This window comes from Gasterosteus aculeatus, chromosome 4, assembly GCF_964276395.1.
Source record: "Gasterosteus aculeatus chromosome 4, fGasAcu3.hap1.1, whole genome shotgun sequence".
Lineage (NCBI taxonomy): Eukaryota > Metazoa > Chordata > Actinopteri > Perciformes > Gasterosteidae > Gasterosteus > Gasterosteus aculeatus.
The window spans coordinates 27762527-27865623 of NC_135691.1; the positions used below are offsets into that span (position 1 = coordinate 27762527).

A 103097-nucleotide genomic window follows, 5' to 3' on the forward strand; every position below is an offset into this window, starting at 1 on the left:
CGCATCATTCCAATGACCTTTGCACAGGAACTTCCTGCTTTCTTTTAGACTTCACAGCCCCTCTAAGGAGGAAACTTTCAGTCCACCACCAGCTTATGATGCGCTATGATGTCACCAGAACCCCTAAAGTCTGAAAACTGAACATTCTTTGCAGAAGGAATGTGTCAGTGGTTTTTTGTTTGGCCCCATGGGGTTATCAGGCAGCAGTAGGAACATACCAAAGTCTGTACAACAAACCAAAAAAACATCCATCTGTCACCAGCGTGTCTCTTTGAAGAGACCGGCAAGGTCAAAGGGCGTTGGGGTCAGGTGTGATGTACATGACAGCAACCGTCACAAACAATAGGTGGATTTGCAGAAATGAAAGCTTTATCTGGGGACGGGTGAAGGCAGATGAAAGTGACAGTTCTTGGCCAAATATCAGGGCGGCTCAGTCATCTCCTCTTGTATTGCATGTGTGTATTTGGTTTTCTTTGATTGTTTAAAAGGTCAATGCAGAAAATACTCACGCGGTGCCTAATGGAAATACTGTTTCACGGCAACGCTTCTGCTATCCACCACAAGAAAAGGCACAGGGACTCACATGCCGTTTCCACAACTCCTTACATGACTCACGAGAAAATATGTGCCTAGCTCTTCCTCCTTCTTGTTCCCTTTGTTCTAATTTTAAAAGCCCCGACAAATAAATAACCTCTCCATGGGATTTCGAATGAGTCAGCGGGGCCTTTCATCACACGCCGATGTGTCAGTGAGTTCAGACGCTTGTAACTCGATCGCAGCTGAGAGGGAGCGAAAGACGCCGGCCTTTGACCTCTGTCCGGGCTCTGCATCCTCTCATCTCTCGTGAGACGAGATGCAAAGCTACAGAGTTTAAGCGCTGCCAAGGCCCCCTGCACATCTGAGCATGGCCGCCGCTGTCCTCGATGTGCACCCTGGGGACACGACACAAGTAGTGTCACTCTAAATAACGGTAATGACTGTTGTGGCTGTTTCTTTGATTTCATTTATTTTCTTTCCTTCTGCCTGTTTTTCTTTTACGTTAAAAGATTTTTTTTCAGACTAAAGTAAACTCCTCCCAGGCCATGGAAGACATCTCACAGTAACACTGCTTTTAAGTAGTACTACTTGTGGTCAGCAAACTCATCAGTGAACTGATCCTCCTGATATTCTCTTCAAGTACATTCAAAGCTAAGCTGTGTAGTTTTTACGTTCAACCATAAGGATGCAAAGATAATTCAATTTGGTCTGAAATACTGAACATGAGCATAACTTCCATTTAAATATGCCACTGTTGTGCATATTTAAATGTGCTGTTGATGAAGATGGGGCCAATGAATTCAAATCATGGACAGCGATGAGACAGTTGTTGCTTTTTGGTTTTGGTTGGGATAAGTGTCCAAATTTGAAATGGACATTTCTCTCTGTAATTGCAGTTAAAAACTAGCAAACTGCATTCAATCATCCAGAATTCTAACAGCAGAATCAGTATACGATGACGATTAGCACATAGGAAGTCAAACTATATATAAAGAGTGACATTGGCACACTCTGTTTGTCCACCTAAGTTGCCCTTGCTTCAACTAAAACTTAACCACACCATCACCCAATGTTTCACATAAAACATCTACACCAACATTTGCTGGCATGTTAACGCTTTGCATCTCGAGTGGGCTGTGTTTGCAGGGGTGGTGGGGGGGGGGTGACGTGTGACACAGAAAGAGATAGACTGTTGATAACTGTTGTTTAGTGTAGCAAACCGCACAGAGCTGTGAAACCACTGCCGTGGTCTGAATAATGAGGAACTATAACTGTCATGTTCAGACCCCGAGCGCAAACACACACACACACACAACGTCCAAATCCAAAAACCCTACCCAGCGCGGGACGCTTAAACATTTCACCAGTTAGTTTTAGGTAGAATCCCTCGCAGCAAGATGCAGATTTATTCGTTGAGAAGCAGGTTTGCAAAGTGTGTGACAGAAAACGGTCTTAAAAGTGAAAGAATAACGCGGGACAGATTACATCATTTGACCTCGGATGCCTGATCAAAGCTGCACACACACACGTCCTGCAAGCGTGCCCCTCAACACACGACTCGCATGCTTAGGCCTATTATTACAAAGTGGGTACATGACTGCCGTGTGGTGAGAGAAATGGCAGGAGAGCGAATAGGAGAAGAGACACGTCGAGGTCACTGGGTTCCTGCACGCTGGGCCGACTGGTCACACCACAGGATCACTCGTCTCTCTGGCTCTTCCCATTAGCCTTACCACACACTAACGGTCTGAGTCAGAGAGAGGGGGCCTCTTATGAAATCCAGGTTTGCCACATCGCCCCTCTCTTGGCTAGATAAAAAAAAAAAAAAAGAGACCCATGTCTGCACATGACTGTAGCGCCGGACGCATTCGCCGCCATTATGTCAGTTCCTGCCTGACGTAAAACAGACACAGGTGATGTGTGCACTTGCGTGTGCTCTCGCATGCTTGCGGCATACTTGTTGACTCACGGACGATTTCATTTTCATGGTTGAGCTTGGTCTCAACACGATGGTTGAACAGCTTGAAGCGCTTGGCAGATGTTCACAAGCAATATGGGCTGACCCATATTATAAACATAGATGTGGCGGCACTCATTACCACTCCGATGGCAATGGTGAAGCAGGACTTCATGGCACGAGAAGGCATGTTGGGTTTGCTTAGAAGGGACAATATCTACATTGTCATCCAAATTGTTTTGCACAGACACATGCAAGTATTGCATGCACACTGGGAGATATCACGGAACATAAGCCAAAGTTTGGAGGAACACAGCGCTGCTTTATACAAACAAAATAAACCAACCACACAATTAGAGCCAAGCTTTTTGGGTTTGCTTTCAGTTAAATAAACACACAGGAGTAACAGAGCAATGTAGCAGGCATAATGACCCACAATTAGTTTCTTCAAAGTTTACATGTTGGTGGAGCTAAAGTTTCCCAGCATTCTGAACGTTCACATTTTCCACTAGAGGACAAAATAGACGGCGGACATTGGCAGCTGGGTTGTAAAGGTAACGTTTGCAAATGAGCCGAACGTAACGACGATCACAACATAAATATACTTCGGTCGCCATTAGGATATCTGCAAAAATGAATGGCGATGAATTCCCAAAATTCAAAGCATTGGATACCTGCAATTTGCAATGTAAAGGCATTGTGGACTGACTCATCACAACACCTACCCTTTGTCAGACCCCTTGGCACCACTTTCTAACACAGTGGGTGAGCCTCGGTGAACGAGTGGTTAGCGTGGTGTCTTTAAATAACCATGTAGGTCACTCTCCCACATTGCGTGTGGCAATCAGGGGCTCTCTGTGCTTAGTCTAGAGTAGCCCACCCCCCCCCCCGTCAGTGCATGTTTCGGGGGTGTTTACGTCAGAGTGTGTTCCCCACTGGCTACATGGCCGCCTCTCTGCACTGCACTCATGCAACAGTTAACAGTGAAAAAGCTGTTCCGAGAGCGCCGGTAATGCTGTTAGCTGCAATAGTCAACGGCTATCGCCGCTTCCATGTTGACAAGACACCTTAGAGTTTATTAAAATATATAAATATTCTTGTGAAATTGCAATTATTGAGTTGTGGAAAATGCATTCACACTGGTGACAGAACCTTGTCACTGGCTGTGACTACACAGTCCCATGACTCACGCTGCTCAAGCATCCTCTACAATGATATGTGCAGGCTACACCCACCACAGGCAGCGGCTGCTTTGACCTTTGAACTCCGATAACAAATGACAGCGGTAATCAATTACAAATGAGTTTGAGTAGCTCACTCAAATGTAAATGGATGTTTGAATTATGCATGTGATTATGTCATAAATGATACGTTTTAACACGGTTGACACAATACAAAGACAAAATGTTGTCTGTTAAGTTTTACTTTTATGAATTAAAGGCAAGATTACATCTTAAAATGAGAAAACTTTAAAACGCAGACACATGCTGGCAACACGGTGATACTTTTACTTTATGTGGTGAGGAAATTAAAGAAGTTTGGCACAGTACAGGTTAACTGTGTAGGGTTAAAACAATATTACAAAGTTTGAAGTTTTATTATTATATCTTTATAAAAGCTCAATGTCTTAAGGGGAAAAGACTATTTAATCATCTTCATCCTACTGGTTGAATAATACTTAGATGTGGCCTCCTGTTGAATGACAGACAGATTCTATATCCAGTGCTTCAACCAAACAACAATTCATAGGCCCAATCCCACCGTCGCCCTAAACCCTGAACCCTGAAGGGACTCAGCTGTCACCTCGTGAGTGGTACAGTGTGAGAGTCTGTGAGGGATTTAAATTGTGTAAATATAAATGGGACAGGACTTTGTCACATAGGTGTCACGTCACCTAGACAACATAATAATAATGATTTACAATTCAGGGTATTTATTTAATACGTTTTACTCTCTTCTTTGAACGTTTTTCATAAAGTGTGAGGTCATTTGAAGTGTTTTTTTGTCAAAATTGCTTCGACGACAAAATGTTAATTTCATGAATAAAGTAATAAATATCATCTGATTTCTGTGGGGGGTTTTTCTCCATCTTCATTGCTTAAAGTTTTAAATGTAAACATTTCATTATGACGTTCCTCTTTGTTTACGTCTCTGTGTGTTCTCGATTATCCCATTTTTAACTTCCAAACTATTTAAGAAAGGAAAAATACCCAAAAGATTGCAGAATATTGTGACTTTTACTTTGAAGGAACTTAATTGAGGCTACAAAGGTGGCTCATATCAGGCCAATTATCACCGTGATGTATGAAGGAGGCCTGACAATTGGAGTTTTTTTTTTTTTTTGGAATAGCATGGGAAGGTTGTGGGAAAATTGTGGGAAATTGTGGGACTATTTTGGGACCCGAAGACACCACGGTCACAGATTGAAAATAAACAAAGCGGGCTCAGACATGCATATACATGTTGTATATGTATGTTTTGACCTCAAGAGGCTGCTGATTGACATGCAGCTGCTGCAACACTGTTTACAAGAAGTAATTCAAACTCAAACTTCTTTTCCAGGCGTTTTTTGCAATATTTCCTCCATCCCACATCCAACTAAGCCAAAATAATGCCCGGATGGATGTGTGTGTGTGTTTCCAATGAGGTTTTGTGCCTTACCGTTTCAGATCCTGAGGAAATATTGAAACCACATGCCAGTTTGAATAAAAAACATTTTCAACATCATTTCGTTGTAAAGATGTAGCCATGACGGGCAGCAACAGCCTGACTTGCTTCCCCCGTGCGGATGGGCGTAGTGGATAACCGGGACCTGGCTAGCACCACCCAGCCGCAGCAGAACTACACGTAGTCCCTCTCACGGCACATCCTCCAGAGGAAAGCAAGAAAACAAGGATCCTCTATCGCTGTCTCGCCAGTAAATTTCCTTCAGGGCACCCGTGGGAGCTGTACATTTTCACATATGGCAAACTGAGGCTGGATTTTATGAGGTGATTTGTTTTGGGATTCTGTGAGAAGAGAAGGAGTAAAACTTTAACTGTCTGTGCCAAGACGGAGTGAGAAAGAGAGAGAGAACTAGATGTTTTGGATCGTGTAGTTGTTCTGACATGTAGAACAGTTCCAAGCTCGAAGTCATGGGTTGTCTTTAAATTACACATTGAGTTGTAGATGCAGTGTTGCACTAAAGCAAGAGTCCAGTTCGGAGGAGTGACTTATTTAAAATCAGCGTTGCACTTTGACAAAGGTTCGGTTTAGTCGAGTACTTCTGTTTGCAGAGAACAACAAAGTAAACTCAATGTCCTTTAATCAATGTCACCCTGATTCCAGTCGGATAAAGGAGACTGTTTCACTGCAGCATTCACAACTCCTAAATGCACATGACGCCTTCAAATGGAGAAAAAAAGAGAGAAAGAGAAAGAAACTCATCATGTGTTTGTGGGTCCATGTTATGTCACTTTTCTTGAAATGATAAGCGAGGGCCTTTCTCACTTGACCTCAGTGACCGTGCACTATGAAGACAGACTTGAATGCAGCGCCCCCTAGTGCACCACTAGCTTGAGCTGTGCACACTGACGGGATATTTGGAGACAGCCTGGAAAGCCAAATGTCCATTTGCATGGGCACAGCTTTGGTAATCAGTAACTGCAAAATAAACACCAAAGATCTGACAGCAGCTGCATTTGCTCGCAAAATAGTCTCTCACAAAAACGAGACGTAGTCTAGATGTGTTTGTCTTTACCAGGAATTACCTTGTGATAACAAAATCCTGCATGTAAGGATGACCTCACTTACTTGCATGAAGATGTGAAAAGAGGGACATTTACACCTGTAATGTGAGAAAAATAGAAAGTATACTAATTACAGCAGCTAAAACTCTTTGATTGACAGCTCCGTAGTCTCTGGTGTTAGCTTTGTTGCACCTATTAAAGTGGGAAGAAATGTACATTTTTACGCCAATTAAACAAGAACAAGAACAATACAATCTTTTCAAAGTCATACATGTAAATGCTCATCATGATGGTTGAGTTCCTGATCTCAATCATCACCTCTTTTCAACACCTTGCAGGTTATGGCCTTTTCCTCCTATGGGGCAGTAAAAACCTCTTAATAGAAGCTTATTCTGTTGGAACCTCCTTAAGTCGTGTCAGTCTCCTCTAATAAAACCGCACCCTCGTCTGGGAGGATAACATCCCTCCGCTTCCCGCTAATGCTCCTCCTCCTCTCCACACTCTGGTTGTCCTCCCTCTAACTTTACTTTTGCTTATGTATATTTTAACATTTAAAAAGAAATGGGATCGTCGGAGTGAACTCTATGGTTTGCCCGTGTTCATTGCAGTTTACTTCAACACTATTTGGGTCTCTCTCGAGAGAGAGAAGGAGAGCGAAATGAAGGGTGAATGAAATAAAATGCATACTCCCCCATTCCTTCCACTCCTTCCTCCTTCCCCGCCTCCCTAAACAACCCGTAAACCTCTGATTTATTGTTATTACAGCTGAGCTGAATGAAAGAGTGGCAGGGGCATATTGTAGACAGGAAAGGCAGCGAGGAGGGAGGGAGGGAGTGACGTGGCCCAAGGCCACCGCCCGCAGACGGTACACGGACTTACCAACGGAGTGGGCCAATATGCCCTTTATACCGTGTTTGTCTGTCACGGCAACCTCCATTTCCTCATGTGGGCAAGTTGTCGTCTGGTAGGAAATCAGACTGATTTCAAAGGCTTCAAGGAGAGAGTTTGTCTGTGCTGATTGGGATGTCAACGTGGGATTATGCCTAAATATCAGGGACAATGTAGAAGATAGTCCGTGAAAACAAACAAAAGCTCAGGTGTTTGATTATTAGTTGTTTTTTTCCCTTTCTGTCCAAATCTCTAGCTTCTCCACTCAGCTTGGCAAGCGTTTTTTGGGCCTATCCCATTTCTGACTAAATACGCCAGAACTATTTGTAAAGGATTTAGTCAGACATCTCATTTAACATCAGGGCGACCTGCACTGATTACATTTTTTTGAAGCGCTGTATCTTTTTTTGTTTTGTCCAGATGAAACCCCCAGACAAGTATGACAAAGGCAATGGCACCGACCTCGCTCTGCCAAGGTCACGTGGTTGTTTTTCAAAAAGCGTGGGGAGCAGTAATTGTCCAGATGTTTCAATGTTTTGACCCGGTTTCAACATGATACGACTGTATACAGCCTTGCTGATTGACTGACTAATACACTCACCGTAATCCTGCCGAGAATATGTTTGCAATCAAAATGTATAATCTTTTCAACATGTGAATTACAGTTCCCAGATCACTGTTGTTTCTGGCTATTCTTTATGTTCACTGATGTAGAAGGTCATGAGTCAAGATCAGGTCAGAATTGTCTTTTTTGATGTAATATACTTCTTGCTCTTGAGTGTGATGAAATCTTTGCTCAAACTCATTTATCCACTTGCAAAAATGATTACACTAAAATGGCCACATACTCTTTGAACTGAGGTCATGAACTTCTCTCATCGACATCTTTTAGAAACCTTAGTTCTATCATAATGTACTTTCTATTTAATGTTTTATTTTTCCTTTATTCATGGAGGACGGCTCTTGTCAGGGGTTTGATCCACTAAACGCTTGTTCCTAAATCAAGTTGATGAACAGGGGTAAACATTTAACCTGCTGAGCATCAGCGTAGTAACATGGTCATAGTTATGTTAGCACAATAAAACTAAAGTGGGACCGCAACATGGCCTGGATTTGGCTGTGATGACTCGAAGGGTGTTTTTTCATCTATAGATTTATATAACCAACGGACTCAAAGTACGGCTCTAAGTGCTAGTAATGTTGTCTATGTTCATTTTCTACCTTCATGTTAGAAGTTATGGCCTGAGATAAAAATCTCGCTCACCACAGAAAACGATTTCATCCATTCAGTCAGTGAGAAAACGGCTATTACTATGACACGCGTAAGCCAGAACACCGAGCGTAACACTTGCACTGTGCCCCCCCCACCCCCCCTTACCGCCCCCCGACCTGCTGTTTCCTGCTTCCTAATGCCCACGTTCACACGCTAAGTTCCCACCCTCCACAGCCTCCACCTCTCCTCCAGTTCTCCTTCCGTGCATGCTACTGCCACTGCTGCCCTACATCCACTTACTCTCTCCTTACACACCTCAAGCCCTCTTCTCCCCCCACCCCACTTTAACCCCTCCTCCATCACTTCTTAGCTAATGCCCCCTTTCATTGTCTCAGAGCTCCCTGCTCTTTCTCACCACTCCGCTGTCCTCCTTCTCCTCTTTCTTTTTCCTCCTGTTCGTCTGGCGTTTCCCACACTGCGCACCCCTCAACTCCTCCCGAGACCGTATCTACCGTCCTGCCTCCTCTCCAGCCGTGAAATCCAAGTCCAGCTGAGTACTGCGGGGAGCCAGAGCTACCAGATGGCACTGGGCAGAACCCAAACATCTGCATTACCCGAATGGTTCCCAAACGGGGATCCGAAAGGATATGCAGCTGTATAAACAGCTCGACTGCGAAAAATGCGAGCAATGCAGCCAAGCACAGGGGTCCTCACCAGGTTGCTATGAGAAGAAATATTATTAATAATAATAATAATGAGAGAGGAAATACCTTATCGTGAGACGTGACTGTGCGCCTGTGTGACAGTGGGGCATGGGAAGCACGACAAAGGCCTCAGGTTACACAACACAAACACACACCATGTTATTATGACGGTCCGGTCAGTTACTTTACTGTTTCAAGAGAAACATTTCAACACAAAGATGGACTTTTGATACCGTTGTCATCTCTTTTTAGATTCAGCAGCTGAGGGCTTAGTTTAATTTAGTCTGCCGGCCACTGCTAACAGGGAGAAAACTATTTGCTCTTCATGAAGTTTTAATATAATAGACAAAGTGTCACATTTTTTGTGTCACATAAAGGACCCTAGAGCGTTTTTGTGATTTGTCATAAACAATTAACGTAATCAGAATACAATAATGTTGGCTAGCATTAAGAAAAAAACACTTCAAAGTATATGCAAAAAAGTATTGTAAAAGCATGGTACTTCCCGAAGCTAAATGCAGCTATGCAAGGCATCGAAGCCGCCAGACACACACACACACACACACACACACACACACACACACATAGGCACCCAAAAAGTCCCTTCTGGTGAAAGTTGAAGCAAACACAAAGGCCAGGATATAGTGCAACAATGGGGCTGCACACAGTACATGAATGACTAAGCCAAGCTAGATGAGTCTGGGCTGAAGTAGGATTACCTGCATGTGGAGCGTAACACAAGTAACTACTTCTATACGATTCAACAAAAGCTCGGCCGGTCTTGTGCCTGTTCAGTCTTTTTTTTTGAAGAAACACTGATTTGGACTGCTCTGTGTTTTTGTGTTGAATGGGTTTTAATAGTTTATCTCACAGGGAGCCAATGACCTATTCTCTTTTGCCCCAAACTCTAAAACAACACTCAGGCCCACTTGAGAGTACTCTGGGCTTGGGTGAGTTTTGCCTCTGGCACCGAATCATCGGCACAAGAATCTGGCTGCTCTCTAAAGACAATATTTGTCAGAGTGGCCTGGTTTCAGACCTTTACTGTTTATTACATTCTGCAGCCTCCGGATTCAAACTCAAAATTCCAGTTTCTTATTTTTCTGGTAAAACATGCCAGCCTGATCGAAAGAGCTGGCGTCATTGTCATTCCAAATTAAGTTCAAGTTACCATAGATAAATGTCATCTTCATATATATGTATATATAAATTGTGTATAATAAATGCTGTATGTAGCAGATCACGTCAGATCAGACCAATCATTCAACAGACCAAACCAAACCCCCTGACCCTTGCTGCTGTTTGCTCACGCAGACGTTTGGCTGGTGGGAAAAAGAATTGGCTCTTGATCATTAAATGCTTCACAGAACTCTCAAAAGACTTCACAGACAATGCAACACGCCTTTAAAGTCAACACACTTTGGGTCAAGTATCAAAGGACGTGTGATGGACCCAAATGGGCCCAGTGTTTGGAGCTGTCAGCTTCCTGCACCTGCAGGCTCACATGGCAGAAGTCTGGACCTCCCGTGATAACTCAGTCACAATATTGCAAAAAAACAAGTTCCTCAAGTGTGTGTGTGTGTGTGTGTGTGTGTGTGTATTTGTGAGAAAGAGACAAAAAAGAAAAAGAGGGTGTTCCACTGTTTGAGCAGCATTTGAAACCACTTGTCTGGGTTTTAACATTTCATTTCACCGCCATTTTCATTTTACCTTTCAACTCCTTTTTAAAAAAAACATTAACTAATTAATGATTAAGCGCCAACAGCAACCAGGTTTTGTCGCTTTTCTTTTCTTGCCATTGCCGAGAACATCAAACTGCTTTTGAAGATCAAAGTGACGTGCGCGCCTTTCGCGTCTGACTGTGTGCCCTCGCCGTTCTGCGTTTGCTGCCCGGCTCCTTCCTCTTAACTGCCGCCCGTGCGCTGCGAGATGGCAGGCAGCCACGGCTCAGGTTCTCCATCATAAAGCAACGGAAACCCCTTCTTCCCATTGTTTGAAAGCTCTCCCGATGGCACACCAACCGCAGCCCTCAACAGCGGTGATTTGAAAATGTTCTGTGCAACGTTAATCGAAAATGAGTGCAGAGGTCGCCCATGGATGACTTTCCAGCCCATTAGTGCCAGGAAGGCGTTCATTTTAAAATCGGTGGTGTATTAGTGCCGCTATATAGTGTTTTGACTGTAACTATCCCAGCATTTACTCTAAATATACACATGGCATTCTTCTTCTGTCGAGCATGCCTTTAAGGCATAGCTAAGTAATTACTGGAGATTTTAAAATAAACACATCCGGTGCACAGACTTGGTTTTGTTAACAGGACGACGGGTACCACCCCCCTTCACGGGGCACAACCAGCACTGTATAACACTTGAGTCAAAGCCCGGAGGACGTGACACGAGCTCCCTGCAGACAGAGGTGGAGTGCTGCTCAGGGCTTCTCCTCCATTTTTCTCTCTGTCTCAGTTAAAGGTTTTCATTTTTAAGGCCCTGATGTCTCGGTTACCGACGCGGGCAGGCATATATGGTATGCAGCCGCAGTGCTGTGTGTGATTTAAATCTTGCTCGTGTCTTGCTCCTCCATCTTCTACTCTTCCTGTCTCACTCTGGAACACAGCAGAGATGACAATCAATTGCACAGAAAAACAGAAGGGAAGAAATAGCGCGTTGGGTTGCAGGCTGCTGTCAAGTTCATGTACATATTCAACTTGTTAAAAGCAATCCTATCTCCAATGAATTTGTATAATTATGCAACAGTAATAAATCCAGACTAAATGTTAAGTTTAACAATTCGGATTTTGACCATGTAGCATGTTTAACCCAACTCATAGCACAATGTAAAGCAACTGCAAAGCTTATAACCTGTGAAATCATTTCTTAGCAAAATAAAAAGTGAAAAATTAATGATTGATGAGAAAACGACTGGCAGGGTTACATTAAATTATATTTCTGATGTGGAATATCCATTGAAAAGAGGGCTTTGCAAGCTGCTGCCTGTTAAAGTTATTGTTTCCTACTCTGTAAATCCACTGTCTTGGTATTCAGCCTGGCATCTACTGCACAGTCTGGCACCCGTCAAAGTACAGTACAGTAACATCCTGTCCTCTCTGCACAAAGAATGCTTGTTTTGGCATGCGGTGGGATGTGCTCTCCATTAGAGGCTTTAACCCTCTCCGTCATTGCATTATCTGCACTCATTAATGACTGTCAGAACACGGGAGGGGGGGGGGGGGGGGGGGGTTACATTGCCAGACTTGATACTTGGCACCACTTTGAATCTTTGCCTCAAGGAAATACCAAACAGAAGTAGGCGGATAGTTACAGGAGAGAGGGAAAGAGAAGGATTGCGGTGTGATTGATGCTGATTAATAGCAGTCAAGCAGTTTCAGCTCAACTCGTAGTGTAGTGACACTAAGCCTTGGTAAACGTGTGCTTGAGTGACGTCTCACTTCACTCAACACTGCAGGTGTAATTGCTTTGTTGGTGAGAAGGTGCCCCTTGTGATACACATATCTTTGAATAGTCACTTCCCTTTTAAACCAGCACCGCTGCGACCACGACCCGCTCTCATCTTAAGCCGAACATTAACCAGTACGAATCAATAGCCGTTCAGCATTTGCCAAGAAGGGATGAAGAGCCTTCATTAAAAGACTCGAGGGAGGACTGGACCTCCATGGCCCTTTCTCTCAAAACACCTGTGTTTAAAGTCTGTTCCTGGTAGTGTCAGGTTGATTTGACCAGTCTACCAGATCCCTGCAACTTCCTGCAACAGTTGAGAGGCAAAGCAGGCCGTTATCCCGGAACCAGAGTGGTTGGTGAGGCGTGTGGGGTCAGCCAAGCACTAATTCTGACCATATAACAGCCTGTAGCACCTAATGGCATGTGCTTGCGCTGGGTTCTTTCTCTTTAGTAGAGCTTATCCTGTTAAAGTTTATCTGCATACTACATAAGCTCACGCACTAGATTACACTTGAAGCTTTTTGTTTTTACACAAAGCAGCATAGCAGATGATCGTGGTTAGAGGCATTGTTACAATTTATTCTGCAAGCTCTTTTTCAGTTGCCTTTTATAATGAGCTGGCCCAGGCCCCAAACCCCTGGGAGCAGTATAATCACAGTTTAATGAGCTGTATCAGGACCAGGGACTGGGGATTTAGGGAGTTCCTGACAAGGCCACAGGTCCTACCTGTTACCCTGAATGCTCCCATAACCTAACATCTGGATTTAATGGCAATAAAGCACAATTTGTGTTAACACATGTATTTGGACGCCAATGCACCTAATTTTATCAGCAAATTGATTTAAAAAATGAAGGTCTGCAGTGTTTGATTGCATAATTTATCTTGGTTCTCCGAATGTTGTTGCACAGCAGTTAATGTAAATTATATTACTATGGCATTTTGATAATAACTTTTTTCATCATTAAATAAAATGTCTTTCCTCCCCAGAAACGTTTTACTGCACACTTCACTTTGAAAAAAGAAAAATGCCAGACTGAACTGATAAAGTGCAAAAAGAAAGCTTTGAAATGAGCGGACGCATTCCACCACAGAGATTACCAGTGTTGCCTACTTGGCCATTTGGCTTGTCTTCAAAATGTATTAGTTTAAGCATAAGAACGAGTTCTGGCAGGAGAAAGAATAATGATGCCATAATTTTTCCAGATTTTACCAAAGTAATAACAAGCTGACAAAGTGTCATTATTTATTTATATATATATATATATATATGTGATGGGGCAATGATCTTTATCTGTGAAGAAAAGGCCAAGACTGTGACAAGCTGTGTTGAGCTTTGTTTTGAGGAGTACATTGACATCTCTTCGGTGTGTTTTGCAATCATTCGGGTGAAGACATGTCAAACACAACGGTGTCAGATGGTTATCGGGGGCTTAACTTTGGTGATCCGGGCGTGATACTAACTATGTAGTGCAACTGTAATATAGAATTACAGAGTTTGCCTGACACCACTTTTGACATGTTTGACTTGGTGATCAGATCGTACAAGAGTAAAGCCACATCTGCCCACCGACCTTAAGATGAAACATCTGGCCACACAACACATAATGCCCCAGTTTTTACCGCTGTGCACTTTCTGCTCCTGGATGAACAGTAACTGAAAGAAATACACTGTCTTTACCTGGACTGCTACAGGTAAACACAGACAGGAACTGCTTCGATATAATGGCCAACTTATACCTCATGCTACAGCGGGAGGAATTGGTCTTTTGTAAAATGGCGGCGTGCCTTTTCCACAAATTACTTTTGAAAAAGAAGGCTTACACATTGGTTTGGTGCTTGTGCATCTGCCTGTGTTACGCATGCGCTCAGTCTCTAAAGCCCAGTCAGGGTGTATTTTGGTTCCCTCTGAATGGAAACTGACTGGAAGGAGACCCTTCCCCGGAGGCAGCTCTGCGAGCCACTGACAGCCGAGACATATTAAAGGACACAGTGTGTTTGTACAAGTGTTTCACAAAGAACCAGTCCCAGACATATTTCTGAATGAGACCAAGTAACGGATGAGTACAGCAAACACCATTTTTTTTTCTCCCACTCTGATGGGTTCGGTCAGATTCCAGGGCCCTCCGACGCCTGTCTCACTTCTCAGGAATTCGTCTGCAGGCACTACTGTTCCACACCTGTGGCCTTGTATTATTTCAAACTGCTTCTGTTGCCTCTATGTTTTGTGTACAAACATTCATGCAAACCTCAATTCATCGGCAATTCAAACCTCTAGTTTGGTTGCTACGACATTTTTAATGAAACCAAATGAAGCTCCAACAACCGGACCACCCACTCCAAGGTTTATTTAAAATTCCAGCACCTGAATGATTATAAAAGAGGTTGAAATGTAAACTGTATTTTTGCAGGTTTCTCTCTTCATATCTTGGGGGTTTGGAAGAGAGGAGACAGAAAGTTATGAGCAATAGGCTCGACCACACTGAGGATCTATACTAATTGATAACATGTGTGCAAGGAGGTAACTTGACACTGAGCTGGTGTAGGGAAGCAAACACGAGCCACCTGCTGCGGTTTTGGGGAGAGTTGACTTTATCTCCCACCGCAGCGGAGGCCTTTCGGATTCAGACGACATGCCAGAGTCCAGAGTCCATGAATCAATCAACGTGTTCAAAATGAAGCTCAATATCGAAAAAGGTTTGGGCAGAGTGGCACGGTTACTTTTGCTACTCCAGAAATGGTCCACGTCTTGGGGGAAAGAAACCTTCGGAAAAGGTCATGAATCACTGATTCTGGAATAAAGAGAAAACACCATGTAGTGTTCTGTCAATGGACGTTTTTTTTTAAAATTATATCATTGTGGGCTGTTTGGCTAGATAAGATGAATACCCCATTTTGGAAGATAATATTCAAGGATGAAGGCAGCCAATTTGGCACGATCTCTCTCATCCTGCAGTAAGGATGTTCCAGCTATAGACGCACAACTGTGCTTGTCACTCGCAGGTCACAGCACAGGCAGTGGCTTGGACACTCCACAGATAAGATAAAACATAGCTCGGCCACTTCCTCTTTTCCCACATTTATCAAAGCGAGCTCCAGCATGTGAACTGTGCGTGCAGACCATTATGTCTGCCCTGTTATCTGTAATAAATTGTGATATCAATAAGACTGTAAAATGGGACATATTGAAACTAACATGGGGTCCATTAGCCAAAAATAACTGCAGGTTTTTTCCATGTTGCTAATAGTTTGCAAAAAAAAATTTAAAAACGTGCACACCGACAGAGAAGGGAAGGGATTTACCATCTGTTTTAATATTTTTTTGGAGTAAAACGACCTAGTGAGTGGAAAAGATTCTATACTTTTTCATATAGAGCATAAAATTTATTCAGACAAAAAAATAGCCACCCAGTGTAATGTTCAATGCGTGAATGTCTAAATCATAATAAGATCAGGAATAATTTGTTCTGACATCTGAATTCTATTGAAACTGCAATCAAAGTCGGACTAAGGACCATCCACGCACCAGAGGGAAAAGTACCATATAACCTTTCAAGAACTTCATCACCGTGAAGACTGCTTGAAGTGGAAAATGAAGAAAAAATAAAGCAGACTGTCTTGATGATCAGAGCATGTCATCGCGAGTGCTGAGCAGCATGAGCCAGAGTACTGCAGCAAAGATAGAGCACAGGCCAAAAACGATGCTATTGTCTTGGCAAGGTGTACGAGAAACCTGTGGAAAGTTTCATGGTTGTCTGAACAAAATGTACAGTATTGCTGGTCTGGATTACAAGTCAGATACTGCGGAATCGTGGACGTGGTTTCCAAACCATTATCATCAGCGTACAGACAAACAATGTGAGTAAATAATAAGTGGAGGCGTAAATCATCCTAGATGCACACAATGACAGCGGCTAAAAGCACTCCTGTGATAGCTCCAGAGGAAAATAAACATGGCCAAAAGGAGATAAGCATTTGTAACCCTCAGAAATAATTACGCAGCAATGATAATTGTCTGAGTGACAGCTTAAAGACAGAGCCTATTTTTCTGTGCGTACTTCCTCATGGCAACATTATTCACATGCCGTGCTCGTACACATTGTCTTTCTTTCTGCAAACAGCACCACTCTCTTAACTCGCCCAGCAAGCCTCTGCAAGCCAATCGGCCCAATCTATGAAATTGTAGTCAACCTGTTAATTCAAGTTGCAAAATAATACCTGATTTAATGTGCATACACAGAAAATGCCCATAAAACCCACACACACTCCAACGCCGGATCTCAATGTGAAAATCACACTTTACTGCGTAGTCTCCCCATTTATAGCGAACAGTAATTATCAAGCTGTCAAGCTGTTTTATGTCATACTGGCCACTGTAAAACTACAAGTGTGCCGAGCGAGCGCCATGGCAGGCATGAGTGGACCACGTTTTACCTAGAATATCTTTTTAATGAATGGTGTAGTGTGAATGGGTAGTTGGACGCTCAGAGGGAAGGTGAAAGGTGAAGGAGAGGGCACAAAAAGAAGCCTGCGTGCGTTTGTGCACACATGTTTGTGGACCAACCAGTCTGCACACGCATTATTTAAGACACACAACAGTTCATGCACTCGCAAACAGACATTTCAGCCATGTGAGCGGCATTGCTCGAAGGAGGGAATTGACAATGTACCAATCAAATACCTGCAGCACTAATGACACTTTTATCAGTCTTTAATACACTAGGGCCAATTTGAATTCTGGTGCACATGGTAAACAGTATACATGCTGCATGCTGACATTGCCATTATGGGCATGCTCACCTGGACTACAGTATTTTTAATATTAGGGTGCATACATTTCGCACCCACAGCATAAAATGAGTGCACTACATAGTTACTTGGGTGTGATTTGGGATCCAACCTCTGTCTTGTTTTACGATGTGACCACTTTTTAGAGCCACGAATGTTCAGTTGGAATTCTTCAAAAACATTTGAATCACTCCCCCACGGCCATTGTGCACCATTCTGAAGCTCTTGGGCACACAGAAGGTTACTCATGTCCACACACACAAACCACATGAAGAGAGATGAGTCTTCAGACACTTTTCGACCAGACCAGACCAGACCACCCAACTACTCAAACAAAGAATCCCATGCAACTGGTCTATGTGTGTGTGTGTGTGTGTGTGTGTGTGTGTGTGTGTGTGTGTGTGTGTGTGTGTGTGTGTGTGTGTGTGTGTGTGTGTTTGCGTGTCCACCCCTCAGGCTCCAGACAGGCTCCTCTCCGTGCTCAAGGCAGACGACGTCAGATGATCTGAGGTTGAGATAAGAAAACGTAAAGGAATTGGGGTTATGACCCTTTTTAAAAGGTATTTTTGAGCTGAATGAGCAAGAATGAGAGACAAAGCCAGGGAGGAGGACATTAGCTGGTGTCATCAGATACCATGGCTAATGGTGATGTAATAGTGGTGTGGATAAACTTGAACATACAGCAGACCGCAGGCCTGACTGACACACCCGCCGGCCTGGAAATCTATGTGTGTGGCCCGAGTGCCCCCCCCTCCCCCCCCCCCCCCCCCACCACCCAATCTCTCCACTCTCTCTCTCTCTCTCTTTCTCTCTTCAAACCATTTTCTTCTGAGCCTCTCTAGCTTGTAGTTTTTCTTTAAAGAGCGAGAAACAGCCACCGCGAGAAAAAATCTCACACAACCCACAATGACTTTGCCCCACACACGCTATTCTGCCCGTTTCCCTCCCTCCTTCTTTTCCTTCCCACTTCCTCCAGCTTCTGGTCTGCACCCAAAGTTTAAAAGGCTTTGCTGTAACGTGGCCTATCAGAAATGGAAAAATGGAAAATGGAAATCCAGCATAACTATTTTTTTTTTTTGCTGCAGCATACTCTCCTTTCCTCTCCTAGTCCTCCCTTCCTACCTCTTCTCGCATTGCTGTTTGTCCTCCATATGCTTTGATGGCTCCTCCTCTGAGCGGGGGAAATGATTCAGGCTGATGGCATGCATGACAGGCCTGCAGCCGGACACGGCACCTGCAACTCCAAAAAAAAAAGCGGGCGGGTGCATGTTTGGGAACCTTTTCTGTGCACATGTCTGTGTGTGAACTGGGCATTCATCTCAGCCTGTGCCAAGTGTTTTTGTAATACATCAAACTCCTACTCTTTTTTAAATATTTTTTCTGTTTCCAGACTTTCTGGCTTATTTGTCTTTATGTCATTCCCACCCTTTTTTTGGAATGCAGGTTGTGTAAGGCAAATCAAACCAATGTGACATGGTGTAAAGAAGAATATCAATGACCCTAAAGATTCCAAATGTATTCTATGGGAACCTGTTAGTACCATATTTGTGTTGTAGAGGCAAAAATACCCTAGGCTCATAAGCATGATTAATGAATGCTTTAATATTCCACCCTGGAAGTTACCGCCCCGACCCAAAGCTTTTTAACAAAGTCAACCTGCCAAAATAGCCTTTCTGATGGAGGTTTGTGGGAGAGAAGGTATGAAAGAAACTTTTTATTTTGATTGATGGCAAGTCCTACTTAGTTGCAGCACCTCCCTGCCTCCATAAATTACAATATAAATGACGTAATTAGCAGAGTCAATCCCCAGAGAGTTTCTAAACGCAAGTGTTCCAACCGTGAAATGAGGTTAATAAATCTCCAGAGAGACTGTATAATTGAACTGTTTGTTGGTTTTAATGGGTCGTGATGTTTGTATGATTTTATTTCTCCTGAGATTAATAGGCATTATTGCATTTGCACGTTGCAGAGCTGAGTCCCGCTGCAGGTTTTCTCTTGCAGGTACCAGCGTGGTATCACTGTTCAGCGGCTTTTAAAGTGGATTCCATTCAGGTAATAAGGTCCTATGAAAGGCACTTTGCAGGAAAGATTAGAGTTTCAACAAGCTATTGTTGTTTCTAAGGGTTAGTGAAGGGGGCTCTCTCTCACTGACTGAAACAAATGACATTTTCAGTGGTGAAAGATATTCCTCAGGGAGGTTTGCTTTGAAAAAAACACTAGTGCAGGATGTAAGGCTTTGGAGGTCAACCCCTGCTGGCTAGAATGAATGAAAACCATAATTACCTCCGCACTAACGAGCCGGTTGTCTTGAGCCGTGGCCGAGTGTTTAGCAGGAAACGGTGTGTGACAATTCGGGTTTGCCGTTCACGCATCTGCACACCAACACTCAGCCTGAGTGCGAGAGCAAACGTTTTGGCAGCCGTCGGTGCTCTTCGCTCAACACATCCATCCATCTTCCCGAGACGCCTCCTGTCCCACCACACCGCAGCGCTCCCACCTTGGGAGCCCGATAGGAAGCTGCGGTACGGCTCTCACATTTGTTACTCGCTGACGGCTTGTGTTTCAGGACAGTGGTTCCCCAACTTTCTTTGTCTGATGTGCCCCATCGGCCCTGAGAGATGAGCTCAGCATGTTGTGTTGTGGTCATTTGAATTGATTTCACGCTGAGCGTGAAATCTATTAACCGTTATCCAAATAACTTACTATTTAAATTATTCAACTATTACTTTTGCTTGTTATTAATAACCGATAACGGTTATTATTGCATTTAGTCATTACTCTTTTGTTTAAAACAGTTTCTTCACATTTCATTGAGGGACAGTTTGACCACATCTCGTTCCTTATACCTGTAGTGCTGTTTGTCTTCACTACTGTACTTGAGATAATGCAGACTTTGCTCTGATGCTCCACAGTGTTTCAGCAACAATTGCAGAAGGGCCTGTGGGTGGTCATCATCGCATGTACAATTATAAGTGTGTATCTTTTTGACATGTTTTGGACTCGCTGTGCATCTGTGTATATGCATCAACATCTGTGTCGGCAGGTGTGTGAACTTGCCACTAGCAAGGTGACAGGTTTGGTTGCAGTGCGATGCGTCGGGGCCCCTCGGCCTCGCTCGGCAGTCACAAACTGAGCCCACTGGCCCTCAGACAATGTGCTATATGCAGTGCTCTGCACCTGTGTTGTGTTTTCATGCTGACAAAGTTGTACTTTCCTCTTTGTGGGCTAAAGATCTGCTTTGTTTCCATGACTCAGACTGAAATAGTAAAGCTGCCCCCTATTATGAAGCGAGGCCCTTTGTAGTGAAAGTGCGGTGTGGAGATTCACTGTGTAAAACCAGCACGCTAATACCGAGTCAACACTATTTCCTTGTCTTTTATTTTGAGCTCAGAATTTTCCAGTGTGTAAAAATAAATATGTTGTGCACAGTCATTAGTGACAGTATGGTCATATCATCAATTAATCTGACCATTTACAATCCACAAACTGGAGGAGAGGTGGGGGAATAGATTTACACACTTTACAATGAAGACATTAAAACTCTATGTATGTAAAGCAATGATTACATTTGTTTCAATGGGGGATGACAACGTTAAGACGGTACTTTACTGCTTCACAGTTCAAAACAACAAACTATTTATTAATTTACTTCCAATGTTGTCACTGTTTTGATTTTTTTTTTTAAAAGCATTAAAGACCTTTCAGTGACTGTTCTGGTCAGTCGCTGAAAGCGGCAACATCATCGAACCACAGGAAATAAACTACTGCCCCCTTGTGGACTTATAGAGTACCGTGGTGTGACCTTTCAGGTGAAGTCACAGTTAAAGCTTGACTGACGACTATACTTTCTCTTCTTACTCTGTCTTTATTTATGTTAAATACAGCAGGATCTTCACCAAGAGGAGAGGCGTGAATGAGCAAATTATCATTTCTTTCGTTTGATTTCTGCAGTCCGGGAAATCTTTCCTTGTTTCGGTGCTTCTTCTTTTTAGTGTGTGTGTGTGTGTGTGTGTGTGTGTGTGTGTGTGTGTGTGTGTGTGTGTGTGTGTGTGTGTGTGTGTGTGTGTGTGTGTGTGTGTGTGTTTCACGATGGCATTATTTCTTGGAAAGAAATTTCATTTTGTTTCCTAGAGCAAAAGGAAAAAAAACAGAGAGCAATTTGAGGGTGAGACTGAGCCTACAGCAGATGCTTTCGACAGTTTGTTCCACTATGACAGCTCAGAAACCAACTCACCCAAGCCTTTGAGAAACCGGTTAACCCTCCGGTGTTCATTCTCGTGGATGGAGTCCAAATATTCCTGAACCCTCACCTCAAACAGTCCTGATGACAGAGAAAGACTCGTGAATGACTGGATCAGCTCCCAGCCGGCGGGCCCTGATGTTTTCGCCGCCGCGTGTTACCTCTCAGCGCCTGCCGGTGAAGCTCTCTCTCCTGGATGAACCAGCCGAACATCTGGGTCTCCATGAAGACCTCCAGGAAGCGGCGCACGGTCTTCGACAGGATTGCTTTACGAAAACCCTCGCGCAGGAAGGAGCAGGAGACTGGGGAGGAGGAAGAGGACGAGTAGCCGTCTTCCCGTTCCCCTGTGATGAAGAGTGGATAGTGGCCTACCAGCTCCACGAAGAAACGCACAAAGGCCTCGGACACAACGGTGCTGAGGTGGCCCGGATCTGAGGAGAAGAAGATAAACAGTGTAACGCCAGTGGCTCGCTCGCTGAATTGAATTGCTCTCGTGGCAAGTTCCTGGTTTCAGTCCTCGTCGTGTCTCACCACCGGGTGTGTCTCCTCCTCTCTCGTAAGCCAGCTCTCTCCTCCTCTCCAGAACCGTCTCCAGGGCGGATTGGAGCTTGGAGGGCAGGATGGAGTCCTCATCATCCAACTAAACGAAAATTTGCGAGTGTTAAACATCAAATAATTTGCTCTACATCCATGACCATGCGAAGCATACTGATATATATATATACGATGCAACGCGTGACCTACTTGTCTGAGAAATCGACTGTTCCCAAGATCCACGACCAGAACCTGTGCACAGAAATCCCTTATTACCGTTGCTGCGTTAACGTATTGACGTGAAACACCCGTTTCTCTGCGTGACTCGGGTTAAGAAAGAGAAAGCCTCTCTCACCTCCTCCAGGGGAAGCTCAGTGAGCTGCGGCAGGGAGCTGGACAGCAGGCCAACGAGGAACGGCGTGGGAGTGCAGACAATGTCGAGCATGGCCGAGGGCAGCACGGGGATGTAGGTGTGCTGCCACACGAAGGGGTAGAGCAGCGCCACGACAGCGTGGCAGCACTGGGAGAGAGTACTGCGAGGACATACTCAAGGGTTAGGATATTATACATCAAGTAACTAATGCTCATTGTCATCACGCAAGAGGGATCTGGTTTAAGATACAGTTGGGATCCCTGTTAATATTCCCTGAGGTGATTTCCCAGAGAAGAAAGCAAAGTTGCATACGTCTTTTCATTTACGTCACTCAACTTCACATTCCTTAACCGTGACCGCTCTCTCTCTCTCTTTCTCTCTCTCTGTGACTCCCACTGGCTTTGGCCTGCAGGACAAACAATCTGGCCCCAGCACAAGAACAACTCAACAGACTGACCCTCAAAATATCTCTCTGGCATGTGCCCTGAATAAAGCTGGGGCTGCCTTAAAAACTCTAGAATGAGGGTCCGGCCCACCCATGTTTCTCCTCACTTCACAATGAAATCTAACATTTAGCAACTCCATAATTACACAACGGATGTTCAGCGCCGCCTGACATTATAAGAGCAGTAACATGGGCTCAACAGCTCCAGCGGAGGGACCAACCTGAGCTTGTCAGCGGTGAAGATGACCCTCCGCTCCAGCAGCAGCGACCCCAACACGCGGAGGAGCAGGCGCAGACTCAGACAGGAGAACAGACACTCAAAGTCCACGTGCTCCAGGCGTGAGTCAGAGGGCCGACAGAGCTCCATCACCTAGGAATAACGCGGATAAATACAATACAGCAAAGTCACACCATTTAAAGACACACTTTACCATCAAGTGAAACGTGTTTTTGTACTGTTATTGTTAGAACAGGACAGATTTTTCCCCGAGAGAAAGGGGATGAGGGTAGGCAAACTTGAAATCCTGCCTATCGTTTTCCAGAAACATTTTAACAGGCTTCTTTTCAATGTTTCAGTGTCAGTCACCTCCGTGCCTGAGCCAGGGAGGAACGTTTTGATGGTGATGGTTCTGCCCGGAGCTGGAAACTGAGCCTCCATGATGGCTCTCATGAAAGGCTGCACGAGGGCCGGAGACAAAGCCCTCCGCCTCTCCACCTCGTCCAGCACCTATAACGCACGTGCACGCAAACACATTTTGTTTCTATATGTCAACAATATTATGATAGGGAACCAGTGGGGGGGGGGTTTACCTTGGAGAACAGGTTGAAACAGCCCAGGTGACTGACGATACAGTAGACTTCTGGTAGACGTTTTCCTTTCCCGCTGGGCTGAAATGAGAGGGAGGCCGTATAATAGTTGTTGTTTTTCAAGAGGATTAACAACTAAAAATGTTGCTGAAATCCAAAAGATAATGTAATCTTCACTAAATCGTTTTTTTCCTTCCATTCTTTAACATGACGGAGGCCACATAAAAGTTTTTAAAATGTCAACGTACTTACTTTACTATGGTATGAACATCACTGAAACACACACATACTGTAAAAATAAACAGACAAAAACGTACGCAATCGCACACACATGCACACTCACACACTTCCTCCTGGAATCCCAGATGGACTATTTTCCCACAGCCACACTGACTATTTTGGCATGGTTATTTACTCAGCCGTCATTGTGGTATTTAGCCACTTCCTGTTCAGTAGCGGCGCAGATATTTATTCAATTTGTTTCTATTTACCAGCAATCGCCGGCAGTATCCGAACCTCCTGCTGCCATCTTCTCCAGTCAAAACAAAGGAGAACATCTCACTACGAGGGGTGACCCACAACAGACACACATAAACATGTCATTAGCTTTTTTTTGTTTTTATTTATTTGAGAAACATGACAAAGTGGACTCCAGTCCAGTCCGGCAGCCATGTAATAACATAATACACAGTAAAAGTGCTACAATATTGAACTGCTGATGGATTTTCATAAACAGCATTATTGTGGCAACGTTCACACTCCCACCTTGGGTAGTTCTCCTCCGGCTTCCAGTCTTTTGCATCGGGGAAACAGAACTGAGGAATGATCCTCAGCTGATCCTCCGTCTCTCTCATGAACTTGAAGCTCCTCTCCAGCTGTAACGGAACAAAAGGTGTGCGTTTGTTTTTGCTGCATTTGTGCATTTTCTTTACCTTCATTTCCATAATTACTCTGAGCATATTTGTCCATCATCAACGGCAAAAAAGCTTGCATGTTATTATCAATAGATCCGAGTTTACATTTTTCAATGAGGGAAGATTAAAAGCATCTGCTTGTGGAAAAAAAACCTCCTTTCAGTTTTTTTGTATTTAAAGAACATTGTCTGGTTGAATTTAGATCAGTTAGCGTATTTTGACGTATTCTAAATGACATTTGTATTTTGAGGCAGTAGGTCACAAAAGTCTATTTGGATCACACTGCCAAGTAAAAGATGTTTGAACAATTGTCCAAACCAATGCATCAATGCATTTTTTTGTTCACAATACAAGTCATGCTGATTACACAATGAGTTACTTAGTAAAATCTGTGGTTTGCCCCCTGGAAAAAACAATATAGCGAGTAAACATTCTGACCTTCGGGGGAAACTGCTGCGTGACCTCCGGCAAATAGTGCGCGCCAGCCTTGGACTTCTGCAGTGACACGACTAGGAAATACTCAAAGAGCCGACGCTGGTGCAGCTCCAGCTCCAGGGAGCTGTTTCTGGTGTTGGTTCCGTTGTAGTGGGCCTGGTTAGGTTGGCTCAGTATGGACTTGACCGACGCGAGACGCTGACGATGAGCTGGAGGAAGAAGAAGAAGAAGAAGGTGAGATGCATGAACTAAGAGGTTAAATGGTTCGGGGAAGAAAGAAATGATCTGCGTAAACTACCTTTTGCTCTTTCTTCAACTTCACTCTCAGAGTCACTGTTCTCATCCGTAACTGCGAACACAAATCATCCCTCTTAAGACTCCACGTTTACATTAAAGGCCTTAGAAAGAGTTTCATTTCAGCATCGCTACCTCTCCCTGAGCTTGTCTCGGCGTAATGATAGATCCTACGGAGACGTTTCTTCCCGATCCGAGCCTCGAAGATGCTGTTGATTCTCAGTACAACCTGTTGGGAAAAAAGCTCTGGATCACTGTGATTAACAGCTTCAGTACATCTTCAACAATGATGAGAACAAGAATCATAATAAAATGGGACCTGCTAGCCACCCGATTCAGATCAAAGACGAATCTCTACAAATAATCAGGCAAGGATTAGAGCTGCAGAAGAAAAAGTCTACTCTAGTCCAGGGAACCCGGATAAAAAGCTCTCGATCACACACCGTTGGTATCCTGCGGCAGGTGCGGCTGTAAGGATCTCCGTGCCCCAAGGAAGCGTGTTCAGGCAGAGTGGGAGTGGACGGAGGGCTGAGCTGGGGTGGAGATGAAACGCCCCCGCTGCTGGTGCTGTGAGGAGACTGGTTTGTCCTCCGCAGGTCCAGCAGCTTGAAGCTTCTGCCTGAATTCTGCCTGAAGAAGCCGGGCCTCAAGCTCTACAGGCAGAAAGAAATGCAGTTTATTGGTCATTTGGAAAAGAAGCGTCGAAGACACTGCAAAGTATTATGCTTGGCTTGTATTGCAAGAACCTTGGTGGTGTCGGCGCCGGGAGAGGAGGGCAAGGACTGCTGGGAGCATTGACTCTCCAACTCTATGTCCTCATATGGGTTCTCTTTGGACAAGTCTGGAGGGAAACCAAAGACGTGTTTAAAGGCCTTTCTCAAGGTTCAAACGAAATGATTGTTCTGATATTTCAGACAGAAGCAGCCTGAGGAGACATCCAATATCTATGTCATTTTATACAATTTTCTGCAGAATGTTGTTCATAATGGAAAAACATGAAAAAACAATCAAGGGTTTCTAGAAGATGCGTGGGACATATTCACAAGACATAGCCCCTGTTTTACAGTCTGAATAATAGCTAAAATATTGTATAGGTGGAGAATTTAGCTCGAGAGACAGTTAGCTTAGCTTAGCACGTCTAAACATCTGGCTCTGACACCCAGGAATTCTCCAGGGAAGCACTGCGCCCAGCAAAACAAAGAAACCGAAGCACAGCTGCCTGTTTCACGTCTTCATGCAAAGCTACTCTCCTCGTCAAACTCTTTGGCTGACCTGGGATGTCTTCATAGTGATGTTCCTGGGACAGGGAGCGAGAGGGGAGCGGGCTAGTTGACCCTGTGAGCTCTTCGAACTCAAAGGATTCCCTGCCACGGAGAGCACAAAAGTGTAAATGAGAGATGAAGATATGTTGACAAAGTTTTCATTTATCCCTTCAGTTAATATCGGCTCTGGCTAGTATATGACCCTCAAATTCCATTTCTGTTCCTGTGTACCTGCTGTCTCTGACCCTCTCTCCCCTGGGTCTCCCGTAGACGCCGGATGGAGGTTTGGAGGAAGTCTTCGTGGAGATGGAGGGCAGAGGGGGCAGGTTCCTCTGCTCTCTCCCCTTCCTCTGACTCTTCCCGATGCCGGCGGTGGCTGGATGCTCAAAGGTACGTCGGGGTTTGGGCACCGGGTTGATGGGGGGCGCCCCTGGCTCTGTGTACACATTCTCCTGCTGCTGCTTCCCCCTCGCTGCACCCGTCTGACTCGCCTGTTTGTCCTTGCTCGGTGGACTGAAGTAGTTTCCGAGCTCAGGAGGGGTTTTCCCGTGGTTCTCCCCCATGGCCTCCAGGTTTTTGAAAAGGGTGAACACGGATCTCTTCTCCTTGCTGGTTTGTTCTGCCGTTCTCCTTTCGTTGCTTTTCCACAACGTCCCCACTGGCTGCTGTGCCGCTGCCGGAGGCGAACAAGGCCTTGAACCAACGAGCTTTCCTCCGTTCTCTTTCTCGCGATCTTGCCTTTCTTTGTGCACAACGACATCACCCTCCTCCCCATTGTGATTTTCACTGGGCTTGCTGCTCTTGAGCGTCCCTCTTTGCTGTTTCCCAGTATCGACGGGTGAACAGGGTCTTGAATCCCCAAGATTACCCACGTTCTCTTTACCGGGGTTTCCCTTTTCCGTATGAGCTACTCTCCGGCAACTCTCTGCACTCGGTTCATCGCAGGTTTTGCTGTTTTTTGTGATGGATTCTGTCTTTTTTATGCTGGCACACTGGCCCAAAGAACCTGAGGTAATGGGTGAGTGTGTGGGTTCCTTCCCCTCCCACAGAGAGATCTTATCCTTGATGTTGCCTCCATTGGATTTGGGCAGTTTGTTGCTCACCAGGAGGGTGTTTTCAGTGCTGTGAGGGTCAAAGCTCGGCCTCCTGTGAGCCATCATGGAGGATTCTCCCCACTGGTTGCACAGGTTCTCTAATTGGGTGAAGGGGATTTTGGGTGAGCGCTCCCTTCTTTTCTCGGCGTTCTTGTTTTCCCCCAAAGAGATGATAGGTAAATCACTTCTCTGCCGAGCAAAACACTTATTTACCCTAAATAAACAACAACAAAAAAAGATACATTAGCATGAATCCAAATCACACAAACTAACAGTTTCATTATTGGCTCTCTGTTAAATCCATTCATAATAATGAGTATCACCACATGCCATTTACTGCACAGTGGCCAGCTCCTACCAACCTACAGCTTTTCCTGTAAGGTCAACTTTGTCATCCGTGAAGCGTCTTTATATGTGTTATTTTTAAGATCCTTGAAGGGAGGGGCGTTGGAAATTAGCCGTCAATGCTGTGATGCACTGCAGTGGATAATTATCTGAGCATATTGGGGTTAGGGTTAAGACTTTTTTCTAAAATATGTAATAATCTGCTAATAAAGGCCTAAGTTCTTGACTGCTGTCAGAGTTTCCCAGACTTCGCATACAGTGACCGAGACCGCCAGTTGGAGGATGCTTTGTCTTTTTCTGGCGACAGTGGGAAAATTCTGCCTGAGAGTGCATGCCCGAGGACAAGGCTATGACCGAGCATCTTCTTCTCATCAGCCTCGCTAAATAAACACATACTTGGACCAGGGCCCATTTCATCAAACTGTTACGTTTTAATAAATAAACAAGAGGAAATGGGAAAGACCTTTTCTGACATTCCTTAATGGATGTAATGAATAAAAGGCAACTTGAACTAGCTTTACTTTTTCCTCACGAGTGCAGAAAACGCCGATCTCCCACGGGGACAATGTTCTCTGATGAGACCTATTCTCATACAAACCTGTTGACGGTGGAGTAGATGCAGTCCGGCGTGATTGTCATTCTCTTAATGTCCGCCATGACCACTGTAGACCTGAGACAGAGATAGAGAGGAGAGCAGCTTAAGCTAAGCGCCCCATTTTAAAAAATAACATTTTTAATCGGCATCCTGTCAAGTTTGGCCCAAACTGACAGCTGCCCTCTCGCTTTTTTTTAATCGAAGACTAAATAAATCTGCACACAACTTTCTTTTTCACTCTACGTCAACATGAGTTTAAGCTCCTTTGTAAGATTTTAGACAGTGTGGCGGTCGTTCCCAGCTGGTAATGTATAGTATTCCAAGGCCAGCTGGGCGGACTCAAGGAAAAACATGACAGGCCTGTGCAACTCTCTCAAGCAGTTCATCACAAGCACCAACATCTCAATAGTCATTAGGGAACTCATGCATGATCGAATTACCCTTCTCGGCCTCTTCCTTCCTTTAGTGCTCATTATTCTCCTCAAAGGAGAACAACCTTTGCACTGCTCTGCCGTCCACTTCTTGACTCTCACATCTCTCAGGCCAATGCCTCAAAGTTCAGTGGCTTCCCAGATGGTACTTGGTAATTTCCCAGCAATGATCTATTGGTTGAGTTGATATCTGGCCCAAAAGACAAATGCCAGTTTGTGCATGCGGCCCCGAAATACGTTGGCTTTAGCAGATTAGCTGGGAAACAGATTCAGCTGCATAGTTACTGTGTGATAAAGACAGCGAGCTATCCACAGCTGCATTATTAATCAAGCGACTCCACCACAGATGACCTCTCAGAAGAGGGTTTTTTGTCTCCTACTCTCACATTTTTCTCGGTTATTTAAGAGATTAAGTATAAAACATTTCATTCAATTCAATTTAGACCAAAACCCCATTAATCTCATAACAATGAGGGGAAACATGAGCCAGCCAAGCCTGTGGAAAGCCCACTAATTTTGTATACTAAACACAAAAGCAATGCGGCGTCTTACCTCCTTCTGTCGTAAGGTTTCCATATATTGACTAATGGAAGGGGAGCATAATGCAGCCGATGCTGCTGTAACAGTATCCATTGGTATAACCCCCAAAACACCAACAGCCTGCTTGGAGTTTTCTAATTGAGTGAGAATGGAGACTGTACGCTTCTCTCTGTGTCCCTCTGTCTCTCTGTCTCTCTCCCTCCCCCGCTCTCTCCCTCTCTCTCTCTCTCTCTCTCTCTCTCTCTGCGCTGATATTACAAACAAGGAATGTAGAATGACTGATGAAACTACTTTAACTTCCTAATATTTCTGCAGGGAAATGACTGACACACAGGACTTGTATTGTAGCCTATTAAATTTCTTCCCTCCAAAGTTGGTTGGAATTCACATCACAACTGCTTCTGAGCCACATTTGCTCATGCAGCTGCAGCCCACCCTTATTGCCCCCGGGTGTCTATTCCTTTAAGAATATATTTATGAGTTATTGGATTTGCAGTGCAAGTGGAAAAAGAAGATACACGGGACGTCCAATTTTACATTGCAAGAGAAGTATAGTACCAGGGAAGTGTTTTAACTTAAACTAACTAACTTAAACTAAATAAAGTTAAGTACAAAGAGGTATACAAAGTATGCACTTAATATTTCACATACAGTTTATTGAAAGCCTCGTCTTTCATAACTGTAGGTGTGAGCCTCACATAACTTCCCTACACAGAGTATCACTTCAATAGATAGACATTTGGATACTTGAATGATTGACTAGTGCTGTAGATATTATTTGATACCCTGTAATCCTTGTAAATGGACCTTAAAATGTCCACACACAGTTTCTACATACATTTAGTGGTTCAAACTAACACAAAACCAATGTTAAAGGCTTACCAGAGTGACTTCAGTGCTGGATCCCTGTGGATGTGTCAGGCAGTGAACCGCGGAGATTTCGGTGGAGCAGTTTTAAACTATTTATACATCCGCCTGCGGGCGGTGATAGGCCGACTCTGTCCAACAAGTGGCACAGAGACAGGTGACAGCTCAACAGCTGTCCCGCCGGCTCCTCGTACCTGTCGTTCCACTCCCGTCCTGCTGGCGGCAGCAAAGCGGCGCTGCGCTCCATGACGCGCATCCACAATGTGGCGGTAACGCTGCGATTACTACAACATAACGCCGCGGGAAGAAGAAGAAGAAGAAGAAGAAGAGGAGGAGGAGGAGGAGGAGGAGGAGGAGGAAGAAGAAGTCGCGACTAAACGCGAAGTAAACACAGGGAGGACCCGCCAGCTGACGTTTCACAAGGTGAGAAAACGTTTTGTTTTACATTTGTGGTTGAAGGGTTTGAAGGTGTAAGCTGCCCCTGAAGAGCGGATACACGGACACTGATCCGTGGGAGTGGGAGAGGATGTTTGCGACCCACGAGAACAACAAAGGATGACTAAGCCTCCACGAAAAATCCAAAAAACACGTTTTCCTTCGGGGCTTTCTGCCAGAAAGGCTTCGTTTAAAGACAAATCGATCATGTTTTCCCCCACATAAACCCAACTAAGTAGGTTTGTTGTCTAACAAACACATTTTCTGACAAGGAAAAGTACAGCGATCCCTGCCGTAAATGTTCGTGAAGCTGCGTTCCAGCTGCTTCTGGACTCTTTATTCCTGCCAGCTGTCATCTCAGGTGCTTTTCTTATTTCACCATTTCAGATTCTCGCCGGACCTGCTGAGATAAAGCAGCGGTGTTTTAACCGATAAGACCTGCTCGATCATGCCTTCAAAAGTGAGAGGATCTGATGAATCTATTTTTAGATAGTTCGACAAACCAGAGCTGCACAATTAATTGATTTTTTTTTAAACCCCCCCTCCCCTGCTATTAAATTAATAAATCTTTTATGTTGGAGATGAGAACATTTGAGCGCGTCATCTTGGAAAACACAGTTTGAACTACTAATCAAGTTCATTGAGAAAATTCAATCAGTTCAGTTCAAGTTGGGCACTGAGGACAGCATTTTCAGATCTTTTCTTAGGGTGCATGTTTCTGATGTGATTACCTTTACATTATAACGTTCGTACCTTTCCCTGAATAAACTTCCCCACCTTTACTCAAGAAACATGAACAATGCTGGATCTGTCCCGCTGAAGTGGATTCACTTGCTCAAAGGACACATTTACTACACATGAGTGCTCTACTCTCTCTCTCTCTCTCTCTCTCTCTCTCTCTCTCTCTCTCTCTCTCTCTCTCCAGTGCTTAAATAGCAGCCCGGATTTCATGGGTGGGGTAACGATCATGTGAAGAACACATTTGTCTCTTTAGGAAAATGTTTCATCAACAAAATGAAAGTGAGGCACTGGTAATTAATTGTCGAGGGGGGGCAGCACTGGTATTGGATCAGCTAAGTTGAATCCTGCGTAAACAACATGAGGTGGTTCTGGCTGAGCGGGTGTAATGGTTTCAGGGGCAGTCAGCACACACTCGGCTCATTGATACCTGGGGGGGGTGGGGCACTGCACAACCCAGGAGTCACACCAGATGCGTCTTTTTACGGCCTTCTACCCTGAAGGGGACAGGGCCTCTCCAAAAGCGGGTGTTGCTCCTGGTAGTACGGGATTCATGAAACACTGAGCTTTAAACCCGGGATGTGTGGTGGTTGTAACCAGGGGCAACGGCGCCCTAACAGTGGTTTCTATTCATGTTGTCACTTCATGTAGGTCCTTTTTTAAAATTAGATTTGGTACATAAACAATGTGTGGTTTTGTGCCGTCACTTATTCATAAAAAGGATTAATACGTTGAGGCTTTAGTATTATATCAATAATACCCATTAGTGCTGTTTAACCTTTTTAAAACCCTTCTTTTCTTTGTTGTTCCCCTAGCGATGTGCTTGTCCCATCTGACATAGTGGGACACTTTAGCTGGACCCCTTCCTTGTCCTCTTGGTGTGCCCCCACCCGAAGACTTCCCTTCCCATCCTCCACCTCCACCTCCCCCCTCTCCGGCCGCCCCTGTGATGCCTCCCTCGTGCTGTGGCTACCTGTCACAGTACACTCATCATCATCTGGTTGTCTTCCTGCTCACCTTCTTTAGGTAATCTAGGTCATCCTGGAGGTCTTCCTCAAACCTGTAGATGTTACTTCCTAGACGACCCTTTGATACCAGACGTAACTGGAGAGCCGTTCCTGTGACTTTCTGTAAAGCTCACGTTGCGTTCTTTGCTTTTGTTGTCATCAGCTTGTTGCTTTTGTTTCATATTTGTCAGAAGGAGTAGTAACAAATATAGAATTAGAATTCCAACCAATGTTTGGGGCAGTTTTGTTGATGTGCAGAAACACACTGAGTGAACGTGAGCTGAACATTTAGGTGCGAGGTATTTGAGGCAAAGTTACACGACCGCAGGTCAGACCAGGTTTGGATAACGTGGCCAATGAGGATTCGATGAGATGCGAAGAATACACTTCTTTATCAGCTAGTAAGTAGTTTATCTGTACGTACAGCCGATGTGGTATCGCACCATGTCCGGAAACGTGAAAGCTCAGGAGCAGCGCAAAGTGGCGTCTGCAGCAGGAAGTACTCCACGGTGCATACGGCTGCTCAGATTAAATCGAGGCCTCAAACCACTTCCTGTTTTATAGACGTAGCATTGCATTTTATTTTTTTTCTAAATTCTTTCTGCAGAATTGAACTGCTCTTCTGGAATGTGGAATAAGTAGATCATTTCTTTAAAAAGCCTTTTTTTTTCTGGTGCTCCCCTCCAGCGTTTGTATGACCGTTGGCGTGCACTTTGTATGTGGATGGTTTAAATACATCTCTGTGGCCTCTGCTCGGTGAATACAACTGTATGCGCCCCCTCCCCCTCCCCAGCTACGTGTTGCTGCACGCCTCCAGGAAGACGTTCAGCAATGTTAAAGTGAGCATCTCGGCCCAGTGGACGCCATCTGTCCAGAATGGCAGCGCGTTCTCCCCCGGCGAGGTACAGAGCGCCGCAACCTGTAGCATTTGAACCCCCCCCACTGCGGATCAAGCCCCTCATCCCCCCATCTCTGACTTTTGTTTTTGTTTTTTGTCTCTTGAACGTGAGCAGACTTGGGAGGACCATCGCATGTTTTCGGATGAAAGGAACGCCACTCTGTTCTTGGGAGCCCTGGACTCCATCTTCCTCTTCTCGTATGCAGTGGTGAGCAGGTTCGGGGGGGCCCACTGTGTCAGTCGTTTGTCACGTGCGTCACCTCACGCCTGGTCCTTTCCACACAGGGTCTGTATTTGAGCGGTGTGGTCGGGGACCGATTTAACCTGCGCTACGTGCTCTGCTTCGGCCTGTGTGGCTCTGCCGCGGTGGTGAGTACACGTAGACCTGGTGTGAGACTGTTTATAGAAAGGGTCAAGTGGTGCATTCCTATTGATGGACACTTTCTCAACGGAAAATATTAAATCCGTTATCCTTAAATGCCATTACACTGTATTTGTATAATATTCTGTATGATATACTGTATTCGTATAATAATAATAATAGGGAATACAAATGTCGCTGTGTGCGTTTGCAGGAGTTCATGTTCGGCACCCTCACCGAATGGCTCCACATCTACAACGTCTATGTGTACTGCATCCTGTGGGTGGTGAACGGCCTGCTGCAGTCGGCGGTCTGGCCCTCCGTCGTGGCCGTCATGGGCAACTGGTTCGGCAAGCAGGGGTGCGCAAGACTTCTGTTTTTTTTTTTTTTTTTTTAACAAAACCTGCATTTATCTAACGGCAACGTCCACCCGGGCCTAGAAATAGTTAGTCGAGTTTGGTGTGTGTGTGTGTGTTAGGCGGAGCTTTGTGATACTGACGCCCTCCACACTAACAGTGACGTCCATTCACTGGTGCTGCTGCCCGAACACAGGCGCTATTTAGACTACATTTTTCCTGCAGCGGCACATGAAGGGAAAAAAAACTCCCGTCACCAAGCCGGCTGGAGTTGTGTTGCTTAGAATGTTTATAGATTATTGAAGTAAATGTGTTTGTTTTTTTCGCGGCGCCGTCTTCCAGCCGTGGCTTTGTGTTCGGCTTGTGGAGTGCTTGTGCCTCCGTGGGAAACATCCTGGGAGCCTTCCTGGCTTCTAGCGTGCTCAAGTACGGCTATGAGGTAAGAAACGCACACACACACACACAGACGCGTGTGTTCATACATTTGCTATTACATTCTCAGCAACTAAACGCTTGTTGCTGTGTGCAGTACGCCTTCCTTGTGACATCAGTCATCCAGTTTGCCGGTGGCGTGGTGGTGTTCTTTGGCCTGCTTACCTCTCCAAAAGAAATCGGTAGGGACTATGTTTGGGGAAAAGAAAGTGTGGTTTCATTACGTATCTGGTTCTTAAACTGGAACTGGAACTTCCTGAACTGATTGAATCTCTGTGTCAGGTCTGAGCTCCGACTCAGAGACCGGACTGAGTGCCTTGGAGACGGACTCCGACAGCCACAGGCCTTTGATGAGTGACGAGGAGGCAGAGGAGGACGACGACAAGGAGGAAGAGGTGGAGGCGCAGGACGAACCTCTACCAGCGACTCCCCGAGCCATCACCTTCTGCCAGGCCTTCTGTCTGCCCGGGGTGCTGCCTGTGAGTGCGCCGCTCCCGACAAGTCGAGGCACATTCATTCAAACAAATGAAACGACACATGCTGACTCTGTGTCCATTGCTGCTGCAGTACTCCCTGGCTTATGCATGTCTGAAGCTGGTCAACTACTCCTTCTTCTTCTGGCTTCCTTTCTACCTGAGCAACAACTTTGGCTGGAAGGAAGCTGAGGCCGACCGGCTGTCGGTGTGGTACGACGTTGGAGGAATCCTCGGTGAGTGTCGGACTCGTCTATGCATTCTCTTCCGTCATCTCCTCATAACCGCAATTCAATTTGAGTTTTTTGAAAATGATCAGCGTTTTCTAGCCATGTTTTCATGACCAATTGTACAGGTCAAGATCCTCTTTTCTCAATGCGCCGCTCTCCTTTATGTGTCAGGAGGGACCGTTCAGGGGTTGATCTCTGACCTCATGGGAAAGCGAGCGCCGGTGTTGGCCATCAGCCTGGCGCTGGCGATGGGAGCCCTAGTGGGATACAGCAGTGAGTGCAGACTTTAAAATGAGTCTATTCATCAATCATCTGAAAAGCTTACAATATAAGGAGGGTGAAAGTCATCTGTCCTCTCTCTCTCTCATATCTCTTCTCAGACTCGCCTAATGACCAGGTGATAAACGCAGCGCTGTTAGCTGCCACGGGCTTCTTCATCGGCGGTCCATCTAATATGATCAGCTCGGCCATATCTGCTGACCTCGGGAGACAGGAGGCCCTGAGGGGCAGTCAGCAGGCGCTGGCTACCGTCACCGGCATAGTGGATGGAACCGGGAGCATAGGAGCTGCTTTTGGACAGGTGAAAAAAAATACACACACTTCACATGGGGAAATAAAGCACCTGAAAGAAGGTTTGCGATGGATCTCCCCAGTTCAAATTGATCCGTGTAGTGCACGTGCTGTTACCACGGCCACCCTCTCTTTGTTCATCTTGGTTTGTTAAGATCCATTTAAAACCGAGACAATATAACTAAATTTTACACACACGTTTGTATTTTTTAGACCAACTTATTTTTACTACTCATTCGGTTGCAGAAGAAGTCCTCAACTTACTTTGAGCGGTGGCATCACTGCGTTATGACATTTAAAGTGCGCCGCCGTAGGTTTCTCTGACCAATTGAACCTGCAGTCCCACCCACGGATCACCACTTGACTTCTGCATTGATATCGCTGTCGTCCTCTAGTACCTGGTGTCCCTAATTGAAGGCAAACTGGGCTGGATATGTGTCTTCTACTTCTTCATCGTCATGGTAAGAAATGTAACCCCTTTGCCTCCCTCCTCTGATGTCTGGACTCAGGCGACTAAACGCTGACCAGAAACTAGATATTGCAATTATTTCCCACTTTCGAGTTGAATCTTTTATCCTGATTATCACTACCAAATATTCACTTATATTCAATAACCCTTTAAATGCCAGTTTGCTTTGCTATCTTCTTTGTGCACGTTATTGTTTCACATCAGCGTGACTTGGCTCTGTGTGTGTTTCTGCACCGCAGACAGGGGGCAGCATTCTGTTCATCTCTCCGTTGCTGTTCAAAGAGGTGCGAGCCATGTGGAGAGACAGACAAGCGCTGCGACGCCAGCTGTGAGGGCGTCCAACATCTGCAAACGGCTGCTTTTTAGGTGTGTTTCCGGGAGTTGAAGTGATTTTAGTGGCACGCTGCTTCTCACTGCCACAGGAGACCCGGAGTTATGGAGACACCACTTTGATTCCCACAACCGCCGATGTAAGCAGAGCGTCTCTGAGCACTGAAGTCTTATCCACTTACAAAAAGCCTCAACATGTAAGCGCACACTTCTTCTAGCGGGACGTAGAGGTTGTGTTGAAGTGCCTGTTTTGAAAATGGGCTTTTAAAGGGAGCTGTCCAGTCTGTGAATTCAAGCCTCGTGGGGCCATCGCGGAATGTACTACTGTATATATTTTATGATTTTAAATGGATGTAAAAACCTTTTTTGAAAATGTAAACTGGGCCAAGTTGAAATGAAGTTTTGCCTTTTTTTTAAATCACGGGTTCTTAACTTAAAGGTCAGACACTCTGGATCGCCTAAAGAATGTGAATAATAATTGTGTTGTAGATATGTATAATAATTGGGCTGCTTGTGGTGGAGGTAATGAAAATTGCACTGTGGTGTGGTAATAAGGAAGAGTCTTGATGATTTTAGTGAGCCACTCACATCCTAGCTGGGTTTTTGGGCAACTTTCTTTTCACAGCCATTTCATTTGTTTACAGTTTTGCACAATCAGGGTTGGAAAATATACAGGGATTGGTTCTCTTGATTGTGTCAAAGATGGATATATATATACATATACTTATACTTGTTCCTTTTTCAAGTTTTAGTGTCTTAAGTCACAAGCTATAGCTGTGAAAACCGTCACACAAACACACGAGGAAACCCGACAAGAAAAGTCCACCATTGTCTTATTTCACACATTGGGTTCAGCATCACTTCCCTATTGCACATTAAAGTGTACAATTTATACTGACATTTCTGAACACACGTTTTGCCGGTTTGTAGCAGAAGCTGCTTGTTGTTGGGGGGGATTTTCACTGTAAATCTGTTTCTGAACAGATTTGTTACATTTGTGAGGCAAATGAAGGTACAAAAAAATACTTTAATATCAATACTTGTCATTGGTGTATACAAAATAATACGGTAACAGAGTTATGAGCAGGTTTTTGTTATGGCTGCTTGTCTACTCAACGAGAACACTTTGTCTTGGTTAAACTCAGTGAACGGCACTACGAGTAGTGATTATACACACACTAGATTAGCTCAACTGTTTAAAGTGCTTTTGACATCTGTAACATCTGGGCATTTTGGTATCCTCTTCCTCTCTGTTTAGGAGCACCTCTGATGTCTCTACACTTGCCAAATGTAAAACAATACCAATTGAAAAAATATATATTGAATTTGTAACACTATTTGTGGTGCATCTTTTATTTTTATTGATGCTTACTTTACGTTTAAACTGATGTAAATGCATATTTATTTTAAATAAATGCAAATTACATTTTGACCACTGCGTTATTTACAGAATATTTGAAATAAGATAGCAATGGTGTGGGTTATATTTAACTGTTTATCATGTGACTAGTGTTTCATTTCAATTATATTCTTAGTTGAAATCAGTTACATTTACACCAACAAGGGGCGGTTGATCAATAAGCCTCATTTCAACCTTTCTCTAACACTTAAAATCAGAGGAGACAATGTTTTGTAGTTTGTATCAGTCTTACTCATTTTTATTATTTTGAGCACGCTATAAGAAATCAACAATACGAAAGGCAACAGCGTACCGACAACCCAGAAATATATTTTCTTTACAAATATGATTCTCATCACAAACATATCCACTTTTTACATGTTACAGGGATATACAAACCAGCATTAAATTACAATAAAATTATTACAAATGTTGAACAGAGATTATCATCCATTCATGCATATACAAAATTACAAGAAAGATACGCTACACTTCAATATAGCTGCGACAGGTGATTTCGGAAAGCAAAGTTTGCTCAATGGATCAATCTTCATATTTATTGTTTTAGCTTTCCTTGATTTATTTGTATTCCACCTGTCTGACTTTGGAAGGACAAACGAGCTACAAAAACAACCTAATAAAGCGTGATTTGAGGGGAAACATTTTTTTGTACTAATTTAAAATCACAAATATGTGATGTGTGTCTCAGTAACTCTGCAAATATTTGTTTTTTCAAGATTACCATATATAAAAAAAAAAAGTTTGAAGTAGTGCAAAGATATATTTTCAGAAATAACACAATTAGTAGTTTAAAAGAGACTTTAAAAGGATTTCCTCTCAGGACAAAGGATACAAATTCAAAATAAGTTAATAATAGACTTTGAAAGTTTGAGAAGATGCACACAAACATTTACTCTCTCACACGTTGACCAAAAAAGAAAGTAATCCTCCTGAAAATTTCAAAACAGCCGTGTTTGTTACTATCGCCTCGTTGAGCTCTGAAAGAACAACGTGATTATGAAAAACTCTTTTTCTTGGTGATTATTTTCAGGGATCGAGGCGCTCCGTGTTGTGAAAGAGAGACCGGGAGACATTTTCTGTTAATAATTGTTCACTTATTAAAGTTTCCCTCTCGACGCGGTTTGTCTGCTCTGACACACGGACTCTTTTACGCGCTGTGAAACTCGACACCCAGCGCTGAACCTCATCAGTATTTTTACTACAACAAACCCCTCCCCCTTGTTTCTCTCTTTTGCCCTTTAAACGCACACAACCCGCCCTCCACTGGTGTTGCTATTTTTCATGTAACTTGGATCACTTGATGAGGTAGTAATTGTGGATCAATCCGGGTTATGGCTCTTCATCCATATCCAAATTAGAGCGACTGTAGGTAGGAAATAGAAGTAGCTGCGTCCTATTTGACAGCCCCAAACTTTAAGTCAAACGGTTGTGGCGTGACGGCACTTGACGTGTGTGATTTATTGGCACGGCGATCTGTTTTTGGTTCAGCCGAGGTTTGCTGCCACAACTGTTGCAATCTGTAGTAAACCTCAAGATGAAAACCAAACAAATGCATGCATACACAAACAACTATGCATGGATGTATAACACACACACACACACACACACACACACACACACACACACACACACACACACACACACACACACACACACACACACACACACACACACACACACACACACACACACACACACACACACACACACACACACACACACACACACACACACACACGTATGGAGACAGAAACGGGGAAGAGTCTTCATACAAGAAGAAAAAAAAAACAATTTTAAAAGCCCAAAAGTGAAACCAAGAGGTTTGGATTTCTTTGAGCTGCAACACAGTGATTTAACACTTCAGTCCCTTCATGGAAGAAAAAAGAAAAAGAGGCGTATTTAGCACCTAAGAGGCGGACGTCACATGAAGACTGGAGAAATGCTACATTATTACAAGTGTAAAGCCGACAAAACTAAATAAGGGATGTTCCGGTCTGTTGCCCCAAAACATATATACATCTATTTTTACATTTTTAATGCCAATAATGCATTGCACAAAGAATATGATTTACAGTTTGTAACTCTTTTTTTGTTAATGTGTTCACCAATGTGTTGCCAATATGTTTAAGTGGAGTGTAAATGACCTATTTTGACTCCTAGTCAGGTTTCACCGCATTGAAACGACAAGGATCTAGTTTCAGGAGTAATAAATTAAATGTCTCAAGAGGACCTGAAGTCGCTGTTGGAAAAATACGATTGCATGACCTCATCGGTGAAACTCCACCTTTTGACTTTTGCCCCGGGGCTAATCACATGCGCGCTGCTTGATTCTGGGTCCTGGGTGAGGTTTTGACCCCTGCTTGTGCTACCCGAGCCCCGGGGCCGAGGCTGCAGGCGAAGTGCGAGTCCCGAAATAGTAACTCATCTAATTAAAGCCTCTAGTGACTTTTAGCGGGCAGCAGAGGAGACACACACACACACAAAAAAAAAAAAAAGAAGAAGTGGAGGACTGATGTCAAATACTACGTTGGGAAGAAAATTAACTTCTTAAAACTAGAGCCTGTTTTCTGTTATTAAGAGTGCATACAAAACAATTTCACAGTATAGTCAAAGCTGAGGAAAACTGGATATTTAACATATCATTTCTTACAATTCAACAAAAACCGTTGCTTAAGACTGAGCTGGATTTACTAGGAAAAATGGTAGCTTCCTTGTGCTGAAAATGAAATATGATGTCAGAGGAGTTCTGTAGCTCGTGCTGAATGAGCTTGTGGACAGTCACTTACAAGTTGCTACATATATATATGTATACACATACATGTATGTATACAGTATGATACATGTCTGTGTGAGGCGACATCCCGCTGAGTCTAGTGGTGCTTTTCTACTGCCAAGAAGACGGCTTGTAGTGCAGCAGCTTCCTCTTCTTCACCTTGAAGAAATCTGCGGGGGGGGAAAGCAGGCCGGGTCGCGATTAAACAGAAGGAAAACCAAGAAAGTCGCCTTGTAGAATAAGTCCGACCCAAACGGCGCTCTGTGCTACGTACCTGTGATGGCCGACTGCTTGCGCTGTCCGTGCAGTCCGATCCGGTAGCGCCCCCTCGTGGTCACCTCCAGGTACTCGTCCCCGGACCCGGACGAGCTGCTGTGCCCGGGGGAGGAACCCTCGCCCCCGGACGAAGACGGTGCCCGGCTCTCGGGCGTTGGACGTGGCGCCGGTCGCATCGTGCAGCTGTGGTAAAACGCCGGCACGTCCTGGCTGCGTAGCTCCTCCCACTCGACGTCGGAGCCCTCTCCCGGCACCTCCCTCTGGAAGTCAAAGTTCCAGCGCTTTTTGGCCGCCTCCACGTTCATGCTGAGCAGCCGCCGGAAGTCCTGCTGCAGCTGCTGGTGGTCCACGGACCCGAAGAGGTTCCTCCTCGCCGGCCCCGCCTTCAAATTCAAGGCTTCGATGCCTCCCGGGTGAGAGGTCGTGGCCGCCGCTGGTGATGATGATGGAGCGGCCTTCGCCATGTCCCTGTCAGAGAGCAGGCAGAGTGTTAGAGGGAAGTCGGGGGGGTGGGGGGTTGAGTGTTACTCTCAACCTCCTTACTCATCAACGCGGATTATCTCCCCTCCTGGGCGCCCTTTTGTGTTTTATGTGATGAAATGCACGTGCGCCCCAACTGGAGGGGGAGGGAGGAATTGCCGCGGCAGAAGGTAACCGAACCGACACCAAATAAACCGAACCGACACCTGCTGCGGTGTCTGCGAGTCAAAGATCGCCGGCTCAGGTCGGCGGGTCACAGAGGTAAAAGAGGCCCTGGGGGGGGGGGGCTTGTGTGAGGAATGTTTCCTCATGTAGCCACGTGTAATTAGAGCAGCACTATTGAATCCTGGAATTGATTTAACTGGTAATTGATCATCCGGCTTTACTGATTCCCATTGTGCAGGAGCTCTGTGTCGAGATGCAGTTTTAATCTTAACCCCGTCCCGTGCTGACTGTACTCTCGTTATCAGCTGTGTGTGTGTGTGCAGTAAAATAAGGTGGGATGGGCAGTAACTACTACAGATCTGTCGTGTTTAGTTCCGGTGCTGATATTCGTCCAGCTCTGTTTTCTTGACACTTAGTTAAAACTAACAGGTGCATATTTCTGATCTAAATCAACGGTTTTATCTTGTTGATCTAATAAGAGCTGCTGGTGTCGGTTTAACCACCCAATCTACATTGTTTATTTTTGGAGTCCTCGCGTCCCCCTCAAGGCAATTTTGAGGCGACAGGATTAACTGCACATTTGTGCGTTGGTATCATTTAGTGGTTCTGTTTGTAAAGGGGTAAAAAAAATGTTTTTAATATTGTTCATTATATATCTATAAATGTGCACACAGTGTGGGGAGCTGAGAAGAGGCCTCAAAGTGGGTCATTCCAGCATTGCCCCCCCCCCCCCAAAAAAAAACTCCAGTTCAGAAAGACTTTAGAAAACTTCCAATAACCAAACACCAAATATTAACGGAGTATGTTAAGTATGTTAAGTCAAAAGCAACAGAAACAACGAAGGTTTGCAAGGGACTTTTGGAGAGGACAACATGTGACATCAGCTTGTAGACACAAAAACACCAACACCCGGAGGAAAAGGGGGTGGTGGGGGGGGGGGGGGGGGGGGGTGGTGGAGGAGGAGGAGGTGGGGGGGGAAGCGTTGCGCAAGTGTTTGACATCTACCGTGTGGTTGAAAAGACTTTACCGGTCAAATAACCTGTAGTTTTACCATATAACCGGTCAAATAACCTGTAGTTTTACCATATAACCGGTCAAATAACCTGTAGTTTTACCATATAACCGGTCAAATAACCTGTAGTTTTACCATATAACCGGTCAAATAACCTGTCATTTTGTAATGTATGTCTACTTATACACCCGTTTTAATAAAAGGTCTGTATAAGTAGACGTGAACGTCAAATGCAAACACTTTTTCCTAAGTACTAAAATGTTTTATAAACACGCAATTTACTTCCATTTCGTTTACTGTTGGGTGGGTTTAGAAAACGAGTGGATTCCCGCAGCGAGTGAAAGTTGTTTGCGTGTAAAACGAAGTGGGCGCGGCGTGCGGCGCACATCGGGTCGGTGGACTCACTTCGCAGCGAAAGAAAAGCCGAGAAAACCTCCAATATTTTAATCCGAACCCCGTGAGAAATCACCCCGCTTCTAAGCGAAACCAGCGTGTCTGCAACCGCAGCGAGTTATCGAGCAAATTAACTAAACGACGCCCCAAAAAAGTCCATTTAAAAGCTGCGCCAAGTGTGCAGAAACACTCCGTGACGCAGTTAAGATTCGCTGCGTGTGCGAGTCAATGAGACGCGACGCAAACAGTCCGCACCTTGCGAACGCACATTACACGCGCACACACACAGTCACATGGTAAAACATTTGAATATTACGACCAACAACAAGATATAGTTGTGAAAAGTTACGTTGGCCCATTTGAATGCCCGACTAACCAAAAGTCAATGCCGAGAAATGCCGACTAAAACCGAATCAACATTCACTACATCGACCCCCCCCCACACACACACAAGTATAAAATCAATCAACATAAGAATGCGCAAAAAAGAAAACAATAGAACATTCCCTTCTTACCATCAGTCAACGTGTCAAAAGTTTTCAAAGTTTTCGGGGCTTCACGTGTGGAGCGTTTCGTCCGTGAACTCCGCGCAGCTCATCCAGTCCGGCGATAATAACTAATAGTAGCAGGCAGGCGGCGTCACGTCGAAGTGTTTTCGGTAGGAACTATCCTCGGGCGACTCCTTCTCGTCCCCTTATCTGCAACTTGTTTGTAATGTGCTCAAAAAGACAGCGGGGACGTCCTACTCTTGGAGTCGGTCACGTGGTCGCCATCAAAACAAGTCATGGGGCGCAGCGAGGAGGTAAACACCGCTGCCACACATTCCTATGACACGTGAACGCAACGCAACGACGGTTCTTAAGTCTTATGTACTGCGCGTTTTGTGCAGAAAAAAACGCTAAATGCATGAAAGGAAAAGTTGTGAATTAATGCTGGTTCATCGTCGGAGGGATTGGAAGTAGGCCAAATATCTTAGCAATGGCGGCCATTTCCCCTACACCCTCAAATATGACACGCATTCTGGTGCAGCGCTTACATCACGTTTTGTTTTGGCAGCCTGTCCTCGTCCTCCTCGAGTCACGTTGTTCTGCTACGTGAGCGCCAAGCGGGAAAGTGCTCCATTTAGACCTCTCCTGTCCTTTTATCACGTCCCCATTTGGAAATACGGCCTGATATTTTTTTCTATAAAAAACACCTAAACGCCCTCAAAGTCTCGAGGTGAAGAGGAAGCTGCTCCTATGACAAAAACAATAAATGCATTTATGAATGATCGACCTCTCAATGATGAATCAGAATCAAATGATTTAAATGTAATTAAAAAATATATATTTTTTGTAGCTCAAAGAAAACTATTATCTGCAACAATTTAAATAAAGCATCTGAAATGTGTTTTTCTTTAATAGTGGTAGTAAACTGAATGTTTTATTCACTTTACTACTACTGTTTTAAACATTAGTCCAACACAATAAGGCACATGATTGTAAAATGGACATTCATCACATGAGAATATTTACAAATGAAATAAACAGAAATCAGTCGATTAATTAATTATTTCAATCTGAGGGAATGTATCTATTTTATTCCCTTACTTCTGATTAATCGCATGAAAAAAAGAAACCTTTCCCTTTTTGACAACACTTTGTTCCCCTCAAACTATTTTTTTTGAAAATCAGTTGAATGACAACTGAGAGGCCTTTGCTTATTAGTTGGCCCTTCAAACACTTATTATTACTCATATCTTCCTTTCCATAAGTATTACAAAATACAGTAGGTTCTTCTTTCTGTAACTCTCCAGTGATCCAGTAGAAGTCATTTGTGGGCTATGCAAGCCGGGCCCCGGCCCTCACCCAGAAAGGTTATCCAGGGTTTTACACACCTCCAATACTATTTTTACACAACGTTTACTCAACGTCTGGATCGCCTCACAATGTTTTTTCCCAGTCAGACGCTGCAAATATAGGTCAACGTTTCTGCAAACGTTTTTATGAGATGCAGTGCTTTAATAACGCTGGAGCAGGGAGCAGCGAGCGTGGAGCCGTCGCTGTTTGTGCGCTGCGTGTGTGACAATGCTTGACGGAGTGAGGGAGTGATTACGTCACCAACGTGGAATGTTTCTCGTTTGGGTGGGGGGGGGAAGCTATTTTCACATTCTTATCAAAATGTCAACAATGTCCTTAAAATACACAATGCTAATCTCAAACTTGTACTTATTTGAAACCCACGAAACTCGCTCTTGGAAGTGACGCAGATAAATAATCTAACGCCCCCATCTTCAGGATGATGTCATTTGTCTGTGCCTTCTAAAACCGTTAAAAACCACAGGTGAGGAAATAAATTCAAAATTTTACATTTTAGGTTTGGTTAAGATTAGTCACTGAAATACTTTGTTGCCTGAGGGTAACGTTGTTGTTTGGGGTCAAATGGCTTCCTTGCTTTAATTCAGGGAGCTTTGTCGTCATGGTAACAAACACCTAAGCTGAAGGCACAGTTGAGATGATGCGTTTTTACCTGTCGGGACCGGAAACAACAAACAAACAGGTGCAGCTTTTGTTAAATTGGATCAGTCATTTACTGGATCCCCATTAGCTGACGCCTTAGCGGCCGCTAATCTTCCCGGGGTCACAGACACCATCGCCTTACTTATATGGTAAAAAAATAAGTAACCTTTCCCTCCTGGGTTCCCCATAATGATTTCCGCACAGACCCTAGAAGAAAAGAAATCATGTGATGATGGTGGTCCGATGAGCTGCTCATCTGCTGGCAAATCTTCAGCACAAACTCGTATTGTTGTCTTGCACGCTGAGTTATTTTAGGTCCCATCGTAAAACATAATAGTGAATTAGGGTTGTGTCCCAGTTACCTAATTCCCAACTACTCTCTGTGTCAAGAGGCCTTTATACTCTGTCATATGTGAGTATCCATCAGCGGAACAATGAAGCCTCTGGGCATGATACCACTGTTTAGTCAGCTCTCTGAATTTACTGTCAGCTCTTTGTGTGTGTGTGTGTGTGTGTGTGTGTTTTTGTGCGCCCCCCCCCCCCACCCCCCACCCCCCCCCTTAACCCTGTGCTGTATGTTACAGTTTGTTACCGTCATTAGGCCCATTGTCTTCCCTCCACGGTCAGTGCCCTTGAATACATCAGCTTGTTTGTTAAACAAGTCACACAGTTCGATGTGACTCGGGTCAGAAGACAACGTGCTGGGGGACTGTCGGGGTCTTGTGTTGGCAACAAAAAAACAAAAACAATTCACCTCTTTTCATTCAAATTTTGCAGATTCACTCGGTCGTAAAACCAACAAAGGGCATAACGGAGAGGCCATTAAGGAGCTACGTCCTACAACTGTGAAGCATTGTGTTCCGAAAGCATAATTTAATGGGAATCATTGGGAAGGGAGTCGTAATGTGATGGTTTTGAGGACATATACGAGATGAGAGAGAATAATATGGAAGGATGCCGTTCATGAAATCAGGGAAAGGTTATGACAAATTAACTAAAGATCAATTCAAGGTAGATGTAATTAGGATGACGGCACTTTAATAACTGCTTTACAACCATAGTTGGAGAATATCGATACCTCTCTTATCTTGTCCTCAACTACGACGAGAACTACTCTACAACCCTGATAACCCATATCATTAGTCAGACTCACTGTTATTTTGAGAAAACTTTCAGTTTTTCTTAAGCTGCAGGTCAAAGGTCATTGGCTGAACAAAAACCATGAAACCGAGAGGCTGGTGCCAAAGGTGCTGAGTTTAGTGAAACACCGAGGGGGCGTCTGGCAGGGTCGTGTCAGCAAGAAGTCTCTGTGGTGAATGGGGAACCCGTGATGGAAGGAGCGCAGACCAACAGAACCGAGGAAGTTGTTGGTTAGCAGGTGCAGCACGGGGGGGTTTCCGCATCCTCCGGCCCTTTCACTTGCGGCAGCAAATACAGAGAAAAGGCTCGCCGCAGCCGGTGGATTGTTACGTCAACCGTAGAGATTACGAGCGAAGAGAACGAGGGAGAATTTGCATGGAAACGTGGTGACGACAGCAAGTCAAGTAAAAAGGCAAAGACGGGAAACGGTGCACGCATCGTTCAGGCTTTAGCATCCAGCGCCGTCTAATGACTGCCGATGGAAACGTCCCTTATCTAAGCAGGTCACTCGCTAAAAAATGTGAGATGAATTAAGACAAGTTGTGACAGTTAGAAAGGTAGTCTGCAGGCTGCAGAGGCCAAGTTGTGCGCTGTAGGAGTAAAAACAACAATAAGCACGGCTCCACCGCATTCAAATGACTGTATTTAAACGGGTAACACGCCCTAACTGTTCTCTGAAATATAGTCATTGTAACGCTATTTAATCAGCAGTTGTCTGCCCCAGTTATTGTTGCACCCTCACGGAGACTTGAAGACGACGCTGGGAGGCACAAACCAAGTACAAACAATCCGTGGCTTGTAAAACTAAATTTGGAACTTTGTGAGAGGGACGGCGGAGATGCACAGAGGAAACAACAGGCAGTGAACCAAAAATGAAGTCACGCACACATGTACACGCACAAAAGGTACAAATACTCCATCCGTAACCGGGAGGAGTCTCCACAGGATCGCTCGACCAGCTGTTGAGGCCACAGGTGGGGCTGTGGGGAGGCGGGGGAGGGAGTGAATGAAGGAGTTTGTGCTTTCGGCAGCAGGGTCTGCAGAGGTTTGGGGTGCGGGGAGAGCGAGGCGGCTCGCTGGCAGCTGGATATTGTCAGGGGTTCAAGGGAGCTTGCATGTCAGGGTGAACGGGTTTAAGGTGAAATGTGCCCAAGGACACCCTGACTATGTATGTTTTGTGGAAGGGTTGGGGGGGTGGGGGTGTTATCAGCCCCTCAGGAGCAGGCCTGAGGGGGTGGGGGGGTCTTGGATTCATTTTCTTTGAGTTGTGATGACCACTGAGTGTATAACCCTCGTGCCGCTACCTGTAAATGTAACGCACTCTTTGTTCTTTTGAGAGAAGTATTGTTTTCTGCATGGTGTGTTTGTGCGCTGGAGGGGAAGGCGGGGGGGGAGTTAAGGGCGGAGCAAGTTAGGTGTAAGCGGATCCTTTGTTTTTGTCGATGCATATGTGTTTAAAGGGGAACCTGTTTTAAAATGACTTTGAGAGACGCTCAATGTCAAAACTAGACGGAGCCTAGACGACAAAAGAAAAATATGTAAAGATTAATCAAAATGGTTTTATTTTTGACAAAACCTGAGTGAATCACCCCCCCCCCCCCCCACCACACCAAATGTGTCAGATAATACTTTCAAATGAAACCAGCTCTCCCCTGCTATTGTAGGCTACATTTCAATGCTACACAATTACGGTAATGATCGCAGTAACCTTGACTCTCTGAAAAACATACTGTATCTGCCATCCACAACTCTAGGATGTTTGAGTCCCGCATCTGTTTCTGCTCCAAGCAGCTGAGGTGAAAAGGTGGTGCGCTTCAGCTGATGTGTTTTTTTGCCCTTATCTACATCTGGGGAACATCTGGTTTGCATCTGGCTCTGGTCTTGCAGTATCGGGCTGTGCACGAGCCTGACAATATGTGTGTTTGTGAGACAACGGCGAGAAGACGCCTCTGACGATACTTGTGCGTTTGGATATGTGCGTGTTTGCGTGTGTGTGCATGACTAGCGCGATTAGAGGATAAATAAATGATTGAGCGAGCAAATGATTAGGAGAAAAGAGAGAGAAGTATGTGCGTGATTGTTTTACCTGGCCAGCAACCAATACTCTCAACGTTGCTTTTGGGTGTTTGTAACTTGTAAATTCATCCGCATGGTGTTATTCTATTAATATAAATATATACGTTGTACATATAGGTTGGGTCTATGTTCCACAGGGATGACGCTGAGTAAAGTACTACTTTACTACTTTTCTCAGCAGTCTGGATTTCTTTCTTGGCTTTTGCTGCTTCTATTTTGATGAATATTTATATAACCTGTCTCCTGCGAGTCCCTGAACTTAATGGAAGGTTAATATGAAATCAGTAAAGGGCCTCTTTAAGTTTGAAAAAATATTGTTCTTTCACACTTCTGTACTGCTCTTTCCAACTTGGCGCTGCTGCTACTGTCTATGGTGCTGCTATGGTGGTGCCCTGCTCTAAATATACATATTGCTGAGGTGTCATAGATGATGAATATCATCCATCCATCCATCCATCGTCAAACTGCTTATCCTGCACACAGGGTCGCGGGGGGGCTGGAGTCCATCCCAGCCAACTTCAGGCGATAGACAGGATTGGTTGCCAGCCAATCGCAGGGCCAACACAGAGACACACAACCATTCACACTCACATTCATACATCTACGGACAATTTAAAGTCCCCAATTAACCTGATCCCCAAAGCATGTCTTTGGACTGTGGGAGGAAGCCGGAGTAACCGGAGAGAACCCACGCAGACACAGGGAGAACATGCAGACTCCACACAGAAAGGCCACTGGGCGAATCAAGCTCAGGACCTTCTTGCTCTGAGGCGACAGTGCTAACCACCACGCCAGCGTGCCTCCCGATGAATATCATATTTAGACATTTTCATAAGTTTAAACTAGCATGTCTTTTATGTCCGGAAACTACAACTATCTGCAACACAATTTAAAACAAACCACGGTGTTGGTGTTTTTGTGTCTGGTGTCCACCAGGACGAACAAAGGACAAAAAAAAAAAGTAGTTTCCCTTCAGGGGTGTCCTTTCAGGGTGTTGGTACTTTTCCAGTCTAAATTTCAGAACAAAAATGCAATAAGAAGTGGTGTTGGTCATTGGTTGTCTTTCTCAGGACGAGCGTGTCAGTGTCGGCCTGTAAGTGCATGTGTGTGTGGGGGGGGGGTAGATATTGGTATTAGATTCCTCCGAGCTATGACATGGAACAATTTGAGTGGCCAGCGCTGGCATGTGCTGGAGGGGAGACAGGGACTCGGCTCCGAATGATGTCCCTTCTGCCTGCTTCTTCAGTTCAGTCTCACGGCACCGAATGGGGAGCTGCACCTGTTACCTACAGATGTATGTGTGTACAACTCCAGCTTCACGTGTGTGAGCGTCCTTTTCAATTTTGTGGTTTCGAAAGTTTGAAAGTAGCAGTTAGAGCGAGAGAGCACATATGTGTATGTGTGTGTGAGTGTGTGTGTGCGCGTTGTGCGTGTGAGGGAAAGTGTGCATGCATGTGTGGGAGCCAGACAGGAAGCAACTGGGGCCCACTCTCGGCCGCAAAGTAGTAGTAGAGACTAAAAGAGTCTGTATCGGGGCGCCATGGGTTAAACAGAGGAGGCCTTGAGGCTTGTCACACGACCTGAAAATATTACAGAAATACAGCTTTTTTTTAGATGCGGAATACAAAACCTAATCTAGAGTCGTGTAACGTAAAAGTGACCTTTTTCAGTTGATCAGTCGTTTCAGTCCTATTGGATTTTAGCCTTTAAAAATGTCCTCATGTAAAATCGTTGACTTTCTTTTGGGGGAAGTCTCGTGGCTCTGCATCATTGTTTTTCTGCGCCATCTGGTGTTGTGCAAGAGCTACATCTTCACGCTCGGACGAGCGCACCGTGAAGAACCACAAAATGTCACCTCTGGATATGATCCTCCACTCTGGCAGGCGGCGTGCACTGGCGGCTCTCTCTGCTGGCCATCGAGCATCACTGCAGCTTCAATGTGGCAAAGACAGTTTGCGACATTCAATAGCTTTCAGGGGCTTTTTCCTTAAATCAGCTGATAGATAAATCAGTTCATCCCAATGTGACTTAATATCGTTAGAACCTTAATTAGTTAATTGACACAAGTTTGTAATGCAAAATTCATTTGAATAATTTGTAATGTTAAACCCAAAGCGTCCCGGACCGGGACATCGTGATGGGTTACTCAACCCGAATAAGGGGTTTTACCCCTTGTGTCAGAAACATGTAAATCTGTATATTGTGAGGTAAACATATCACCCACATTAGGTTGTTAAATCAACTTAAAAAAACTTAAAATAATTAGCTAACTCTTCCTGAAACAATCAGTTCTCTGTCCGACAATACTATTTATAAAATAACAGCACTCAGATCCCAAATTATTAATTGCAAAGTACAGAAGAACAAAACAAAACAATTTCTGTGTCCTTTCCCTTTGATGTTCTATTTTTGCTACTAATACTACTAATGTAATCTTAATATAAAAGTATTAATATGATATAATGTTTTCTCCAAATGTTTATTTTTACATTGTTGTATTGGTACTTTCATTGAAGTATAATATATACTATAATATAAAATATCTATTTATTTATCTAGTATTTATTTGAAAAATTGTGTTTAACTGTAATAATATTTGCTACCGTTATTTACCAAAAGAAAAATAGGTTAGTATTAGTAAAGTAATAGTATTTTTGGGGCTGAATCTTCATATTCTTCTTGATAAACTTCTGTCTGCTAGAAGTCTGTCCAATAGTGCTACTAAGGGAATCATCTGATTGGTTTAACAGCCCGTTTTGCCTGAGGCGGATGTTCTGTGCTAAAATGATGTTAGCGTCAATGCAACGTGGCTGAAATCAATGAGCCCTCCGCCCTCCCTCCGCCCTCCGCCCCTGCTCTCAGACCTGTACTCGACTGCTCTATTTGTTTGTCTTGACTGCTGAACTTCCCGGGTTATGTCACATTCCAGGGAACGTGTCGGGACAGACTCACCTGCCACTGAGAACAAAAAGAACCACGCGCGCTCTCTTTTTTTTCTCTAACACATCTAGAGGAATTTAATGTTTCCACTGCAGTCACAGGATGACACCGTCCCCTGTGAGTTGAACACTGCTTGTGAAACCGAGGCCGAAACACGGCCTGACCTCCCACCTATATCCTCCTCTCAAACCTCCCGCCCGCCGCTCGGCTGTCATATTTCCTGGCCCTTCACTGTTGTCGTTTCTGCTTTTATTTGATCCGCTGACTTTTCCGCCCCAACCACTCACTCAGTGACACTGTACGTCGATTAACCGGTCATGGCAGTGACATGTGGAATTTTTCATTACCTCGCCCCAGGGGGAACCGAGCTGCCTGTGCCTGTGTATTTTTCTTTCCCACCCCTGCCTATCTCTCTCTGTCTGTCTCTCACACGCTCTCATTCCCTCCGCGTTGTGAGTCGGCCGGGGGGGCGAGCTGTGTTTTTGTTGTTTGTTATTTGGCCAGATGCGTGGGGCAGCAGCAGTAGCTGTCAGCGACTGATCTCCTCTCCATGGCCTGTCGTCCCCCCGGCTCTGGCTCCTACACTGTGGTTATCATCCCACTCAGGACCGGCCTCCACAGCCTGGATGCGCTTCGCTTCTACCTATGGGTGAGGAGGGAACTTTGTGGTTTTGTGTGTGTTTAGGGGGGTTGAGTGTGCATGTGATGGATTTCTAATCAGCTGCATCTGCCTTTTTTCATCTGTGAATATAAACAGGATTTTCCTGAATGAGTGATCCTTATCAGCTGCTGTGTGTGCTCACGCTACTCGCTTTTTCCCCAGTTTTAATGTTTTCTTTGTAATTGATGAGTGTAGTAATACCGTATAGGCCGTGTAGGTTAAAACACAAACTATACAGTTTCTGTTCAAAAAAGCATATGGTATTCTTTACCTAAAGTTAAGCATTTACTGCCTCTCCAGTCTGCTTAAGTGTCACCAGTTTGGTCAATTTGGCCACGGTGCATTCACACGACCTTGTCTACTCCTCTGTAATGTGAGGCAAAATATGTAAATGAGTCTAATGAGTCATTTAGAAAAATATAATGTATACATTTTCCATTCAATTCAAACAACAAAACAAAACAAAAACAAAGGGTTCTTTACGTTTTGGCTCAATAAAATACATACTTTTCACATTGAAATTGAAACATATATGTTACACTTGTACTGTATGCAAACATAAATTGTGCCTTAAATGTGTCATTTCAATTAGGTGCTCTTCAGTGGCGTCGTAGTTTACGGTGTTGTTGTAGCCAACTGCATTTTGTGTCTTTCCCATTTGCAATCATGACGATGTTAGAAATACATCTAAATACAATGCAGGCCACGACTAAAGACCTAACCTCAATAATACATATATAATGTAATGTTACACCTCAATACAAAATACACTGAACGTTATAGGCCCTCATTTAGATTTTGACCAAATGAGTATTATTAGATTTTGACCAAATGAAGTGGCCACTGGTTTATTTAGACAAATACTGGATATAGGATGGAAGGATGTTAATTGACAGTATATATAATCTATATAAAATATTTGGTGTAAAGAAATTCTGTATTTTTCCTTTTTGTAAAATTGCTGTTAACATAAACTGTATTATTCGTATAAACGTATTAGAAATGAGCTTCTTTATCCTGAATATTAAAGTTATAGGATCTTTGTTTGCTTTGCTCCATGTACTGAAAGGTTTTGAAGGTTGCATGGCTGCAGTCATCCCACTGACACATTCCCACATGTCGGTTCTGCCCCTCACAGCTTCCTGTTAAAGGCTCAATATAACCACGTTTTCCATTAACTGTAAATCTATTATGATACGAGGAGTTGTCATGTGGCAAACAGTCATAGATAGATAGAGATATGAGATAATTATGGGAGACACACAGCTGTAAGAAAGCCTCTTGTATTAAATAACAGAACCATTTGGCACATCTTAAAACCCAGCTAAAACTCATCATTAACTAGTGTTACAGTAGGGTCATGAGTTTCTGATGTCCTTGTAATCCATCAATGTGACCGCCACGTCCTGTCTTCATCAAGCAGCTGATCGGCCACTAATACACGTTTTACGTTCCCAGCTTGTTGTAGCACCTGTAGGCTCAGTGTGAGCCCGTTTAAAGTGCATGTAATGCAACTGAGGGCGGACAATAGGACTAAAGGCCTCCCGCTGCTCTGTAGATTGGCTCTGCTGATGTAAACAAAGCCTTGGGGCCTCTGGAAGACAACAGGCGGCGCTATGCTGATGATGCTGCTTCAGGTCAGCTGGCCGGGGAGTCAGATGTTCATGCTTGTTAGTCTGACCCCAGGTGCCATTAAAATACACATGCAAACACTTGCATCCGGACTGGCTGTATCATCAACAAAAAAAGGTTTGTTGGACAAGCCGATAGTGAGGAAAGTGACAGGACATGAAGCGAGTGGACAGGTCCACGAGTGGACAGGTTTGACACGAACCTGAGCTTGTTTCTTCCCACCTCAGGTTAAGCGTCAGAAGGATCTAGAGAAGGAGAAGGACGCTCTGTGCTCTGGCCTGGAGATCCTGGAGAAGGCCCGTCTCTGGTACCTCCAGCGGCTGCAGGAGAACAGAGCCATGCAGGACAGGGTTGAGGCCAGAACTGGGTTCAGCTCGTACCAGGGTGGCGCAGCAGAGGTACGAGGCGGGGGGGGTTGGGTTTCGGGGGCCTCGTAGACTCCTCTGAACTGCCACTTATGCTGTCCCCCAACGCCGGCCCGTCTGCATCTCTTCAGGACCGGTCTTGCCTCCTCAGGTCTCGGATCCAGCGGGCGAATGGCACTCTGGGTTCCATGATGTGTGAGCCAAACCTCACAATGGGCAGCGACCTTTCTCTGCAGGACGCGGTGGCGGTCAGTGAACTTCGCTGGCGCAACACACTGCTGACTCGGGTAGTATTTTAGGCTCTCATTTATTTTGACATGTATTTGGGGTGATTTTCCCCTTTTATCTGAGCTTTACAAACCAGGGATGCTTTTTTCATAACTCTTGGTTAATTAGCCATATGTTCTTCCCTTGACAGGAGGTGAGCGACAGGAATCGTCAGATATCCATATTAGAATCTGAAAACGACGCACTCGTGGAAAAGCTTGATGAGCTGTAGGTCCACTGGTTGCCAAGACACACGTTTGTGCACACGAACCAGAGGACACATGAGTTATAATGCAAACTTTCATTTCATGTAATGTCGAACAGTTGGTAGTACTTGTAAATATGTATTTAATTAATGAATGACGCTGAAGGATCCATCATTTCCTCCTGTGTTCTTTTTGTTTTCAAATGATTAGAAAACATAGCATTTTTCACTTAAATACTGCTTGCATCAATGGGGAATCAAGTTACAATTTCATTTATATTGTAACATGTATGATGTTGTCCACTGTACGACGGGGTACCACTGCTTTTCCCATTTTTCCTACTCCACTATTTGAAAATTAGATAATTGTTAATCAACATTCCACACACTAAATTACATTATATTCTGTGTGTTGAATATACTGAGTTGCAAAATTGAACCTATTTCTTTAAAAGAAAAAAATCCACTTACAGTACAGTGAAATATAATTCCCAGATTTGAAGCTGTAGTGTGCAGGGCACGGGCCTGCATCATTGTGTGTCCTGCTGTTCCGTTTCCGTCTCTGAATGTGGGCTCCTTGTCTCGACACGTCACAGCAAACTTTCCTGGTGGTCCACTGATCTCACGCCAACTGATAAACTTTATCTGTCTTAGTCCTTCGTGCATGTTTGCAGCTTTTTTTCTCTCCTGCACTGCACAAATCTGCAGCCTGAAGCATGCAAGACACAAATGTTAGGCTCAATATAGAAATCGAATCCGTCTGACTGCTAGTTATTCTCTGCATGGTTATTCCAAGGTCCATGGTGAGCTTTTTTCCTGTCTGTTTGGAGGAGATGTTGCTGATGATCTGAGCTCTTGTGCATTGCAAAAAACGTTTTGAAACTGAAGTATAAACGCATTTTGGGGCAAATGTTTTGACCAATTTACAAAATTGATCACGGGGGAAATTCATCCAAACACGGACTGTTTTAAAACATGCAATAGTTACAACCTTTCTCGCGATGAATCGCAGTGCCTGCAAGAAAAGCACAACTGGAAGCTGATTAGAATCAGCCTTTGTGCTTCAGGGGTGAAAGCATCCATTAAGGCAAAGGCTTTCATTTAAGTAGCGTCATGGTCTCTATCCTCAGAGTGCCACTGAACCATCACGCCCAGGGTACCAGCACTTGGATAATTATTGGGTCCTATTCACATATTGCTCAGACAAAGATTTTTGTTGTGGGTATGTCCCTCCTCTCCGGCTTTCAATGCCTTTCTTCCACAACGGCAAAGTACACTTAAGCTGCACCCCTCTCAAGACCCCTTCCACCTAGAATAGTGTGTTTACCCCCCCTTCGCCATACCCCCGAAAAAAAATAAATTGTGGTTTTGGTATTTCTAAAAATCTGAAATTGTGAGATGTTTCCGTGCAGGTCAGCGGAGGTAGGAAGTATAAACACACAAATCTCCCTGATAAGTGCATTCCTTAAGCTATTAGGGGAGATAACTTCCTGAGAACCCGGAGATAACAGCAGGTGGTCTTTGAAGTCAGCTAACTCTTCTATGTTTTGAAGTGTAATTTGTGTCCTTTATGGACTATTTAAGTCTGCCTTTTCAATTCAATGTCCTCTTGGGAAAAGTGTTTTTACTGTAATCAAAAATAATATCTTATATAATTTAAGCCACAGCTGCTGCATGGCCCAATGCTGGATCCTTAAAGTATTCGTATGGCCCTACATAATATTATTATTGTTATACTATGGAGTACTGCACTTGTCCACTGTCCTAAATGGCGAACATAACTGTATATTACTTTCATTTTAATTTTGTTAGATTTGGATTGCAGATTTGGACTTGACTGTAGTAATTCACTTTTTTAACTCCATCTTAACGCCTTCTTGGTGGTAAAACCTACATATAAACACACTCAGTACAGAATGATGTACATAATTAAGAATACAATCAGACAGAAGCAATTGTGTCAATTAACCACGCTTTACTTTCTTTAAAATGGAATTTATGCACAACATATCACGGACAGCAAGAGAGTTAGAGCGAGTAAACTATTTCCCCACTGTTGTTGAGGCCAGTTTGGGATTGTCCATCCCCGCTCTCTGTCCTCTGTGGAAGCGGCGCACTGATACGCGCGTCTCCAAGTGGCGTCTCCATCACGGACGCGTTTAAGTCCAGCAGTTTCTGCAGGTGTTTGATATAGTCGATAGCCGCCCGCAGGGTCTCCGCTTTGCTGAGCCGTTTGTCTTCAAACTCCCGCGGGAGACGCTCTCTGAGCCGCGCGTAACCTTCGTTCACGCAGCGCACTCGGTGTCGCTCCCTTTCGTTCCTTTTCCGGATGAATGCAGGCTCAAAGGAATAATCACACACATCAAACGGGATGTGAAAGGGGAAACACGACAGTCGTCTGTAGGGTGACCTGTGGCCGTGCACGGGGTCGAGGTACGCAGCGTCTATGTGGATGGGCAGCCCAAGTCGAAGCGGATCCTTGTAGCGTGCACCGCCGTTGTCCATGGAGAAGCCATGGAGAGCAGGTGCAGGGACATACGGCACGTGCTCCCTTAACTCCTCGTTGTGGTAAGACATTTCACTGAGAATAAAAATGGAAACATATATTAAACAACTGTGGAATATATATGTAATTCATTGTACATCCATATGCAACTCACCCCGCCAGTCTCCTCACTGTCATCTCGACTAGTCAGCAAGTTTCCTTTTCAATGCCGCCACATATGAACACGGGTCGTTATTGGGATCGTTTGAGAAGTGGGAACTTCTTAATTCAGACGTCGTTGGTCGGTGTGAACACTTGTTCTGAGGGTGCAGGTATGATGATCTGGGGCGGAGATGCAGCCCTGACTTTCCCATCAAGATAAAACTGTTTACATAACGCGTCCTTCCGTCTGTTGACACCGTGGAGGCAACTATTATCATGAAGGTAGAAGACAAACTATGCGGGCTTGAAATAACTGACTCCTTGGTTTTAAATGTGTATAAAACAGCCGATATCACAAAAAAATGTTGTAGAAATAATGCAATAGATGTTATTCCCAGCTCACTTTCAATGCTGCAGCATGCAATTATAAGATTTGAAAGACGGATGAGATGCAGAGGAGAATGAACTGAAATCACATATCACATATTATTAATGTCTGAGTTAGAGCTCACACATAGTTGCATCAGATTGTTTTGCAGTTCACATTGTGGGATTTGGCTATTTAAAAACAGTGATGAATATTTTATTTACAGATTTCAGCAGAATTCTATCGCAATCATGTGTCCATTTACTGAAGAAATGACTCCATTATTTAAAATATCTTTATGATATCATAAATATAATATGACATTTATGATATCTGATGCCTATGTTGTAATTCCATTCAATGGCCACAGTCAGTTAGACAATCAATCGTAAAATATGTAGGTAATCCCTTAAAACAGTCCAAACCCTGCTCAAGCCAACATCATTTAAAACATTAAAAGTTGTATTTTTATTTTGGCCCTGTATTACTTATTACTACTTGTTTGTGAATCTGCAGTGTAGGACAGAAGAGCTGACCTGTGATCAGCCAAATACTGCCGTTGTAGGGCGCATGCGCAGACGGAGCAGCAAACCATCATGGCCCCGTTCAGGGAGGTATTGTGCTGGTATGTTGTTGTTTTCAAGGCATCTTCCTTCTTATACAGCCCCAATCTTTTTCTTTAGTAATGGAGCGTCACGCTCGGTCGTTAAGGGTATTTCCTTACTCTTATCAGACTGAAATACACATTAATGCTCCGTCTCGACGGTGTATTTAGTTGCAAGGTAGCCGTTAACGTTAACATTAGCAGTTGGGCAACACTGGCTGACATTTCGCTCACTGTCAAGAGTTGCAAACAGATCGTTTTGGATCGAAAGATTTTTCTAATAATTGCAATTGGGGTGTCGTTTTAAGCTTAGTGGTTTTCACAGCGGCTGTTGTATTTTACAGGGAGGGGTCCATTAAAGCGCCATTGTGTGCAACGTTACGCACGAGCAGCGGCTGTTGAATTCAGGTGACGCAAAGCTGCGCACACACACACCTGTTTGTCTTCGTGCGAGTGTGCGCGCATACCGATCACAACACGACGGACTCAAGAAGCTTATTCTCCGGGTGTTCAACTCCAGGATGAACGACATGAACCTGAGTCCTGTAGGCATGGACCAGCTCAGCGTGCCCTCGGTGAGCTCCGGCCACCTGGGTCTGCCCACCTCCCCGACGCACAACCCCATTCCCACCCCAGGTATGGAAGACACCAACCAGCACGCCCACGTAGTCCAGCTCCATGGGATCTTTGTTTATTTTTCTCCCGCTCTTTTATTATGGTTCAGGCATGTCAGTGGCCATCCCCAGCCTGGGCCCCTCCCTGGGCTCCCTTCCCTCGGCCCTCTCGCTGATGCTCCCCATGGGTCCGCTGAGTGACAGAGGGGTGATGTGCGGCCTGCCAGAGAGGAACTACTCTTTGCCGCCGCCCCCGTACCCCCACCTGGAGAGCAGCTACTTCCGACACATATTGCCAGGTGGGTTCTTGCTTTGTGTGAGCTACGCCACTCATCTGCCTATGTTCTCAAAACATTCAGTCAGATTCTTTGGGTGAGGATGATTGTTTCAATGGGCCTGTGCCCGGATGGTCTAATTTTAAGGTTAGCTATCCTTCGGTTGCTATGTAACTGAACATATTTAAGTTGAATGAATCATGCATGCTGCTCAGTACATTCAGTTTGGGATTTTAGCTTCAGCGCTGATCTTGTTCCCTGCTTCTTCACTGCTGTAGGTATCCTGTCCTATCTGGCAGACCGTCCACCACCTCAATACATCCATCCCAGTAGCCTTAACATGGATGGCACTCTGTCGGTGGCCAGCAACAATCACTCCGGTCTTGATCCCTACAGTGGCCCTGGAGGCTCACTGGAGCAGGTCCTGGTGCCCATGGACTCCAGACAGGTGAGCGGCCAAGGAGACCTCCGCCAGGCTGGTGCTCATGAGCTGGACTCCACGGGATTGGCCATGGAGTCGCGTGTGAGCAGCCCCATGTCCCCCGACCGGATGGGAGAGGAACTGGCCACGATGGACGGAGTCGGCGTGGTGGTGGTTTCTGACACCCAACAGCAGCTCGGAGGGGGAAGGCAGCCTCAGCCCCATGAGGGATTGACAGGGGTGGACTCATCTGGTGGGGTGATGCCCCTTCACGGACCCACTGTTCTGGAACTACCGGCGGTGATGGAGCAGGATCATATGGGCGGTCGAGTGGGTAACACCGGGGGAGGAGGAGCAGGAGGACTCGGGGAGCAGCTCCACTCAAACGGGGAGCTGAACGTCGTCAGTGTGGTGCTCGCCGGCTCCATGGCCAGCCAACTGGAGCCGGTGTCTCTCCATGGGCACTCTGGGATGGGACTGGAGGCCGTGAATGTGTCCCCCATCACTGCAGAGGTGTCGCTGGGGCCAGAAAACAACCTGGTGCTGGTCAACTCCACCCTGCAGCTGGAGGATTCTACCTCCAACAAGGAGAACATGGTCATTGCCTACACCATCTGTGAGTGTGTGGTTTTAGTTTCTTCAAGGCTAAAAAAAAAATGCAATAAATGATCTGAAGAAAAAAAATAATTCTACATCTTAAATATTGGGGATTTTTTGCAGCTAGGAAGCTGCAAATGATCCATAACATTATTATGCCATCAAAATATACCACTTAAATAACGAGTATTGTAAATTGTAAAAATCCTAGTCATAGAATTGAAGGGAAATGAGCACTGTGTACATTAAGGCAGCTTTGTAGTATGGAAAGTATGGGTGACTTACACCTGAAGCAACCTTTTAAGCTTTCATTGTCTTCCAGGGTGCACGTTGTGTGAGCGCTCGTATACCTCGGACTGCCCGGAGCACGGCCCAGTCACCTTCATCCCGGACACACCTATCCAAAGCCGGGCTCGCCTCTCACTGCCGCGCCAACTGTGCCTGCGCATCTCAGTAGCTGACGAACCACTTGGTAAGCGGATAAACCCCCCGTCCGGATTCCTGGATGGACTTTTAAAACATTGCATTTCATTGTGCTTTCAAGTTTTGTATCCACACGTTGAAGCTCAAAGTAGAAGCACTATTAACATGAATTATGCATTTTTTAAATTACTGTTTTTGAAGAAAAAACTTGTAGTAAAACCTATTTCAGACCGTCAATTAGGTCAGTGATTAAATGTGCCATTGCCTCGCACTCCGCCAGGAGTTTTTGCGCGCGATGTCATTCCTTCAAGGACCTGCTTTGGACCTATGGTGGGCCAGCACTGTAGCAATGTGGACCTCTCTAATTGGCCAGAAAAGGACACGCCACAAATATGGAAGGTGAGTGCTGTGATTCTGGTTGGACCGTTTGTTGTCTGGGTCAGTAAAATACCATTATAATCGATATATCTATTTCAGATGTACCACAACAATGTACTGGAATTCTACATTGTGACAACGGATGAGAATGAGTGCAACTGGATGATGTTTGTCCGCAAAGCGAGGTATGACTGAGCTGGAGTAGGATGAAGACTTAAGTTGTCTCCTCCCAAATTGAGTTCAGCATTATCACTTTTACCATATTATTTCAGTCCAGTCAACAGGTAATAAAGACCCCTGTTTGTTGTGTATGTTTGTGCGTGTGTGTGTGTGTGTGTGTGTGTGTGTGTTTAGAACCCGCGAGGAACCGAACCTGGTGGCGTACCCCGCCAACGGTAAACTGTTCTTTTGTACAACCACAGAGATCCACCCGGACCAGCAGCTGCTCTTTTACTACAGCAGAGACTACTGCAGGCTGATGGGTGAGATGACAGATGGTTAGACGTGGATCTAGATTTGAAAGAAGCCACTGATCCACTCGTTCTACATTGATTGACGTTGAACATTCCGCCCTCTTTTATGTCTTCACAGGTGTTCCGCAGGTCCCCGAGGGACAGATCTGCCATTGCGGCAAAGAGTGCTCCTCTTTCTCTGAGCTCAAGTCTCACCTTGATAGTCATAACAGTAACCACAGCCATAACCAGCCTCCACACAGCCACAGTCCATCGCAGCAGGAGCACTCTCAGCAACAGCAGCACGCTCACCAGGAAGAGAAGCTGACTACTGGGACCTCGAGCTCCTCCTCCTCGCCATGGCCCTGCCACACCCCTGGTGCAGGGCAAACAAACAGTGACAACAACAGTGGCAGGGCCAACAGTAATAGAAACGCCAACAACGGTACCTCCAGACCGAAAGGTCAGGGTCATGTACGGGAGAAGAAATTCAAATGTAGCATGTGTTCCCGCGCTTTCCTCACATCCACAAAGCTCAACGTGCACTTCATGGGGCACGTGGGGATGAAACCTCACAAGTGTGAATACTGCAGTAAGGCCTTCAGTGATCCCAGCAACCTCAGGATGCACCTCAAGATCCACACAGGTGTGTACAGGGATAAGTGGAATGATCTTTGGCCATATTTGTCTTTAAATAATGACTACTTTTGAGTAGATCATTTTCGGATGGAGTGAAAACGAGTAGTCCCCTAAATGTCAAACTTTTGCAACTTCTGAAACCCGTTTTCCCTCCAACAGGTCAGAAGAACTACAGATGCACGGTTTGCGAGAAGTTGTTTACCCAGAAGTCCCATGTGGCATCGCATATGCTCATCCACACCGGTGCAGAGAAGCTCAAGTGTGACCTCTGTGACCGAGCATTCATCAGGAAACATGACCTGACACAACATATGTTCTCTCACACACAGTATGTAACTAATTTATTGCATTCTAAATAAAGCTGTAGAACTGCTATTTTATGAGTTGCCAGGCCCAAAGGTTGTGGTCTGTTTTGCAGTGTGAGTGTAGTACTTGTTGTTGTCGTTCTGTAAGTAAAATAGATCTTGATAGCATTGAGACCTCCAAAGAAGTGACTGTTATGTAAAGCGTGCATTGTCTTGATGCGTTGTCCTTTTCCCACCACAGTGAGCGCCGCATACAGTGCCCAAAGTGCAACAAACACTTCCTCAAGACCAACCAACTGAAGAAGCACATGAACTCTCACGAGGGCCGGAGAGACTTTGTCTGTGAGAAATGCCACAAAGCTTTCCTCACCAAATATCACCTCACCCGTCACCTCAAGATATGCAAAGGGCCCAAGGCGGAAAGAGCGTCTCGCAAGGAGCAGGAAATAGATGATGATGATGAAGAGGAGGAGGAGGAGGAAGATGATGATGATGGTAGGGGAAGAGGTGGGCAGACATTTGTAGGCAATGAAGACTGTGGTTTAGATGTTGGAGAGTATAACTCTGAAAAGTCCCTCTCACCCCCTCATTGACAACACTGACTTTTTGAGATGTGTCTAGAATATTTATAATTTCTTGTTTATTTATACGCTAAACTACAGTAATAATTTGCATCTGTAGTTTTTGCCAATGGTCAGTCACTACTACATCTTACATTTCATCCATTCCATTGGGTTGTCACGTCAGTGTCATTCTTTTGGTCACTTGGGTGGCCAGTGCAACGCGCTTATCGCTACCGATTCCGCATTAAACTGCCTCTCTATCTCACGGTCTGTTTTAACCTCCCTGATATACACTATAGTCCTGCCCCGCACCAGGAGTTCAATTCCAGAGCCAGTGCTAGGCGAGGAGCTCAGCCCAACTGTATGCCGTTGCACCTCCACAGAGGTCATGTTCCAGTTCTTTAGAGCCAGTCTGCGATGCCGGGGGTCGGCTTGCCTTGATCTCGGCCCTTTGCCTGACGACCGGATTGCAATGCACCCAATCCCAATGTCTATCCCGGGAAGTTCTTGGGCCCGGATAACCTCTTCTGGACGATTCACATAGGTTAAGAAATCTCTCATACTACGGCCCTTCCTGTGGAACCACTTTGCCTTTGGTATCCCCATTGGGAGCTATTTCCCCCGACAACACAGCCCACGGGGCCCTGGAAAACACAAACCACTCCACCACGTTAAGTTTGTGTCTCATTGGATTACGTAGTCAATACTTTTTTAATAGACACATTTTACGCCATATGAATTTTTCAGTCAATCAATTATTTCAATTATTCTTTTTTTGTCATACTCAATTATATGGGATGAATGGTTGGTATGAATTTATATGTAGATATATATGTATCATAGTATTTTTGGATAGTAGTCTGGATATGTAATTGCTGTATGGCCATTATTTATTAAACCCAGGATTTCTAATTATTTTTAAAAAATAATTCGGCGTGAATGGAAGTGAGCCTTTTTAAAGCAGCAAACCTCGGCATTTGCATGTAATTCCTCATTGTGTGAATGTTGACTTAATGTTATACTTATTTATTTTGTAGCCCCATCATAAATGAATGCATTTTGGGTAATTAAAATGTACAGTTGTTTCATGTTGACTGATTTATACGGTAGTGTTGTGAACATGACTTACTACATAAATGACTACATCGTTTGCCTCCATAGTGGTTCTTAATCATAATCATCGTGGACTGCTCAGAATACACTTGCACACTCTAGCGTAGGTATATTGATATTCAACGAAGATATTCCTTTTTTAAATTGGCGGCTGTGCGCAGTTGATGAGACCGGAAGTACCTGATACAACTTCCGGTTGAATTACAAAAAAATGCAGCGGCGCAGTTGTCATTCACTTTAGCGTGGTATGAAATATTTATATTTTCCACACATTGTATTTCGGTCGTATCACTTTTGCTAAAGCACTTGTTTAATATTCACTGAAACCACACTTCCCTTGCTATTTTTGTATTGTTTAAGTTGCATGTTGGCTAACGTTAGCTAACTTTAGCTTCCCGTGTTAGCCTAGCAGGTCGGCTAACAGCTCTAACGTTATTTCTGGTCGGTTTAAGTCACGCAGGGTTGTCATGCGGCTTAACGTAACGCGATATGATGTATACATTACAACAATTTACTCACACGCAACGTATAATTATTAACTTTTAGGATTTTTAAAAAAATAGCTTACTGCATGCGTGCTTTGTCTCAGAATGTTTTTATCCGCTTCTCATCGCAGCCTGGACAGAGCAGACGAAATGATGTTAACCCCGCCGAAGGACGGGATTCCCAGCATGATAGACCGGGCGCTGCGGATGAGGAGGGATGAACAAGCTCGTCAGGTGGTCCTGGCCTGGGCTGTTCTCAACGTGTCTCTCGCTGGCATGCTTTACACCGAGATGTAAGTTGTTAGACGTTCAACAATATACACTCTTGCTAACAGCTCTGCCGCACAGCTTTAGTGTCCCCCCATCTCCCGACTCTTCCCCTGCACGGCGTTTATATGCGTGTCTTTTTCACACTTTTTCAGGTCAGGGGAATTACTGAGTCGATACTACAACATCACGTACTGGCCAATCTGGTACATTGGTGAGGTCCCACTCCTTGTAACTCCCTGTTGGAGTAAAAGACAACTATCCTGTTATATATTGCTCGGTCATTTTGTAAGTATGTTTAGTCTGTCATTATCTGCTATCCTCCTCTACAGAACTGGTGCTAGCCTCTCTATTTAGCCTCAATGCCCTTTTTGACTTCTGGAAATATTTCAAATACACAATGGCCCCCTCCACCATTGCTGTATCCCCTCAGCAACATCACCTACTGGGTCTGAGAAACACAAGTAAGGCATGCTTGCATCCATTAGATTCCTGTTAACACACTTTTAGTTATTCATTTTTAAGTATGGGCTATTGAGAATGGGGAGTATGACTGTTGTTGTCTGTCCCCTTGCAGGTATTCAGGCCACTCCTCCACAAAAGCCGGAAAAAAAAGAGACCCCAGCCCCGGCCCAGTCCTCTCCGATGCAGGGTCAAAGCGTGCTGAGTTTCAGCCCCTCCCGGCCGGCCACCACCAGCCCGAAGTTCTCCCCCAGCTGTGTACCCGGGTACAGCCCCCCTCTCGGTAGCCCATCCTCCCCGAACAGTGCAGGGGGGCCCTTTTCTCCCTCAGTGGCCTTTGGAAAGGTATGTCCATTGCATCTTATCTCATCTGGCCTCGCCTTGAGCTACGTGATGGGTCAGTGTAATTTGAGACATAATTCTCCCTCCTCGCATTGAGAGCACTGCTGTCTTCCTTTTCTCAGGTGTTGAACTACAGTCCGTCCCCTGGCTCCTCTCCCTATCCGAGCAGCATTGGACCAGCGGAAGGGTCCAGCTTGAGAGCTCGATATCGCACATCTCCCTCTGTGTTCAACTCTCCAGGGAGCAAGGAGGACTACATGCAGGATCTGAAAAGCCTGGAGAGGTTCCTCCGCACAGAGGAGGAGAGGGGTCACCGCAGCCAGTTAGGTACGGTATGCAAGTAATGAAGGAACTCTATTCTTAATATAAACACAGCAGGACAGGTACAGGCATAGAATTTGATTTTTAAAACATCCAAGTATCTGGATGATGATGATGGAGGAGATGTATGTGATCATAGAATGATGTAATGCTCACTATAGGGAGTCCAGAGTCTGTGTCTCCAAGCCACAGCCCAACGTTTTGGAACTACAACCGCTCGGTGGGAGATTATGCCCAGAGCCTGAGGAAGTTCCTGTACCAGCCGGCCTGCCGCTCTCTGGCCCCGTCTGCCCACAAGGATGAGACAGACCTGGGTTCCAAACAGGCTGCCGAGGAGGTTTGTAAATTACTAGGGGTGTAACGATTCATTTTAACAACGATTCGATTTGAATCGCGATTCATGGTTGCTGATTCAATTCATGGACGATCTGGGTTAATTTAGAACGATTCGATTCAGTGACTCGAAATCGATTCAGTAACTTTACTGGACAGTGCAGGCAAAGTTTCTGAGATCCCTGTTGTTTCTTGTAAGGATATCAGGTTTAAATTAATTATGGATATTATAAACAAGCAAACAACAATTAATGGCAAATGTATTAACCTTTTATTTGAATCGAGTGCCATTTTCAATGTAAACATTACACAATAATTACACAATGTTCACAATTCACAGAACCCCGGATTTTCAACCACATTGTAGGGTCGCATGTCTTTACAGATAAACTTGGCAATTGTTACTGTGATGCTGAGTTTGGTGCTGGCGAGGCCTGATGTGTCTGCAGAGCTGGAGTTACCTGCTGCTGCTGCTGCAGCGGTAACGCTGCTAGAGGTGCCTGACTGTCAGCGTTGTTTAATCCCACGGCGCCTTAGTAGATGGCCGGAAAGACTCGTTGTGTTTCCGTGGTTTTTTTATTTGGCTTCTACATATTCTACAAACAGCGACCGACTTATTTAGAACACCTCCGTGTTTGGAAAAGCCAAAATGTTTCCACACGCTGGATTGATAAGTTGGTTTGTAAATGTCTCGCTCGCAGTCGTCTCCTCCACGCTGTATTTTGTTGTTGTTCCGAGTTTCCCGTGGCTGCCGCTGCGTACTGATGACGTCACAGACAGGCAGACTGAATCGAGTAACGTTTAACGCGTCTAAAGTGCTACAAAACAAACAAACAAACACACATCCATGCCGTTTTGTACTTAAATCCAATGTGCAATGTGAAGTATCGATACAATCGATTATGTACCATTTCAATCGATTTGTAATCGATATATGTCGTCCGGAATGCCGATTTGCGGAGCACAGATTGATTCAGTTGGATCGCAGGAATATAAATCGATTAATCGATTCAGTGAATGAATTGTTACACCCCTATAAATTACCATTGTTTTTCTGCCCGAATTATGATTTCCAAATGGAAATATGCCAGTCCAATCTGTGTGAGATGACTGCCATGAAATTGTATATTTTTGCCTTCCTTATGCAGGTGTGGGCCAGAATCACTACAAGTCGTTCTGTGGTGGACCGCATAGATAGCTGGACAGCCAAACTTAGAAATGTGAGTGTTTAAACATATTTTCACTACAACATGAATTAATTTCATGAGGGATTTTTGTTACGAATCTTCCATCTAAACCTGATTTTAGTAAGAAAACGAAAATAACTCTTATTTGTGTCTTTTTAAGTGGATCAGTGACACCATCTTGGTGCCCCTGGTCAAGGAAACGGACTCCGTCAACAGCCAGCTCAGGAGGATGGGCTGCCCTGAGCTCCAGATAGGAGGTAACCCGTTTTTGGACATTTGCTTTGTCCTCGCGCTGCTATTGCTTTGAATGCAAAGTGCCAGCCATGCAGGATTAAGGAATCTAAATGTGTCTTTTTGTGTACGATATTATATAAATGGCACTCGATGACGATATATATATCATAATTTACATATTTATTAAAGCTGGTTATTCCTCCGCCATTGTGAGAACCAAACCTTTTGGGGACATAATAATGAGCATTAGCTCATGGTTTACCTAAAATGTATCACTGGATCACACACATTTTCAATCTAATGAGAAAGAAAATCTGTAATATGGAAGTCGTTACGGTGATTTCGATGGATTCTTCTGGAGATCTTTTAATTCAGGCTTGTTTTCACCCTTTCCTCCACCAGAGGCCAGCATCAGCAGCCTGAAACAGGCAGCACTGATGAGAGCCTCATCCATTCCCACAATAAACTCTATTGTTCAGTATCTGGACATCACTCCCAACCAGGAGTATCTAGTGGATCGCGTTAAGGGTACGTTCAACAATAATATGATTGCGGAAGACATTTTTGATTGCTCATATGTATAAGTACGTGTTTTTCATGCGCTTCTTGTACTGTGTCCTGTCAGAGCTGGCCCACAGCGGCTGCATGAGCTCCTTTCGCTGGAATGGCGGCGGCGATCTGAAGAACAGGAAGTGGGACACAGACCTCCCCACTGACAGTGCTGTGAGTCGACTCACGTAAACACATCAATCTTGTGGTACTTACAGCGAGATATTTACCCAACTCATCGTTTAATTATTTGGTCCATAGCCTGTCAGCAAATAAAAAAAACGTACACGTCAAAACTTTGTTGACACATCATCACAGGTTGGGACGAGTTAGTGTGACAACTCGTGTAAACTTTTCAAATGGGGTTGCAGGGGTGTCTGTTTACAGACTGCTCAACAGTAAGTGCGGGACTTCTGTTCTGAATGGACTGTTTGTGCTGCAAACATGACAGTAGCAGCCTGGGAATCTTTCCTCATCACTGCAGGATCACTAGCCAAGTACCTCTGCTTAATATTTTGTTGGTCCCTTTAGATCCTGATGCACATGTTTTGTACATACTTGGACTCCAGACTGCCTCCACACCCAAAGTACCCTGACGGGAAGACTTTCACTTCTCAGCACTTCAGCCACACCCCCGACAAACCTGGTAAAACCGGAAAAAAAAAAAGAAATTTCTGCGATTCTTACTTTTTTTCCTCTCACTGTTGAGAGAAATCATCTACAGTTATTGTGTCCCGCTTTGTGTTAACTCTCATAGATACTACCAAGGAGAGCAGCTTCTGCATTCACCAAAGCAGCACCTCCCCCCCTCACTACCAGCTCATCTACCAGGGACATATCTACAATTTACCCAAGGTGAATGCAAAAACAACCTGTGTCCTCTTTTTAAAACAACAAAATTATGGTGTCTATTTTTAGGATCTTCTAAAACAGCCTGTGCTCTTATTGAGGCCTTACCTGCGTTAAATCCAATCCCAAGAGAAGTCCGTTTTCTAAGCTGTGCTATTCATAGGTCTCCCTCAGGTGGCCCTGTAAATCAAACACATGATCAGATCAACGTGACTAATTCCCATAAAGGTTGAACTTGCAAACCGTCAACTTTATCTTAGGACTGTTCTTTCAAAATTAGTTTGCATTTTATTGGATAGTTTTCAATAGAAATTTCAAAATTAACACCAATACCTTTGTGTGTCATCAAGGGGCAGTTGTATCATTTAGTTCACAGCCTTAAATGTTTAAGCATTCAGTTTCTCTGTAATCATTTTAATGTAATGATGATAAAACTCATTTCTATCTTTTTTTAATCTTTTTTCTTAAATAATTCAGCCTGGGTTCAATCGCATCAACTGATTCGAAGGTGTGCTGGTCTTTTTATAGACTATAGCATAGAGAATTTTGTATCTAGGGCCTGTCATCCTACCTGTAATCCCAGCATGTGTGATATATCTCCCTCAGAAAAGCAGAGAAATGCAGGTTGTCAGAACCAATATGTCCTCTGTTAACAAATTAGGATGTCTTCCTCCTCTGAAATTCTATGGTTGCAGTAACATTAACTATCTGGATTTCCATTATAGGGCAGGAACAACCTGTTTCACACAATCCTGATGTTTCTCTATGTCATTAAGACTAAAGAGTCAGGCATGCTTGGGTGAGTACTTCTGCTACTAATTTCCTGTAAAAGACTGGCTATTTTGTACAGTCCATGCCATTTCAGAGTGTAATAAAATATATAGATTTTCAAACAAACCGGTCATACACCAAAGCACAGATGGCCTTTTGGTTAAAAAAATGGATCGGTTTGGCTTTGCTTGTCTTCTACAGGGTTATTTTTTATTTATTTTTACAGGAGAGTAAATCTTGGCCTCTCTGGTGTGAACATCTTGTGGATCTTCGAGAAGTGATGATGATCATTATCAGCGTTTACCAAGCAACAAAAGGCTCCAAGTGGATTTTTTTCTTACACCAGTTGGACGACCATCTCATTTTAAGGACTGCCCTTTCTGGGCTGCATCAGAATTGTCGCTTTACTTAGAAAACAAATGCAGGTCTACAAATCTCAATTTTTGTATACAAATTGGTAACATTCTGTAATGTCATTTTAAGTTGCACCCCGGAGGGCCAACGGCACACTGCAGAGCTGTATTTTTTAACCTTGTATGATTGTTTGGGATTTTGTATTTTAGAATTTACCAGCATGGCAGCCTAGTAAATAATATACCTCAGATTTATCTTGTGAATCGTAAATGGCTTGTTGCCACGAGGCATGTCTTCAAATACAGTTTGTGCAGACTTTAGTTTTTTTTTTTTTTTCAGCTTCAATAACCTGGTATGCAGTTTCCCCTGTAGTGAAAAGATGCTCCTGACATGCTTGAAGTCTGCAGAAATTGGACTTGTGAGAGGGAGTAATACACAAAATATTCACAAGTATTCTGTTATAGCAGAGCTTTCCACAGTAGTAGGCAGCAATGCAACACAAAACCGTGTACAGTGTTGATTATTTTGATATGTGATGGCGAACAAATGAAAAGCCTTTGACTTACCAAAGCCTTTTTTTCAGAATGTCTTTTACAAAAGCAATGTATCTTGATATCTTGTTACAGTCATTTGTTAAATTTCAAACCTTCCAGATGTTTTCGATAATACCCGTTCTTCACAAGACGTTAAAATAAATTTGACCTATTGAAAAGAAACGAAGCATGGTAATTTCCCTCTGCTGATTATTTTCTTACTATTGTACACATCCACTTGGTGGCAATGTAGCTCATTTTTTAAGGTATTTTTTCTTAATGAAATACTGCATAAGATCCACCAGACAACATTGTGCTGTGATGCAGTCATTTGAGCAGCAACGTTTAGTTAAAAACCTGAATACTGGCTGGTAAATTCCATCATTTGCTGTGGACAAAGTGTTAACCTGGAACAATTCTGTCATAATGTAATATAATTATGTACACGCTGGTGTCGTTAGCTCTCTAAGTGAAGCTTAGAGCCTGCAATTTAGACATTTTATTTTCTCATTGCCCTGTGAGCAAACCGCACTCACACATAAAGTCAGGTTTGTTTTGTAGTTTAGTGTCCTTTTTAAAAATAAATGACCTCATTTCCCACAATGCAGTTCGAAGTGTTGCGTTCTCTGCTGGGAATAGTAGTCACTTTATGGATTAAAACTACGTGTTATTTGCTAAATAAAATGCATGTGTCGATGGTATGATTGGTTGTCCCCACGTTGGCTACTGTTTAATAAATTGTCACGTGTGTCTATCGTTGAAATTTGATTTGGCAGGGAGTGATTGAATGACTTAGGCGAACTACCAAGACCACAATGCATTTCGACACAGTCGCTCCTCCGCTCACATCCGCTCGACTCGATATTTGTGTTGGGGGGGAAGAAAAAAAAAAGAAAGGACTTGGTCAAACTGCAACGATGTCAGTCCAGGTTGTGGCAGCGAAAATGGCAGAGGTCGAACTCAAAGACGTCCCCACCGTCAAAGACTTACCGGCTGTCTCCCCTGTGGAGACACCGGCCTCGGAGGGCAAGTCCCTCGCCAGAGGCGACCCACAAAAGGCCGGTTCTTCAGACGCCGCGTCTCCAACAGCGGAGCCCTCCGCGAAAGCCGGAGAAGGCAGCCTGGCTTCGCTCGCCCCGAACCACGCGAAGATGCCCCAGGCGTCGGCTATGAAGCGGACTGACCCCCAGCAGAACGGCGGAGAGGCTTTCGTCAACCGGGACGGCACCGTGGCCGAGGCCCCGCGGATGAAAAAGGCGAGTGAGAAACCCCTTTGGCCGTTACATTAGCCGCTGTGTCGTCGGTGTTATTGGACCTGCTGCTGCAACGAGAGCTCCGTGGGAAAGCTTTGCCTTGTGCGCCGATGCTAACGGGCTAGCCGGGTCCCGAAGCCATGATGCAGCGGTGTCGGTCAACGCTCGTAATTGTGGTTTTCGATGTTAATAACACCGCAGCAGTTGTAATAAGGGATAACTACTATTTTTTTTAAAGTACCTGCATATGTTTCATGTCGGCTGACATGGCTAAATCTTAAGGACACGAACTTAACGCCAGCTGGATAAAAGTGTTTCACTGCTCACTCAAGTTTACTGGATATATTGAGTGTTGCTATTCCCTGGTTTTAAATAAACTCACGTTTAGTGTTACTGTGTTTGTTGCAGTGACAACCTGAACGTTACACCTTGTATAGATGACAGATGTTAGCTTAAAAAATACCACCCAGTACATTCACGTGTAATGGAAGCTTGCGTTGCTGTCTTAGCTAAGTTGGTTGATCATGTATGGTTGTTTTTCTGTACCGTACTCATCTTATCTAGCATATAATTTGAAGAGGCTTGATGATTGCTATACAGTACAAGGACATATATTAGTGGCGATGTGTGCTCCCAGATGATGACCCTTACTTGATCTCAGGAACATGTATTACCAAAATATGTCAGACATACAAGGATTTTGACTTGCCGGTTGGTGCATAACATCACAGAGAGAGACAATGGACAACAAGACCGATAAGACAACCTAGTGCAAGTAAAGGTTTGTGCAATGAAGACCAGCTGCTTAAAATAATGCCATGGTAATCTCCATTTCATCGGTGCAGTGACACCAAGGGTTCGTGTTCCTCCTCAGACCTAAAGGTCAGTGATCCCTGACCCCACGGCTCTCCTGTCACCTCGTTCTCTGGAGCCTGCTTTGGGGCCACCGGTAACGTTTCTTCAGCGAGTGCGCTCGTGCCTTTGTGCCTAGATTGAGACGTCGGACTGAGAATAGACCGTATTGCATCTTATCTTTTTAGTGTGTCACAAAGTGTTGATTGGCTCAGAGGTGGGCATGCGGGGCAAGGTTCAAGGAATGAACACTTTTGATAAGGACCTCTATCTTTTTAATCAGAGTTTTAATTAACGATTGACTGTGATTTCCAGCCTGTGGTGATTGCAGTGCACATCAGTGATTATGTGGTCCAAACGAGTCCGATGCTGACAAGAATGTGGTTACAAAATGCGCTTTACTCGAGTGTGTTTGTGGCATACAACATCAATGCAAAATACTATAGGTGTCGGTGGTTGTCACCATGACAAATCAGACACACTCCTCATCCCATCCCGTTGGGCCACCGCTAAGGAGGCCCCAATAGAAGCCCCGTGGGGGGAGAGCTGGATAGTACAGGGTGAGAATGGAGTGCACGTCGACTGCTCAGAGCAGACTGCTTCTCGTATACCTCAGATGGTCGCAGCCAGCGGGCAAATGGAAGGAGAGCATCAGCAACAGGCAGGAGCCCTGGGCCCACTTTCAGGGGACAACCGGAAAACCGATGTACCGGACAGCAATGGCTACATCTGGATTGTTGAGGAGACCCATTTTGCCTACAGGAACAGGGTATACAAAGTTAATTACCAAAATACTACTGGCTCATTTTTTAAGCGAAAAGTATCTCTTTAAAATGTACAAACTAATCTCTGGGTCTGGGTTGCTTTTATTTGGTAGAACACAGTAGTCATTCTTACAATGTTAAATTAATAAGAGTCAAGTGTAGGATATTTTGTTTAATCTATTTTTATTTAAAGAAATCACGGTAATGTAAAGAGAGTAATTCAAGGCATCTCTGACTTCTTTGGGACAAAAAAAAGGGTTGTTTATTAATGTAATGTAAACGCCAGTAAGCCCGAGCAATGCATAACATACACTCTAAATACATCGTGGCAGATATCTGCCTATTCTCTTAATTCAAAGACCCATCAACCACTTTTATCTTCCATAATCCACTTTGACACAAGGTAGGCTCCAACCTATTTATAGCAACAAACCATAGTGGATCTCATGGCACAATCCCTGCATTATTGATGCGAGACCTCCTGGCCCGGCTCATCTGCTGAACTCTGCTGGTCCGATGCGGTAGAGGGTGAGCCAACCCGCGGGACTAATGCAGGCTGCGGTCTTGACCGACCCACTGGCTGTCTTTTTAATCCACGCTTTGTAATGCCGTCACACGAGGGGGATTAAAAGGCTGGTGATCTGTTGGAGGTGGGCCCAGATGTTATCTTCACAAGGCCCGCAACGCGTTTCCGGGTAACCCGCGGGGGCTTCGCATGAATACGTCCGGCTTCTGGGAAGTGTAGGGCGACGCCTCCCGATGGGGAGGATGAGTAAACTGGCAAGCGGTCGCGCACAGTCGGTCGGTCCTCGTTGGCAGCACGCCTATAGGTGGTTATGTATTGACCCCGTAGGGTCACCTGCCTCAGTGGCTGTGTGGAGGCCTTATCTGGTCGGCCCTCTCTGATGCAATGTTATGTCACCGGATAAGCTGGTGTTCGTGGTATCGCTTGATGATAAACAGGCTTACTGTGAACGATGGCTGCTCTATTAGGATGGATAGGTTATGTCTTTCAGAAAAGCAACTCGGGGGATAATGCAATGCTCTACTTTCTCCACTGTGGGTAAAAGCTTATTGCTTTAGTGGCGCATTGGAAGCCTTTTTGGGAACCTATTGTGTATTTCATTCGGTATTGCTCAAATGTAATCCCGAAAAGCATTTGTGTTGATATTTTCAGTACGATGTTGAAGTGATTTTAGCCTAGTGGGACTGATTAGTTCCATTCATGGTCTTGTGACCTGTCGATAGTAAGTCACTGCTCTGTGGACTCTAAGCATCTTAATGCAAGGTCGTTGAACATCTTCATCTTAAGCATGCGACTGTGTCTGTGTGTATGCGTGTGAGTGCATGCACAGTGGTAATCATGTGCACTTTGCCAGATCATCCAGTCTTATTAAAATCACCGTCAACCTTTTGTCTTCATTTAGACGTTTTGAGAATGTCTGATGCTAAGTCACCTGACTCCATTTGGTTTCTTCTTAAAAACTAGACTACACAAGTACGAGTTGTCCATTTTAGTAGCCAACATTATGTTTCATGAGATAAACAAAGATGCATATTTTTCAAAACCTTGTACAGGAATATGTAATTACATCATTTTTGTGAGTGACCTTTTGAAAATAATTCCCCTGTCCACACTTCTGTGGAACATATACTTTTTGTCTCAGAGATTCAGAATGCCATCTGAGTCATAAGATTAACCCGCCATTAAAAATCCAGAGTCTCGGCAAGTGGAGCAGCGTTTGCCAGCTGTGCGGTTTTCTAAACGTGATTCCATTTGGACTGTGCTGCCTTTACAACGCAGAATCCTTTAGCCGTGCGGTGACACAGGGAATGTGGAAACCCGGCGTGAAATCTGAGAAATGCCCCCAGAATGAGCTAACGGAGAAAGAGAGGGAGAGACTGTTCCTCAGTCTTCCACCCAGTCTTCCATGGATGTTGAGCCTAAAGGACGACATACTGCCCCGTCTCGATGCAGCTGTTGGACTGGCCTGATTCCATCCCAAACACTAAGCTAACCCGTGGAGATCACAATGTTTTGTTGAAAGCGCTACTTTTGTTGTCTCACACATTTGGATGGCGGAATCAAAAGCTTGCCACTGTTACAACATTACGAAGACAATATAGAACTTTTGACATATTTTAGGGGTGATGGGTTTGACCTCATCTTCAAATATAGTAAATTATAACTCAATGAACCTTAAACTTTCATGTAAAACACTGGTTTTAATTTCTTTGTAAATTATATTTGTAAACTCCATGTATCTTGATCTAAACTCTGCAGCCTTTTGGAAGAGAGTCTTCTTTTTGTTGACATTAATATCGTTTTAGATACTGAGTGACAGGAGTTAGACTTGAAGCTATGAAGACTATTTCCTTCCCGATTAAAGGCTAAACACCGCTGTGCTGCTTGTTGTGCTGACGGGACGAGTGAGTTTCGTTGTTAGAGGTCACTGGCATGGAAAACGGTGAGGACCAGGGGCTGATCGGGTGGGGGGGGGGTGTGAGTTATTGATGAGCCATTAGTCCCCGGGTAGTATTTGATTCATTAAGAACATAAGGTGGCTTCAGGATTTCTTGGGCTACTTTAGCAGATACAATGAACAATGTGACTGATGTCTGGTGATGGAGTTAAGAGCTTGTCGAGAGTGAGGATTATAGATGGGTGGGTGGCATGATGGGGAGCGAAAATTCTTGTCACTGACAAGCCAGGGTGTGTATTTATTCATACGTATGTGCCAATTAGTGCCCTTTCAGTTGCTGTTGTGCAATGCTTTTCAAGGTGTTGTGTATTTGTTAAGGTGTTTCATTCATGCGGTGGATCTAATGTGTTCATGTTCTTTCCGCTGGCATCATTCAAATGGTGTCCTTGTATTAGTCTTTTTGTTGAGGCTAAAAGGGAAGTTCTTTTTGGTGCAGCACATCACAGTGTACTTGATCAAATAGCCTCTGGCCTCAACACCAGTCAATGGCTGCATCCAGCAGAGGATCAGCGGGTGGGCCCTGCCACTCATTGAAGAGGGTGTATATCGGGCCAGCTTTCGCCCTGAGTGCACTTAGCCGTGGTTTATTGCAGTTTTTAATGACCAAAGAGTGAAATCCTGATTTATCATGGTCTCCCGCTGGCGTTCTCTCTCCCCCCCTTGTCCTCGAATCAGCGCGTTGCAACCCTTTTTCCATTTGGGCCAGAGACTACTTCAAATGAGCCGCGGCTCGTGACGGAGCGCGAGTGGAGCCTCTCGTAGCCACTTCTTCCCTCTAACATTCGCACCTCGTGGCCTTCTGAGTGTCGTAAGTGTCAGCGGCAGAGAACAAAGGAGGCCCGCGTGAGGTCCCGCCTTCCTAACCGTCTTCATAGAGGCCGACTCAGGGAATGGAGTGTTGGAACAGGGTGCCAGATAAGGATCTCTTTATCACCATCCAGACGGGACGTTCTGATGGCCGAAGCGCTGCATGCTGGGATTTCAGATCACAACCGTTTCTTTCTCTTTTATGTAAAGGAATATTGTGAAAAGGCCCGTGCACAGGGGGCGGCACGGTGGCGTGGTGGTTAGCACCATTGCCTCACAGCAAGAAGGTCCTGGGTTCGATTCCGCCCAGTGGCCTTTCTGTGTGGAGTCTGCATGTTCTCCCCGTGTCTGCGTGGGTTCTCTCCGGGTTCTCCGGCTTCCTCCCACAGTCCAAAGACATGCTCTGGGGATCAGGTTAATTGGTGACTCTAAATTGCCCGTAGATGTGTGAATGTGAGTGTGAATGGTTGTATGTCTCTGTGTAGTCCTGCGATTGGCTGGCGACCAATCCAGGATGTACCCTGTCTATCGCCCGAAGTTGGCTGGGATGGACTCCAGCCCCCCCGCGACCCTGTGTGCAGGATAAGCGGTTTGACAATGGATGGATGGATGGCCCGTGCACAGTATTTATTTTAATCGAATCACTCTGCCTCAAAGCAGGACTGTAGCGTCAAAATATAAGCTTAACGAATCGTGCCAAGTGAAAAAAGAAACAAGTGGGTGAAAGTTGTGAGCAGTTATATAAGGCGGCTTTGTTTATTGTGTTTATATTGTTTATTCTATTTATGGATGTTGTCATTGCCCTTGTGTATTACATTGATGAACACACATGTGCGTTTGTTCGTGTGTGTGGGTGTATCTGTGTAATGTGTGTTGGGAGTGCAACTTGTGTTCATCTTTGCCTTTGCTGAGATGCAAAGTGATTTATGATCAGCTTTAAATTCTATTAAAATAACCAACGCCATCTTGCCTAATGTGGGAGGAGTTTGTCTGTTTGTCAGTTTGTCTCCTGCAATGATCACATCAGAGCCTTTTGTTGATATAACAGTTAATTAGCTACCGTGACCTTTAAGGTGGTGGAGCTAGCTTTCGTCCACCTGGTGATCAGGTTCTAAAGACGGGATGGAGAAGCTTAGCTCTGTTTCTGGCATGAGGCTCTTGTGTTTTTAGGCCGCTCGGTTTCTTGACTCGTGCTGATATCTGTGCTTCCCTGTTCCCGAGGGTACCACCCACGCACGTCCATCTGTGACCCATCGCTTCCTGCCTTGTCATCGCAGCTTGCTACCGCTCAGTGAGTCACGCACCTTTCCATCTTTTCTTCGAAGAGTTAAGTGGTCCGAATGAAGGGGAGTAGGCGAGTACTCACATTTCCTGGAAGCCGGCGTTGTGAGATATTTTAAACCCCTTGGTTTAGTTACTGCAATAAGCAAGTGAAAACGAACACTACTGTGTGTGAGTGAGCGCGCCCCCCCCACCCCCCCAATAGCACACCGTGTTGAGTTTACATGAGGATCAGTAGATGGTAGCGGACATTAACACTGAACTGGCTGTGCACCATGATGAGGAATGCAGCTCCATATTCAAGTGCGGCGTGCAAACAAAGGCTCAACATTGTGTTCAAAAAGTGCTGTCTCACAAAAGGGCCCTCAGAAAGCCTTGAAATGCCTCCCTCCACACACACACGCACACACACACACACATCAGTCTGCCCCACTTCCTATTAATCCACCCTCCCTTGTAGAAGGTGGAGAGAGCTGGTTATATCTGGAACTTCTTTGGGCCTGGAAATCCCCATAGAGGTTCAGCTTTTGTATGTTTTCATATCCAATAAACACACAGCAACTTTGTCGTTCATTTGGAGTTGTGTCCGGTCCCGACACCAGCAACTGAGGGGGGAAATATTGTGTTGTTTTTAGCCTCCACTTTGCCACTAGCTGGAGCAGTGGGCTTTCGCAGAGGAGCTGCGGCAGCTTGAAACGCTGCAGATAAATGGAATTGCAATGAAAGAGGTAGAGCTCATTGGATAGTTGGCAGCTTTCATATTACACAGTCATTTAATTGGCTGAACTCAAGGAAATACGAATTCGAGCCGCTTTTAGACGTTTCATTTCGACACATTACAAATTCTTAGGATAAAGAAGAAATCCAAATCCGGCCTAATAACTGAATAATTTCTTCACATTCCTAATTAAACATCATTGACCCCAGAATGGGTTTATTGAAAAATAGACCACCATCGACCCCCGTTTGTGGGCCCTTGATTTAATCATACTTTCCCCACAGCGAGAGAGAGAGAGATACATTTTGGAGAATTCAAGATAAAGGAAGAACAAAAAAATCAAAAAAATTGTGTCAAAGTGGATAATGGAAGATAATCATCCAATTCCAGAAATGCACCACTTCATATTTCTAGGCTTTTGTTGTTGTTGAATCCTAAATTGTTTTGATTCTTTGATTGTTTTGAAGCTTACGGATTGTTTCATTTAGTTTAATGACTGGCATTAACAATTAATTTCTTGTTAAATCAGTGAAAGGATTTAACTACTCTGAGCCAGTATGACAAAAAGCATTCACTGATTGATGAACGTTTGCTTGTGTAAAAAGAGATGAAGATGGATATAAACTGTACAGCCCCCATGTTTAATTCACATAAAAGCCTCTGCCTCATTGATTTGATTGCATCAGATTGTTTCCTCTAGCCAAATAGAGTTGGAAACTTGAGCTGATCAGCAGCCTTGGGGCTCCAAACTGCTCCATAGTTCGGCCCACATGAGCAACAAGACCTGGTTACACAACTGAAGTGTGCTTGTGAGAGAGAGAGATGTACACCCAAGTTAGATTAGATAATTGGTAGGAATTTTGAATGGCCATTTTTAGGGGGAGGAACCATAAAGTGGTTGCTGATAAAGTCACAAATAATTCAAAACTCAGATTGACTAGATGTTCAAATAGCTGCAGTTTATCAACAAAGTTTACAGTGGGAAGTGGAAAAATGTAACTCTTTGATAACGGCGACTCAACAAAGTCTTTGTCCTTGAAAGACGTGCGAAGCCGACATGCTGCAGATATGAACCCAAAGGAAAACCCTCGCCTCTGTTTGCACCCAGGTGAGGTTTAATCTGTCGCTAAGACCTGTCATTCATTGAGCTTGTGGTTTCGCCTTGCGGTCCCAGCGGTATTGACCAATCGTGTCGGAGAAGAGTCCCTGACCACATACGTGAAAGTAAAGATAAAGGCCACCGCATGAACTTCGGTTGTACTTTGTGCTAAATGACACAGGCTAAAATAGGAAAGACGTGAATATTATTAAAGTAACTTATTACTAAACATCAACGTGTTATTTGATTTAAGAACTAAATCGAGAGTGCAAACGCAACACGGCAAACTGCAGCTCTGTTCTTTCCCATAACAGAACGAACTTTGTGAAACAGGACCACTGGCTTGTCGAGCAGCAGGCCCTCTCGTGCTGTTAGTTGTGTAACGTATCTGTGTGTTACACGGACGTGTGTGTGTTCGGTTCCGAGCGTGACCCGCGGTGCCGCCGGTGTGCAGTGGGTTCTTGTGTTGGTACAAAGCTGGCGATGGTGTGCTTACGTGTTGTTTGTAACGGGATGTGATGGGCCGCTGGTAATAGCTCGTGGGCTCGGTAACGGCCATGTGTATGCTTGGTAACGGTGTGTGTTACTCTTGTGTGTACCATTATGAGCACTTGTCCGTGTATATAAATCATCAAGGCCCGTTCTTGCCTCACAAGCAGCCTCAGGAAGCGCGCCGAGGCCCGAGACACGCCTACAAACTACTACCACCTCACACCGGCTGCTTCGTCCTTTTCCTTCTGTTGGTCAGTCACCAGAACGTCTTTGCTATTGGATGGGTGGAGGGTATTTCAGCACATAGACACAGGCCTGCTGGAAGCCTGTTGTATCTCATACGTTGCTTAAAAACCCTTTGCTTGCACGAGCAGTCTAGCAGCAAGACCCAGGCGGTGTATTGACCCGGCGTGGAAACGGTTCGTCAAGTACACAGCTGGCTCCGATTCTCCCACCGGCGCTCGTGAACGTGACTCAGAGGCATGCACGTACAGGCGCACATTAGTAATCTGTGCACGCTCGTGCGGATATGTCTGTCCTTGACTTGCCCGTCTCCGTGGCTACCAGAGCTGAACAACCACAGCGTCGTGTCACTAAAAGCCAGGCCAAGTGTCTGGTCTGTCCCGGGGTTTCACCCGAGGACCTGATCTCTGCCAAACCTTAACACGCGCGTCCTGTCAGGGGAGGAGGAACTGGTTTTTGTTCCTCACTGGCTGCGGCTTCTTCGAACACGAGCAAAGGTCGAGCTACGGCCGCATGTTTTTTGTGTTGGACGGTAACGCGACTCATGACTCAAAGTGGCAGCGACGTGCAAAATTGGACATTACCCAGACAAAAGGTCAGGTGGGGTGACGGGGGGGCAAAACATGCTCGTTATCCCCCCCCCCCCCCTCTTGCTGGTTTGATCTAATGGACTCTGAGGAACACTGCAGAGCTGTTTAATGAAAAACCTACTGCTGGTCAGCAGAGGGTTATTTAAACACAAAGTGCAGCGATGGATTTCAATGTGTCCAGTACAGGGACACAAGTGCATCACAGTAACAAAATACGAACATTAAATCTACACAAGAGAAGTCCCACACGGGCACTGAGGCCTGGGGTGCGACGGACAGTCCTCTACTTAACGGTAACGTCTCGTCTGCACCGTCCCAGATAACACCCGTTTGCTATGACATTGAACGTGTCATTTAAGAGACCTGTCTTGTGACCCAGCTGTTAAAGGATGTCACAAAGAGCGAGGGACGCAAGCAGAAAGTACAAAAATGTATTTTTCTTATCACTCCACCAGTGCAGGCCATTGTGAATCAGAGGGTCCCCGGCTGGCTGGTTTTCGTGTTTGATCTCGCTACACAAAAGGGAGACGGGGCTGTTGTGAATGTTGAGTGTTTGTGTCTGTCGGTGGGGAAAAGGAAGACCGATGAAAAGTAAAAACACAAGCACCTCTCCATCCTCTACCGTCTGCGTGAGTTAATCTTGTAGCCTGCTAGTAATCCAGTGAATATCCGTTGAGAGAGTATAAGAAAGACAACCGTCTGACGCGCACGTGATGAACTGTGCTCGACTCTCCGGCCTGTCCAGTTGTGTGAGGACGAGTGCAGTGATGGGTTTTTAATGACCAAAAGCGCAGGGAGGAGAAAGCACAAAAGGTACAGGTCATGACATCCACAGAGGGCTGTGTGTTTGTCCAGCTCCCTTTTTAATACTTCTGCTGCTTTAAAAGCTCACGCCGAATGCACCGCTAACGAGATGTTGCCTCATCAATATTCCCAAAGGGTCTTGACTGCTTTTTTTTCTTTTTCTTTTTACTGCCAAGGGATCCTTTTGTACGACTCATCTGATAATTAAATTACCCGTTGCTATGCTATTCATTTGTCCCCAGGGACTAAAGACTTGTGTTTACCTGGGTCTGCCAACGGGCCTCTGTGTGTACATGTGAAGAGGAGTTTCATTCACACAATATATTGATTGCACACCAACAACAGCAACTGTAGCTGCCATGTTTTTGTAAAAGGGTCGCCAAGTGGCAGAAGCACTTTAAGATTTCTCCATTTGTTTATAGCGTTTAGCCGTTTACTGTACACATTCCACGCTGCCCTTTTTAGTTTTAAATGCCATCACTCTCACTTTTCTCTGTCTCTTGACAGACCATATCCAAACATAAAGCTTTTAAAAGCCCATTGGCACCTGCTTAGAGCGTGACCTCTCCTTGCACTTAGCCCGTCTCGTCTTCCCCGGCTCATTCTAACTATGTTTAGTCATCAGCAGCTTTTCCTCCTGCGCTCATCACATGGACACTTGACCTCGTATATACCCGGCCAGGCACTATATGGAGAGACAATAAATAAAGCTGCTGGTGATGGTTTGCCTCCCTGGGACTTTGACATGCGGACTTCGACCTGAAGACTTTTGAGGACCTGCTGGACGCTCTTCTACTAGAAGGCTTCTCTTTCGTCCTGGTTTATCTCACAGAAGGCACGTCTGAAGGCTGCGCGAGCTCTACTCGCTTGACCGATGTCACCGTTGTGTCCGTCTGGTAATGTGAGATTTCCTGGTCGACGTTAGCGTCCCAGAACGGAGCAGGTGTTGACACAACATAACGTGGTGTAGTAGCAATTCAAGTTGTCAGGCAACATTCAAACAGGGACTTTGAAGTGGGTCACTGATACTCTGTGTTTTGGGTCCACTGCGCTCCCCTATCGTATTGTGTATTGTTGAGCGGTTGTCTCAGAATTGGATTAAACAAAATTGTTTTCATTAATATACTTGAACATTGTTATGCGCTAAAACGGTTGTTAGAAAATACGACAACATAGACCTGCACATTATAAGTTATTTTATTCATATTTAAGTGTTTTATTCTGTTGCTTTATACAACACCCAAACCCACCGGCCATTCTCCGCCGCGCTCTGCTCTGTGGTCACATGTTTCAACTTGCTGACACACATGATTTTCTGAACAATAAAGAATCGATGCAGAAAACCCCCAAACCAGAACGAGGTATAATGATTGGGTGCGTGTTCTCTGGCTGGAGCTCATGTTGTGTTGCCAGCGATGGGGGCCGGGTTCCTCGGCACGGGGGAGTTCTAAGCCAGCTTCCCAAAGGGCCCACCGGAGAACACTTCCTTCCCTGCCCTCCCTTTGGGCTCCCTGACAAAGGGCACTAGTTCCCCCCCCCCCTGGTGCTCGTCTCTCTGCCGATTCAGACTGATGAAAGATGTTGACTGAAGTCCAATGGTGGCATCTAAGTTAAAAAGTTTAGGGGGAAGCTGCTTTTCTGCCATTAATTTGTCTCAACCAGGGACACACACACAGACACACACACAGACAATAAGATGTCACTCCGATGAGGCTGTGTTTCTCACATGGAGGTTCCCTTTGACGACAACGCTTCTTCGGCCTGGAAATGGGGTGGGCGGGGAGAGGACTGAATGATGTGGCGTTTGATGGTCCGTGGCAGCTCTTTGAGGAAACGGAGAGACAGCAGTCGACGTGGCACTGTGTGTAATTATGGCCGTCCTGGGGCTTGAAAGGCTGTCCGTGTGAGTGTTTTTGAAATCAGATCATGGTGAGACACGGCTGATCATGCGAGGGAGGAGAAGCTCTGGAAAAAAATGTGACGCTGCACGCTAGCCTTGGTACACCGGTCGAGTTTGACAATTGTTCAGGTAACAACCTTTTGGAGATTACCTAAAAACCGGTGATGCACATTGGGGACCAAACCAAATAAAGTGAGTGAAAGGTTTGCTGTATTCAATGTCTCAGACGATTCCTCACACACTTCACATCTGAGCAGTGACGTGTTTCCATTTGCGGGAGGACCTCCGGCCCAGCCGACAGCTCCAGAGGCCTGGTGTCGGGTTGCTGCAGGGGTCCTAATCCCATGACCCCATTGTGTTTGATTGGGATCAGGTTCCTTCTGACACAGGTGTGGCCACTACATGATGAATGTGCTCTGGTATGGAGCGACTTAAAGCTACACTTAGAGCTGTGTAAGCAAAGAGAAAGCTCTCATACAGGGTGTGAGAATGTATTTTTCCATGCGTAGTAACAGTCATAAGTTTGAGCACATTTTCTCAAAGAGAAACGGTCACAAACTATTTTTGCCAGGTTAGGTACTTTATTTTGAGAAAACTAAAATGTTCAAGACCTCTGCTGAAAGTCCAACCCATTCTGGTTAAACACTAGGGGTGGGAGAAAAAAAATCGATTCTTCGATTTCTCTCGATTCTCTCTAGAACGATTCGGCCACGATTCAGAAAAGTTTAATAATCGGAATTAAAAAAAAAAAAAAAAAGTTTGTCTCGCGCGAGATATTTGCTCGCTCGCGGAGCGTGAACTTCCTCGCTCGCGAGGTTAGTCTCTGCTCACGGCCGAAGGAGTTTTCTACGTGCTCGCTGTTTTTCTTTTTGACAGTAAGGGGGCGGAGCCAGTCACCATGGTCTCTACACCTGATTGGTTACAAACCCCATGTTTGGATTGGCTGGAGTGATGCATTCACACACCTATAGAAGCCCATTTCCGCACTAATGTAAGGGGATAGAAAGTCGAAATTATGAGATAAAACGTTGTCAAAAAACAAACGCCCCCCCTTCGGTAATCGTAGTGGACCATAGATGACAACCAGCTACAACCATCATTTACCATCATTACCGGCACATCGCAGACCGGTCCGTCAGTCTGAATCTGAATAGCTTGCCACCTTTACCGAACTATGGAGGAGCCTGCGCATATCTTACCTCATTATTTCGATTGTCCAAAATGTCGATCCGTATTGAAAGTTGGCAAGATATTCACAGATTTGGACTTTTTTCCGGTATTTTAGAAATACGGACCGGTCTGAGACTAAGAGCAGCTTTTTCTTCATTTAAAAGAAAAATGAATCTGTTTAATATTTTTTTTTACATAGGCTACTTCCATATTGTGTTGAAATGCAAGCTGCATTGGTTCTTGCATTGTTGATAGAAAATCATATTTCTGACAAAGATTTTTTTTTTCTCTTATAAAAAATTAGAGAAGGTAATTCATCTGTTGATTTTCTTTAATTATTAAATAAAGTAGGACGTGATTAGCAACATCTGAGTAGCAAACTCAGATTTGAGAAAATTTAGAAAATTGAGATGCATCGATAATCGTTTTATCAGTTTAGAATCGATAATCGGTTTAGAATCAAATCGTTGACCTCTGAATCGGAATCGAATCGTGAGGTGCCAAGAGATTCCCACCCCTATCAAACACCATGTCAGGCCTGTGAATGTGTTTGGTTACACATTTGTTATGTTTTGATAAGGAAAACTCGTCAATCGGTGACATCACAACAAGCCCGCTCACTCAGGCCAGATTCACGGCGCTTTTCACTACAAATGTTTGACCGAGCCTCAAATTGGTCTTACAAGGGTTTAGGCCGCCCTCTGGCCTTCATTGTGCTTAGACTTGGAAACATATTAGCTAAACATTAATACACAAAGTTGTTTCTGCTACAGCATTAATACTATATAGTTAATACAACACAGTTAATAGTCTGCCTCTTAGTGAGTGTACAGTGTGTTCAAACAGGGGCAACCCTTTAATGTCAATGTGTCACTGAACCATTTGCATTCTTGTGACTTGACTCCAATGTCGTTTTTTTGTTTATCTTTGATTTACCTGTTTGTCTGTTTGACGCCCACCTTTGCTACAGGCAATCAGGCGATATGTCATATACAACATGTTACCACATAGCGGTTTGATATATATTCTTATATCTGTGAGCCTCTCACACCAGATTCTGGTGAATCCACTGATTATTAATCATTGTAGCAAAGCACAGTGGTCATTTTCATTTTTCACGTGGTGGATTCACTTAAAAAAGGACATACAACTATTTCTGTTGAGGAATTTGCCAGGTCAGCGTGGTGCAATAAAAGGCTGTGGTATCATAGCTCATCACATTCGCTGCTCTGCTGCATCTGTGCCCGTTTGTTTTTCCTTGGCTTCTCGCCCGGAGGGGTTTCTGTTGATTCACCTGGCTGGCCCGGACCTTCTCCCTGCCCTGTGCCGCGGATCCAGTGGCGCTCGGCTCGCAGGTTCTGCTGAAGGTCCCCTGAAAGATCCCTTAACCCTGGGTGTGTGTGTGTGTGTGTGTGTGTGTGTGTGTGTGTGTGTGTGATCTCTCAGGTCAGGTGTGCATTTGCTCTTCCATGGGTGCCACTTCAGGGCGCCTCTGTGACTGCAGAGTCTGTGTTGTTGTTATTTCCTAATGAAAACGCACTCAAAGGAAAAGCAGAACTCGGGTACTTTCTTGTTGTTGTTGTTGTAGCACTGATGGAGTGTGGTAAACTAGCACTGTGTCTGAAACAGACTCCGCAGTTGTTGCATAGCAACATTCGCAGCTATTACTTGCATTGGGCCCATGCATTAGTACGGGGCTACTCGCCTCAAACCCAAGCGGAGCAGTCATCGTTTATACCTCAGCAGGATCGTCACACCCGGCTTTACTTTACAGTACACCACATGCCCTGTTCTACTGTGAGTTTCACTAGTAGACCAGTTTCAGTAGTCCGTCCTCAGCTGCTCTCTGTTTGCATCCGATCAGCCTGTGAAGGCTGATGATCGGCAACCTTGGTGAGCGGTAGCCGAGGTTAAGAACATCAAGTCGTTCTCCACCGCAAAATGAATTCTTAAGTCTGATTGCAGCAAGTTAAAATTGAAGATACGTTTTTTTCTGGACTTTATAGCCTGTTAGAAGTCAATGGATGGTTATCATTGAATGCTTGTGGTTGCAATTGCCCTAATAAATGCAATACTCAGTAAAAGCAATAAGAACCCTGCTTTTATTTTCTGTGGCAGCAGTCAGGGCAGTTCTGTGGCCTGAGCTAACTTGAACAAACAAATTGAAAGGAAGGGGAAACACTTGATTGCATTGTGTGTGCCGGCACAAGGTTGGCCCGGTTTGGGCTGGATTGCAGGAAAGTGGCTGGAAAAGGACACAGCAGAAAAACATCAGTAGCCATCAATTAAAAGTAAACGAATACTATCATTTCTTTGAATTGGATATTTACAAGTAGTGTCAGTGAATTGTTTCCTGGCTTATCTTTATGTGATATGGTTGATTGTTTTTACTTTGAGAGTGTTTCATTACGGACCTCTATGTCTGTTGATGCTCTCGCCTGCATCGTTTTAGAGGCGGCGAGGAGATCGGTGAACCGAAAAACAAGATGCAGAAAAAAGAAATGAAATTGAAATGCCGGTTGTTAGTGATTGGACAGCATTCTGTGATGTGTCAATTGCTTATGAATATTATGAATATGAATGAGCAGTAGAATGTAACCATGTTCATTCACGCCAGTTGTGCACATAAGTAGACATTTTAGGCACATTTTTCAAGCATTGCACTTTTTACTTCACCTGTCATTTAGTTACTAGTTCAATTACATAGATTTACAAATACAGTATATACACACACACATGCATGAATACATACATACAATCATGAAGCATGACCGTCAAATGAGGATATTTTTCTCCATTGAGTTCTTTTGCTTTTAGTACTTCTCAGTACATTTTCTGGACTTGCATATTTCACAAATTACCTGACACAACTTCCTTTTATCTGACGTGCGCACACACACACACACACACACACACACACACACACACACACAGTGTGGTCGAATGTCAGGACTGTGTAGTTATTTCTCTTATAAAAACCTGAACAAATTTGCTTATTTTGTACTCAAGGACGGACTTTCTCTACCAGGAGAATGATAAAGACGTGAAAGGAATGAGGAATGATTTATTGTTCTCCTCCTTTTATCAAATCTTTCATTTTTTCAACACCTCCCCCAGATGACTGGGGCTTTGGCGAGGTCTCTCACTTCCAATTGCATTTCTTGACAGAATGAATGATTTGTGGCAGGGCAGTGATTCAACAAGTTGGCTGATAAAAAACATTTCCATGCCCCCCCCCACCCACCCCCCACCACCACCACCATTATGTCGTGTTCCCTTTCCATTGTTTTATGGTAGGAATATGTCAGCCATTGACACTGTAATATGATCATTCATGAGGCTATTGACTGTAATAACGGAAAGATTGACAAGGCGATAAAAAGTTTGTGTCTTGCTCCGGGTAATCGACACCTCCCGCCTCTTTCACAGGCCCAGAGCGGAGCGCTGCTCCTCCGTCAGCTGGGTGGCCTTGTCGCCAGTTGATAATGGCCTCATTGTCTCCATTATCTTTGAAAGTCAGAGTGAACTCAAAGCAGGTCTCATGCAGGTCTCTTCTCCTCAGCTTTCTTTATCTTGTTTCTCTGACGACATTTTGTAGCTTTGCCGTTATTTCACAAGCCCAAAATTACTTTTAGAAGTTTTAAGTTTCCACTTAATAATTTACTTTTGCATTCCAAGTGTCATAACATACCCTAGTTAATGTATTACAACTTGTGTGTGTGCACGCTTATCCATGAATAACAAGCAAGAGCTGGATCGCATGTGAGTTTTAAGTACAATCCATTGTGACCCAAAAGTAGTAGTTTGTGTGATCTAAATGAATATGATGCATAATTGAATGCACTCGCAAAACCGATATCGAGTTCTTAACTCTGTCCACCTGTTTCCCCCCCCCGTCCCATTTCCCCCAACAGATCCAGTTTGCGGACCAGAAACAGGAGTTCAACAAACGTCCGTCCAAGATCGGCCGGCGCTCCCTGTCCCGCTCCATCTCCCAGTCGTCCACCGACAGCTACAGCTCAGGTACACACACACACACACACACACACACACACACACACACACACACACACACACACACAGGCTCTCCCTGTTGCTCAATCTCAGCAGCCCAAACGCGAATACGACATGTTTCCATTACATTCTTTTATGAAAGTAAAGATATCCATCAGTGTTTCACCCGGAGGAGCAGTTGACTGACTCCGCCTCGTTCCTCTCGCACTGCGCTGCGTGTGGAACCGGAGAAAACACTGTGGGGGCCACAGTGGTGGAGGATCAGCTGCTGGTGGTCCACCCACCGGAGAAGGGGTGTTTGGGTGGGGTTGAAACAGAACTGAATCCCTCGTGACGATAGTGGTGCGAGGGAAATGTGTTTGAGTCCACTCGCTGTGATGTGGATAAGTTGTGTGTAATATGAGGCGAAAACAAGGGAAAGTTGGCACTGCAGTGACGTCACAGAACCTCCACAATAGATACGAACCCGCGGCCAGGAAAAAGCTTTGCTGCTTCCCGACCAGCACATCTGGGTCTCCAGTTCAAAAGCAGATGTGTAATGTGATAACTTATTGGGCCACATATCTTGGCCGTACACCAAGTCATGGCAACACGAGGTTGCCAGGCAATTAAGGCCGTAAATAATTGCCCGATATATCAGAAGATTCCTTCCTCAAAAAGTCCAAGGCAGTCTGATGTGAATAAGCTGTTTTCCTGCTCCACCCTCTCTCTCTTTCAACCTGTTGGCCCTCCTACATAAACGTCTCCTTTTGGAGTTCCCGCTGTGCGTCGGGCTCATTCACCAACGCAATGAATTAATCCACGCTGCTCTGATGCCGTCGCAGGATGTGATGGATGAAACGTTTTCACTGTTTTCACAAGTATCACTGACCAGGGTCGGCTGACTCAAAGACTTATTTATCTCTTCCAAGAGATAACAACTATCCTTCTTTGCCCTGTCATTTAGCATCTATAGCTTTTTGAGGTGAAGCCGCTGAGCCAGAGTCACAAACCGCAGTTGGAGTCTGTCACCTGCCGCCCTGTTTAATATTAAAATTCTTTCGATCGATACTTGCCCACTCTGTGCAGGTATGCGTTTTCTATTTCACCTTGGCAGCAACCAATATGTATTGAGTGAAATGTGTCGTGGTTATTTCCAGGAACTCTAACGGCTTTGTTCTCCCCCTTTTCAATCCTCCATTTCATGCTCTCCCTTTTTTCCCCGCCCCCGTCTCTGCTGACTCCCTGTCTTCTCCCATAATTCCCTCAAAAGAGTGCCTCTTATTGTTCTGAAGGTTCCCACAGTGCAAAGGACACGCTAAACATACTTGTACTTTTCCCAAGGCCACTTTAGTCTGTAGATTATCTTCAATAAAGTCCCCTCATAAGGCAGCGCTCAAAGTCTGTGAAAGCACAGCAGGCACATTGCTCACCTGGTTCAAAGTCTGTTTTTTAAACTTCGTGGTGAGGAATAAGTTAACTACATTAGCTCTCTTTTGCTCCTGTCAGTACGGATGGGGGATTTCAAAAGGAAACGGTACACTGGTGGATTATCACCTTCTTTTTCCTTTTGAAAGCCTTTCGCCTCCTGGCACAGTACAGCGTGTTCTTTAACTCCAGTGTTGGCGAGGAACACGCTGGTTTCTGCAGCTGCTCCGTGGTGGTCCTGAAAGGGCACTAGAAGTGATACCTGTCGTGTACCTGCTCGACAGAAGAGGGGAATGTGCCTGTGTAGTGAGTCAGCCTTGAGCACAGGAGCCTCTCAGTGTAGCTGCCAGATACGGAGGCATCTGATTACCAAGTATGCTGCTGCACTGTGATACCTCACTATGGCTCCTTCTTCCTCTTCTGGAAGTGTTGAAACACATTTTTACTTTGTTTACTTTAAAGACATGTGTTGGAAAGATACTGGATTCTTTTTTTTTTTTCATAACCAGTGCAGAATCTGTACCCGCAGAGAGACAAATTGCTGGGTTGGGGAAAATGACCGGCTTTATCTGCCGAGTAAGCGCCAAAAGCGCATTGTGTTTGCTCCGCGCTTGCTTGCTTGCTTTAGAAAGGAGCATTAAATTAATAAACTAGCTTCGCTGTATTTAATGTGCTTTTGATAAAACATACAGGCGTACAACAGATTCATGGAAATAGGATTTAAAGGGATTAACTTCAAATGGAATGAGACATTAATATTGCAGTGAATTACCAGATAGGAAATGTAGAATGAGAACAGAGACATTTTAAACCCTGATGATAAAAAAAAAGTGGAGCAGATTTCACATTTTCGGGAAGTTTGTTCCAGATACGCGATGGCACACCGCTATGGCAGACCTGCTCTCATGTCCAACAGGACACAGCAACGAGCCCGTCTGTCCTGGACAGCCCCCCTCTCCCGTCTGCACCGATGCCGGACACGTTTGAGCGGTGGCGATTTGAGATGCAACACTGCAACTCAGAGGCCTCGCTTAACATCGCGCCCAGTGCCCAAGCAGATCTCCTGTATCTTTCTGTGTCATTTCAACGCCGGTGTCAGCCAGCGCTGAATACCAGACGTGTTGTCTTCGTGATGCTTGAGCTGCTGTGTTTCTTTTTGGGCGCATCGCCATCGGCCCGGTCGACCACAACCACGGACCCCACCCCAGAAGAGATGGAAGTTGCCATAGTAATTGATCTCTGTCAGACGTCAGGTTTTCGCCAAGCCCTTGTGCTGAACCGGTTGATCCCTTTCTGTTGGCAGGGGTCCACGGACAGAAAAATACAACTTGGCTGTGGAAAGGAAAGGGTTCAATTAAATTCCACATTAGCACTCTGGAGTCTTGGTTTGTCTGATGACTGTGTCCAAACCTGTCATCTCCTCTGGGGCGTCGTGGAAATCTCAGCCAGGAGACTTGTCCATTGGGAACCGGTGCGTCTCAAAGCCGAGCAATCTTCTGAAACAGTGTCTGGCAGTCGGTGCAAATCCTCATTTCTGAATGCAGAGTGGCATTTTGCATCCAGGGAGCAGTTCAGACATGTGGGCTGCCGAGGAGCGTTCAGAGTACATTCATCACAAACGGCCCGTGTGCTTAAATGCTGTGCAAATGATTTAGAAATCTCCTTAAATCTAGGAAAACGTAGAAATAAAAGTACTGTGTATCATCAAAATGTTCACTTTCTCACATTGATTTCTCAGTTAATGTGATACTGTGTGTGTGTGTGTGTGTGTGTGTGTGTGTGTGTGTGTGTGTGTGTGTGTGTGTGTGTGTGTGTGTGTGTGTGTGTGTGTGTGTGTGTGTGTGTGTGTGTGTGTGTGTGCGAGACATACTAATAACATTTCTGTGTGCGGTTCCTTCCACAGCGGCGTCGTACACGGACAGCTCTGACGATGAGACGTCTCCTCGGGACAAACAGCAGAAGAACTCCAAGGGAAACGGCGACTTCTGCATCAAGAACATCAAACAGGCCGACTTTGGCCGCAGAGAGATCGAGATCGCAGAGCAAGGTAGACCAAACAGCTGTCCCCGAAAAAGTGTGCGGGGGAGGCTTTAGGCTGCCTCCTCCACACTGCTGGGTGACCATATGTTTCCCCTACAAGCGAGACACCATTTAGGAACCAACTCATTAAACTCATCACAAAATTTACATCAGCCCCTAAATACATCTCAGATAGAGAGCTCCAGCTGAAACCCTGCAGGCTACACACACATACACACACCCTTAGCATCACTAACTCTGCTGGATGAGTCGATATGATTAGCAATGAAGTACTGGAAGGATTAAATTATGGGAATTCCTTATCCACCCTGCTGAACATCCATCCATGTGTTCATTTTGTATCTCTCAGAGATGCCCGCTCTGATGGCTCTGAGGAAGCGAGCCCAGGGGGAGAAACCCCTTGCCGGTGCCAAGGTGGTGGGCTGCACCCACATCACCGCCCAGACTGCTGTGAGTGTGAAACACCCACCAAGCTTACAGACAGTTTTCCCGCAACAACCAAGAAGTCAAACTTGACCTTGTGCTCCTCAGGTGCTGATGGAGACTCTGTCAGCTTTGGGGGCTCAGTGCCGATGGGCAGCCTGCAACATCTACTCCACCCAGAATGAAGTGGCCGCTGCCCTGGCAGAGGGAGGTGAGACTGGAAGTCCCTATGTGGGACAAACGTCTTCCCACCGTCTTCTCTCTGGTCTTCACTCCTGGCTGTCTCTCTCTTCTGTCTTCTGGAAAGCAACGCTCCTTTTCTCTCTCACTAGGTTTCAGCGTCTTTGCGTGGAAGGGTGAGTCAGAGGACGACTTCTGGTGGTGCATCGATCGCTGTGTCAACGTGGAAGGCTGGCAACCCAACATGGTAGCACACCTCCCTTCTAAAAACGGCTCATTTATGCCTCCGTTTTATTTCCATCCAACCAGGGTTGTTTGGCGGGGCTGCTATTTTCACCACAGCCTGGATCTTTTTAAATACAAGGAGTCTATTTTTACTCTTGGTAGAAATACACAAACAATTATATTGAGAGCATAATGAAATAATATGTCTTTGTTTTAACTTGTGGCACTTTAGAAATATGTTCTTTATCCACATTTAGCTGTCTGTGTTACCCTGACTTTTGGATTTTTCTCCCTCTCTTCCTTCCATTGTGCTCGTCTGTCTCCGATGGTCGGATAGATCTTGGATGACGGTGGAGATCTGACTCACTGGATCTATAAAAAATACCCCAACATGTTCAAGAAGATCAAGGGCATCGTGGAGGAGAGTGTGACCGGCGTGCACAGGTGGGACTCGCAGCATTGCACACATTCTTGTTTTTTGTTGTCGTCTTTGCCTAAAAACAGGAGAATAAGTAGATGCACAAACAAATATACAAAGGTGCACTTGCATGCGACCAGTTTCTGGTGGGGTAACATCGCCATCTAGTGGTGTAAATGTTACCTCTCAACATTTCACTGAGACAACACAATAGCTGTTTGTGTAGTCGTGAATGTAACCCTTGTATGGTGTTCTTTTTTCTGTTAACCGTCGGTACTGTGGGTTTGTTGGACCCACTGTATTTTGGGGCTTTTCATTAAAGGCAATCAAACTATTTTATATTTATAAAGAATTGTTGCATATGATGTCCCTGAGCCATGTCCGGGACAACTCTCATCCCTTGATTTCTATCAGGGCATCCTCCATCAGGTTACCCAGTGTGTACTGGAAGACTGAAGGTACACAGGACCTACAATTTCCACACTTTTATTTGCCCCAGGACCAGTGGACACAAACACAGAGTGTGTGGTATCAATGTGTAGGGAGGGGTTACGGTGTGTGGTTGATCAAAATGTGGTCTCATATATGTTCTTCGCAGAAAATGAGGTTCGGCCAATAAGTCTGAGTTTTGAAAACGGGTCCCACAGATGTAAACACCATACGAGGTTAAGTGGATATTAGTTTGACATGACGTTGATATGATAAAACCGCGTGATCCCTCCAGGTTGTACCAGCTTTCCAAAGCTGGGAAGCTTTGTGTCCCAGCCATGAACGTCAACGACTCGGTGACCAAGCAGAAGTTTGACAACCTCTACTGCTGCAGGGAGTCCATCCTAGACGGGTAGGACACATCCTCCTTCTCAACCTAGTTAGGGGCTATAAAACAAAGCGGGCTTGTTGTTTGAGCATGCGGTGTTGCAGGGCGAGTGACGCCAACATCTCCTCTGCTCTGAACGGTCTGAATAAATGTTATGGCCACCAGAATGATTGTAATTTCTATCCTAACCTAAGCCTGAAGAGGACCACTGATGTCATGTTTGGAGGCAAACAGGTGGTGGTGTGTGGATACGGAGAGGTAAGGCCCGAACACAGTGCTCATTCACTGAGAGAACCTATATGAGATTTGCCCTGAAAATACAACACAGGGGAAGTTACATTAAGCTAGAATAAAGCTTTTTAGAGATTTAGACGTACGTTAAGAGACAAATATTCTAACTTAGGAAACTTGCAATAGCTGCAAACAATGGCTAAATGGCCCAAACCACAGTGCGTTACCGTATGATAACATCCCATGTCTATTGTGGCCAGGTGGGAAAAGGCTGCTGCGCCGCCCTCAAAGCAATGGGCTCCATCGTCTATGTGACAGAGATCGACCCCATCTGCGCCCTGCAGGCCTGGTAAGACTCGGCTCGTCGTGGTCCCTCGCGCCTCGCCGCGACTGTCCACATTGTGTCAGTAACACGCTCTGTATCGTCTCTCCCACCGACACAGCATGGACGGCTTCAGGCTGGTGAAACTGAACGAAGTCATCAGACAGGTGGACATCGTCATCACCTGCACAGGTCGGTTCAGCCACCGTCTCTCTCTTTCTCTTTCTCTATAATTTGTATTCTCTCTCTAGAAATGAGAATCTGTCGTTCACTTTTAAATAGATGCGCGAGGAACTTGCTATTCTGTCAGCGCTCGTTGAGGATGACTGGACAGATTTTCAGTCATCGTCGTCAAAGTCTAACCTCCATTAATCAAGTTCTCAGCCCAGCAGCCGGGGTGTGGTGCCGAACACTTAATTAGAGCAGAGAATGACCTGCTCTGCTAAATTACCTCACGTTGCCGGCAGGCCTGAGGCGGAGGGCTCTCCTCGGGGCGGCCGCAGTCCAACAGAAGAGATAATAAAGTGTAGGAAGGAGCGTGGCTTTCGTGCCAGACTTTCCTAATAAAGTGGTGTCAAACTGATACAACAGGACAATAATTTGATTTTACTGGTAAAATTTGATTAGGTTAGAATAGAAATATGGGAATATCTTCCTCTTTGGTACTGCTAAGAAATCATGTAGGAAATACTTCATATCCTTTACCTCAGTGGTTCTCAACTGGTCTGGCTCTGGGACCCACCAACACCCGTTAATGACAAGCCGCGACCCAAATCGAGGAACATTCTCAAAATATGGTGCAGTTTGAACCTGAGTTAGTATGGAGACAGAATACGTATGCCAACACAAAAACAAGTTTAATTAAAAAAAAAAAACAGCCAGCTGGTAGCGATGCTAGAGAGGGAACTATTCCCTTTTACACTAAATTTGCTAAAAAAAACAAAGTGTATCTTAAGGACACGAGGCATTACAACATACATAACAATTAATTAATTAACAAACTCAACAGCTTTCATGCACAAACAAAAAAGTCGAAAAAAAGACTCAAATGACCTAACTAACAGATCTATGACAAACACTATGTCTTGAGGAGCAGCTTTTGCCCAAATTCAAAATAAATTAAATAAAAAGTGCAATTCAAAAGGATCAGATATACAAAATGAACATTTCTTGTGGTTACCTCATCAGGAGGTAAATCCTGAAAAACATTGCGCTTTACAGAAAATTAAGCAGCACTCACTTCAACCTGAGGTGAAAACTGACAGACTTGAGTCTGGAGGAATTTCTAATGGGAGAGCTGGGGATGTTTTTTGCTCTTTGCAAGAGTCTCAAAGTCTGGAGTTATAGTGGACAAGGCCAGTCTGAGGTCATGGTCGATGTCCAGTCTATTCCTGTGTTTAGTCTTCAGCTGAACCAGAGCTGAGAAGCCACACTCACAGAGACAGGTAGTGCTGAAGGGTAGCAGCACTTTGACTGCTCGAGTGGCAAGGGAAGGATACTCGCTGATCACGCTGCTGCACCAGAACTGGGAGAGGCTTACCTCCGCGTACGGTCACATGACAGCTCCATCAGCTGACTCTCCGTTGCTTGGCAGTGTGACACTTTCTATGTCGATTCCAAACGGGTCACGTATCCAGTCGTCATCCCTCTGTTTCTCGGGAAAGTAGTCATTAAACCGCTTCAGAAGTTTATTCAGATGCTTTGTGATTGTTTTCTCCCTAAAGCAGAATCACTGCTTTACCTGTTTGGGTCATCGTCACATACAGCTCTTTCTTTTCACAGCTTTGCTTTCTCACTGTTTTAACCTCTTGCTCTTTGTGCATTTGTCCTCCTCTTTCCGTTGTCTTTTGTTTCCTTTCTTTCTCCATCAGGCAATAAGAACGTGGTGGTGAGGGAGTACCTCGACCGCATGAAGAACGGCTGCATCGTCTGCAACATGGGACACTCCAACACTGAGATCGATGTGGTCAGTTTGTGACCGCTTGCAAAAACTTGGGAAATGAATAATGACACATTAATACACACCAAGGGGCATGAATGAATCACAGGAACTAAAGTCCAGCAGCAAACTGCTTGAGTGCTGTATAGGAAACTTGTTATCCCCTCTGCGCAGAACTAATTATGTATTTGATCTCTTCTTTTACCAATCTGACCTTTCACAATCCCCTAATGAAAGGTTCTGAGCTTAGTTAATGATCTGATTGTATTTTGCTGACCATAAAACAGGGACACTGACGTGTTAGAATACAAATACAAGAGGAAAAGTAGTTCCGACACGAAGTTGTGATGTCTTGTTGTTTTTCACTGTACTGGAAGAGAAATGAGCCTCTTCCCGGCACGATAGACATATGGCGACTCGGCCCGACAGAAAATAAGAGGTGGAAACAAACCATCGCTCATGATGTTGTGCTCATCTTGTAGGCGAGCCTGAGGACTCCTGAGCTGACCTGGGAGAGAGTGCGCTCGCAGGTGGACCACGTCATCTGGCCTGATGGCAAGAGGATAGTGCTGCTGGCTGAGGTACACTTTGGGGCTCGCAGTCCAATAAATCACATGTATCCATTGAAGTAATGCATCATTTTGATGTCATTCTGAAATGAACATAATTTCAGAAAGCTGGTTTTAGCTTTCCCCCTTTACATCATAAAATATCCTGGTATGTGCTTGTCTCAATCACTAAATTAGAATGAGCCAGATGAGTCACAAAGATGAGTGTAGGCAGATGAGTTTAGTTATGGATGAGGTAATAAAGGCTCAAAAGGGCACAATAGCTAACCGCCTCTGCTGTAATTATTAACACCCATCATCTTAAGGAAATGGGACTAATTGCAGGTTTGAGTTAGAACAGTAATTTTGTTGTCTTATTTTTGTGTGCGCGCGCACTGGAAATCAAAACCTTTTCCACCAACTTTATTCTGCTTTTTATGTTACAACAACAGTACACCCGCTTTCTGTTCCCCCTTCATCGGAGCTACAGAGTGTTTCGGTTTTACACACCAACTACCTGAGAAGGTTCCCTCACTGCAACGCTGCATCCTAAACAACAGTTTAGCATTTTCGGGGCAAAACAAAATAACCTTGTTGATGTAAATTGCTGTCGAAGTTTCACAAGATGCCTGATAACTTTTCCGACATGTTGGTCAACTTCCCTGCAGGCTGCACCGCGCGGCCCTTTTGTTCTCTCAAGTGCTTTGTCTTCCCCTGCAGGGTCGCCTGCTGAACCTCAGCTGTTCCACTGTGCCCACCTTTGTGCTCTCCATCACCGCCACCACCCAGGTAAAAAAAAAAAAAACTCATTCACAGCCATTGCATCCGTCAATTTTTATAATTAACATTTCTCACTTTGCTTCTGTTCACCATTGGTAAAGAATTTGAAGCAATGAGTGTTGTTTTTTTTGTGCCTGAGTAACACTGGTGTGTCTCTGCTCAGGCGCTGGCTCTGATAGAGCTGTACAACGCCCCGGAGGGACGCTACAAACAGGACGTTTACCTGCTCCCCAAGAAGATGGGTAAGCTTTGATATTGGAAGCGGACTGCTGAATACACTGATGCGCAGCATAGAAGTAAGTGCACCAAGAAAGATATAAAGCCAGGGAGATACATGATAGCCTTGTTTGGTACTTAAGTAGCCACCAAGCAGGACGTTACTTGCAGCCTTTACCCACAGCAGAGAGGCCTGAAGCCTGTCTGTGTCTGTGTGCGTGCATGCATGCGTACAGCCCACAGTGTCTGCAGCGCCTCGGTGGGTCACAGCACACACATGGTAAATGAAAGACGGGGAGTCAAAACAATGTAGGTCAGCCCCCATCCAATGCTGCTGCTGTTACTACAGCACACGCATGACGTGACAGAGAGATGGTGAGAAAGCGGGAAAGCACTGCAGAGTAGAGATGAGGAAGGACAGGAAGTAAAGCCGCAGGGAAGGGTTAGGAGAGAGAAAAGCACAGGGGGGGAGATGGAGGGACGTTGAACGTCTTAGAGCGTCTGTCTCGCTTGTCTCATTCGTGTGATGAAAGAACCGCCTGCATAGCGTGAACAGGTTCTCTCTCTCTCTCTCCCTCCCTCGCCCCCCCAGACGAGTATGTGGCCAGCCTCCACCTCCCCACGTTCGACGCACACCTCACAGAGCTGAGTGACGAGCAGGCCAAGTATCTGGGCCTGAACAAGAATGGGCCCTTCAAGCCAAACTACTACAGGTATGGAAGCACTTCCAGGCAATACCTTTCTGGAGATACACTCCGGCTTGAGTCGCGCCGGTGGCTTTACGGCGACTCCGCATCCTAACCTGCTCGCTTTGCTCCTTTTTCCATCGAGGTATTAAAACCGGTGTCGGACTGAAAAAAAGTTCAAATACTCCGTGGGATGCCACCGACTCATTGAAGGAGAGGAGGAGGATGAGGAGAAGAGAAGGAAGGACGGCTGGGCGGAACAGTCAACACACATGCTTTATATTTCTTTGGGGGGGTGGGGGAGGCTCTGGGACACTGAGTCTGAGATGGAGGAGAAGGGGCGTGGCGTTTCCTGCGCTTAAGGCAGCCGTTTTAATTTATTCTAACTTAACAATAATTATAACATTAACTGTGACTGGGAGGACCTTCTCCTGCCATTGGCCATTAGCTAGTTCTCCTGGAAGACGGTTTACTCCTCTTCCACTCAACATTTCACCACCATCGTCTCTTTTCTCTTTCGTCGCTCATTCGTGTGTGGAGTTGTCAAGTTGTTCCTCCAATCCTCCCTTGCCATTTTCAGATTTTTTTATTGTTTTAATTAAAGAGGAAATTATTCATGCTGAAAAGATATATACTATATTGAAAAGAAACATCCGTGTGAATGAACATGGCCGTTTGAGATTTAGTGACGGATACCTTTTCATGTTCCTTTTTTTGTTGTCTCTTTTTCTTTTTTTACTACCTGTGATTTGTTTTTTCTCTTGTGTAATATTGCGAGGTTGGGGTTAGACCTAGTGGGTGGGCATAGGCGGGATCTCAGGGTCCAATCATATCGTGTCTTTTATTTGATCGTTTTCGTTGAGATTCTCGGTTGCGTCTGTTTTTAAACATTTTTCTATGTCCTTTCGGATCAGCCTGGACAGTCAAAGCCACAGTGAAACCATCTCATCGGCTTCCATCTCACTGCTTCTCGGCTTGCTGCTGAGCCCACGTCGCCATTGTTGAAGTAATAAGTATTTCATGCTTGCGAGCGCTAACCACTTCGTTTAGTCTTTCTTTACTAAGAATAACTACTATATTTGAAGCATGACAGGTTGTCAGATCATTACAAGCGGTATACTGTATATTTAGATGTTTATATTGAAATTAAAATGTTTCTATCCTCTCTCCTGCATCATCTAATAGCATTACTTTTGAACAAAAAAAAATCAACATACGTCAATCACATAAGCAATCAATACTCGTGTAATAGATTTACTGAAGCCCTCAATTTGAATACTGTGATAGAAAATATTTACAGAAATACCAAACGAGCAGCAAGTTGCGACCTGGCCAGTAGATAGATGTCTTCAATCGGGTCCTCTTTAAAAAGCATGGGGCTGTTAAGACTTACTGTCTTTACCACACAAACCACAACTGGTACTCACGGAAAACGTCAAGGGGTTCAGTTAGAAAAATATAATCTGGGACCTGAATGCTACAATGAATCACGTTCTTTTCCTCCGCTAAGCACGTTTACCGTTGCTGCAAATTCACAAACATTTACCAGTAAATGGATCTCCAAAACTTGCCGTTCTATCTTTGATATATTTTATTTGTCCCCCCCCACACCCGAGAGGCTTAGTCTCTACCGGCATACTGACATGCACGGTCGTCATGATCGGCAGCTCGTCCCCAGCTGACCTGCCGGTGGACATTAGGAGGTCCTGACAGTAATTTCACCTGACAGCCGAGTGCACCCCGCCACCACCGCTGCCAGCTCTGCTTCCACAGAGAAGGATCAAATGCTGAAACACGCAAACACACACAGAGGCTCTCTGTCCCGTTCTGGAATGCGCTGCACCTTTTTTAAGGAAAATCTATTTGATCATATTACAGATTTTGAAATGGCATAAAACACTTTGTTTACCAGTTTAATAAATACTTCTGCCTACTCAAAATACAAATATCCACACGTTATGCATTTTTTGTTATGAGTAAGATCATTACACAATATTTAAAGTCTTTAAAGGAGTTTTTAGACAGTTTGGTAAATGGTCATAGTCCCCTTCTTGCTGAGAGTTAAGAAAACGTACCGGACTCTTATTTTTGTATGATAAATCTATGTCTAAATTGGGTAAAAGCAAATTGAAATCTAAATAAAATATACATTTTAATGGTGCATATGAACACAAACATAGCATATTGCCACCATGTAAAGACCAGATCGTACACTGTGTCATGGCCCACCCAACCACAATATCTCTCTGTCCTTGTGCTGTTGAACCCCCCCCCCCCCCCCCCTCCCCCCACACACTTCAAGCAGGGTGACCTGTTGTTCGGTGGAGATCTCAAACTGTTGTCGTGAGTCTTATTTTTCTCTTTTGAAAGTGTGAATGTGTGTCATAAAGATTGTTCCCTCTTGAGAGAAAGCTGAGGTGATTCCAGATGAAGACGTGTGTCTGTGAATGTCTTTCCGTGTTTGTTCACATCGTTTTTCATTGGCCACGGTTGCGTTATTTTTTTATTGCTTTGTCAGCCGTAAGCTGACCAACAAACGGGTGGGCGGGGAGGGGACACCAGCATCATATGTGTGTATGCATACATTATACAGATACGACAGACATTTAAAAGTATAGAAAGGCAAAAGAAGAATCCACTCCTGTATTTATTGACGTAAATCCTCTTTCAGTGCAAACCAGGCAAAAAAATCTCCAAATGTTTAAAGTTGTCTAATAAAGAAACTTGTTTAAATATTGCAAGTGATAATGGTAGATGATGAGCAATAATTTAAAAACCGTCTGTAATCTTAATGAATAAAGATGTAAAAATTGAACGGTCTCTCTCTCTCTCTGTGTGTGTGTGTGTGTGTGTGTGTGTGTGTGTGTGTGTGTGTTTTCATAGCGCTGTGTTCATGTGTGTTGGGGGAGGGGAAGCCCATGTGTGCAGCTGCGGTGGTCTGTCAGGGATCCACGGTGATCTCATCTGAGCCAGCGAACAGGCAGGGACGTCTCTGACATCGACAGCCGGCTCTGAGCCTTTTATTTATTCTTGACTGCACAAATCAGAAGGTTAAGTTTGTGAAAGTGAACGTTTTTCAGAACATTGCTTCCTCAATCAGATATAAGATCAAGTTCAAATGCTTTCATCTGTATGATTTTAAATGGTTCTAAGAGAAAGGTTGTTGTTTTTTTTAAATCAAACTTCACATACATAATATTTCATGTGTTCCATCAAAAATACTCGTCTGCAAGTCAAGTACTTCTGAGCCTGTGAACATCATTT

At 44.8% G+C, this 103097-nt stretch overlaps 8 protein-coding genes across 13 annotated transcripts; 5 read left to right on the forward strand and 3 right to left on the reverse strand.

Annotated features, from left to right (window-relative positions):
• Window positions 1–20630: 20630 nt before the first annotated feature.
• LOC120817082 (DENN domain-containing protein 2A-like) lies at window positions 20631–30548 on the reverse strand. 2 transcript variants are annotated; one of them, XM_078101751.1, is made up of 20 exons: window positions 30460–30548; window positions 28610–28681; window positions 26804–27880; window positions 26583–26674; window positions 26057–26151; window positions 25754–25963; window positions 25446–25539; window positions 25315–25365; window positions 25020–25225; window positions 24433–24542; window positions 24159–24228; window positions 23671–23748; window positions 23447–23587; window positions 23082–23230; window positions 22398–22575; window positions 22253–22294; window positions 22040–22148; window positions 21670–21939; window positions 21503–21589; window positions 20631–21395 (listed from the first exon to the last, which is right to left on the reverse strand). In XM_078101751.1, the coding sequence occupies exons 2-20, from the start codon at window positions 28666–28668 to the stop codon at window positions 21364–21366; spliced, it is 3150 nt and encodes a 1049-aa protein (XP_077957877.1). In that variant the 5' UTR covers window positions 28669–28681; window positions 30460–30548; the 3' UTR covers window positions 20631–21363. The 2 variants fall into 2 exon arrangements, with proteins under 2 accessions (XP_077957877.1, XP_040028810.2); XM_040172876.2 differs by lacking the exon at window positions 30460–30548 and adding an exon at window positions 29590–29974.
• A 192-nt stretch (window positions 30549–30740) lies between these two features.
• slc37a3 (solute carrier family 37 member 3) lies at window positions 30741–38175 on the forward strand. Of its 5 annotated transcripts, XM_078101754.1 has the most exons (16): window positions 30779–30867; window positions 31267–31339; window positions 31805–31910; window positions 32433–32643; window positions 33418–33526; window positions 33638–33730; window positions 33808–33891; window positions 34098–34243; window positions 34582–34678; window positions 34769–34853; window positions 34954–35150; window positions 35239–35380; window positions 35546–35647; window positions 35755–35954; window positions 36340–36405; window positions 36653–38175. In XM_078101754.1, exons 4-16 carry the CDS (start codon window positions 32567–32569, stop codon window positions 36743–36745), a joined length of 1491 nt encoding a protein of 496 aa, XP_077957880.1. In that variant the 5' UTR covers window positions 30779–30867; window positions 31267–31339; window positions 31805–31910; window positions 32433–32566; the 3' UTR covers window positions 36746–38175. The 5 variants fall into 5 exon arrangements, with proteins under 5 accessions (XP_040028811.2, XP_077957882.1, XP_077957881.1 ...); XM_078101755.1 differs by lacking the exon at window positions 31805–31910 and having other exon boundaries at window positions 30763–30867; XM_078101753.1 differs by lacking the exon at window positions 31267–31339 and having other exon boundaries at window positions 30769–30867.
• Window positions 38176–38371: 196 nt separating this feature from the next.
• On the reverse strand, window positions 38372–44341 carry cdkn1d (cyclin-dependent kinase inhibitor 1D). The gene is made up of 3 exons (XM_040172881.2): window positions 43778–44341; window positions 41211–41680; window positions 38372–41106 (listed from the first exon to the last, which is right to left on the reverse strand). The coding sequence occupies exons 2-3, from the start codon at window positions 41674–41676 to the stop codon at window positions 41048–41050; spliced, it is 525 nt and encodes a 174-aa protein (XP_040028815.2). The 5' UTR covers window positions 41677–41680; window positions 43778–44341; the 3' UTR covers window positions 38372–41047.
• Window positions 44342–51873: 7532 nt separating this feature from the next.
• Window positions 51874–55956, forward strand: LOC120818326 (suppressor APC domain-containing protein 1). Its single transcript, XM_040175301.2, has 4 exons — window positions 51874–52565; window positions 54437–54607; window positions 54706–54861; window positions 54993–55956. The coding sequence occupies exons 1-4, from the start codon at window positions 52467–52469 to the stop codon at window positions 55071–55073; spliced, it is 507 nt and encodes a 168-aa protein (XP_040031235.1). The 5' UTR covers window positions 51874–52466; the 3' UTR covers window positions 55074–55956.
• Window positions 55957–57007: 1051 nt separating this feature from the next.
• On the reverse strand, window positions 57008–57875 carry LOC120818325 (achaete-scute homolog 4). Its single transcript, XM_040175300.2, has 2 exons — window positions 57707–57875; window positions 57008–57627 (listed from the first exon to the last, which is right to left on the reverse strand). Exons 1-2 carry the CDS (start codon window positions 57727–57729, stop codon window positions 57075–57077), a joined length of 576 nt encoding a protein of 191 aa, XP_040031234.1. The 5' UTR covers window positions 57730–57875; the 3' UTR covers window positions 57008–57074.
• Window positions 57876–58457: 582 nt separating this feature from the next.
• prdm4 (PR domain containing 4) lies at window positions 58458–64481 on the forward strand. The gene is made up of 12 exons (XM_040173056.2): window positions 58458–58685; window positions 59009–59072; window positions 59185–59300; window positions 59389–59577; window positions 59832–60590; window positions 60894–61043; window positions 61275–61393; window positions 61472–61557; window positions 61727–61854; window positions 61964–62470; window positions 62623–62791; window positions 63010–64481. Exons 1-12 carry the CDS (start codon window positions 58631–58633, stop codon window positions 63359–63361), a joined length of 2694 nt encoding a protein of 897 aa, XP_040028990.2. The 5' UTR covers window positions 58458–58630; the 3' UTR covers window positions 63362–64481.
• Window positions 64482–64601: 120 nt separating this feature from the next.
• On the forward strand, window positions 64602–71314 carry tmem209 (transmembrane protein 209). The gene is made up of 15 exons (XM_040173059.2): window positions 64602–64689; window positions 65061–65222; window positions 65352–65410; window positions 65529–65660; window positions 65774–66003; window positions 66123–66327; window positions 66483–66658; window positions 67803–67874; window positions 68002–68098; window positions 68478–68603; window positions 68701–68798; window positions 69156–69270; window positions 69382–69479; window positions 70199–70272; window positions 70471–71314. The coding sequence occupies exons 2-15, from the start codon at window positions 65080–65082 to the stop codon at window positions 70523–70525; spliced, it is 1680 nt and encodes a 559-aa protein (XP_040028993.2). The 5' UTR covers window positions 64602–64689; window positions 65061–65079; the 3' UTR covers window positions 70526–71314.
• Window positions 71315–71907: 593 nt separating this feature from the next.
• On the forward strand, window positions 71908–102648 carry ahcyl2b (adenosylhomocysteinase like 2b). The gene is made up of 17 exons (XM_040173057.2): window positions 71908–72387; window positions 89502–89610; window positions 92912–93055; window positions 93398–93498; window positions 93580–93682; window positions 93804–93898; window positions 94214–94320; window positions 95019–95135; window positions 95306–95369; window positions 95603–95691; window positions 95786–95856; window positions 97536–97630; window positions 98086–98184; window positions 98872–98940; window positions 99095–99173; window positions 99740–99860; window positions 99979–102648. Exons 1-17 carry the CDS (start codon window positions 71947–71949, stop codon window positions 99983–99985), a joined length of 1911 nt encoding a protein of 636 aa, XP_040028991.2. The 5' UTR covers window positions 71908–71946; the 3' UTR covers window positions 99986–102648.
• The last annotated feature ends 449 nt before the right edge of the window (window positions 102649–103097 follow it).

Coding starts and splice junctions, on each gene's coding strand:
- LOC120818326 (XM_040175301.2), top strand. CDS start 52,467: ATGGCCTGTCGTCCCCCCGGCTCTGGCTCCTACACTGTGGTTATCATC. Junction 52,566..54,436: donor CGCTTCGCTTCTACCTATGG/GTGAGGAGGGAA, acceptor TTCCCACCTCAG/GTTAAGCGTCAGAAGGATCT. Junction 54,608..54,705: donor ACCAGGGTGGCGCAGCAGAG/GTACGAGGCGGG, acceptor GCATCTCTTCAG/GACCGGTCTTGCCTCCTCAG.
- tmem209 (XM_040173059.2), top strand. CDS start 65,080: ATGATGTTAACCCCGCCGAAGGACGGGATTCCCAGCATGATAGACCGG. Junction 65,661..65,773: donor ACTGGGTCTGAGAAACACAA/GTAAGGCATGCT, acceptor GTCCCCTTGCAG/GTATTCAGGCCACTCCTCCA. Junction 66,659..67,802: donor CCAAACAGGCTGCCGAGGAG/GTTTGTAAATTA, acceptor TTCCTTATGCAG/GTGTGGGCCAGAATCACTAC.
- prdm4 (XM_040173056.2), top strand. CDS start 58,631: ATGCGCAGACGGAGCAGCAAACCATCATGGCCCCGTTCAGGGAGGTAT. Junction 61,558..61,726: donor ATGTTTGTCCGCAAAGCGAG/GTATGACTGAGC, acceptor GTGTGTGTTTAG/AACCCGCGAGGAACCGAACC. Junction 62,792..63,009: donor CATATGTTCTCTCACACACA/GTATGTAACTAA, acceptor TTCCCACCACAG/TGAGCGCCGCATACAGTGCC.
- ahcyl2b (XM_040173057.2), top strand. CDS start 71,947: ATGCATTTCGACACAGTCGCTCCTCCGCTCACATCCGCTCGACTCGAT. Junction 93,683..93,803: donor CGCTGCCCTGGCAGAGGGAG/GTGAGACTGGAA, acceptor CTCTCTCACTAG/GTTTCAGCGTCTTTGCGTGG. Junction 95,370..95,602: donor TGGTGTGTGGATACGGAGAG/GTAAGGCCCGAA, acceptor TATTGTGGCCAG/GTGGGAAAAGGCTGCTGCGC.
- LOC120817082 (XM_078101751.1), bottom strand. CDS start 28,668: ATGGCGGACATTAAGAGAATGACAATCACGCCGGACTGCATCTACTCC. Junction 22,295..22,397: donor CTGAGCTTCCCCTGGAGGAG/GTGAGAGAGGCT, acceptor TTCTGTGCACAG/GTTCTGGTCGTGGATCTTGG. Junction 21,590..21,669: donor TCACCGGCAGGCGCTGAGAG/GTAACACGCGGC, acceptor CTCTGTCATCAG/GACTGTTTGAGGTGAGGGTT.
- cdkn1d (XM_040172881.2), bottom strand. CDS start 41,676: ATGGCGAAGGCCGCTCCATCATCATCACCAGCGGCGGCCACGACCTCT. Junction 41,107..41,210: donor CAAGCAGTCGGCCATCACAG/GTACGTAGCACA, acceptor CCCCCCCCGCAG/ATTTCTTCAAGGTGAAGAAG.
- LOC120818325 (XM_040175300.2), bottom strand. CDS start 57,729: ATGACAGTGAGGAGACTGGCGGG. Junction 57,628..57,706: donor ACAGTGAGGAGACTGGCGGG/GTGAGTTGCATA, acceptor TTTTATTCTCAG/TGAAATGTCTTACCACAACG.
- slc37a3 (XM_040172877.2), top strand. CDS start 32,567: ATGCCTCCCTCGTGCTGTGGCTACCTGTCACAGTACACTCATCATCAT. Junction 33,731..33,807: donor TCCTCTTCTCGTATGCAGTG/GTGAGCAGGTTC, acceptor CTTTCCACACAG/GGTCTGTATTTGAGCGGTGT. Junction 36,406..36,652: donor TCTACTTCTTCATCGTCATG/GTAAGAAATGTA, acceptor TCTGCACCGCAG/ACAGGGGGCAGCATTCTGTT.